Genomic DNA, 144,179 nt, shown 5'->3' with positions numbered 1-144,179 from the left:
CACTTTGTCCCTCAGTATCTTGTATGTTGCTATCATGTCCACTCTCTATCTTCTCTAACATGGTTACGACTTCCAGGTTCCCTTAATCTATGCTCATAGCTTACTCCTCATAGCTCTGGCAATGATCTTGGCTCACCTCTGTACTTTGTCAAGTTTGGTTGTATGGTTCACAAGGTACGGGTTCCAGGCCGCTGCTGCGTGTTCCAGTACTGGTCTGAAGAGGGCTCTGTATGCCACCTTGAAAGAGCCCTCGTTTACCATTCTGAAAACCGTTTCAATCTTCGAGAGCGTCTCGCATGCTGCTGATGTTAGCTTGGTTATGTGTGGCCCGTCGACCAAGTCAGACCAACCTTCCCAAATGGTCGACTTGACTTAGCTCGTCTCCAGCCAGTTATGAGCAATTAGTGCCGCCCCAACCACCAGTCCTCTCAAACCAGCCTGGCCTCCTAAGGCGCCCCAACGTTAAGAAACTGTCCTACTAAAGTGCCCTACGACATCCTAACCTACCAGAGGACCCAAAACAGAAAACGGGACAGTACGTCAAGTTCGGGAACCGCTGCCATTTTCTAGTACGACAATTTTTGGCTTTATGTGACGCATACGTCCGAAAGGTGACGTGCAGCTGTCTAACTCCCAGGTACCTATTTACTGCTAGGTAACAGGGGCATCAGGGTGAAAGAAACTCTGCCCATTTGTCTCTGCCGGCGCCTGGAATCCAACTCGGGCCACAGGATTACGAGTCCCGCGACCTGTCCACTCAGCTACCAAACCCCCTGTAATTACCTAAGTGTAATTACCTAAGTGTAGTTACAGGATGAGAGCTACGCTCGTGGTGTCCCGTCTTCCAGCACTCTTTGTCATATAACGCTTTGAAACTACTGACGGTCTTGGCCTCCACCACCTCTCTTAACCCAGCCGTCTACCACTCCCTGTGTGTGTTTATATATATATATATATATATATATATATATATATATATATATATATATATATATATATATATATATATATATATATATATATATATATATATATATATATATATATATATATATATATATATATATATATATATATGCAGAATAACCACATATGAAAAATAGAAAATGCTTAACACGTTTTCGGCTAATTCGCCTTCATCAGAGCAAAGTAGAATGGATTCTACTTTGCTCTGATGAAGGCGAATTAGCCGAAAACGCGTTAAGCATTTTCTATTTTTCATATGTGGTTATTCTGCATACTTGGATCAGTGTTTTTGTGATCATTGTTGCATATATATATATATATATATATATATATATATATATATATATATATATATATATATATATATATATATATATATATATATATATATATATATATATATATATATATATGTCGTACCTAATAGCCAGAACGCACTTCTCAGCCTACTATTCAAGGCCCGATTTGCCTTATAAGCCAAGTTTTCATGAATTAATGTTTTTTCGTCTACCTAACCTACCTAACCTAACCTAACCTAGCTTTTTTTGGCTACCTAACCTAACCTTACCTATAAATATAGATTAGGTTAGGTTAGGTAGGGTTGGTTAGGTTCGGTCATATATCTACGTTAATTTTAACTCCAATAAAAAAAAATTGACCTCATACATAGAGAAAAGGGTTGCTTTATCATTTCATAAGAAAAAAATTATAGTAAATATATTAATTCAGGAAAACTTGGCTTATTAGGCAAATCGGGCCTTGCATAGTAGGCTGAGAAGTGAGTTCTGGCTACTAGGTACGACATATATATATATATATATACAGGGTGTCCCAAGATGGGGACTGAGTATGCAAGTACTCACCATGACGGTGCGCTGCTGGTGAGTAGGTAGGGAGGCAGGGAGGCAGGGAGGAAGGGTGGTAGGGAGGGATGTACCTAGGTAGGTGGGGAGGTAGTTAGGTAGGCAGGTAGGGAGGGAGGCAGGTAGGCAGGCAGGGAGGGAGGCAAGGCTGGACCTTCACTACCACTGACTCACAACACACTGACCACAACCAAAAATCTTCTTGAGTTTTATATTCGGTTCCTCCTCCCCCTTTCCCCCCTCCCCCCCCCCCCTCCCTCCTCTTCCATCCACCTCCTGGCATGATATTATCTACCTATTCCTGTGAGTTCCTTTCCACCAATGCCTCTCCCTCACTGAGGTTCCCGCCCAGGCTAGTCTCACCTATTCTCACCTCACAACCCTATTCCCCTCCCCTATCAGTAGGTGGCCCCAGCACCTAGGAGGACCTGGTGGTAGGGGCGCCTGGGCCTCCACCACAGGTCACACACATGTACCCATGGTCCCTACGAGGGCGTGGGCGTGATAAGGGCAGCGTGGGGCATACATCATGCACTGTCTCTTACCTCAGGTACAATGCCCCGGATGGGCTTCGTGTAGGGGGGGCGGGGTGTGCTGTGTGTGGGGGAAGGGGAGGGAGGTGTGTGTACTCACCTAGTTGTACTCACCTAGTTGTGCTTGCGGGGGTTGAGATCTGGCTCTTTGGTCCCGCCTCTCAACTGTCAATCAACAGGTATACAGGTTCCTGAGCCTACTGGGCTCTGTCATATCTACACTTGAAACTGTGTATGGAGTCAGCCTCCACCACATCACCCCCTAATGCATTCCTAATAGACACCCCCTAATGTGTGTGTGTGTGCACATGTATGAATAGGGAGTGTTGGTCCACCCATGTTGGGCAGAGTTTCTTTCACCCTATGCCCCTGTTACCTAGCAGTAAAATAGGTACCTGGGTGTTAGTCAGCTGTCACGGGCTGCTTCCTGGGGGTGGAGTCCTGGTCGAAGACCGGGCCGCGGGGACACTAAAGCCCCGAAATCATCTCAAGATAACCTCAAGATAACCTCAAGATAACCTTAAGATAACCTTAAGATAACCTTAAGATAACCCCCACCTATTGACAACGCAGTAATGCTGATTTGTTTTCCAAGCTGGAGAACTGCCTTAAGGGACCCAAGAGCTAAAGCTCAACCCCCGCAAGCACAACTAGGTGAGTACGTCTAAGTGAGCACACAGAGCAGTTCTAGGACTGGTGCAGCTTCTGACGTGTCAATCTGGCTGCTTGACTTAAACTTAGCAAATGCCAGGTGATGAGATCTTGGACCACAGAAAGAGTAGAAGATGATGGGAAGACAACTCCTCGAGGCATTAAAGAACAACATATCAGTGAAAACCAAACCTACGTCAGACCAACTGCAGCACATGAAGCCCCAGTGTAATACACCCACCTGAAAATACCCAACCCAAAATTAAAGTCCAATGATGTGCTACAAAGATGGTTCCTGAACCAAGAGGACCAAGCTGTGAGGAAAGACAGGGACCTACACCTCACTACCGCGGAGAAAGAGAACCACAAGATGAGACATGATTACGATATACAAAATAATACATAGTCGAGGCTTCAAAATCAACCTTAACAAGCAACAAGAATGCATTATAACAGGTGACAAGAGACGGAAACTCGGGGCCGGGGCCAAGGAGCTGCAGCTCACCCTACACGCACATAAAGGTGAGAAGATATAGGTGAGTACACACAGACTCACCACACAAAGGTACTCATGATAACGTCAAGAGACTCAAACACAGATAAACAGAGGAATAAGAGACACAGATAAACAGAGGAATAAGAGACACAGATAAACAGGGGAATAAGAGACTCAGATAAACAGTGGAATAAGAGACACAGATAAACAGAGGAATAAGAGACACAGATAAACAGTGGAATAAGAGACACAGATAAACAGTGGAATAAGAGAGACAGATAAACAGAGGAATAAGAGACACAGATAAACAGTGGAATAAGAGACACAGATAAACAGAGGAATAAGAGACACAGATAAACAGAGGAATAAGAGACACAGATAAACAGAGGAATAAGAGACACAGATAAACAGAGGAATAAGAGACACAGATAAACAGTGGAATAAGAGACACAGATAAACAGAGGAATAAGAGACACAGATAAACAGAGGAATAAGAGACACAGATAAACAGAGGAATAAGAGACACAGATAAACAGAGGAATAAGAGACACAGATAAACAGAGGAATAAGAGACACAGATAAACAGAGGAATAAGAGACACAGATAAACAGAGGAATAAGAGACACAGATAAACAGAGGAATAAGAGACACAGATAAACAGAGGAATAAGAGACACAGATAAACAGAGGAATAAGAGACACAGATAAACAGGGGAATAAGAGACACAGATAAACAGGGGAATAAGAGACACAGATAAACAGAGGAATAAGATCCAATCAGCAACAGAAAACGTGGCCTGTGGAAGTCAAGGATAATCTACGTAAAGTTGTGATGAAGCCAAGCAGCCATTAGCGTGGGAAACAGGTGTGGAGGCGTGGGAAACAGGTGTGGAGGCGTGGGAAACAGGTGTGGAGGCGTGGGAAACAGGTGTGGAGGCGTGGGAAACAGGTGTGGAGGCGTGGGAAACAGGTGTGGAGGCGTGGGAAACAGGTGTGGAGGCGTGGGAAACAGGTGTGGAGGCGTGGGAAACAGGTGTGGAGGCGTGGGAAACAGGTGTGGAGGCGTGGGAAACAGGTATGGAGGCGTGGGAAACAGGTGTGGAGGCGTGGGAAACAGGTGTGGAGGCGTGGGAAACAGGTATGGAGGCGTGGGAAACAGGTGTGGAGGCGAGGGAAACAGGTGTGGAGGCGTGGGAAACAGGTGTGGAGGCGTGGGAAACAGGTGTGGAGGCGTGGGAAACAGGTGTGGAGGCGAGGGAAACAGGTGTGGAGGCGTGGGAAACAGGTGTGGAGGCGTGGGAAACAGGTATGGAGGCGTGGGAAACAGGTGTGGAGGCGAGGGAAACAGGTGTGGAGGCGTGGGAAACAGGTGTGGAGGCGTGGGAAACAGGTGTGGAGGCGTGGGAAACAGGTGTGGAGGCGTGGGAAACAGATGTGGAGGCCGTGGGAAACAGGTGTGGAAGCGTGGGAAACAGGTGTGGAGGCGTGGGAAACAGGTGTGGAGGCCGTGGGAAACAGGTGTGGAGGCGTGGGAAACAGGTGTGGAGGCGTGGGAAACAGGTGTGGAGGCGTGGGAAACAGATGTGGAGGCCGTGGGAAACAGGTGTGGAGGCGTGGGAAACAGGTGTGGAGGCGTGGGAAACAGGTGTGGAGGCGTGGGAAACAGGTGTGGAGGCGTGGGAAACAGGTGTGGAAGCCGTGGGACCACGGGCGACCTACACAAAAATGTCCCACTGGAGAGCCGGAATAAGTCTACATAAAGACTTTATCCTCGTTGGGTCGAGGTGGTCGAGGGTCACTCGAAGGTCAAGGTCGACCTGTGGACCCAGCAAGTGTACCCTCACCACACACACACACACACGCGCGTGTGGCGCTGGTGGCTGAGTGGACAGCACGTTCGCTGGATACGTACTCCTGTGGACCGGGGTTCAATTCCCGGCGCCGTCGGAAACAAAAATGGGCAGAGTTTCTTTCACCCTGTTGTTCCTGTTCACCTAGCAGTAAATAGGTACTTGGGAGTTAGACAGCTGCTACGGGCTGCTTCCTGTGTGTGTGTGTGTGTGTGTGTGTGTGTGTGTGTGTGTGTGTGTGTGTGTGTGTGTGTGTGTGTGTGTGTGTGTGTGTGTGTGTGTGTGTGTGTGTGTGTGTGTGTGTGTGTGTGTGTGTGTGTGTGTGTTAGAGAGAAATATATGTAGTAGATATAATAGAAAAAGAAATAGATTGGACAGAAAGGCGGGGTCCAAGAGCTAATAGCTCGTTCATGCAGACGCAAATAGTAAATACACACACTACAAATTATGTGAAAAAGTTTAAATAATTCTGATAAAAGAAACAGGGGCCAGAGTCACGAAGCAGTTACGCAAGCACTTACGAACGTGTCCATCTTTCCTCAATCTTTGACGGCTTTGGTTACATTTATTAAACAGTTTACAAGCGTGAAAACTTGCCAATCAACTGTTGTTATTGTTATAAACAGCCTCCTGGTGCTTCGGGGCTCATTAACTGTTTAATAATTATAAACAAAGCCACCAAAGATTGAGAAAAAATGTACAGGTTCGTAAGTGCTTGCGTAACTGTTTCGTGAATCTGGTCCCAGACCTAAGAGAGAGAAAACTATCACCTGAGGACCACATGAAGAACGTTGAACACAGTGAACAATAACATTCACCTGTCGAAGGATCGGTAATGCCCAACCTGGAGGAGGACTTGAGGTTTTAAGAGGACGGGTTGCAGGCTCAACATGATCAACGAGGAAAGACTAACGTAAAGTCTAGAGGCAGCAAGTCCAAGTTATCTACTACCTTCAACGTAGGCCTCGTAGCCTGGTGGATAGCGCGCAGGACTCGTAATTCTGTGGCGCGGGTTCGATTCCCGCACGAGGCAGAAACAAATGGGCAAAGTTTCTTTCACCCTGAATGCCCCTGTTACCTAGCAGTAAATAGGTACCTGGGTGTTAGTCAGCTGTCACGGGCTGCTTCCTGGGGGTGGAGGCCTGGTCGAGGACCGGGCCGCGGGGACACTAAAGCCCCGAAATCATCTCAAGATATCCTCAAGATAGCATCATGTTGCATTGTCAATGAAAGTCTTGCAGGTTCGCAGGGACTTCACGAAGAACTCCCTTTGTTCACGGCTCAGTACTGCTCCTCACGTAGGTTTATGAGCCCTGGCAGCGTCCTCCCTGGCCAGGACAGAGGCAGGGGACCACGGGGTTCGAAGCTTCAGTGCTTGAGAACATCATGCAAATACGCGTTGCCTCAGATGCTAATCTTTGAACGTTAGTGTGAACCCTGGCTCGTTGTCACCTGGGTGGGAGGGTGACGCAGGGAACGTTCCGTAAGAGCTCCAGCTGGTGAACGGTCTTAGAGTAATGCAATCACTCATCTCTCTCACTTTTACCGCATTTAAATGTACAATTTTGAAGCGAATTACCTTTAACAACGTCTAAGTCTGTAACCAGACCCGGAGCCGGTCGGTCGAGCGGACAGCACGCTGGACTTGTAATCCTGTGGTCCCGGATTCGATCCCAGGCGCCGGCGAGAAACAACGGGCAGTTTCTTTCACCCTATGCCCCTGTTACCTAGCAGTAAAATAGGTACCTGGGTGTTAGTCAGCTGTCACAGGCTGCTTCCTGGGGGTGGAGGCCTGGTCGAGGACCGGGCCGCGGGGGACACTAAAAAGCCCCGAAATCATGTCAAGATAATCTCAAGATAGACCCATTTACTGACGGCTCTGGCGCGGACAAAGCTCTTTCTGACGTCCCTGTGGCTCATTTGCATCTCGAAGCTTGCATCCATGACCCCCTCGTTCTGCTGTTGCTAGTCCTGAAGCAACAAGACGCTTCTTCTTGCTCACTAGTTCAGCTAGTAAGCTGAACTAGTGAGCTTCACCACACCTGCTTACTAGTTCAGTTGAGAGGTTCCTGTCGCTACCTTGTCCTCTGCTTCGATTCACATGAAGACTAAAGCCATTCTTTTCTAAACACCTGTTGATCAGACACGTGTTTTGCTAGTAATTAGGTACTCCATACTGGTAACACGTGTATGAATACACGCTGGCTCCCTGTCCCCCGACAGGAAGGAAATAAGAAAAAAATAGTAATGATGCTGTTCTTTCAACGACTGTTCTTCCTGTTCTTTCTGGTAACATAACTAAACCTGCGCAGAGACGTAATCAGACTTGCGCAGTGACATACATCTATTTTGCGAACAAATTTAGAAATACTTAAGTTTCTGATAAAAAGTCACTTTAGTAATGTAGAGAATAAGTCGCAATAAAGTGATATTTATTGCTAATTTCTGCTTCCATAGTTAAACAATTTACGCGTCCTTGATAGTTACTCAAACCACGCAGATAATTATCTAGATACTTGTGATGGTCTGAAAGCATATTACGGGTTATCTTGAGATGATTTCGGGGCTTTTTAGTGTCCCCGCGGCCTGGTCCTCGACCAGGCCTCCACTCCCAGGAAGCAGCCCGTGACAGCTGACTAACACCCAGGTACCTATCTTACTGCTAGGTAACAGGGGCATAGGGTGAAAGAAACTCTGCCCATTGTTTCTCGCCGGCGCCGGGGATCGAACCCGGGACCACAGGATCACAAGTCCAGCGTGCTGTCCGCTCGGCCGACCGGCTCCCCAGAAATCGGTTCACCAAAGGTTCACCAAAGGGTTCACCAAAGTCCTCGTGTAAACTGGGAAGTGAATCTTTTTCATAAACAGAGATTATTTTCATGTTATAACTTTACTATAATAAAAATCATTGGTTTAAAATAAAATAAAAGTTTACGCTGGAAACGTTTTCGTTGAGGAATTTGCTTTTCTGCAAACGGAATTCGAGGGTACACTGAAATAGTTTTCGATTTCTATACGTCATTATCGTCAATAATACATTGTATTAAAACGTAACCAAATGTAATGAAACCTAAGCCTAATCAATCCTTAACCTAACCACGGACAGAGAGAGAGAGAGAGAGAGAGAGAGAGAGAGAGAGAGAGAGAGAGAGAGAGAGAGAGAGAGAGAGAGAGAGAGAGAGAGAGAGAGAGAGAGAGAGAGAAGATAATAGCATAAATTATGTAATCGTCCCTCAAGATAACCTCATACCCTCAAAATAACCTCAAGATAACCTTATACCCTCAAGATAACCTCAAAATAACCTCAAGATAACCTCAAAATAACCTCAAGATAACCTCAAGGTAACCTCAAAATAACCTCAAGATAACCTCAAAATAACCTCAAAATAACCTCAAGATAACCTCAAAATAACCTCAAAATAACCTCAAGATAACCTCAAAATAACCTCAAAATAACCTCAAGATAACCTCAAAATAACCTCAAGTTAACCTCAAGATAACCTCATAACCTCAAGATAACCTCAAAATAACCTCAAGTTAACCTCAAGATAACCTCATACCCTCAAGATAACCGTCCCCCTTCCTGATCCCCACCCCTGAGGACAGGTTGGCCCCAACCGTCACTACCTGAAGTAGGGACAAGTGGCTACTTGAATTCAAGAGAGTCAAGTGTAAAGTAAGGGATGAGAGTGGTGGGGCCAGCAGACCAGCCCTGAGGGACAACACTAGACAGGACCCCACAGTGGAATCACATATAATTCACCTGAACAGTTAACAACAGTTTTAAACATAAGTTGTTCGTTAGATAACAAGTAGATGATTAAACTGTTTAACGGAAAGGAAACGTAATCGAACTGCGCAGTGAACAAGCAGATAAACTGCGCAGTGAACACAAACTGCGCAGTGAACAAGCAGATAAACTGCGCAGAGAACACAAACTGCGCAGAGAACACAAACTGCGCAGTGAACACAAACTGCGCAGTGAACACAAACTGCGCAGTGAACAAGCAGATAAACTGCGCAGTGAACACAAACTGCGCAGTGAACAAGCAGATAAACTGCGCAGTGAACAAGCTGATAAACTGCGCAGAGAACACAAACTGCGCAGTGAACACAAACTGCGCAGTGAACAAGCAGATAAACTGCGCAGAGAACACAAACTGCGCAGTGAACAAGCAGATAAACTGCGCAGAGAACATAAACTGCGCAGTGAACAAGCAGATAAACTGCGCAGAGAACACAAACTGCGCAGTGAACAAGCAGATAAACTGCGCAGTGAACAAGCAGATAAACTGCGCAGTGAACAACTGCGCAGTTTAATGGGAAAATGGTCAAAATAGACAAGTTGGGGAGGTGAGATGCCTTACCCCCAGGTTCACCCCTCCATCTGGGGGGGGGGACTAGGGGGGGTTGGGGTAAGGGAGGTTGTTGTTGTTGTTGTTGTTGTTGTTGTTGTTGTTAGATTCAGCTACTCGGAAGAAGTTCCAAGTAGCACGGGCTATGGTGAGCCCGTAGTGGGGATGTGTTGAGAGGGGGAAAGATGGTGTTGAGGGAGGGAGGGAGGGAAAAGTGGATGGGTAGGGAGAGGTGGTGTTGATGCGAGGGGGGGGGGTGATGGTGTAATGGGGGGGGTACTAACTACGCCATAAGAGGTAAAGTGCGTCATTATCAATATTTCATGATGAAATGCCGAGAAAACAGGAATGGGCAAGCAAAAAATCACACACACACACACACACACACACACACACTTTTTTAGTGTCAGAGTGGTTGACAAATGGAATGCATTAGGGGGTGATGTGGTGGAGGCTGACTCCATACACAGTTTCAAGTGTAGATATGATAGAGCCCAATAGGCTCAGGAATCTGTACACCAGTTGATTGACGGTTGAGAGGCGGGACCAAAGAGCCAGAGCTCAACCCCCGCAAACACAACTAGGTGAGTACACACACACACACACACACAGTGTATGTGTGTAAGAGTACCTAAGCAACAGGAGACAACGAGTCAGTGTGAGGGGTGAGGTCTCAGATTGGCGAGACGTTACGAGTGGAGTACCGCAGGGGTCAGTCCTTGGACCTATACTGTTTCTGGTATATGTAAATGATCTTCCAGAGGGTATAGACTCGTTTCTCTCAATGTTTGCCGACGATGCAAAAATTATGAGGAGGATTCAAACAGAGGATGATAGTACGAGGCTACAAGATGACCTGGATAGACTGAGTGAATGGTCCAACAGATGGCTACTAAAGTTCAACCCGAGTAAATGTAAGGTAATGAAACTAGGCGGTGGAAACAGGAGGCCAGACACAGGATGCAGAATGGGAGATGAAGTACTTCATGAAACGAACAGAGAGAAAGATCTAGTTGATATCACACCAAACCTGTCTCCTGCAGCCCACATAAAAAGAATAACGTCTGCGGCATATGCGAGGCTGGCTAACATCAGAACAGCGTTCAGGAACCTGTGTAAGGAATCATTCAGAATCTTGTACACCACATATGTAAGACCAATCCTGGAGTATGCGGCCCCCGCATGGAGCCCGTACCTTGTCAAGCACAAGACGAAGCTGGAAAAAGTTCAGAGGTATGCCACTAGACTAGTCGCAGAACTAAGAGGCATGAGTTACGAGGAAAGCCTGCGTGAGATGCACCTCACGATACTGGAAGACAGAAGACTAAGGGGAGACAGGATCACTACCTACAAAATTCTCAGAGGAATTGACAGAGTAGATAAAGTGTTTAACACTGGTGGGACGCGAACAAGGGAACACAGGTGGAAACTGAGTACCCACATGAGCCACAGAGACGTTAGAAAGAACTTTTTCAGTGTCAGAGTAGTCAACAGGTGGAATGCATTAGGCAGTGATGTGGTGGAGGCTGACTCCATACACAGTTTCAAATGTTGATATGATAGAGCCCAGTAGGCTCAGGAATTTGTACACCAGTTGATTGACAGTTGAGAGGCGGGACCAAAGAGCCAGAGCTCAACCCCCGCAAGCACAACTAGGTGAATACAGCCTCGTGGCTGAGTGGACAGTGCTTTGAGGTCGTAGTACTAATGGCCCGGGTTCGATTCCCGGCAGAGGGGGAATTAAATGGGTAGAGTTTCTTTCACCCTGATGAACCTATTCACCTAGCAGTAAATAGGTATCTGGGAGTTGGACAGCTGCTGTGGGCTGCTTCCTGTGTGGGGTATGTGTGCGTGTGTGTGTGTGTGTGTGTGTGTGTGTGTGTTAGAAAGAAATATATGTAGGAGATATAATGGAGGAAAAATAAATTGGTTAGAAAGGTGGGGTCCAAGAGCTAAATAGCTCGATTCTGCAGACACGAACAGTAACACACACACACAGCTGGTGTAAGGGAAGGGAACTATCAGGGGAAAACGCCAAACTATCACGACTATATAGCACTTGGAAGTGGTCAGGATAAGGATTTGGGATGGGACGGGAGGAAGGAATGGTGCCCAACCACTTGTGGACGGTCGGGGATTGAACGCCGACCTGCATGAAGCGAGACTGTCGTTCCACCGTCCACCCCAAGTGGTTGGACAAAGCTGGTGTCAGAAAAGACTAATTTTGAAGAGATGGTTACCCCCGGCGGTGAATGGTTCAGTGACTACATAACAGGCACCATGGCAATTGGAGGCCAAAATAATAATCTATTACCCCTACTAAATGACAGCAGACCCAAACTGGAATATGCCAGAAACAAGGTAGTTCTCTCTACCATTAATAGAGAGAAGAGCATCTATAATTGGCCATAGTGTTCGGTCACCTACAGGGATTGGTGAAATTCCGTTCCTGGAAGATGTCTGTGAAAATCGACTTGAGAATGGTCCAGGACGGACCGAAACGTCGTCGTCCCTTCAATTTCTAGTGTGTGGTCTGGTCAACATACTTCAGCCACGTTATTGTGACTCCTCGCCTGCATAAAGAAGAGCATGTAGCCACTTACAGGAACGGATCATCTAGCCACTTAGAGGAACGGATCATCTAGCCACTTAGAGGAACGGATCATCTAGCCACTTAGAGGAACGGATCATCTAGCCACTTAGAGGAACGGATCATCTAGCCACTTAGAGGAACGGATCATCTAGCCACTTAGAGGAACGGATCATCTAGCCACTTAGAGGAACGGATCCAGACGGTTAATCATGGAAGACTTCAACCACGGGAAGATAGACTGGGAGAACAGAGAGCCACACGGAGGACCAGACACATGGAGAGCTAAACTACTGGACGCGGCAACAAAAAACTTTCTAAGCCAAGTTTCTAAGGGAGTAACTTTCTAAGGGAGCTGATCGGCCGACCGGACAGCACGCTGGACTTGTGATCCTGTGGTCCTGGGTTCGATCCCAGGCGCCGGCGAGAAACAATGGACAGAGTTTCTTTCACCCTATGCCCCTGTTACCTAGCAGTAAAATAGGTACCTGGGTGTTAGTCAGCTGTCACGGGCTGCTTCCTGGGGGTGGAGGCCTGGTCGAGGACCGGGCCGCGGGGACACTAAAAGCCCCGAAATCATCTCAAGATAACCTCAAGATAACACGTCAAGGGACCCACAAGAATGAGAGAACAAGATGAACCAGCTAGACTCGGTCTGATCTTCACCCTGATTGAGTCGGATATTAAGGAAGTTAAGTTAGACGCCCCCTTGGGGATGAGTGACCACAGTGTATTGACATTTGAGTATTTGGTTGAGTTAAGGTTGTTGTTATAGATTCAGCTACTCGGAACATGTTCCAATCAGCACGGGCTATGGTGAGCCCGTAATGGACTTACCTGGCACAGGAGCGGGACTGTGCTGGCGTGCTCTGAGTTAAGGGTAATCTCCCCTCATATGACTACAAACAAGGGGCTGGCGTACTGACAGGGAAACCGAGACGATAACATTCCAAACATAAATACAGTGGGAACTGAAGAGTAAAGTGTGTACAAGACATGAGAGATTACGTCACACAAAATGTCAGGAGGAAGTAAACTTTTTTTTCACAAAAGTGAGTAAAAGCAAAGCAAAAGAGGGATCGATGGTTTAATTGGGCATGCAAGGAAACAAGGCAATTAAATACAAAGACGCGGAGACACTCCAACAATAACAATGCCAGAGAGCAGAGGGAGACACCAGAGGGCCAGGAATGAATACCTCAGTGCGAGAAGAGAAGCTGAGAAAGTATGAAAATGACATAGCAAATAAAGCCAAGATCGACTCAAAACTTCTCCAGCCACATCAGGAGGAAAACAACAGTGAAAGAACAGGTTATAAAACTAAGAACAGATAAGGAGAGGTACAAAGAGAATAACAAAGAGGTGTGTGAAGAACTCAACAAGAGATTCCAGAAGGTTTTCACAATGGAACGAGGAAAGGTCCCTGAACCAGGCAGCTTTGGAAGGGCTGGAAATTACCAGAGATGAGGTTAAGAAGTATTTGTTGGGTCTGGACGTGAGAAAGGCTGTTGGTCCAGACGGGATCTTGCCATGGGCACTAAAAGAGTGTTCAGAAGCACTTTGCTTGCCACTCTCCATAGTGTTTAACATGCCAGTGGAAACAGGAGACCTACCAGAAATATGGAAGACGGCGAATGTGGTCCCAATATACAAAAAGGGCGACAGACAAGAGGCACTGAACTACAGGCCAGTGTCCTTGACTTGTATACCATGCAAGGTGATGGAGAAGATCGTGAGGAAAAGAACCTAGTAGCACATCTGGAGAGAAGGGACTTCGTGACACACCACCAACATGGGGTTAAGGATGGCAAAACTTCCTTTAGAAACTTGTGTAAGGAATCATTTAGAACTTTGTATACCACGTATGCCAGACCAATCCTGGAGTATGCAGCTCCAGCGTAGAGTCCATATCTAGTTAAGCACAAAACAAAATTCAAATTCAAAGGTTTGCCACCAGACTAGTACCCGAGCAGAGGGGTATGAGCTACGAGGAGAGACTACGGGAACTAAACCTCACGTCGCTGGAAAACAGAAGGGTTAGGGGAGACATGATCACCATATACAGGATTCTTAGAGGAATTGATAGGGCAGACAAAGGCATTATTTAATACAGGTGGTACTTGCCAGGCAGAGGTGGTACCCTGTGTGGTGGGCAGTGTACCCGTGTGTGGTGGGCAGTGTACCCGTGTGTGGTGGGCAGTGTACCCGTGTGTGGTGGGCAGTGTACCCCTGTGTGGTGGGCAGTGTACCCCTGTGTGGTGGGCAGTGTACCCGTGTGTGGTGGGCAGTGTACCCCTGTGTGGTGGGCAGTGTACCCGTGTGTGGTGGGCAGTGTACCCGTGTGTGGTGGGCAGTGTACCCCTGTGTGGTGGGCAGTGTACCCGTGTGTGGTGGGCAGTGTACCCGTGTGTGGTGGGCAGTGTACCCGTGTGTGGTGGGCAGTGTACCCCTGTGTGGTGGGCAGGGAGTAGCTAACTATTTTAGTCAACACAAAACTCTGAGGTAAGAAGCTGGTGGCCTTCAGCACTACCACGCTAACACAGCCTTTAGAAACTTGTGTAAAGAATCATTCAGAACTTTGTATACCACATATGTCAGACCAATCCTGGAGTATGCAGCCCCAGCATGGAGTCCACATCTAGTCAAGGATAAGACTAAACTGGAAAAGGTTCAAAGGTTTGCCACCAGACTAGTACCCGAGCTGAGAGGTATGAGCTACGAGGAGAGACTACGGGAATTAAACCTCACTTCGTTGGAAGACAGAAGAGTTAGGGGGGACATGATCACCACATTCAAGATTCTGAAGGGAATTGATAGGGTAGATAAAGACAGGCTATTTAACACAAGGGGCACACGCACAAGGGGACACAGGTGGAAACTGAGTGTCCAAATGAGCCATAGAGATATTAGAAAGAACTTTTTTAGTGTCAGAGTGGTTGACAAATGGAATGCATTAGGCAGTGATGTGGTGGAGGCTGACTCCATACACAGTGTCAAGTGTAGATATAATAGAGCCCAATAGGCTCAGGAATCTGTACACCTGTTGATTGACGGTTGAGAGGCGGGACCAAAGAGCCAGAGCTCAACCCCCGCAAGCACAATTAGGTAAGTACAGTCGTCACTCTAACAAGGTCTTACATAACGATACCACCTCACATGACCCGACACACGCTCCCTCACGCTATCGTCTCTGACCTCATACTCGCCCTCTTTCGTTTTTGAAAGGCCAGTCACTGGAATATTGTTAATGTCAGTTCTCCCTGATCAACTTCCCCTAAGGATTGCAAGCAGGCCTTCTGGGATAGCCTCATAGTGAAGAACATTGTATCATCAATGTCGGAGGTAACTTATGGGAAAGATAAGGCGTCCCTCCTCGCTCTCACCCTCCCATGATGGGGATTTTTGATTATCTTTCCTTAAGTTTTCCTTAGGCAACCGCCTGAACCATCAAGGTTACTCTTCGCAGATATAGCGGTGTGTGCAATAGGGCAGCCATGGTCTCATCTGTCGTAAGTCACAGGGAAAGATGGCCAGACACGAAGCAGTCAATGACATCACCAAGAGAAGTTTGCCTACAGCTGGGTGTCCAGCACAAAGAGAACCCCAGTTGTGCAGACCTGACAACAGCCACAAGCGCCCAGATGGAATCACCCTGCAGCCGTGGAGGGAAGGTTATGAAATTGACATAAGTTTATTGGGGTAAAACACACACAAAGGGATGAGGTAGCTCAAGCTATTCTCACCCCGTTCAGTACAACGTGTTCATACATATATAGACACACATCACAAACAATAAACATATTGTCGAACATTCTGAGAGATAAACATATACATTTCTTCCTTGGAGGGACGGTAAACAGGTCGTGTGGGACTACACATGTGCGGCTACATTGGCTGATACCTATCTACCTTACAGCACACCTGAGTGAGGCGGGGTTACGCCATGGGCAGGTGTGTGGTGTGTGGGGCATGGAAGAGTGGGTAGACATGGTCAGGTGTGTGGTGTGTGGGGCATGGAAGAGTGGGTAGACATGGGCAGGTGTGTGGTGTGTGGGTCATGCAAGAGTGGGTAGACATGGTCAGGTGTGTGGTGTGGGGGGCATGCAAGAGTGGGTAGACATAGGCAGGTGTGTGGTATGGGGGTCATGCAAGAGTGGGTAGACATGGGGCAGGTGTGTGGTGTGTGGGGGGCATGCAAGAGTGGGTAGACATGGGGCAGGTGTGTGGTGTGTGGGGGTCATGCAAGAGTGGGTAGACATGGGGCAGGTGTGTGGTGTGTGGGGGGCATGCAAGAGTGGGTAGACATGGGGCAGGTGTGTGGTATGGGGGTCATGCAAGAGTGGGTAGACATGGGGCAGGTGTGTGGTGTGTGGGGCATCCAAGAGGAAGCTTGAATTAAGCAACTGTGTTATGCTGTTATTCCTTATGTCACTTGATTCATCAGTTCTGTTACTCGAGTCCCAGAGCTTCTAATGGTCTTACAACACGGCACCCGAGGTCTGTTTACCAGAGTCGTGGTGTGTGTGTGTGTGTGTGTGTGTGTCTGTCTGTCTGTCTGTCTGTCTGTCTGTCTGTCTGTCTGTCTGTCTGTCTGTCTGTCTGTCTGTCTGTCTGTCTGTCTGTCTGTCTGTCTGTCTCTCTCTCTCTCTCTCTCTCTCTCTCTCTCTCTCTCTCTCTCTCTCTCTCTCTCTCTCTCTCTCTCTCTCTCTCTCTCTCTCTCTCTCTCTCTCTCTCTCTACAGAGAGAGAGAGAGAAGAGTATCTTCACCACGAGGTCACTACAGGATTCGGAAAGAGGAAAACATTTGCTCATGGATATATTTACAACATTATTGCCAGAGATAAACACGTCAACGTCTGCGCCATTTGCCACGCTGGCAAACACAGGAGCCTCATTTAAAACCGAAAATTGTAACTATCAAAACAATCCTTCAACCTACGTTAAACCAGCATTGGAATATGCAGCACTAGCATGAATGCACAAAACTAGACTTGAAAGATGTAGACATTTGCAACAAAAATAGTGGCAGAAGGGTGGATATGATCGAAACATAAAAGATAGTAATGAAAATAGAAAAGGAGTGTCTATATAATTGATAGAAAACAGGACAAGAGAACATAGGTGAAGCTGGAAGTGAAGCATCTATGAACACAAATGCGTCAAGGTAATATAAGGAAATACTCATACCTTGTACGAGTCGCCAATAAGTGGAATACACTGAAAAAAAAGAAGTTCTAAAAGCCACCTCCATTTGTAAAACACTAAAAATGAAAGCTTGAATGTTCTGAAGTGATGTGTACGTCTTTCCAGCGTGTGGGATCTTGTCCAAGAGCAGTTGGTTCAGTGTGCGGAGATGACAGCATGTTGACTGTGAGGGAGGACTACGGTGTCTCACAGTGAGGTGGGGCGCCCCTCTCATTCATCCCACCATGTTCTGGGTCTTTTGAACGATACATTCACTATGGTTCATATATATGTTTGTCTATTTATAACATTGTATTACAGCTTACAAAATACGTATATACATGGCCATCACTGTTCAAAAACCACAGCCAGCGGTGCCCATGATACAGGTACCATACCCTGAGTCGCAGCCTGGAGGCGGCGCCATGTTGGTCTACTCTAATGAGGTGATCAGCCACCTCCTCCGCCAGGAACTGAGGTCACAGTGATCCAGAGGGTCCGGAATCTCTGAGTCTATTGATACGAACTTCTAACAGTATCCTTAGCCCCGGCATTGTTGTTTACAATCTGAAAGCCTTCAACACAGCTCCCGGCAGGAGACTGACGTAGGAGACAGGCGCAGGAGTGACAGGGAAGATGCTCCAGTGGAAGAAGGAATATCGGAGCAACAGAAGACAGTCACAGGAGAACCTCAGACTCGAGTACAAGGACGCTGCCAGCGGGGTTCCACAGGAGCCATTTCAAGGACCCATCTTCTTCCTGGTACATGTAAATGCTCTTAAATAATGGAACACACTTCTTCTCAATGGCTGCTGATGACGCGAAATATTTCAAGGTCACCACGACAAAAGACTACAAGAAACTAGAGGTGTGACCTAAACTAACCGGAGGTATGGTCCAGGAAGAGCCTCCTAGCGGTGACTCCAGCAAGTACAAGTACTGGAGGTGGGTGCTGGACCAGGAGGCCCCCCACAAGGTACCCCCACACGGGTGAGGTAACCCTCCTGGAATTAGGCAGAGAGAAAGACCTTGGAGTGTAGTGTATATCACAGCCAGCCTGTCCTCCCAAGCCCACAAGTGGACATCATCACCTGCGTCCACTTGGACAGGTACACACGTCTACACCTCTTCATTTAGACAGGTGTAGACGGGGACAGGTAAGAAGCCCGGTTCTACAAGTTACCCTCCCCCACCCCCCACCCCCACCACACACACCTACCACCCCTCCCCGCCCCCTCCCCTTACGCAACCCCCCCCCCTTCTCCCACCATCCTTGCGGTGAATATGACTGATGAATGAATGACGGATGAATAACGCTGATGAATGACTGATGAATGATTCTCGTGAATCACTGATGATGAATTACTCTGATGAAGGACTGATGAATTACTCTGATGAATGACTGATGAATGACGCTGATGAATGACTGATGAATTACTCTGATGAATGACTGATGAATGCCTCCAGAGCCTCTGGCAACAGACCGAGGTAGTTCCACAAGTGTGAGAGTATGGTGTATCATCAAGGCCTCTACAGTACCTAACTCATCACTCATCAAGTATAGTTAGTCCTGCTCATACTCTAGTGGTATATCTCTCCACAACGTCACTAAACTGATGGTTTAAAGTGCCCGAACCTAACCAACCCGAGGACCCGCGAATAGAAAACGGGGACATGTCAATTTTGCGAGCCGCTGTGATAGTTAGTACATCATATTTTGGTCTTAGGGGATTTATATGTCAGATTACAGTGTGCTACTGGAGACGACGGGCTAGGATATAATCCCAGGGATATTATCTGGGATATAATCCCTGGGACACGATACCAGAGGCCTCACTCACCACACACTCATAATACCAGCTGATTGACAGTTGAGAGGCGGGACCAAAGAGCCTGAGCTCAACCCCCGCAAGCATAACTAGGTGAGTGGTAAAGGTAATAACTAGGTGAGTAGGTAAAGGGGCCTCGTAGCCTGGTGGATAGCGCGCAGGACTCGTAATTCTGTGGCGCGGGTTCGATTCCCGCACGAGGCAGAAACAAATGGGCAAAGTTTCTTTCACCCTAAGTGTCCCTGTTACCTAGCAGTAAATAGGTACCTGGGAGTTAGTCAGCTGTCACGGGCTGCTTCCTGGGGTGTGTGTGTGTGGTGTGGAAAAAAAAAAAGAAAGAGTAGTTAGTAAACAGTTGATTGACAGTTGAGAGGCGGGCCGAAAGAGCAAAGCTCAACCCCCGCAAAAACACAACTAGTAAACACACTCTCGCGCTTATATTCCGTAGCGAAGTAGCCGCCCGTTTTCTGTGTCCTTTTAAGGGAGGACTGAAGCGTTTCCGGAGACGGCCTCCGACCTCTATGATACAGTTTATAATTGCTTTAGATAATGTACTTTTTAAAATAGCTGAATAAGAAAACATGGATCAGTATAGTAGTAGTAGGCATCCTGTTGTCACGGGAGACTATGGAGTTGGTCTCTGGTTGTCGGTCTGGAGTGGCCTCACCAGGGCGCAAAGCCAGGGTAGGTTGATACTGGGGAGAAGCTGTTACCCATGCAGCAGGTCCGACCCTCTCCACGTTATTTATTTAGTTATTTATTTATTTATATACAAGAAGGTACATTGGGTTTGTGAGAATACATAGCATAGTATTTACAATCTTGTAAAGCCACTAGTACGCGCAGCGTTTCGGGCAGGTCCTTAATCTAACAGATAATTTTAAGTAGGTAAATTCTAGCAGAATTAATAAAATGATAACAAATACATTGCAAGGAAAACAATGAGATGAGAGAGATTAGTAAGTATATTAAAGCACATTGGTATATTAAAGCTCTGATTGATTACATTGACAGCTTGATTGGTAATTTAAACAAGATTAATACACACCATACAGCAGATTGACAGCACATATAAGAAGACAGCAATGATCACAATGGTAAAGATGTTCAGATTGGGTACATAAAGATTGGGAGATTGGGTAGCAATAGATACAGTGCGATTTTAAAGCAACAAGGTAAAAAACTATGAAGATGAAATTAGGTACTTTGACGTTGGTGAAATTGTCCAAAAGAAAGGCAAACGTTTGGTTACAGCGCCTTCGCAAGCTCTACGACGCCTTGTGGTCCTCTGATAAACACTTGAGAGTCAAAACAGCTGTCTAGGTGGCGCAGTGGCGAGACACCGGCCCCGCGCTGTGCGAGTGATTTGGCCAGGGTTCGAATCCTGGCCAGGGTTCGTATCCTGGCCAGGGTTCGTATCCTGGCCAGGGTTCGTATCCTGGCCAGGGTTCGTATCCTGGCCAGGGTTCGTATCCTGGTCAGGGTTCGTATCCTGGCCAGGGTTCGTATCCTGGCCAGGGGAGGATTGACTACGCGCCAATCCTAAACTGCAGCCTCTGTTCACCCAGCAGTGAATGGGTACCTGGTTGTTAAACGAGTTGTCAGGTCATATTCCGGGGAAAGTTAAGATTAAGGACCTGTCCGAAACCCTATGCTTGCTGGTGACTGTACAAGAATGTAAGAACTATTGTATATATAAATAAAACAAAGACAAAGAACAAAAACATTTAACCTATTTTCCTTACTCCTGCTGCCTCTGTTCACCTAGCAGTTAATAGGTGTTGACCTAGCAGGTAACAGGTAGCCGGGAGTTAAAGTGTTGCGGGGCTGTATATTAGAGGTCAGCAGTTGACCTGAGGGGAGGCTCACCATGGGCCCAACAAGGTGCCTCGCCCCGACTATGGGAAACTAAACCAAATCTTATAAATTATTCAGACGATGAGTCACAATAACGGGGCTGAAGATGTGATAACTAAACCACTCATCAGAAGATGATGAGTCGAAGACGTTTCGGTCCGTCTTGGACCATTATCAAGTCGATTGTATAGACACTCGACTGTACAGTCATCGAAACGTGGTCGTCTCCTCATCTTCTGGTGAGTGGTTTAGTCTTTATAAATTAATAACTACTGCTTGCAAGCGTGATCATTATATACGCCGCCATTACCAAGACCGCGACCCTCGACCACTAATGAGTGCTTCCAGCAGTGCTGGCCACGTGATAAACAGGTTCTGACTGCAGGTTTCTCCTCCGCTTGTGGCAAGGTTACACACACCTTAGCGGATGACAGCGATATTAAGATTCATATCGTCCCCTACGGGTGAAGAAGTCCCAGCACAGCACCTGCCAGAGGCGGGTGCTGGGAGACACACCTGTAGTGACGAGTCCTGCTCTCATTAACAGCTTCTTCGACTCTTAACTATTTCTTGGGTGATTTCAGCCGCTCTTGTGTCTTCTGGTCATTCACAGCACTCTCGTTTTCGTTTCAATTTTTGTTTTGTTTACAATGGTAGGTTATCTTGAGATGATTTCGGGGCTTTTTAGTGTCCCCGCGGCTCGGTCCTCGACCAGGCCTCCACCCCCAGGAAGCAGCCCGTGACAGCTGACTAACACCCAGGTACCTATTTTACTGCTAGGTAACAGAGGCATAGGGTGAAAGAAACTCTGCCGGCGCCTGGGATCGAACCCAGGACCACAGGATCACAAATCCAGCGTGCTGTCCGCTCGGCCGACCGGCTCCTGCCGGAGTAGATCACTTACTCCTCCTATGACCAAACTTGCAGCTTTTCCCTCTCGCAGGTCATTCCCCTGATGTAGATAGATGTTCCCCTGGGTAGATAGATGTTCCCCTGGGTAGATAGATGTTCCCCTGGGTAGATAGATGTTCCCCTGGGTAGATAGATGTTCCCCTGGGTAGATAGATGTTCCCCTGGGTAGATAGATGTTCCCCTGGGTAGATAGATGTGGTACTATTTGTTTAGTGGCCATGACGGGGACAGGAAGCCGGAAGATTGTCAATGGTCCCCCACGCTCCATTTGTGCTGATAATTTTAAGCCTTAGCCTACTAGTTTTCACTGAAGTATTACCAGGGAATCAGTTTGCAACAGGTCATCAATTACTCCTACCTTGAGGTGCTTCCGGGGCTCAGCGTCCCCGCGGCCCGGTCGTCGACCAGGGCTCCTGGGGTGAACAGGTGCCAAGAGTTATGACTCTCAAAGCCATTCATGAATTGAAGACGATGAGGGCCGTGATGGTGAGCCTCCGGGTGTATGGTGAGATAGTGAACTGGTTAAGTTCTGTCTGCTGAAGCTTCCGTCTCTCCTGTCAGGCTTCAGGCCAAACTAGCCGTCTGTCAGCCGTCTAATTATCACACAATAGTCTCAAAAGTATTGGGATCTGTGTAAGTATCGCCTGAGGAGTATAAAGGAAGGTCTCTCTCTCTCTCTCTCTCTCTCTCTCTCTCTCTCTCTCTCTCTCTCTCTCTCTCTCTCTCTCTCTCTCTCTCTCTCTCTCTCTCTCTCTCTCTCTCTCTCTCTCTCTCCCTCTCCCTCCCTCTCTCTCTCTCTCTCTCTCTCTCTCTCTCTCTCTCTCTCTCTCTCTCTCTCTCTCTCTCTCTCTCTCTCTCTCTCTCCCTCTCCCTCTCTCTCTCTCTCTCTCTCTCTCTCTCTCTCTCTCTCTCTCTCTCTCTCTCTCTCTCTCTCTCTCCAAAACAAAAGAGAGGCCTTTGTCCAGATTTCAGAAAGTTTGAGTGCGTGTTCATGTGTATAAGTGTGCCTGCGCATGAGTGTGCGCGCGAACGCATGAATGCGCGCCAAAACTGTAACAAACCCTAGGAACCCATAACCTGGCCCCTGGCGGTGAGAAGAGCAACTATCTCCGTGACTTCCTGGAGACGCCCTGCACATTATAGCAGGAGACGTCGACGGAGGAGGAGGTAGATAAGATGTCTCTCACGAGAGTTATGAAGCAAACCCCCCTACAGTCGTGACTCCCTCCTCCCTCTCCATCACTACCCACTACTGAAGCAAGCAGGACAAAACAAAGAGGAAGTATTAGCCGAAAGGTTATGGGTATAGAACTTTCTACTGACCTTTTCTGCGTGGGAGTGTTGAAGAGTTGAGTAACTGAGGGCGTAAGGGGGGACCTTTTGTTGGTGTCAACGTTCTCTTCCCCCTCATGTTTGGTCCTTTTCCGCTCATCCGTCCTCTCCATCTTTCCTGTCCTCGCTCCTTCCCATTCACCCTTCCTGTTCCATACACGTATTGTCAACATTGTGTAGTGTCCGACCCCTTCCTTGACTTTCAAGTCCATGTGGAGTTGCATATCCATTGATTGTACCACTACTCCTACCCGCCACGTCGCAGTCGTCACCACATAAACAAAAGTTCACCTGCCCGCCACCCCACAGACGTGGTACAAGACCTGCCGACATAGTACAAGACCTGCCGACATGGTACAAGACCTGCCGACGTGGTACAAGACCTGCCGACGTGGTACAAGACCTGCCGACGTGGTACAAGACCTGCCGACGTGGTACAAGACCTGCCGACATGGTACAAGACCTGCCGACATGGTACAAGACCTGCCGACGAAGGTCTGCTGAACACCTGCAGAATAGTCTGGTGTTGACGACTCGTCGCTGTAAACGACCTCTGCCACACCGACGCAGTAAACAAGTCGTACAGCGTTAACGATATATGAAAAAAAACTAAAAGTTTGAATTTACGACATAATATTTAACTTTATACACGTTGGGTCAATAAAGACCTTGACTTTTACACACTGAACAAATCCACAAGGAAGTTCGAACCTTCATCACGGCCCCTTGTGGATTTCTGTGTGTTTTATATACCGGTTATTGTGACGTCTTTATTTGGTTAAAATGTTACTTGGGTTTCATTATGTTTCTCTCGACCTGTCTACGTGTTCAGAACCTGGCGGGTTGACTCCTTAAGGGAGGCCTCGAGCTGGGTATGACCCATGATAGGGAAGACCTACTCATGATAGGGAAGACCTGCTCATGATAGGGAAGACCTACTCATGATAGGGAAGATCTGCTCATGATAAGGAAGACCTGCTCATGATAGGGAAGACCTACTCATGATAGGGAAGACCTACTCATGATAGGGAAGACCTACTCATGATAGGGAAGATCTACTCATGATAGGGAAGACCTACTCATGATAGGTAAGACCTACTCATGATAGGGAAGACCTGCTCATGATAGGGAAGACCTACTCATGATAGGGAAGACCTACTCATGATAGGTAAGACCTACTCATGATAGGGAAGACCTACTCATGATAGGGAAGACCTGCTCATGATAGGGAAGACCTGCTCATGATAGGGACCTGTACATAGTGAACTTCATCTCGCTAGGTAGATTCCAGAAATTATATTCAATGACACAAATTTATATATATATATATATATATATATATATATATATATATATATATATATATATATATATATATATATATATATATAATATAATATTGCAGGAATTTCATATAATTTGGGTAGAAACATTAGCTTAATGAACCTAAGTTCCCCATCAATATCATCAACAACAGGCGGCCCAGGAGCGGATCTAATAGTCTGTTGGTGTCGGTGAAACGCTTAGAAATACATTACAACTATGATGGTGATGCTCATCTGTTATTGGTTTGTCCTGACGTTTATTGCTAGTGATTTACAGCTTCCTTTGTTTTGGAGGTGTGTGTGTCTGGCCCTCAACCATACTGCCCTCTGGCCACACTAACCTCTCACCACACCTGCCACACTAACCTCTCACCACACCTGCCACACTAACCTCTCACCACACCTGCCACACTAACCTCTCACCACACCTGCCACACTAACCTCTCACCACACCTGCCACACTAACCTCTCACCACACCTGCCACACTAACCTCTCACCACACCTGCCACACTAACCTCTCACCACACCTGCCACACTAACCTCTCACCACACCTGCCACACTAACCTCTCACCACACCAGCCACACTAACCTCTGCCCACACCTGTCCACAGGACTGCAGGTGTTGCCGCGAGACACACCTGAGAGCGAGAGACGTCACCCTGACGCACTGCTACGACGCTGACGGCAACAGGCTGACGGGTGAACGGGGCTCTCTGTCCATCAAACTCCGTGAGCCAGCAGACTGTCAGTGCTTCAAGTGTGGCGACTCCACCCGGTAGTCTCCGTGACCTTCCATCTGCCGTGACCTCTGCTCCGTGACCCAGATGTCCTCACCAGTTCCCAGCCCCTCCTGGTGACCTGTCACTGTGACCTTTGACCCCCTCCCCCGTCACCCCGGGGCCCAGATTCACGAAGCAGTTACGCAAGCACTTACAAACTTGTCCATCTTTCCTCAATCTTTGGCGGCTTTGTTTACAATTATTAAACAGTAAATGAGCTCCGAAGCACCAGGAGGCTGTTTATAACAACAGTTGAATGGCAAGTTTTCACGCTTGTAAACTGTTTAATAAATGTAACCAAAGCCGTCAAAGATTGAGGAAAGACGTACACGGTCGTAAGTACTTGCGTAACTGCTTCGTGAATCTGGCCTCAGGTATTATCAGACAACTGGAATATGTACTTGTTATGTCTCATAGAGACTATTTCTCACACTTATTTTGTATCAAGATATATAGTATGTTGTATAGTTAAGATAGAATTGGATAGTTGGAAAGATTGGATAGTTTGATAGACGACGTGTTGCTGCCTCACACCTGTCACACACACACCTGCTGCCACCACCACAATATGCGACCCCAACATGTATATGTGACAATATGTATCAGATGTATATATTCATGTGTTTAAGCGTTGTCTGAGCATTCGAAAACGGAGGAACTATAATGTATGTTTAAATGTTGTATGTAGTCAGTGTATTTCAACGATGTTTACATTGAGAGCTGGACTTAGGGAAATATATATAATTATAATTAGAATTTATATTAATTAGGCAAGCACGTTTCAAGTCGGATGGAATGATCGTCAGACCCGAGTTGTATGTTGTTAGAATTCTTGTTGACGTGTTCAGGGTTTTCCTTGTTCCAAGAGCAGGGACAAGGGATTAATGTACACTGACCAGCTCTCTACCACAGTCCTAGGAACACTCCATGTGTGTGTGGGGGCGGCGGACCTCCCATATGTGTGTGTGGGGGCGGCGGACCTCCCATATGTGTGTGTGGGGGCGGCGGACCTCCCATATGTGTGTGTGGGGGCGGCGGACCTCCCATATGTGTGTGTGGGGGGCGGCGGACCTCCCATATGTGTGTGGGGGCGGACCTGTGTACAGAGTCGATGGTGACATCCTACATATGTGGCCCTTGCTAGAAATAAACAATTAAGATTAGCGATGTGTTTCACTCGTGGCACCACCACCATGGGGCTGGTGCCACGTCCCTCCAGAAGGCTGAACAGTTCCTCCAGGTTGTACAGACTGGAGGGCCTCGTTGGCACCCACCAAACGAGGCTGAGAGGGCCAAGATGATGCCTACTTGTGGCACCTTCCTCTGTGTAACTCCTGCACATCTGGGTCTTGTGTTCTTTGTAAAAACATAATTTTTAAGCATAATGCATAATTTTATGCATAAAGCATAATAAAAAGCATAATTTCTTTGTAAAATCATAAAAAGCATGTTCTTTGCACTAGATACAGTGCGAGTTTAAAGCATTAGGAAGGAAACTATGAGGATGAAATTAGGTAATTTTTGGCTTTTGAATAAAACGTAGGTTGGACAGCTTTTTAATTCGTTAGGGAGTGAGCTCCATAGACTAGGTCTCTTTATTTGCAATATAACTTAACCTAAGCAAGTTATTACAGTCTTGATAAGTTAGTTACAAAATTCAATGCACATCTTCGCATCAACAATAGGTTCGAGATCGACCTCAAGTACAGTTTCTAAATTAAGCAACTGACATATGTGGAGAGCTAGTGTCACAATTGATATGTTTGTCCTGCACACCGCCCCCCATCCAGTGGGCAGCGGTGGATAGGTTACAATCACTCAGTTACTACCTACAGTTAGCAAACTGGGGATATTTGGCAAAGACTTCCGGCAACAGATCATTTTTTAATGAAAGATTTACAGAAAACGAATTTAACTTATCATAGACTGATATATTTACAAAAGCGACGGTGTTCAAAAAGTAAAACCCGTATTAAATAGTTATGACGGTACAACTTTAAGAAAAAAAGGTAGTTATTTAACTATAAATGTCTGGTGCGCCCCCTATTGGATTGTTATATCCAAGCATAGAGACCTCATCTTCAGAAAGACAAAGACTTTTCCATCTGCTTTGGAGAAAGCCAAATATCCCCAGTTTGCTAACTGTAGGTAGTAACTAAGTGATTGTAACCTATCCACCGCTGCCCACTGGATGGGGGGCGGTGTGCAGGACAAACATATCAATTGTGACACTAGCTCTCCACATATGTCAGTTGCTTAATTTAGAACCTGTACTTGAGGTCGATCTCGAACCCATTGTTGATGTGACGACTTATATTGAATTTTGTAACTAGCTCATCAAGATTGTAACTTGCTTAGCTAAATGAATTGTGGGGTTCAGTCCCTGAGCCCATTATGTGCCTCTGTAACCCTTTCCACTACCGCCCACAAGATGGGTATGGGGTGCATAATAAATGAACTAAACTAACTTTGGAAAAAGTCCAACACCGGACGATAATCAATCCAGAACTCAGATCGACTCTGATACCAGGAACGGTTGAGGGCCACAGGTCTAACAACACAACAAACCAGACATGACAGGGCGGATCTCACCTAAACTTTTAAAATATTTACCAATTCGGATGATATTGATCTTGACAACTTCAGATGTAACACGAACAAGGAGCAACAGTTTCAAGCTCATCAAGCCACAATGTAGGACAAAAAAACAGGAGATTGTTCACCCCACAAGTTTATAAACCCATGGAACCGCCTACCCGTCGAAGCCTTAAATTCCAAAACACTGCTGAATTTCAAACCCTAGCTCCAAAAAATTCTCAAAACAAATGGGGAGGACCGTTGGCAAGCCGCCGACTTCCTGTCCTCGTCGAGGCCACTAGAGAGATAGTGGCCATCAGATAAATTCGGGTAAATTAAGCACTCTATACCCAACCAATGGGCAGTAGTGGGAAAGGCTACAGAGGCATAAAAATAATATGGTCATAGGGACTGAATCCCAAAGTTCATTTAGCTAATCAAGTTACAGTCTTGATGAGGAAGTTACACAATTCAATGCACATCTTCACATCAACAATGGGTTCGAGACCGACTACAAGTACAGGTTCTAAATTAAGCAACTGACATATGTGGAGAGCTAGTGTCACAATTGATATGTTTGTCCTGCACACCGCCCCCCATCCAGTGGGCAGCGGTGGATAGGTTACAATCACTTAGTTACTACCTACAGTTAGCAAACTGTAGATAGTTGGCTAAAATTTTTGGTAGCAGATCATTTTGAATGAAATATTTGAACATCTTTGGAACATTTATTATAGAATTGCCTCTGAATTCACGTATCTTTTCACACTCCATCACATAGTGACGTGCAGGAATGTAAGAACATCGATATTACCGATATATATACTGTCATACCCCAATGTACCTTCTTGCTTATAAATAAATAAACAAATACATAAATAAGTAAATAAATAAATAAATAAATCTCATGTACCAAACATATATTGGGGAATTAATTGGAAAACGAGTCAATTAATTGTAAGAACCTTTAGCGACGTTTTAGTAAAGCGACGTAAGTACCGTGTCTGGAAATATTCCGAAACCTATGAGTGAAGCTTCGTTGGTGATACATCTTATACCAGATATTCCACCTGCTCTGGATATTTGTAACATTATAACACATGTTAAAAGCTTTAAATGATTGTATTTAAAAATATATATAGTTAATTACTCAGCTTAAATTTACTGTAAAAGTATAAATACTGAAAAGAAAAAGGTTCAGGAGGCCGAGAGTTCGAGCAGCGTGTGAAGCTCCGAGCACCTGGAGGCCAGTCTGGTGTCTGCTACAGTCCTCCTCCTCCCGTCTCGCTGGCTTCTCTTACTTCAACATTACCCACAATGGCGAGTGTGGCGAGACTGGGGCGGGCTATCAGGGTACGAGAGAGACCTGGTATTGTTTAATTGTGTTTTGTCTTTTTTCAGTACGAGTGAGGCCGCCGGCTGGTCACCTCGTCACCAAATGTATCAAGTTCGGAGACATGTACACATTTCAGTGCAAGAAGCAAGGCAAATAGTTCGGTCTATACGGACTCCCATCTCAAAATATAAGTTTGCTTAGCGAAATGAATTATGAGGTTCAGTCCCAGAGCCCATTATGTGCCTATGTAACCCTTTCCACTACCGCCCTCAAGATGGGTATGGGGTGCATAATAAACGAACTAAACTAAAAAAATCTCGGCGCAAATACACAATGGTGTACAGTACTGTATTTGTTAAACTAGTTGAGGTTAAATTGGGTAAGATTAGGCAAAGTTAGGTAAAGATTAAGTTCAGTTAGGTTTGGCCAGCTGTGTTAACAGTAGCTTAAAGTTGTGTCTTACCTCTACCAAGTCTTGTAGTTTGCTTCGTCATGTAGAGGGTAAAAACCTTCATGTTGCTTAATTGCTTCCCAGACCACTAATGATACATTATTGCTGTTAGAACTTGCAGCGGCACCTCTTATAAACTCTAATGTTTTATACTTTGTGGGAAAGACGTGAAATTAGTGCAGTGTAAGCAAAGGTATGGGCTCGGCAGGTTAATAACAAAAATGTCCTAATTCCATCATTTATGAAATGGTTGTTACACACAAAAATGTTAATGGCCCTAAAAGTATTGTGTATAATAATGAAAATCAAACTATAAATTTTAAAACCTCTGATCTGAATATTTAACTCGAAAAGGTTGATATAAATTGATTTCTTATAAATTTATAGTCATAGAGTAAATACCCATAGACTTTGGGTAAACAAGTTTATATCAATAAGTACTATACTCTTGACATTCTTTCTTTCTCTCTTATGACTCTCTCATATGACAATATGACTCTTTCATGATATTTATCCACAAATGTTCCCTCTATAAATTTGTTAAAATTAAGTTTAAGCTCCATTTCTTGATAGCTGGAGGCACCAGTGCTGCGTTTGAGTCTTCAAGGATTTTGTTCAAAAGCCTCAAAACCTCCAAAGACAACAAAAGTAGTTGAGCCTCCAAAGGCTGCTGCTCCTAAAGCTGCCACTCCAAAAGATGTGACTCCAAAGACTTCTGCTCCTAAAGCTACCGCTCCAAAGGCTGCAGCTCCAAAACCTACAGCTCCATTAGCTGCAGCAACAAAGGCTTCAAGCATTCCTAATTACGTTTCTGCAGCCACCCCCTCTGATCCTGGCCACCGTAAGTATGAATTAACTTTCCCTCCAAGGTGCCATGTCTCATGACTGGAAATAAATTTTAAAGTTCCATCCTTATCAACTATTTTGAGGCACTTTTCCTTGATAAAAGGAAACAAAGAAAAAGGATTTCCTTTCCTTTTCCTTTTAATGCACTCAAATAGTGCATTATTAGTAGTGTTTGTCATGTGGAGACGAGCATTGGTGTGTATAGCTTATTATCTGGATACACATGGATAAAATGGGGATTTTGGGGCTGTTTGAAGATAAGATGTTCATAAGTTACATGCTCCTAAGTTTGGGATCCCTGTACAGTAATTACAAAATTATTATTTTTTAATGAATGGTGAAAAAATAGCCTAATTTTCATTACATGAAAACATCATTTAATTATGGCACATGGCTTGCCACTTTGTTTACATTCATTCACTTCCATGAATTAAAAGCACTTGGCGCTTCATGTGCTCAGAGTTATCTCCTGTACAGTGTATGCTCCTTAGTGCTTTCCTTGCACTCCTTGCTTGTGGTGGCACTTGCCCTGGGTAAGTCGGTTATCTTTGACTTTGTCTTTTCCTCGAGTTGGGAGGAAATGCAAGCCCTGGTGATTGGCTGGTGGAGCGCACTGGGGGTTTACGAGCTACACTCGGTCTGCAAGGTCGGCCTTCACAGTAGCAAGTGCCTGGCTGTGTTGGCTTACTTTTATCTCTGTTGATTAATAAAAAGAACCTATACAATAATATAGGTCCACTGTAGCATCCCAGTGCCTGGGCTTCCTGTAGAGTTACTACCCCCCTGCAGGCCCTGGAATTTCCCAGTGGGTTTAGTGGTCCTATGAATATTCCCCTTGAACCTGTTCTCGTTTCTTGCAAATATGAGGGTCGTGCATTGTCCGTGCCACATGAGGATGCTCATTCCTTCTGCCTCCACTATGTTGCCTGTTGTGTTGATGACACCTTCGACCCAGAGTCACGTGGGGCTTTTCAGGCAGCAACCACTTTGCATCTTAAGTATTATGTGTTGCAGTGGTCTAGGTTGTGTGCCCAGTTGGATGCACTGGAGCTGCCCCAGTTAGTGTTTAAGAACCTGGACTTGGAGATGTGGGTTAACTCAACCTAGGCTCTGTCTGCTCCTCCTCCTCCTCCCTCTTCAGGCATGGTTCGCCCTTCCTCTGATCCCACCATTCCTGCTTCCAGCCCTGAAGCATCTGAGAGTTTCAGGGTCGGAGCAGGGTTTAGCTCGGGATTTGGTTTGGTCGGCTCTGGGGTTTGCACTCTTCCAAAGTTCCATATATGGGGCCAACCCTACTTGTTATATATATCAATGACATAGATGAGAATATTACAAACCATATTATATAATTTACAGATAACATTTAATATGGTAAGTTAAGAAGCAAAAATGATTGAGACCTAATAGATAGATTTGCTTGAATTCCACAAATGGTCAAAAGACTGGCAAAACCTCTTTAATATAACAGTGCACATCAGAACTATCAAATCAACAACACTACCATGCAGCAGATTAATGAAGTAAAGGACCTTGGAGTCAGAATCCACCAGTCATTGAAAATTGCACAGTAAGTGGGAGCTGCAATAAAAAAAAATCCAACCAAATCTTAGAAATAGTCAGATGAACCTTTGGCTTCAAGGAGAGAGTGGTTATTGAACTGTACAAATCTCTGGTGCACTATTCAATTTCCCCATTTGGACTATTCAAGCATGGAAACCTCATCTTCTGAGGACTTATCTACTTTGGAGAAAGTCCAATGCAGAGTGACAAAAATCATCCTAGAACTAAGTTCACTATCATACCAGGAATGGTTGAGGGCCACAGGGAAGGGAACTATCAGGAGAAAGCATCAAGCCGGGTGCTCCCTTTTCTGTTTTCTCCTTGGTTCGTGGTGGTCCCTTCGGTTCAAGATTGTTTTTCCAATGCTCTCTTTCTGTTGGCATTGACCTCTGGGGGTCGGGTTCGTGAGCTTCATGCTCTCCTCTGGCGCAGGGGTTTCTGCTCTTTCGGTCCTGATGGTAGGTTTGTTCGGTTGCAGCCGTCTCCTTCTTTTCTGGCAAAGAATGAGACGGCTGCTTTCCGGAGGGATCCCTAGGTCATTGATGCTTGGTTGGTCAGGCCGGGGATGCACCATGTGTTGTTCGGTTGAGGATCTTCGCCAATAGCTGTGCGCCTCGGCTTCTGTGGCCGGGGATGTGCTTTAGGTTATCCGGTTTCCCTCATTCCCTGTTTCAGGGCTCGGGTCTCCTAGGTCGTCTGCAAGGTTATTAAGTCTAGCCAGCCTGCAGTCTATCCTCGTGCCCATGACGTTCGGAAGTTACTGCTTTGGCTGCCGTCTTCGGCAACATGTCTTCGACTGATATTCGGGCACGGTGATTTTGGAGGTCAAACAGGGTCCTGGGAGCCCCTTATTTGTCCAACATTCCTGGACCTGGGCGTTCGCGTGTGACTTTAGGTCGCAGGTTGCAGCCAGTTGTCTCGTCTTTGAGTTGACAGACACGTGGCGGACGCCTCCCCGGTATGTCCATCTTTTCTTGAGGTTATGTAGTTTCTTACCATAACCTTATCTTTGGTTATGTAGCTCCAGGGAACCGGAGGGGCTCCCCATAGAAAACCCAGCATTGAATGTAATGAAATGCCATTTTCTGGGTGAGCCCTGGATGCTCCCTGGCACCCTCCCTCCCTCTGGTCTGCGGTTTTTGCTTTTGTTTTAATGCTTGGCCTCTGAACCGAGGTTGGGTAGGTGGCGTGGTGAGTCTGGGGCTCCCCCCCCCCCTCCCACTTTTCGGTTGCAATTTTCTTATGTGGGGTCTGTTTTGTTATGCCTACCTTTCTGGGTGCCAAACCCCAGTCGATGGCAGATAAGGAAAAACCCCAACCGCAAGGGGGGGGGGGGGTTTCCAGGGCCATTGCTCCCTGTGCCTCTTTGAGGGGGGAGCCAGGTTCTGGCTTGTGATCCCAGGTAGGCTGAACTCCTTTGACTAATGCCCTGGGGCCAGATTCATTAAGCAGTTATGCAAACACTTACGAACGTGTACATCTTTCCTCAATCTTTGACGGCTTTGGTTACATTTATTAAACAGTTTACAAACATGAAAACTTCCCAATCAACTGTTGTTATTGTTATAAACAGCCTCCTGGTGCTTCAGAGCTCATTAACTGTTTAATAATTATAAACAAAGCCACAAAAGATTGAGAAAAGATGTACAGGTTTGTAAGTGCTTGTGTAACTGCTTCATGAATCTGGCCCCTGGTCAAATGAATTGCATATTAGCCTGATAGCTCCAGGGAGCCTCCTGGGCTCACCCAGAAAATGGCATTTCATTACATTCAACGCTGTTTTTTTTTAATCTTTACATTTAAGCTGTCTCTTTATCAATCCAAATAAATGTATGGAGCAACACTTGACAAATGGAATTTAATGTGAATAAATGCCACATTATGGATTGTGGAATAGGAAAAAATAGACCACACACAACCTACAAATTATGTGGAAAAAGCTTTTAAAGAATTTTTATTAAGATATCTAGGGGTGGTTCTAGATAGAAAACTGTTACCTAACTACCACATAAAGAACATTGTGTGAGCCTACGCTACGCTTTCCAATTTCAGAATTGCCTTTAAATACATAAATCACGAAATACCAATACTAAAAACATTTTTTACGACCTTTTGTGAGACCAAAGCTGGAATATGCAGTGATTGTATGGTGCCCATATCTTAAAAAGCACATTGACAAACTGGGAAAGGTGCAAAATCATACAATTACATGGCTCTAGAATTGAAAGACAAAAACTACGAGGAGAGGTAGAGGCATTAATATGCCAAAGCTAGAAGATAGAGGGAGGGGGGGGGGGGAAGAGGCAATATGCTCTAAACAAAATAGTACAGTAATGGGAATCAACAAAATTGATAAAGAAGAATTCTTGAGACCTGGAACATTAAGAGCAAAAGGTCATAGATTTAACCTCACTATACAAATCTGCCAAAAAAATATTGGAAAATTCACTATGGCAAACAGATTGGTAGACAGTTGGAACAAGTTAAGTGAGGAGGTGGTGGAGGCCAAGACCGTCAGTAGTTTCAATGAGTTATATGACAGAGTACTGGGAAGACGGGACACACAAGCGTAGCTCTCATCCTGTAACTACACAAATAATTACAAAATGACTGTAGAGCATTACAAACTTCCATGTTGTTGTTGCAGCTGTTGGGCCGGGAGCACTGAAGGGTGGAGACTACCCAAACACAGAGTATTACACGTATGAGAAGATGAGTTATTTTGACCTTGAAGTGGAGATGTCATCACACCGCATCCCACAACCTTCAGCTGACAATGGACAATTTTAAGCCAGCTACAAGATTAATTGAATTATGCTTGGAGTCATAATATGTTGCTCTGTATGTAAATAATATATAATACAATTTTTAGATCAATGTTTCATTATTCTTCAAAATATAGAATAAAATGTATATTATATACCAGTAGTAATTTATTTTGTTTTCAATCCTTTAAATACAGTATGTATAAAAGTAGAGCAAGCTGTATAAAGTGGCAGAAGTGTGCAATTCTCACATTCATATTACTGTATTGCTTTCAACATGATAATACAAATATTTGCACAGTGTAAATTAGAAGTTTACTTTCACTATTAATTTACTGTATAATTTTTTGTGTTAAAACAGAAATTTGGTATGTGTGTAATTCTTAATGATCTCTCACTCGGTTCTGTTCTGTTTGGTTCTGTTCGGTTCTGTTCTGTTCGGTTCGGTTCACTTTGTCATGGCGAGGATGGGGGGGGGGAATTTGTGTGCTTTGCCCCAGTTTTGGAAATAGTTCAATGCAGTAGGTCTTCCTTTTGAAAAAGTAAGAAGCACTGGTTTGGAAGACACTTTCCTGCACCGGCTAGCACTTGGCCTCCCTCGCTTCCCTGGGTAGGTCGTCTCCCCTGGCTCGAAGGCCCAAATTTTGATAAATAGAATGTATATTGTAAACGAACACACTTCTTAACCACTGTACTGTGCAGAGCGCCCTAAGCCACTCTGAGAGTTGTGCTGATTTTTTTAATTAGGCTATATTTTAATGTTTTTAATGTTTTCATTGTTTTTTGTGTTTTGTAATGGAAATACTGTAGTTGAGTTTGGAAACATTCTGACATACTTTACCAGAACATTTATAAAAACAACAAAAATATGTCCTTGACAATTGCACTATGAAGTTTTTGTCGGAACCAGGTGCGCAGTGCGAGGGTTAAACTCAGGCTCATGTGGTGGGTGACCTGGCCTCCGTGTTAGACTGTAATGGGTGATTGGGCTCTATAGCTTCAGCTACATTGGCCCCGGCTGCTTTGTCTTTGGTTCTCCCTGCTGATCATCTCCATTCCTGCCATTTATTTGTTGGGATGAATCCCAAATCCCCAGTAATAACTCCATTTTCACCTGAATGACTCAATCTTTAGATCTTTAGTTGTTATTACTGCACTTTTTGTCTTCTTTATTGGGGGACCACTGTGCTATCCTTGTAATCGAACATGGACATTTTCCTCAACTGCTGCTGTGTACCATGATCTGTTTTGTGCCACTCGGACTAAATATTTTGATGTCCTCAGGTCCTTGCTTGAAGGACCTCAAGGACAATATATGCTTGAAGTCCAAGGTTGTCCTATCCTCCAGGTTGATACATTTGTTCAGCCTCCTTGCAACTGTCATCATCAGTTCCTTTTAGTTTTTAAGACCACTTTTGATAGTCTTAACTTCCTATCTTCAGTAATTCTTGCTGATGTCGGATGCACCATCCAAGAATACATCCTCTTTCTGCACCTTTGCAATAGATACTTGAAATATGGACATGGAACCTTAGAGTGTAGTAGCAAGTTGTCCTTTTGCCCCTTGTGTTGTGCCTCTGGCCATTTTAGGTCAGGCTTTTCTTCCTGTGTTCACTGTATCAACTATTGTGATGCCCACCCGTCCTTTTCCCCATTTATGCACTATAAATTTAAACACGCAGTTCTCATCTTGAAACATCAAGTGTGTATATATCTTTACTTGAGGCTAGGTACCAGATCCAACATCTTTCCTCATATGTACTGCGTTACACTTCTCTACCCCACTCTTCTTTCCTTTCTCAGTATCACCTAACATTTCCATACCTTATAACCTTACACTTCCACTAGCTTCCCCTTCTCTCACTCCTCTGCAACCTGAAGCTGAGGGTGTTCCTCTGGTTTCTCCAACTCATGTTTCCACCATTCCGTCCCAGCCTTCCCCTATCCTCTGTTTTTGTCACTCCTCTACCTCTTATCTCTCCTTTATCTGCTGTGAACCCCTCCTTGCAGTTCCATCTTCCATCTAACCCATCTCCTCTGTGTTTTGGTCCTTCCTGGCCTATGACTTGGCCAATGTCCACCCTCCTCCTGACCGTCCTTGTCACACCCGCTCCTATTCTCACTCCCAGCCTGAAACAGTGAAGTCTGTCTCACAGTACAGTACCTTGAAACCACCACACCTGTCTCTCCATCAAAAATTTAAACCTAGTTCCTCTTTCTCTCCCTTCTTCCTTGAAGGAAAAGAAGACCTCAGTTCTCACACTGGTTACCGTCCCCAACCTTGTTCCTGCATCTCCTCCTGTTTCTGTAGTTTAGTCAGCTGAGTTTGCTATGGCTGCCTTGTTCTAAAGCACACTGCCATTTCCGTCCTTAACCCCACTCCCTCGATTGCTCCTCGACAACATCTTTCTCGCCTACCTTAACTTGTGGTTACCTTGTGATGTTTTCGGGGCTTACCGTCCCTGTGGCCGAGTCTTTGACCAGGCCTCCTTGTTGCTGGACTGGTCAACCAGGCTGTTGGATGTACAAGTCACAACCTGGTTGATCAGGTATCCTTTGGAGGTGTTTATAGAGTTCTCTCTCGAACACTGTGAGGGGTCGGCCAGTTATGCCCCTTATGTGTAATGGAAGCGTATTGAACAGTCTCGGGCCTCTGATGTTGATAAGAGAGCTCTCTCTCAAGAGTACCTATTACACCTCTGCTTTTCAACAACGGTATTCTGCACATCCTGCCATGCCGTCTGGTCTCATGTGATGTTATTTCTGTGTGCAGGTTTGGGACCGTCCCCTCTTATTTTCCAACAGATGCCAATACAACAACAAAAGGACACAAGGGAAGTGATACCATAGGTACAGTATTGGATTCACCAAGGATTTTATTGAGGGACAAGGGGACCTGAGGAACATTAGGAAAGCAAGACATGATCATACTGAAAATCAAGACATTCTACAAGGACCAACAAACCTAAACGGGAGAGTACAGTTCAGACAATAAGGAGCAGATCATTGTTTTATTAAATGCTCAGGAGTAAAGCACATATAGCTGATACACAACCTACTCAGGAGCCGTTTGCCAAAATCTGTTAGGAGGTATGCCAAGGTGATAAGTTACCTTTAACCCCTGGGATAACTTAACACTTGAATTTCCATGACAACCTCTCGGTGCACATGAAAGAATAAATCCTTAATTTTTTTTTGCTAGTATCACACAGTATACACGTTATATATATATATAACATGTTTATGCACCATTACAAACGACTAAGCAGTTATTTTATTTTATTTTATTTATGCATATACAAGAATGTACATAAGGAATGTGAGGATACAAATATGGTAATTACAGTCTTGTAAAACCACTAGCACGCGCAGCGTTTCGGGCAGAAGTTCTGGTGACCCTGATAATCTTGTAACCATTGATCCAAGGTCAGCCTAGCCCCACACATTTTGCACGGAGTTGTAAGTACACGCATTGAATAGTTTTATAGTTTCTTCATATTTTTTACTGTTTTTACTGTGTTTTATCAAGTGCAATGATGCACTGGACTGCCAATAATGTTGTTTATATTATAGAACATGTACAACATTGGCACGCAGAGATATATTTGTGTAACTAATATGTGCCCCACAATATAATAGTAGAACAATAAAACATACTGTTTCTGGAGGAAGATCTCTGGTGGCTCCCTGAAGTTGTCTTGCTGAGACTGCTCCTTACTAAAAGGTTACATCAGTCACAGAAGTTCTGTTTGGCCTACCAGGGAACCAGAGCCCAATTCTGGTCCCTCTCACAGGTAATACGGAGTGAATGACAATCTGCCATCCCACCAGAAATTCAGCAAAGCCCTACAGACTACTGGAAGGCTCACAAAAAAATTAAGACTCAAAACTGCCAGATAACTCTACAAATGATTCACATGGTACAAGGAACTCTCCTAAACTAGCTTGAAACTTGTTAGTACCAAATATTGCCACCAGGCAGTACCAATTATCACCCAACCACCGACTCTGGGCGGCCTGCTGAGTCACAAAACTAAGTCAGAGATGAGGCATCTGTGAACACTGTGAGTAATGGGGAAGGATGGTGTCATAGTACTGAACCGCAAAAACCCAAAGGGAAAGCTGGCAAAAAAAAAACAAAAAAAAAAAAACTGACAAATGGCAAAATTATAAACCCTTCAGTCCTGGGCATGGCAAAATGGAAGGTACCAGAGAAATTGATACTGTACAATGCTTGGAGCCAAACCTTCCCCAGAGGAAAGACAATGTAGGCCAAGTTCAGGATCCCACAGAACCGCTATAACATCTGAGGAGTCACCCAGGGACCACTCTTAACACCAGACGGTAAGGCTACAGGACCAAAGCAGCCAGAGGCAGAGACGAGAGAAACTGACAGTCTCAGACAAGGCCCAGTCAGGTCAAAAGCTGGGACGGGACCAACTGGGGCTTCCTTCACTTCACAAGGAAACAGAACCTGGTGAGCTGGGAGAACAAGATTGACATAATGACATACACAATGGCTGGGGGCCCACATCATGTAGTTGTCAAGGTAGGCCAACAGACAAACCCTAACAGATGAAGATGGGCTACTACGACCTACAATGACCTGGTAAACACACAGGAAACCACATTCAAGCTGAAGGGATGAACCCTGAAGCTCCACAACAAAACCTTGCCAGTCCCTGAACCCACAATTTATATGGATTTACCAATGGGCAACCATCTGGTGACCTTGATGGAGACATATCTTGAGGTTATCTTGAGATGATTTCGGGGCTTTTTAGTGTCCCCGCAGCCCGGTCCTCAACCAGGCCTCCACCCCCAGGAAGCAGCCCGTGACAGCTGACTAACACCCAGGTACCTATTTTACTGCTAGGTAACAGGGGCATAGGGTGAAAGAAACTCTGCCCATTGTTTCTTGCCAGCGCCTGGGATCGAACCCAGGACCACAGGATCACAAGTCCAGCGTGCTGTCCGCTCGGCCGACCGGCTTCCTGTCCGGCTAGACATAAAACTATTGACTTGTCAAAGGGCCAACCCCCCCCCCCCCCATTTTTGCTGAAAAAATTTCTAACTGGATTATGAACTGCAGCAATGTCTTGGCAGTTATGGCTTCAACAAGTATGCAGTTCCATGGGTTTATAACTGTATTGGTGTTAAAACATCTGGGTTCTTTCGAGCAAGGATTGTACATTACACTTAACACTAAAGCTTCCATACATAAAGCGTTAAAGGGGAGAACAGATACACAGAATGACAAGCTGTGTAAAGAACTCAACAAGAGATTCCAGGAGATCTTCACAATAGAACAAGGAGAAGTCCCTTCACTAAATGAAGAGGCAAACCAAGCAACCTTGGAGGAATTTGACCTCACCAGTGATAAGGTCAAAAGGAATCTTTTGGAGCTGAATGTGACAAAGGCTGTTGGGCCTGAAAGAATCTCACTGTGGATACTGAAAGAAGGTGCAGAGGCACTAAGTGTGCCACACTCTATGGTGTATAACAGGAGACCTACCGGAAAGCTGGAAGACAGCTAATGTAGTCCCAATATACAAAAAAGGGTGACAGGCAAGAGGCGCTGAACTACAGGTCAGTTTCCCTAACTTGTATACCACGCAAGGTGAAGGAAAAGATCGTAGAGCATCTGGAGGGAAATAACTTCGTAACACACCACCAGCATGGGTTCAGAGATGGTAAATTGTGCCTCACAGGTTTAATAGAATTCTATGATCAAGCAACACAGATTAGGCAAGATAGAGAAGGGTGGGCAGACTGCATTTCTTTGGACTGTTGGAAAGCCTTTGACACAGTACCCCACAAAAAGACTGTTATAAAAGTTGGAACATCAGGCAAGAGTAAAAGGTAAGGTGCGCCAGTGGATAAGAGTATTTAAGCAACAGGAAACAGCGAGTAACTGTGAGGGGAGAAACATTAGTAGCAAGATGTCACCAGTGGGGTTCCACAGGGCTCTGTACTTGAACCCATCCTATTTCTAATATATGTAAACGACCTTCCAGAGGGTATAGACTCATTCCTCTCAATGTTTGCTGATGATGCAAAAATTATGAGAAGAATCAAGACAGATGAAGATAGACAGGAGACTACAGGACGAACTGGACAAATTGGTGGAATGGTCTAGAAAATGGCTACTAAAGTTCAACTCAGTTAAGTGTAAAGTAATGAAATTAGGCCAAGGGAGCAGAAGGCTGAACACAAGGTACCATCTGAGAGGTGAAATCCTGCAAGTCAAATAGAGAAAGATCTGGAGGTTGTTATCACACCGAACCTGTCTCCAGAGGCCCAAATCAAAAGGACATCATCAGCGTCATATGCATGACTGGCCAACATAAGAACTGCCTTCAGAAACTTGTGTAAGGAATCGTTCAGGATGGGAGACATATCCCATCACGCAGGATGCAGCCGCACCTCCACAGATCTCCAGTACCATCTATTGATACTGGTAATGGCTCAAAAGGGCCACCACTTACAGGCTATTCATGCCCGTGCCACCTTTTGGGTGGCTTAATCTTCATCAATCAATCAATCGTTCAGGATCTTCTATACCACTTATGTAAGACCAATCCTAGAGTATGCAGCTCCAGCCTGGAGTCCATACCTAGTTAAACACAAGACAAAGTTAGAGAAGATTCAGATGTGTGCCACCAGACTAGTCCTGGAACTGAGAGGTATGAGCTACGAGGAAAGGCTAAGGGAGCTGAACCTCACATCCCTGGAAAACAGAAGAGTAAGGGGAGACATGATAACCACCTACAAAATTCTCAGGGGAATTGACAGGGTGGACAAAGACACTCTTAGCACGTGTGGAACACGAACAAGGGGACACAGGTGGAAACTTAGTGCCCAAATGAGCCACAGAGACACTAGAAATAATTTTTTCAGTGTCAGAGTAGTTAATAAATGGAATGCATTAAGCAGTGATGTGGTGGAGGCTGACTCCATACAGTTTATAATGTAATGATAGAGTAGGCCCAGTAGGCTCAAGAATCTGTACACCAGTTGATTGACGGTTGAGAGGCGGGACCTAAGGGCCAAAGCTCAACCCCTGCAAACACAACTAGGTGAGCACAGGTCTAGATACTTGCTTTGATTAAAACACTTTGGCACTTAACAGTTTATGCAGTTATTTGGAGACATGCTAATTATAGGAAAAGCTGCATATAGTAATTTTAAATGTGAATATAATTGTGGTGGAGTTTTTAAAGTGTTCAGTTAAACTTTAAATGGAAGTCATAGCACTTGAATGTGAAATGTCTAAAATGCATTCTGTGGCTTATGCTCATTTAAATATGGTATGTAGTTAGAAATGAACATGGATAAATTTACATTTAAAATTGTTTCTGGAAAAGGACACTTCATTCTTTTAGCTGTACATAAGTTGTGCTCCAAACTGGAAATTGGAAATTATCCAGAAAATATTCATTGGGGTTAAATAAAAGAAATTTAAGACTGTATTAGTATATTTTGTCTTACTATTATTACAAGGTGTAAATCTTTAAGATTTATTGAACCATATTGTGTTGCTACTTTGGTAAACCATATCACAGAGCCGTGACACATCACAGCATGCAACAAACTTGACAAGAATTGCTGACAAAAATATTCATTACGAGTAATTGCAGCAGTTTTCTTCATTCTTAATCACCAATGACTGAAAACTTACATGTATAAAGTATGCCGCAGATTTATAACTGGTGAATGTAACACACTTCTGAGAAAAAACTAACCATCATTTGAAGCATTTCTTTATGCCATAATATTCGTGTGGAATTCTACAGAAGTTAGTGCATCATGTGTGAAAATTGTTAACCAAAGCAATACTTGTGATTGTTGCACGACAGTACAATGAAAAATATTTCAGAAGGTATAAAGGTCAACATTTTCGACCAAATAATTTCATGCATGCTACATAAGTTAAAACTAAATATAAATAATGCACCACTAAAGCAAATGCTAAATTTTTACCTCAAAGTTCTAAAACAAGATTATTGTGTCATTAGACCTATCAGTTAAGTAGAATTTTTTTATAAAGGTCAATTATACACAAAACAAAAAATGTGACAACATGTATTTATAAAATCAAATTCCAGGGTCGAGGAGCATCATAATTATCAGTAAAAGGTGCCAAACCTGGACGAGTATTTGCACCTTTACCAGGGAAAGGAATTAATTATCAGAGGAAAGTGCCAAACCATTATGACTATATAGGACTTGCAAGGGGTCAGGATGGAATTCATGTCTTGGTGCTATATAATTTTATTCAAGTATAGTGGTGTATTTATTTTATATCCAATTATTGTAGCACAAGTGAGCTAGTTCACCAGGCAGATTTTCCAGTTTAAATCACAATTGACAGCCATTGTTTTTATAATTAACAATACATTAATTTAAAAATTTCCTAAAAATCTAATTATGTACAAATCTCTGATAGACATAGTGCATGTACTGTGATGTTTTGGTTAACTATTTTATGTTAGCTTTTTTTAATGGCATAAGAAACTGAATACAGTAAATGAAAACTGGTTTAATTTTCAATTCATATCCGTCCCCTCCAGAGCCGCACACTGCAGCACCCTCTTCCCTCTACTTGTGCCGTCAGTTTAGAAGTCTCTGGACAGATCTACACAAGAGCATCACTTGTGAGTAGACAGCTACATCGCCTACAACCAATAATTACCCTAACAACCCCTGGACATGTGCAATATCTTAAAGACAAAATCTAAATATATATAAAACTTTAATAGGCTAGGTTGATGACATTCGCAGGTCAAGAATACAAAACTAAGTTTTGCCAAATGATGGACAGACAGATTCCCAGCCAAAGCAATTTGAACTGTCTATATAAATTTAAGATACAAAATGAGCACAAAAAAAGCTGTGACACCAACCAAGAGAAAATATAATTTCTAATTCACTATTAAAACTTTAAATATCCACAATATATTTTCCATAATTACTGGCCTACTAATCTAAATTGAATAGTTTTCAAACATCATTTAACATTCTTAATCTAAAGTGCATCGACCCATAACCTCTTACAGAGGGACAGTTTGCCATGTAGATGAATTAGATAATGTTGAACTTACTCCTCCTTACCTTGTAATCACAAAATATATCTAGTATACTGTACTTGGGTATGCAGGTTAGTAATATAATATGATAGTCTACACTAAGTACTATGAAACCTTAGTTCATGTACAGCTTGAGTTACCATTTTGGCTGCATCACTCTAGGATCATATTCAGAATCAAGAAAAAACCCTATTCAAAAGACAATTAAATTACATGAATCGTTCGGCCTTCCACAAGAGTTGCTACACTAAATATTATATTACCGATAATTGGTATACAGTACCTGTACTGTTGTTGCAAATATATTTGCATGTTGCAAATAAAATATTACCTTTATTTTATTCCAGAGTAATATTTTTATTTGCTGGCCATTTTGATATCTATGAAGACAACTACAGTACAGTATTGCTGTAAGTGGATAAAAATTACAATAAGAATGACAGCACATGATAATAAAAGCCATACTGTTATAAGATCATGTATTTAAAAACAGGCTGACCAGTAGGCAGTGAAAATGTTCAGAAGTACAGTATATTTTTGTGTTAGTGTTGTTCTTTGTGTCACATGCCACTATAAAACAGGGTGACCCACACGATCTACCTCTAAAGACCCATCACAATTCTGTGAACGCTCGTCACTATGTGCCGCTGTCCTCATATTCCTTCACACATCTCGGCGCGACTCCTCGTTATCACACAACTCAACAAAACAAGCACCTCGCCTCCAAATGAAAACAATTTTATGCACTAAATAAAATACAACTGAATGCTAGAAATTTTCAGTCTAAAGAAATATATAAAATATAACAAAGATTAACTGAAAATTATACTATATTATTTGCCTTGAAATTTTGGATCTTTGTTATTTAGTACAGCAATACATAAAATTTACAGGAACAGTCTAGATTATATCTAATTCAATAAAATGCTAAACTTTTGCTCATTAGATCAATATCTAAGTTCTATAGTTGTATCCTTTTACTATTCCATTACGTATACAAACAGTAATTTATGCTTATACCACAATAAGCATAAAACTAATAAAAAGAAGTTAAAGAACGTTTTCTATGATTATCTGTGGGTGTATAGAGTTTCAAACATGCACATGGTACACTGTACATGTACACGCGTGTGTGTTCATCAAGAGACGCACACATGTACGCACATGCAAGTAAAGCCCCTTACTTTATGGATACAAGTGAGCTTCATGAAAATATATTTCTTGTTATAGTTTCTTAAAGCTATAAACCTTTTGCATCAAAGTAGACATATTCACGGTGGTTATTGCATGTTATAAGCCATCTACTATCGTATATTTGGTTGGATAAAAAAGACTACAAAATTAAGAAATAATCTTAACTATATAGTCATTGATGCTACACAATTTATAATGTTAAAACAAAACATTCAGTGTAATACTAAATATCTTCCAGTTATAAATAACTGGAGTAATTAAAATAATTGGTAAATCAGACTTTATATTGCTTTTGACACCTGACTTTTGTAACTTAGTGCATACTTCACAATCTGATGCAGCCTCTCCCACTAAATACTAAAGTGTAGTATGTAGGTTGCCTCCACCACCACTGCTGCTGTTGTTCACCATCGTGTGATCACACCTACACACACACACACACTAAAATAAGCATGAAGTATGCCAGTATAAAACCATATAATCAGGCCAATATAAACTATTACATGAAAATTTATGGACCATTTAAGACTATTACTGTTCTGTAACAGCCTGCTGTAACTTCAAAAAAATTAATAAATGATTTAGTTTTACATGAGAGTACACTTCACTATGCATATAAAAAATCCCAAATGAATATATTTTGCTGTCTACAGTGCAGACTTTAGTTGTTTGTCACACATTACAACCAGGGAGCAACCCTGTTATGACCCTTGATATGCACATCAAGGCAATAATCAAGTACACAACAACCTACCAAACTGGCTTAATCAATCTCCAAGAGGCGCGCTGCTCTGAACTGTGGACCCCAGGGACCTGACGGATCATCCAAAGGGTTGGTGTCGTCCGGACCATCTTCGGCAAAGTGGGCATGGACGTGCTCTTCAAAGCTGTTGAAAAAAAAAATATATATATTTATATACAAGGTTAACTAAATTCTTGCTCAAAGCCAGTGATGCTTCTATAGATGTAAATGCAAGCCGACCACCAAGGAAGGAAACCTTGGCCTGTGGTTAGAATGAAATACAAAGCAAGGGCACACATACAGTGGGGGACATCAAACACAACTGTGAATCATAAAGGAAACGTTAATGTAGTAACGTCCCCAGCAGAGCCAATGATGCATAGATAGCCAACGCCACTTGGCTGAAAGTATGAAGTACAGGACGAGCCCTGTTAGAGGTTCTGTACCTATCACTGACTACGGGGAAGTGAGATATAACTATTTATGCCCCACTTCCTAGTCATTCGTACCTGTTGACCTAATTACCTCACATTTTTATCACTTTAATAAAAAAAAGTTGTGGTTTGAATTGGCATCAACAACCTCTTCCTTCAATGCATTCCACTTGTCTACCACCCATACAGGGAATAAGCAATTCCTTACATCTCTCTTTGACTCAAATGCATCCAGCTTTCACTGATGTCCCATTGTACTACCCTCTTTTTAACTTAAATAAGCTTCTTTTATCCACTTTACCTTTCCCATCAAGATCTTCTATGTAGTTATCAATTTTAGTAATAATCTACTGAAGTTGCAAACCTCTGAACTTTCTCAAGTTTCTGTTTATGCTCCACAAGTTGCGGGTTCCATGCTGGTTTGGCATACTCAATTAATGGTATCACATAAGTAGTGTATGAACTAGAAAGCCTCCTTGTTTAGATATTTAACCCCTCAATTGCACGACATGGTCAGGGATGTTTCAGGCTATGACATAAGATTCAACACTCCTGCAGATACATGGAGTGCTTCCTCAGGCCTCCGATACAGATGCCATTTTGGAAAAAATCGTGGGCACCCTCCTGGGTGTGAGGGTCCCAGTACTGAGAGGGCAACCATCAGCAACACGTGCATCAGCAGCTCTCACCACTGGCATGAGGATCATGCCCCACTATCATTTAATAATGATGAAATAAGTAATTGCAATTGCTTTATGAAGATAATCATAGAAGATCTCAACTGATACAGTCCATAGACAAGCTTCAGATATCAGCCAACTAAATGCTAGTTACAATCTTCACAGCAGGAGGCAGACATCCACAGCACAAACCCACAGTCTGGCGTGTCTACACATCACAAAACAGAACCTCATGTTCCATTAGAAAATAAACTTGTGGAAAATCATTCGTATTCAGGATTTAATGAAGAGGATTCTAATAATAATAATAAGTGTTGTGGTTTGAGTTAGCAATGTGTGTAGTATATTGGGAGGCATTTTGCTATGTCAAGTGCTGTAGGCAAGTGACCAGCATGTGGTGCTATGCTGTGCTTGGAATATGAGATTGCTACACCCCACCAAAACTGCTTAGTAGTTCGCAATGGTGCCCAAAAATGTAGTTATATATAACATGAATATATATATATACAGCGGATAAAAACCCACACTTATGTATGTGTGCACGTATGCAAGATTGACCTGAAAGCCATGGACGTTGATCTTGCTACGTGGGAAACACTGGCTGCAGATCAATCAGCCTGGGGGCAGTCTGTTCAGAAGGGTCTCTCCAAGTTCGAGGAGTCACTTGCCAAGAAATCAGAGGCAAAGAGACAGAGAAGGATAACCAGTAGCCAGGAAGGCAGACCAGAATCAGACTTCATTTGTGCTCAGCGTGGGATGGACTGCCATTCTGGGATTGGCCTCATCAGTCACACCAGACGCTGCACCAGCATTGACAACCAGAGCGCAACTCCATAGTCTCCCGAGATTGAAGAATGCCTACTATATATAAGCAGCGTAATTTTTAGCATAGTTCCACACATTTAATTATATAAATTCCTTAATTACACATTATTGAATAATATTACTGCAAAAAACTAGACATAAAAACCATTCAGTCATTGAAATAATGATATAAAGATTTATTTGCAGCATCCCCCACCACACTGCCGAGCTGGAGCACACTGACACTGCCTCGTCCTCTCACAGCTAATGAATGTTGTCACACTTCCTCATCCCATTACGGCCAAAGAATGTCACATACAACATTTTTTGTTAGTGTTTTGTAATCGAGAATGTATTTTAACAATATAAGAAAGAAAAATGAGGAGGGGCGAGATCATTTATTTTTCAGTGCCTCGAGAGCCTGTCATATGTTATAGTTGCATACTACAGTAGTTAAGGGCTAAGTAACACATTTGGGACAAACTTGTGTTAACAAGAGAGTAACAGCATTAACTCAGGATCAAGAGTGATCATGGCTCATAGATTGGACTCAGGTGTATTTATACCACAAACACACTACAGTATTAAAATAATTATCGTATAAAACTATTAATGAAAAAAGTAGCAACTAAGCATCTAAACCCAAATGATTTTCCTTCATACTGTGCAACACAGGTGTATGGAATTATTAAAAGAATTTTCCTACATATCTCCATACACAGTATTCAATCACAATGGAAAATCAGATCATCATCACATCAAAGAATAATTACAAACCATTACTCAGTGTCATACTGGACTTCATTAAAATTAGACTACTATTTTTGTACAGAGAATATCAACCACCTTTAAAACCCAAAACCAAGAAAATAAGGACTGACCGTTTTTGGTTGTTTCGTTGGAAAGCCGTCGAGCACACTGGACAAACGTGCTCCAGGTGAGAGTTGATGTGCTCCTCCAGCAGGCTCATGGCTTCCGGTTGAAATGAAAGGCTGCACATTGGACACTGAATCAAGTGACTGAGGAAATAAAAGGATAAGGTTAATGCAAGCTGTTGTGTTAGCAAAATTAATATTTCATACATAAAAGACGTTCTTTACCAGCTGTACGTGATTCATGTTTACAGACATTAATTCCACCTTATCAAAGTATTAATATATAATTAAAGTGCACCTTTGCTCCTGGTGAGTGGGAAGGGTCACAGAGTCATCATTGTCACTGGTGCTGTGGAAGTCATCATCATCAGACTCGTGGCCCTGATTTCCAGGCAGCTGCTGAGCAGGGAACTGGCTCATTACAGCTGCCTGAATGGCTGTTGGGGTCGTCTCTGGCTGTAGTGGAGGCGGAAGAAAAGAACCAGGCATTGGTTGAGCTGTAGGAATATGTGGTGGTGACATCACTAGTGAGGCACCAGTGACAGGGTTGGTCACTAGCATGGCTGAAGCACCGTTTGCACCCGACTGGCTACATGGCAGGTAAGGATAGATGGAGGGAGTTGGAGATGGGGCCGATGGCCGAACAGAAGCACCATTAGCTTCGTGGTGTACACTGGGGACTTGTCTGTCATTCTCAGGAAGAAAGACTGGTGCTGTTCGCTGAGCTGGCAAAAAGCTGTTGCTGTACAGAACTTGTGTCTCATCTGTGCTGTTTTGAACTGTTGGTGTTGCATCTTCCTCCTGAGCTTCAGGTGAATTGTTCTGCAGCTGTTCTTCATGTACTGACTCACTTTGTTCTTCGTCTACTTGTGATTGTATAACTACCTCTTGTGTTTCTGATGCAGGTTGTGACTCCAGTGGCTGTATCACATCAAGGACAACCCTCTCAGTATGTGACTCCTGTTCCTCTTGACGTGCCTGCAACTGCAGCTTAAGAGAATTAATCTGAAGAGAAAGTTCCCGTACTATATCTTCCATTTTGCGATGAACCACTTCACTTAACTGCTGGGTTGTATGGGAGCAACTAGTGCAAGACGTTCCAGTTAGTACTGTGGAACACGACTGGACCATAGCCGGAGGAGGTACACTTGCCTCATAACTACAAGCAGCCACTTCCAAGTCATCTGCATCATTATCTCCATCATCATCCACATGGAACCATGCACTAACTTGTGATGATACAGAAGACGTCATCGCTGACTGCTTCTGAAAAGAAATAAAACGTATTGCTTTTTTTGTGTGCATGTGTGTGTCCATGAAACAAAAATCTTAGCACTTTCTTGAAAACCCCTACAAAGATGTTTAACATTTTGCAATGTTTTCTAGTGGCTACCTGAACATCACTGAATCACAAACGTGCTAAATAGAAAAAACTGTAGAAAGAATTAATTTACCTAAAACAATTAGTATATAGAAATTAATATGCTTGTGTGCATGCATAAACCAGGTACACATTTATTTATTTCAATTTGCACCAGCCTGCTGGGATGGGACTATTTTAGTAGAGGATTGTTATCACCTCCGCTTTGTAACCTGATCATACCTGCCACAGGAATACTTATTACTCAGGCCTATTACATTTACTACCCTCAAGGTAATAAGATGGCTTAATCAATATCTTGTACTCACAAACAGAATTATCAACTATATACAGAACAAAATTTATATTGAACTTAACTTAACCAGACATCTGCCCACCAGGCCACCCCACGAGCTTCTAATGCTCCGCCGGCCTGGCCACCACCATCTGCCTCTTACTAGGGATGCCGAACTATTAATAATATTCTTAATTATCATACTAATTACAAAAGTATTCGTTCTCAAACAGGCACAATCACACTAACATAATGTTTCACACATTCTAATAATATAACTAAAAACATTCTTAAATAATTTAAATAATAGATTTACTTCTAAAAGGAGACAACATCTGGTAACACAACACCCAATCAATACTCGCCCAACTATCCACAGTCGTACAGGTATAAGACACGAACATATCCTGTCTACTCTACAGCCAAGCCATGACTCATACATCATACAGTATATATACACCAACATACAATACTACTGTATTATACATTCTAATATATCACCAAATGCATAATTTATATCACCACTACTAATGTACAGTGGTACCTCGGTTTAAGAATTTAATCCATTCCTGGGAAGTTAATTTCCCCATAAGAAATAATGGGAAATGAATTAATCTGTTCCTGACTACCCCACAAACCGCACTTCAAACTAAATTTTATACCCAATTCATCTAAATAAACCTACAAAACTATGTTCCAGTTATTACTTACCTTGCTGATGACTGCTGTTGGCATATGGAGTACATGAGTACACCCAAATCCTTTACATTGCCTTTGGATTCTATATTATGATTTGACTGCGTTTTGTATGTGGTTTCCATTTTTACATTTTCATTTTTTCCGTAGTGCATGAGCTGAAACTTATCCTCGTTAAACACCATATTATTTTCTGTAGCCCTTAGAAAGACCCGATTTACATCTGATTGAAGGTTTGCCGTGTCCTCTATATTGTCTACTCTCATAAAAATCCTAGTGTCATCTGCAAAGAATGATAGGTTGTGTCCTTGTCTATGTCCGATATGAGGATGAGAAAAAGTACTGGAGCAAGCACAGTACCCTGGGGAACTGAGCTCTTCACAGTTGATGGACCGGATTTAATTTTGTTGACTATTACACATTGGGTTCTATTAATCAGAAAATTGTAGATCCATCATAGATCAGTCCAGCGACCAGACCTCCTGGTTGCTGGACTGATCAACCAGGCTGTTAGACGCGGCTGCTCGCAGCCTGATGTATGAGTCACAGCCTGGTTGATCAGGATACCTGATCAACCAGGCTGTAACTCATACGTCAGGCTGCGAGCAGCCGCGTCTAACAGCCTGGTTGATCAGTCCAGCAACCAGGAGGCCTGGTCAACGACCGGGTCGCGGGGACGCTAAGCCCCGGAAGCACCTCAAGGTAACCTCAAGGTAAGGTATTTTTATTGGTAATTCCTTTTGAACACATTTTATGTGCAATAACACCATGGTCACATTTGTCGAAGGCTTTTGCAAAATCTGTGTAAATTACATCAGCATTTTGTTTGTCTTCCATGGCATCTAATGCCATGTTAAAGTGGTCCAGCAACTGTGATAGGCAAGAGCGCCCTGTTCTGAAACCATGTTGTCCGGGGTTATGGAGATGCTGGAATTCCATGTGTTTTGTGATCGTACTTCTTAGCACTCTCTGAAAGATTTTTGTGTGTGAGGTTAGTGCTACTGGTCTGCAATTTTTTGCCTCTTGCCTTTTTTCCTCCTTTATGGAGTGGTGCTATCTCTGCTGTTTTAAATGTCAGGGATAATGCCAGTATCTAGGCTTTGTCTCCAAAGAATGTGAAGGGCCTGCGATAGCATTTCTTTACAGTTCTTGATGAATATTGAGTTCCAAGAATCAGGGCCTGGTGCAGAGTGCACAGGCATATTGTCTATGTCTTCTTCTAAATCCAGTGGAGATTTTGGCACCCAGGTGTGTGGGAGCACAGATCCGCTTTTGACTGAAGAGTAAATTTTATTTATTGAAACAATACTGAAGTAGTATTAACTAAATCCAGTTGAGGAGCTCATAACTACAAATTGTGTATACTGCATCTGGGCCCAGTGTATATATATATATATATAACTACACACTGCACCCAATATGGTTTAGTAATATACTTACATCATTCTCTCCTTGAGAGTTCATGGACTGACGGAGCTTCTTAATTTTCTTGGCAAGACGCTTGTTGGTGATAGCTATGGTCTGATACTCAGCCTTGGCAGCCTGAAGGCGACTACTCAGGTCACTAGCAATCTTCTCGGCAGCTTCTCGTCCACTCTGATCTCTCTCCTGAATAACAATAACATGAGGGGTATAACATTTTTCCTTAGATGAAATAGTATGATGTAAATCATGCAAATGGAAAAATTGCATGAATGTCACACTAGCTTCAAGAATAAGCATCATGGACCTAACTCCTCCAGCTTCAGTGAACTAGTGTAAAATAAGTTCACAAAGTGTCAAGGATGTGAAGACGACTGTATTCCCATCTGTCCAATATTGACTCTTGCAATACTAATTACTTACAGACACCAAGAGGCCCACCTGGTCCTAAGAGAAAACAAGAATCAGGCACTCTCTGGTGCTTAATTAAGACTCTGGTACCGCAGACACAAGTGCCACCCAGCCTATAGACTCACGCAATCCCTACTGGAGACCAAGATCAGAATCTGGTTTGCTCACTGGGAAAAGGGAGCCTGGGGCTCAGATAATGAACAAAGACCATGAAAACACACCCAGAAAGGACAGGCGAAGTGAAACAAACACCTAATCTAAATAGGAAAATCTAATAAAACAAGGCAAATAATAGTTGGATACGAGTAAGCACTTCCAATGTCACTTCACCCACTCACCACTAGATGGCAGCCTCGTTCACCTGAGGGTTCAACCAGACATTATCATCACTCGCTGCCCAAAACACAGCCAATTCCCATGGGAAAGAAAAGAACAATGGATGGAGACAAAAAGCCACAGTAGGTCATCCAGAGAGAAGCATTTCATAACATTCAGAGCTTGATTTCTATGCTGGCCCCTCTCCTGAGAACATACATATACAGGGTACTGTACTGCAATTAAAAGAACAAAAAGAAGAAAAAGAGCCTATCCATAATGCCAGAAGCCACAAGACCTGGGAGAACAAGCATACCAGGATGACATCACCTACACAACACAAATACAGTGAGGATGCAGTACCGTACAGTGAACAGAAAATAAGCAAGCAACACTTTTAAGAGTGCCTAAATCTCAGAGTCTGTATATCAGCAAAGCAAGCTGTAATCCTTGGTTAAATATTCTGCCACAGTGCTTACCACAGTACAGTCCGTTAAAGCACATGTAAATGTAAACATGATACAATGAATCTCTCTTTCTCTCTCTCTCTCTCCACAAAATTAAGGTGAATTCTGAATTGAGTCTGCCAAGGCTCAAGATATTTGCTAAAAAACTCTGAAATACTATTGATTTTAGGAGAGAAACCTTATAAATACATGGAGTGGGATCAAATTTATATTCTACTGACATGTACTGAAGGAATGAGCATTACTTTTTCACCAACTTCCTTAATTTCAAAGCAATAAAAATTAAAACATACCTGAACATTTTCCAATAATTCAATCTTTTCCTTAAGCTGACAAATAGTAGCCTTGAGCTGGTGATTATCTTGGTTAACAACAGCTTCACGTTCTTCATGAATGTGTTTTTGTTCCTCGGCATCTACAAGTTTCTTCTCAACATCCTTCAGCTTATCCTTTGTGCTCGTCTTAATACAATGAAATGCATGCATTAAGCAAATTAGTGACATGTATTAGGCAAATTAATCACACAGAGTTATGCTAATTATTGACATTTATTAGGCCAATTAACCCTTGGGCTACGTGCCTATTATTCCCTAATAACCCCAATGGTGTGCAGGATAAAATATATAAGTGCTTAGTCATGAGTCAGTTGAGAATTGTTATTGTCAATTGCTGTATTGCTTTATCAGCACTAATTTGTTCTTTTTATTTACAAATGTTATGACAGCTATCATAATGCTGCAGATTTTAATAAAATGTTGAAATTTCCACTGCAATTGAAACTTAGTACAAACAAGAGTGATATATGCTGCTTCATGGCATGACCAAGCAGCCGCAATCAGCTGATTGGCGAGAGATGTTACTGTCTATTATCTGCACGGCAATTTGCTTTTTTTATTAGGAAGATGTCATACTGGGGTCATCATAATGGTGAATATTGTAATAAAAAGTAAGAATACATTTCCATTTGAGTGAAATTTGACAACACACGCAGTGCAGCTGCTCCATCAGTCAACTGGCGTCACACATTGGGTAGTTAACAGGTGGAATGCATTAGACAGTGATGTGGTGGAAGCCAACTCCATACACAGTTTCAAATGTTAATATGATAAGAGCCCAATAGGCTCAGGAATCTGTACACCAGTTGATTGACAGTTGAGAGACGGGACAAAAGAGCCAGAGCTCAACCTTCACAAGCACAACTAGGCGAGTACAACTAGATGATTATGTGGCAAGTGTAATGTGTTGCAGTGGAGAAGAGAGGAAGCCACCTCTTCCCCCCTCATTCTAACAGCCCTCCGCCTTCACCAGTGTTTGGAAAATGTTGGAGCAATTTTCCTTGTTTAGACTCAATAATGCGTGTATGTATGTATATGTATATATGTATGTGTATATGTATGTATGTATGTGTATGTGTATATATGCATAATATATATATATATATATATATATATATATATATATATATATATATATATATATATATATATATATATATATATATATTTATATATATATATATATATATATATATATATATATATATTTATATATATATATATTTATATATATATATATATATATATATATATTTATATATATATATATATATATATATATATATATATTTATATATATATATATATATATATATATATTTATATTTATATTTATATATATATTTATATATATATATATATATATATATATATATATTTATATATATATATATATATATATATATATATATATATATATATATATTTATATATATATATATATATATATATATATATATATATATATATATATTTATATATATATATATATTTATATATATATATATATATATATATATATATATATATATATATATATATATATATATATATATATATATATATATATATATATATATATATGTCAATTTTTTTTATTGGAGTCAAAATTAACGTTAGGTAGGGTTGGTTAGGTTCGGTCATATATCTACGTTAATTTTGACTCCAATAAAAAAAATTGACCTCAAACATAATGAAATGGGTAGCTTTATCATTTCATAAGAAAAAAATTAGAGAAAATATATTAATTCAGGAAAACTTGGCTTATTAGGCAAATCGGGCCTTGCATAGTAGGCTGAGAAGTGCGTTCTGGCTATTAGGTACGACATATATATATATATATATATATATATATATATATATATATATATATATATATATATATATATATATTACTAAATTATTTGCAACTGACATATCTCATATGCCATGGGCAAAGTGATGTCATAATAAATAGATTGTGATTTTTGTTGTGTTGTGTTTAATATAAACTTGACAAAAAATGGATATTGATGAATTTGTACTTACCTAATGTGCTTAAGGCCTATTTATACAGGTATTTTACTACACTACTTTTTCTTGTAAGTTAAGTCACAGACCATTGTATGCGTTATAGTGGTGCCCCTCCCCCCATTTCTCTCTGTTTTTGGGGAGGGGGTAGGGGAAGCCTGGGGCTGACAGGTAGTACGAATTCCTTGATGGGATGAATCAGCCTCGCCCCATATACAGTAGTTTGTTCAAATGAGTTCAACTCAGTTATATTGAAGAGTTATAGCTTTTCAAATATATACACACTGTGTATATATAGTGCATAAACCAACCCTATCACAGGAGGAGGAGTGTACATTTTGGTGCTGCTAAATACACCTCTACAAAATATGATGAAGTATAAATGACATTTAATCACATGCTTCGGAGAAAATGTATTGACTGGACACCTACCATCTGTATAACTGTGTCAGTGAGCCGGTCTTCTAACTCCTGGGTTACCTTCCTACTACGGTCAAGCTCTTCAAGCTTATTAATCAGCTCTTCATTCACCTGTAAACAACAACACCGACACCATTTTAAATAATATTGACAAACACAGAAATATCTCTAAATTAACTGAATTAGGGTAATGACGGACAGTGCTTCGAGCTACCGGTTCATAATGCACTTAAACTTATAAAATAATCTTCAACACAAAAATATACGAGTTTACAAAATGGCCGCCATGATGCTACAGAGCATACAAGCAACAGCTAAAGCTATAGATGCCCAATGTGTACATTATATGAATGAAGACTTCAGCAATTAGGACCGGGAATAATAAATAATATCAAAGAAAGATGATGGAATTTAGACTCAAGGTCCAGCACTAAAGCCTACTGGTTATTCTTCTAATATACAGTACAGTATTAACATTTATGTGTAGTGATTTATTTAGATTTATATACAAGAAGGCAAATTTTAACTCTTTCACTGCTACAGCCTGGGCTGTAAATGGGGGTATAAGCCGGGGCTGGGTGAAAATATATTTGAATTATGTGAAAATTAATATTAAATGTTAAACAAATCTCCAACTTACTGGCTTCAGCGTCGTGAAAGTTTCATCCCAGTTCATTATGAAATGGATTTTAGACAATTTTAAAAAAATGAAGAATGTTTGGTTGATAAGGAGAACAGCTCCTATTAACTGGAACTGAGGGATAATGCAGTAATAGAGGGATGCAAGCGCCTGTCCCATGCACAAAGAAGAATAGTAGTTAGAAGTGCTCACAAAGTGGACATGCAGCTGATGCCTTTATAGCATTGCTGAGTAATACATAATAACACAAATAATAATGAGTATGTTATAATAATCTATTTTGTTATATACCATATAAATACATTGTCTAATGGTAATACCTGTTACTTTCACCAATGTCCACAATTTTTTTTAAGATTTTTTTTTTTTTTTTGTCCCAGACCCAGATCGAAGAGGATGTCTTAATTAATAAGGATGTGAGAATATTTTCAGCAAGTAACTTACTGTTGAAAATTTAAGTGACAAAGAATCTTTCTCATTCTTGTCTGCTGCAGCACTGGATGTCCACAACTCCAACTCCTTCACTGCATGGTCTCTCTCTCTTCGAGCTGCCTCCAACTCATCTGCTGTAGTCTACAAAGTAATAATTCATATAAAGTTTATTTATAAGGCAAACCTACACACTAGAAAATCAGCATTTTGACCAGACCACACACTAGAAGGTGTAGGGACGACGACGTTTCGGTCCGTCCTGGACCATTCTCAAGTCCATTGAAACACAATCGACTTGAGAATGGTCCAGGATGGACCATAACGTCGTCGTCCCTTCACCTTCTAGTGTGTGGTCTGGTCAACTTACTTTAGCCAAGTTATTGTGACTCATCACCTGCAAAATCAGCATTCTTCAGGGAAATTTGATATCACATAAGCAGCTTTTGCTTACGTTCGAGATATTCATTGACAACCTTAGCTCAACACAAAAGCTTATGTGTACACACAAACCTTGAGTTTCCCCTCGCTTTCAGACAATTCTTCCTGACACTTCAACAGGGCATGTTCCAGCTGCTCTCGAAGCTTACGAACCATCAACAATTCTTCATCCAGCTTCCTTTTCTCTTCAGTGATCTGAAACATAAGAAACCGGCTTTGAATATAATGAAACTCCAATTTCTAGGCGAGCCCCAGTAGCATCCCTGAAGCTACTGTCACTGATAGTGTACCAACTACAGTGGCGCCTCGATTAATGAATTTAATCCGTTCCGGCACCGAGCTCATCATGTGAAATGCTCATCTTGCGAAACAACAACACTGTTGTCAGAGGTGTCCAAGAACCAGCGGGAACACTAGGAAGCACCATGTGGTTTGCTCGTTAATCGAGTGAAAAATCGTCAATCCAGACAAATTTTCTGCGAGTGGCTTGCTCGTTACTCAAAATGCTCGTAACTAAAGTCGCTTGTCACTTGAGGTTCCACTGTACTAGGTTACATCAGTTACGGAGTTCTATAGGCTTTCTGGGGACCACCATCAGAACCTGGTCCCCTCACAGAGGAGCAGTTAGTGGTGACATGGATGTAATTATTTAGGCTATCACTGGGGAATGCACTAAGAAAGTCAGCGAGATGAAACAAACCAATGCTGGCTTTAAACGAGACTGCAGCCTTGAGAACTGTTGGAAGAACTCCTCTAACAATGTAAACAATCAAAATTTCCTGAAACTAGATCAAGCTCATTTGCTCCACCTCCCCCACTCATTTGGGGGGGATGGAGAAGGAAGCTCCCGGTCAGCCAGTGTCACCACCCTCAGTTCTATGGTAGATGTAACCAACACACTGGAGGAAGAGAGGAATGGAGGGTGTCGGTGAGCCACCGGGGCTCACATAGAAAATGGCCTTTCAGTACATTTAATGCTGATCTCCTGGGGATATCCCCTTGTGGCTCCCTGAAGTTAACTACCCATAGAGAAGGAAACAAAAGGGCACTTACCAGGGAGAAGGGAGCAGGAATAAGAATGAAGAGATATCTGGATGAGACATGACCCAAAGCCACACAAGGGCACAGGGGCCTAGGCAACACAATACTGGGCCACAAGAACCCTGTTTCACCTCAAAAACCCTGCACCCGAATATCAGCCCAGGACATGTTTGAACACCGCCGAGCAAGCTGCGTATTTCCTAACATGGGCACAAGTGAAGACTACAGACTGCCTAGACTTAATGAAACTGCAGACAACCTGAGAAAGATGAGCCAAGGTAACAGGATCAACCCACTACATTTACCAAGGTAGAATTAATGGCACAAAGGTAGTGGCAGAGAGCCACCACCAGGCTCAGCACATGATGCATCCCAGGCCGAACCAATCGAGCAACAACATCCAAAGGACTGCTTTGGAAGCCAACCCATTCATTCATTGCCAGAAAAGAAGGCGCCAGCTGCAAATGAACAAACTGCCCTTTCGGGCCAAAAGAACAAAACCCCTGCCTCCGAAGAAGAGCATAAAGCTCACAAAACTGACAACCGGAAGCAGCAGAAATCAAGACAAAGACGAGGAAACAATAATGGACCAAAAGGGACACCGAATTCGAACAGGTGAAAGAAACGCAAGAACACAGTTCAGTGACCAAGCAGGCACTGGTGGCACGTGAAAAGCCGGAGGTGAAACAATGCACAAGACAGTCTGCAAAACGGAGCTAAGGTAGTATTGACCCTCAATGCGCTGCAGCGGTCCAGCCAACACCACACGATATGAGGCAACAGTACCCAGCTGATCAAGTAAAAAGCCAGGACAAAATGGAATAAACCACATGTTCAGAAAACAAAGGACAACAAAGAGAAAGGAAATGGTGAAAAGGGTGCTCTGAAAAATACTGTAGCCATGAGGAAGCAGGCAAGTGGGACACCATGAATGAAGTCACCTGCTTGGATTAAAATAGCAACATATCTCTACCAAAAAACCCAGGCACAAAGAGCTGAGGAGAAGGATGAAGTAGTGTCCAAGCAAGCAGCACCTGAAACCAAGGCTCATCTAGCTACCAAGAAGCAAGGATAATCCTTCCGTGCTAGGAATCCAACCTGACTTGGACCCAGAGCAACAGTTATACTGAGGAAAGAAGTATAGAAACCCCAATGCCCACACCGGATAATCCCTAGAGATGAATGGCACGGAGAACCAATCCCAAGAACCCAGCAGAAGTGCTACAAGTAGCATCCAGCACCAAAGAGGCAGGGACCAAAGTGACCTCCCCCCCCCCCCCCAGGGAAAGAATTAACCACAGGGGGGACAATCCAAATGGAATCAAAGCACAGAGCCCAGAGGAATCTGAACCCTCCACAGTGCTGGCTACATGGCCATAAACTCCGAAACCATATTGTAAGCCCAATGAAGGAGGGAAGAACACTGACCCAGGCTGGCTTAGTGAGAGCTGGTCACACAGTCCCAACCTAGAGACGAGGTATACGTGAATACTGTACGTTGAGAGAGAACGGAGGAAGGCGCCAGGGAACCAAACTCTGAAAAGCCCAAAGAGGAAGCCAGAGATGCAGCATTTGGCACAGGGCCAATGAGGCCCACACCCAATGATCGAGACAGTGGCAAAAGGGACTGCCCCTGAGATACCAGAACAGCTACTCAAGCCAAACCTTGCCCAGAGGAAACACAGTGCAGGCAAAATTCAGGATCCTGCACAACTGCTCGAGCAACCACCGAGTCACCTGGAACAGACTCAACACTAATAGATGGTGGTGCTGCAGCCTGGTTAAGGCTGCTGGAGCCAGGAAAAGCGACGCCGATCAAGAAACGAGGCCCAGCCATGTCTGAATCTGAGAAGGTACCAACTGGGACTCCTGCAAGGTCACCAAGAACCCAAAACTGGAGAGCTGGGAAAGAACCAGATCCTTGGTCAGAAAACAGACTGACTGGGAGCCCACACCAGCCAGTTGTCGAGATGGGTCAAAACCCAAAGCCCCAGCAAACGAGGACAAGCCACAACATCTTAAGCCAAGTGTGTGAACATATGTGGAGCCAGATTCAGCCCCAATAGGAGAACCTGAAAGTGGTAAGCCTGCCTGGTAACAAAACTAAGCCAATCCCTGAACCCCGGATGATAAGGACGTGCCAATAAGTCTCATTGGTCCTCCATGATCACCCAGGTGCCTGTCTTGAGTACAAGACAGACCTGGGACAAAAAGGAGGGGCAAGGAATGAACCGTTTCAAACATGAAAGGTCAAGGATGAACAAGATGACTGGCAACTGCAATATCTCTTCTATAGTATTTGAAAGCAAGAGATGATGACCAACTAATCTCTTAAAAACCCTTAGCAATTTCAGCACTTGCCTGCCTTTGCAGTAAGATAAAGAGTATTCTACCCACACTTTAAAACTCTGCAAGTCTTAACACACCTACAAAAGCTCTTATGGTAAAATCATTTAATCATGAAGATCAACAACAAAATTTTGACTATCAGAGTATAGAAAAGGGTAAAAATACATTGACAAATTCTCAGCATAGATAAGAGTGGCAAGCTTTAACCCAAAATTACCGGAACACTGTAGGCAAGGAATGCACAGTGCCTATGTATTGTACCTAAGGAAATAGGCAAGGAATGCACAGTGCCTATGTATTGTACCTAAGGAAATACTTACAGCAAGAATATGAGCTTCAAGTTCTGCTACTCTGACACTAGATGTTGCCAGAGAACGGTCCAGAGTCTTGACACGATCCTCCAGATGGCCCTTCTCCTCCACCACCTGTCCTATTCTCCCCATTAACTCGTTCTTTTCATCGGTCTCTATCTTCATTTTGGCCTCCAGACCCTAGAACATAAAATTATTCAAGGTCAACTAATAAATTTTAAAACAATGGAGCACTTAATTGAAATTTAAATATTGCAATTTGAATTAATTTAGAAATGTTTTGCTTAATTGGTACTGTATTACAAATTATTCCCATTACTGTATACAGTATTACAATTTGAAATTAATATTTCACTCGCTAAAATACTGTATGGCCAAAGAGCAAGACAATAATACAGTATGAATGGTAACTTCTTTAATCCCCTAGCTGCACACCCTAAATTGTGCCAATTATGTATAAAATTATATTCATTTCTACATTGTAAAACATTTCTTTCTGACACACAGAAATTACAATAGCGTGATGCATCAAATGAACAAATCCACAAGGGCCGTGATGAGGGTTCGAATCTACGTCCTGGATGATCCAAGATGCGCCTTAGTCGACTGCGCCACAACATGGTTTAAAGAACTGTAACCTGGAGTGCTGCTGCCCTCACAAGGCTCCCGCAGCTTCTCCGAAGCACAGACCGGGGTTTCACACAATTTCCCCATGCACCCGGGCTCTGCCAACCAAATGTTCTACCTCTTCGCCCTTACTTCAATATACATAGAAATCACAATAGCGTAATATATCAAACGAACAAATCCACAAGGACCTCCAAGGGTTAAAGTATCATTATAAAACATTCTTAGTCTATTTTGTCAATTCATGTTACTATTTTGTACGTGGTGATCATATCGCCATGTGCAGCACTAATTAAGTGTATGTATGTGTGTATGCACCAATTTCGTTGTACTCACCTATTTGTACTTGTGGGGGTTGAGCTCTGGCTCTTTGGTCCTGCCCCTCAATTCCCTGTTGTGTGTGTATGCTCTAATTGTGTGCATTTGTATCACATATACAATATGTAACTCAAAGCAATGTACACCAAGGGAGCCGGTGACTGAGCGGACAGAACACTGGACGCGTGATCCTATGGTCTCTGGTTCGATCCCGGGCACCGGCGAGAAACGATGGGCAGAGTTTCTTTCACCCCTGATGCCCCTGTTACCTAGCAGTAAATAGGTACCTGAGAGTTAGTCAGCTGTCACGGGCTGCTTCCTAGGGGTGGAGGCCTGGTCGAGGACCAGGGAGCCGGTCGGCCGAGCGGACAGCACGCTGGACTTGTGATCCTGTGGTCCTGGGTTCGATCCCAGGCGCCGGCGAGAAACAATGGGCAGAGTTTCTTTCACCCTATGCCCCTGTTACCTAGCAGTAAAATAGGTACCTGGGTGTTAGTCAGCTGTCATGGGCTGCTTCCTGGGGGTGGAGGCCTGGTCGAGGACTGGGCTGCGGGGACACTAAAAAGCCCCGAAATCATCAAGATAACCTCAAGATGACCGGGCCGGGGAAAACTAAAGCCGCAAAATCATCTCAAGATAACCACAAGATAACTAAAATACTGATCACGCAGCTCTGACCACAAAATAAAGGGTCTGACCTGAAGATGATGCTGACACATACTGAGCTGCTGTGACTTGTCATCCAGCTCTCTCTGCTTCTCTTCCATCAGCTGCTTCTGTGTGCTCACATCTCCCACCAGTTTTTCATTTTGCTTTGACAACTGCAAATCAAAGTGAATATAAAATAACAAAATAGAATTAAAGCAAACAAAATTTTTAAATATAAATAGCAATAAAATGTTTACAATTTATACAGATCTATACCCTCAGATGACAAGTATTTTATCTAGACTAATGTAGGAAATTTATAAACAAAAAGTTATCACCAACTTATCCAATATATTTATCAAGGGTGTCAAGATAATTAAAAAACTTTTCTGGGGAGAAAGGACCAGGGTCCTTTCAGAGATGGCTCCCAACTATTAGGTCACGTCATCTGTGGGGTTCTGTTTGGCCTATCGGGACTAGTGCTAGACCCTAGCCCCCTCCTCACAGAGGTACAGGAAGCAAGTGACACTGCATCATTGCAGCCACATTTGGGGTTGTATGCACCTCCAGGGATGGCACATGGAAAAGCACTGCAACCTGGGATTCAACTGAATCCTCTAAGGTTCCCGAGGCTTCCACTGAAGCCTAATCAGGATTAATCATCATGTCATGACATGCTTTTCCACATCGTGGTGTAGTAGTTTAGAGCGTGCCTGGGAGTACCTGGTGCAAAGGTTCCAACCCTCCTCATGACTCCTAATTTGTTCTGACTGATGCATCACATTAATGTGATTCTTTTATGCATCTGAAGAGAAGCATAGTAGGAAGAATTCCTAGACTACAAGCCAGAGCACATGGGGGCACTTTGTGAAACCCTGATTAGGCTTCAGTAGAAACCTCCGGAACCCCTGGAGGATTAAATTGATCCCCAGGTTACAATGATTTTGACCATGTCGTGGTGCAGTGGTCTAGAGCATACCTGGGAGTAACCGGCTCATAGACTCGAGTCCTCCTCATGGCTGCTACTTGTTTTCTCATCATATATAATGTAATGGAAAGCTTAACCCTTAAACTGCGCAACGCGCCTGCAGGCTCACGTCTGGTTTGCGCAACATGCCTCCGGGTATTTGTATTTTTCACGTTCCATTCAAAACTCCCGCGGCTACATGGGGTTCACATCAGCTTCCTCAGGGCTCTTGTAAACAGACGCCATCTTTAAAAAAAATCGTGGTCCACATTCCCGGGTGTGGGAGCCTCAGTAGTGTGTGAGCAACCAAGGCTGGCGCTCGCAGCATGAGCGCACAGCACTGCTGTTCAGCATGTGACCACAGCATCGCCTAATAATGTCAAAATATATATATAACCTGTATTATTTAGCCATGATAGTATTATAGAAGAGCCTGAGTGTGATAATGACTGGGTACAATGTTCAAATATCAGTGATTCAATGCTGTTCACGATGCTCACAGCGCTAGCCACAGCACCACAGCATTATTTCGTTCATCTAGGAATCTTCAAATGATTTCTTAGGTTCCTTTTCAAAATAAACGTGTGGTCAATTATTCATTTACAGGAATTAGTGACCAGGATTGTGGTTATAATTAGCGTTGTGCGTAGTATTGTGGAAGGAGGAATTTTGATGAGGGAGGGAGGGCGAGAATTGAGGTAGCCTCATTGTGTGTGTGTGGCTGACACTCTTGTTTTGCTCACCATACTAGCTTAGTGGTTCGCTATGGGCAACACATATATACATGGGTATATATAGTGTGTGTATATAGTGTAAGAACAGCAACAGGAGAATGTTGAGAGGAGCTATTTTGGTGAGGGAGGTGACGTAATCGTAGCGTCGTCTGCTGTGTGATTTGTCATGCAGTGTATGGTGGCCACTGTACTGTTTGGACACAATACCGGCTTACTTGCATAGTTCTGGTAAATAAAACATGTAGATAGGTATATAGAACATGTGTAATAAGAACTATAACAATATGGTGGGAGGAGCAATGTTGGCGAGTAAGATGTTGGAGTGAGGGAGACTGGCTGGGTGTGGCTGCTCTCACTCGAGGTGTTCTGAATGTGTTCATGGCCAAATGCTCCTATTGGCCCATACAAGGCAGCTGTTATTGGCCCATACGGTGCAGCTGCTATTGGCCCATATGAGGCAGCTGCTATTGGCCCATACGAGGCAGCTGCTATTGGCCCATACGGGGCAGCTGCTATTGGCCCATACGGGGCAGCTGCTATTGGCCCATACAAGGCAGCTGTTATTGGCCCATACGGGGCAGCTGTTATTGGCCCATACGGGGCAGCTGCTATTGGCCCATATGAGGCAGCTGCTATTGGCCCATACGAGGCAGCTGCTGTTGGCCCATACGGGGCAGCTGCTATTGGCCCATACGAGGCAGCTGCTATTGGCCCATACGAGGCAGCTGCTTTTGGCGCATACGGGGCAGCTGCTTTTGGCCCATACGGGGCAGCTGCTATTGGCCCATACGAGGCAGCTCCTCTTGGCCCATACGAGGCAGCTGCTATTGGCCTATACGAGGCAGCTGCTATTGGCCCATATGCGGCAGCTGCTATTGGCCCATACGATGCAGCTGTTATTGGCCCATACGGGGCAGCTGCTGTTGGCCCATACGGGGTAGCTGCTATTGGCCCATACGAGGCAGCTGCTATTGGCCCATACGAAGCAGCTGCTACGCAGTGTTCTGAATGTGTTGATGGTGAATGTATATAGTGTGTAAATAGATTGTATATATACACAAATTAGCATGATACATAGTAAATATGTGCTGCATATGTGTACACAAGTTTCATGCACGTAACACAGTGTCTTCGGACAGTACGGATGTTGTACTGCGATATTATAATGTACGTGTTCATTATACATTGGATTGGCACATAAAAACAATGAAAATGTATTTGGAAAGGTGCGCAAAAAATGAACGAAAATATATTCGCGGCAACTCGCGCGCCCCACTGCCCTCGAGAGCTTACGGCACGGGCGCACGGGGAATAATGACGTCACGCCCCAACTTCCGGGCCCCATAGCAGCCAAAGTAAGTACAATTTCGACTTTTTTTTTACATACCCATACTGAGGGAAGGGTTTTTGACACTTTAAAAAGAAAAAAGAATTTTTTCCAGAGAATTTATTTCCTGCGCACTGCGGGGGTGTCACATTTGGAGGCAACGCAGTTAAGGGGTTAATCATTCCATAAGAAAAATTTTGAAAATATATAATTTGACAAAAACTAGCCTTATTAGGCAACTTGGCCAATTAGGTAAAACATACATAAATTTTATTTTTATATACCCGTGCTGTATATAAATATATATTTATATCGTAAACATTTCTTGTGGTTTCAGACACACAAAAGAGCTGTGTTTGCCCAAAACACTATGCGTATTAGTGGCTTTAGGTTTTATATGTACTAGCTCTATCTATAAATCCAACATTGTTAGTATCTCTTCATCTATGTATGTACTCTTCCTGAATAAAAAATTTAATTTAATTTAATTTTAATTTTATGAATCTCAGAAATAATGCTAACTCAAAGTACCACCTGTATCAACATAAACGGCTACTGCCAAAACTGCCATAGTTTCCAGTAAAAGGACAAGTGAGCATACCTTGTTAACCTTGTCATGAAGGATGCTCTCGTTGGTGCACACCACCACCATGCCATCCTCCCCGTCGTCCATCCCGCACACATTGTTCACCCCAACACACCCAAACTGTTGCAGCTGGAAGGGTGTCGACACTCCCACAATGTGGCTCTCGTGTGTCACGTAACAGAACTGGAAGAACTCTCCAGCATCCTTTGGCAAGTTACTTGCTGTTACAAGTTTTAAGTTACATTTAATTATTCCAACAATTGTAGTGATATGAGAAACTTAAAATATATACAGTACAATAATTCTAGCAATTATGAAAGAGGAAACAAGAAGTTCATATTACAAAATAGGAAGAAAGGAGGAAGAAACTGGGAAAATAAAAGCAACTTGACAAAGATACGGTAATATGGAAATTAAAGTAAAAACAGCAAAGTTAAATCAAATACCCGACAATTTATATATTGTAACCTATAAACAAAATCTCCTGGTCATTTAATATCCTTCTTCTATCACAAGATTAATTAAAGGATTCCATCTTGAAAATAAATTGGGAGTTGCTTCTTGAGTTACTAATGCACCACCTTAGAACTTTACCATCAAAATGACTTGGCCAGTCACCCAAGAAATATTTCTGTGGCAGGATTCAGCCATTAGTTCAGCAAGGAAAGGTCATTGAAATAACAAGACTACATACAATAACAAATATTGCATATGTAAAGGTGCCATAATCAAGGATACAATAAATAGCTTTTATTTGACTTGTTTTCATTTGAACCACTTTTGTATTAAAGGGATGAAGCCAAACAAGGACACCATGAAAATAAAAAATGCAAGAATAATGGGGGAATGAAAATAGCATGGACAAGTTGATGTAATATCATAAATGATCATCATCAACAGTACACACTTAACATACATAACAACTAAGGACAAAATTATGTGCAAGGTTCAACCTTTCAACAAATACACAGCTGATACTTATTTTTCCGTGCAAGCTCATGCCAACAGCTATACTTTCACAGACCCCATAGTCAGTCAAGTAAGTGAAATGCTATCATAAATGTTTCAGGTATTCAAGTGTTTCACCACTCAAAGGTAAATATGTCCTATATTATATGACTTTCATTATAAATTTAAGGATATTGAGCTCTACACATATATTCCTAAAATGTATTCATTCACCCATATTTATTTTCTGTTGATCTTACAAGACAGCAAACTACAAAAACTGACATCAACATAACCAAAAAATGATGCAGAAAATGTTTAATACAGATATGTTCAAGTGACAAATTTACCTTTGAACACCACAGTAAGAGGCAGCTGATTTTGAGTGTGGTCTTTACTAGGTGTTGGAGCCCACTGATAACACAAGTAGTCTTGGGGTGATCCAAACCCTACGCGATAGAGCGCAATACGATCAGACGATTTTGCTGTCACGCTGGGAGTCAACACATATGAGACAGCTATGTCAGAATCAGCTGTATAGGTTGCCTGAATATTCTGGAAGAGAACCTGGAACAGTAAAAAGAAAAATCAGAACACTATCGGATATACTGTATGCATACAACTAAGTGATGACACTCCCACTATACATGATTGAAAGACTAATTGTTCATAAGCCTATATTAGCCATCAAGTTTAGCACAATACTTCAATTACCTTAAATCCTTACATTTACACTTATTGAGCTTTCAAGAGACCAGAATATTTTATTTGATTTCCATCCCTATTTCTCACTGCATCCAATCCATAGCAAGTTCCAAGAGGCCAGCAAGTGCACAGAGGAACAAACTTGCTTGCTTAACACTTTCGCGCTTTAGATTAGAGATAACTCGTCGCCGTTTTCTCTTACGATTCCGCATAACAGCCGAGTTTTCTCGTCCATCGAAAAAATATTTCTATAAATTCCATTTTTTAACCGAAATGGATGGGGATACTTTTGTTTTGTAGGGAATTTATTTGCGAATGTTTTGGTACCAGAATGAATATTATATCACATAAACTTCTATGAGTAAAAAAAAAAAATACACAAAGTATGTTTGGGGGTGTGGCGAGCGTGTGGCAGTGGGTTCCCTTTAGCCGTTGATATATCCAACACGTGGGAAATATTTGTATGTGTTATGTATATGTCTGTGTAGGGAATTTTACTGCGATCACTGTCATACAAATTATAAAATGTTTCAACAAGTATAAACATGACAAACATCAAACGAACGAAAACAATGCGTTCGTTTCTGCCGCGAACGCATACTGAGCGACGTGGTTCTATATTTGGCGCTTCTCTTACACATGCTTTGTACAAATGTTATACAGTTCATCTTATAGAAAATTTTATTGCGAACACATTGGTATAAAAAAGAAATACGTACATAGAAAAGTAGGGTCAGGAAACGTATAAACTTTCCAAGCATGATTTCCCCCCTGTGTTTTCGCCAGTGCGCTCGCGGCTAACTACTCTCCACTTCACACACTCTTGCGGGTGGGCAATTACCTATATTAAACATTCATATGCATATGTCCGTGTAGAGAATTTTATTGCGATTCCAATGATACCAAAATTAGCGATGTAGGACAACTGTAGGCTTCGCAACCATTAAGAGAGTGGAAACATTTTGTTGCTGTTTGGCGCTCTCGGCGAGTGATCTACATAGTTTTTTATTTGGTGTTGATACTCCTTATGCTTGGGCGGCATTTTATAGGTATGCTCTTATAGACAATTTCATTGCGAACACAGTGATACCAAATTTAAATACGTGCGCCTTCAATTATTGTCAGGACAGTCAAAAGAGTGTACACTTTTCGGTCTTACCGCGTAGGCGCGCAAAGTGCCGAAAGCATCTGGGGTATTGTTTTTTTTTGAGCGCCGAGAGCGCGAAAGTGTTAAGCTCCCTCTCTGGCTTTCTCTTTTTATATCCATCTTTAACTCTATATAGTATGGGGGTAGTCCTGTGCGTGTTGGAATGTATGTGTAGGTGTTGGTATATGAATGTGGTTGTTAGTGTTGGCATGTGAACGTGGGTGTCAGTATGTGAGCGTGGGTGTTGGCATGTGAGCGTGGGTGTCAGTATGTGAGCGTGGGTGTTGGCATGTGAGCGTGGGTGTTGGCATGTGAGCGTGGGTGTTGGCATGTGAGCGTGGGTGTCAGTATGTGAGCGTGGGTGTTGGCATGTGAGCGTGGGTGTTGGCATGTGAGCGTGGGTGTTGGCATGTGAGCGTGGGTGTCGGCATGTGAGCGTGGGTGTTGGCATGTGAGCGTGGGTGTCAGTATGTGAGTGTGGGTGTTGGCATGTGAGCGTGGGTGTTGGCATGTGAGTGTGGGTGTCAGTATGTGAGCGTGGGTGTTGGCATGTGAGCGTGGGTGTTGGCATGTGAGCGTGGGTGTTGGCATGTGAGCGTGGGTGTTGGCATGTGAGCGTGGGTGTTGGCATGTGAGCGTGGGTGTCAGTATGTGAGCGTGGGTGTTGGCATGTGAACGTGGGTGTCAGTATGTGAGCGTGGGTGTTGGCATGTGAGCGTGGGTGTCAGTATGTGAGCGTGGGTGTTGGCATGTGAGCGTGGGTGTTGGCATGTGAGCGTGGGTGTTGGCATGTGAGCGTGGGTGTTGGCATGTGAGCGTGGGTGTCGGCATGTGAGCGTGGGTGTTGGCATGTGAGCGTGGGTGTCAGTATGTGAGTGTGGGTGTCGGCATGTGAGCGTGGGTGTTGGCATGTGAGCGTGGGTGTCAGTATGTGAGTGTGGGTGTTGGCATGTGAGCGTGGGTGTTGGCATGTGAGCGTGGGTGTCAGTATGTGAGCGTGGGTGTTGGCATGTGAGCGTGGGTGTTGGCATGTGAGCGTGGGTGTCAGTATGTGAGCATGGGTGTCGGCATGTGAGCGTGGGTGTTGGCATGTGAGCGTGGGTGTGGGCATGTGAGCATGGGTGTCAGCATGTGGGTGTGGGCATGTGAGCGTGGGTGTTGGCACGTGAGCGTGGGTGTGGGCATGTGAGCGTGGGTGTCAGTGAGTGTGGGTGTGGGCATGCGAGCATGGGTGTCAGCATGTGAGTGTGGGTGTGGGCATGTGAGCGTGGGTGTTGGCACGTGAGCGTGGGTGTTGGCACGAGAGCGTGGGTGTTGGCATGTGAGTGTGGGTGTCGGCATGTGAGTGTGGGTGTTGGAATGTGAGTGTGGGTGTTGGCATGTGAGTGTGGGTGTTGGCATGTGAGTGTGGGTGTCGGCATGTGAGTGTGGGTGTTGGCACGTGAGTGTGGGTGTTGGCATGTGAGTGTGGGTGTGGGCATGTGAGCGTGGGTGTTGGCACGAGAGCGTGGGTGTTGGCATGTGAGTGTGGGTGTTGGAATGTGAGTGTGGGTGTTGGCATGTGAGTGTGGGTGTTGGCATGTGAGTGTGGGTGTTGGCATGTGAGCGTGGGTGTGGGCATGTGAGCGTGGGTGTCGGCACGTGAGCGTGGGTGTCGGCACGTGAGCGTGGGTGTTGGCACGTGAGCGTGGGTGTGGGCACGTGAGCGTGGGTGTCGGCACGTGAGCGTGGGTGTCGGCACGTGGGTGTGGGCATGTGAGCGTGGGTGTTGGCATGTGAGTGTGGGTGTCGGCACGTGAGCGTGGGTGTGGGCATGTGAGCGTGGGTGTGGGCACGTGAGCGTGGGTGTGGGCACGTGAGCGTGGGTGTGGGCACGTGAGCGTGGGTGTGGGCACGTGAGCGTGGGTGTGGGCACGTGAGCGTGGGTGTGGGCATGTGAGCGTGGGTGTGGGCATGTGAGCGTGGGTGTTGGCATGTGAGCGTGGGTGTGGGCACGTGAGCGTGGGTGTCGGCACGTGAGCGTGGGTGTCGGCACGTGAGCGTGGGTGTCGGCACGTGAGCGTGGGTGTCAGTATGTGAGCATGGGTATCAGTATGTGAGCGTGGGTGTCGGCACGTGAGCGTGGGTGTTGGCATGTGAGTGTCAGTATGTGAGCGTGGGTGTCGGCACGTGAGCATGGGTGTCGGCATGTGAGCATGGGTGTCAGTATGTGAGCGTGGGTGTCGGCACGTGAGTGTGGGTGTCAGTATGTGAGTGTGGGTGTCAGTATGTGAGCGTGGGTGTCGGCACGTGAGCATGGGTGTCGGCATGTGAGCGTGGGTGTCGGCACGTGAGCATTGGTGTCGGCACGTGAGCATGGGTGCTGACATGTGAATGTGGGTGTCAGTATGTGAGTGTGGGTGTTAACATGTGAGTGTGGGTATGGGCATGCGAGCGTGGGTGTCAGCATGTGAGTGTGAGTGTTGGCACATAATTTCATATACAGTAATTAAAATTCCCGGTGTCGGCATGTAACATCATATAATTACAATTCCCAGATAGTGTTTCAGATGTAGTAGGCATGCACATAAAACTCAACAGTTACTTAACCTTTCCAAATGAGGTCTCTGCAGCAAGTGAGGGCTCGAGGTCCTCAGACTTGAGCAGAGCTCTTTCACTAGCCATGCTTCTTGCTTCGTTAAATGCCTGATCTTCGTGGCCAGCCTAGTAAAAGATAATTCATCAATCATTCATATATACAAAAAAGTATTTTTGCATTAATTACAACTTAATAACAGGAACGTTAAAATTGCATAGGCCTACATGTTTTTACTCCATGTAGATAAGATGAGGGTACTAGATGGACTTCATCATGAACACAATTATGTGAAAGTAGACAAATCAGATATGAAACTTGACACTCACAAAGCTCTCTGGTATGATGCTGAAGTCAGAGGCCACACTCAGTTCGTCAAAATCCCGCCTGGGGCTGTCTTCTTTACTCATTGGACCGTCCTAGAAGGAACAAAATCAATAATATATAAGGGTACATCTATATACAGTATATACTGCATCTCTAATTTAAAAATGGAGAAAAACAAGCTATATTGCCCAAATCATAATTATATCCAACAATGAACAAATCCACAAGGGCCGTGACGAGGATTCGAATCCTCGTCAATCTGATTCGAGTATTGCTCGAATCCTCGTCACGGCCCTTGTGGATTTGTTTATTGATGCATCACGCTATTGTGATTTCTGTGTATATATCCAACAAATATGTTACAAATTTACACACAAGTACAGTAGATATATTATCCAAGGTATTCAATGACATAAGCCATGATGCTGTGTGTAAAACCCATCCTTCAACCAACATCTATTACCTTACGTTTTATGTACAGCAAAATTACACTTATTTCACCTTGTATCCTGTAAACATTATACAGGATAGAAAACTTATTAATTAACACTTATTGAAGCCCCTTGATTAAGCCAAGAGCCAGGCTGTCCATGTAGTCCCCCACTCAGTTACTGCCAAACTGTAACTCTCCATTTCTTTTGGAGGATAAATTTTCTGTGATTCAAGGTCAGCTCTTCAAGCACTTTAAAAACCCTGCATGCAAAATAGATACAAGGCTACCTCGGTTTAAGAGTATGTATCTATGACAGGTGGCTGCATGTAATGAATCCCCCCACCAATGATGGCTATTCCAATATCCCAGCTCTATGTGAACAAGAGCTAGGACATACCAGTACTCTCCAACACTATGTCTGTGATTGCTATGCTATTAATGATTTCAGACCAAATAGTATGAGGTACTGTACTTTGAGCTCTGTAAGTACTTCATACACTAACAAATTTTGGAAGATATTTTTGTTCTCTACCCAGATTTTGTTAGTGCAGGCTAATAGATCAGCCTCGGAGTTCATATTCTCTTCCAACTACAGTACATTTATGATTAACCATCGTGTGAGATGGGGATATTAGATGAACTTACAGCTAGTTTTTGATCTGAACTCCAATCTTTCATAAAGAATAGGGTAGCAGCACATTGCTGTATGTACTTACTATTTTTAATAAAAAATAATTATAATTAAACATAAGGTTATATTTATCTTTATTTTTCTCCTCTTCAAACATTGGTACATTCCTTCCACTGTTGGATAACACTGATAGAAACCTAGAAAGCTTCATTACTAGTAATGCCTGAAAATCAGGGGCTGGTAGCAAAATTTGTCTTTTCCAGTCAGTAGGATCTAAATTGACCAGACCACACACTAGAAGGTGAAGGGACGATGACGTTTCGGTCCATCCTGGACCATTTTCAAGTCGATTGTGGATCTAAAAACTGTACTGGCATGACTTATAACACAGTGGCACCACGCACCTGCACATCACACACTAAACACAAGACTTTTTTGTGAGTTGTGTTGGGCTAGATCGTATTGGGTTTGTTTATAATAGCAATGACATAGATGGGTACATACTTTTATCAAGTCTTGGACCCTACCCCTTGTAATGTATGCCAAAATCAAGTACTGTACAGTTTGTATTGTACAGTGTGACCTTGAAAACGTGGCCTCCTACTGCTCCCTCCAGATCTCTTAATTTTCTGTAATTTTTTTTTAATCCATACTGGATTAGGGGGCTTCAAAAGGATATAACATTCCCATCCAATGAGTTCCAGCACACTGTGGAATACTGTACGCCTTAATAAACTTGTAAACCAAATAGCAATGCATTATACGCTCATCTTACATCCTCCAATTCCCCATATTGCATGAAAACGAGCCTTTAAGGTTGCCACAACACAAGATTTTACTGGAAAATGCCATACTCTTTACTAACCCCAAGTTGATCGAATAAGATTTGGATTTTATAAGTTTTTTTTCTTAGATCGGCCGGCTATCTAAGATTTACGGCTATTTACGGCACGGTTGCGGAACCCGTTAGCCGAGTGGGCCGTATATTTACGGTCCGGTTGTGTTAAAGTGTTATACTATATTGTATAACCATTAAAAAGAAATGGGAACCTTGGAAACACACCAAAGAAACGGACATAACAATGACCAGACTAAGGCCGGGATGCACCAAACTGGCAGCACACAGCTATAAATACAACTATAAAACTTTGCATCCACTACCGACAGGAGGCCTGTTCGACGACCGGGCCGCGGGGATGCTAAGCTCCAGAAGCACCTCAAGGTAACCATGTTCCAGAGACAATTGAACATTACCTCCATTGCATCACACATCATAGTGCCATAATTACTTTCAAACAAATACTTATCACCTGCAAAGTGCTTTTCAATATTGAGCATATACAATATTACAGGGAGGAGATTTATTACACCAATACAGTAATGTATATCAAATTGCCAAAGCATTGGCTAAATATCTCCAGTCAACCAAAAAATTAGTTCACATTTGACCTGTTCATACTGTATACCTCAAACCACCGGACATAGAAAAGCAACTCCTAACTACACATGCAACTGCTCCTGACCCAAGTAGCAATTGGGTTAACCCTGAGTTCCCACAATGGTCGCCCAAGTTAAAATCTGTGTTAACATTCAAAATTTCTCCGCATGATTACAAGATCTCCCCATGGTGCAGTGGTAAAACACTGACCTGACCTGACCTGACCTAACGTTAAAAAAACTTTGGAGTTTTGGTTTAATAAGTTATCAAGATGTTTTCAACAATATTCTTGGAGCATTCAGCGATTTTAACTTGGGCAGCCATTGTGGAAACGCAACACTTATGGGTTAACCCAATTGAAAATCTGGTCAGATTCTAACAGGGGTTCAACCATAAACATTGTGAACCATCTCCCAACATTACCACTCATAGTCATATAAACATTGTGAACCATCTCCCAACATTACCACTCATACAGTCATATAAACATTGTGAACCATCTCCCAACATTACCACTCATAGTCATATAAACATTGTGAACCATCTCCCAACATTACCACTCATACAGTCATATAAACATTGTGAACCATCTCCCAACATTACCACTCATACAGTCATATAAACATTGTGAACCATCTCCCAACATTACCACTCATAGTCATATAAACATTGTGAACCATCTCCCAACATTACCACTCATACAGTCATATAAACATTGTGAACCATCTCCCAACATTACCACTCATACAGTCATCAGTTGGATGAGCCCTTCATGCAAACTAGACATACCATAAAGAAAAAGGCTTAGCTATATAGTAAATGTATTACTATATAAATAACATAATGGTAAAATTACCAACTCACCTTTGAGATCACGGCGCCTTCAAATGTTAGTATTCACTACACAAGAACTAACACTCGTACAGTAATGCTATGGTCGCAGTGGGGTATAAATTATGTATATATATATACACCCTCAACCAAAGCTCATTCACTATAAATATAAAATTATGTTTATAGTGCTGGGGCTATGTATTTGGTAAAGCAGACTAGGTACAGTACGGTACGGTATTTTCCATCTTAATTACAGCTCCTGATATTACAAACACCTTGCATTTATGGTCACTGGATCACACAGGCAATGTAATACACACACACAATAATACAGAGTCACTCAGGTCAGGTCGGCGGGTTGGTCAAGACTGAGGGGGAGCTACAAGTGCTGGCTTCGTCAGGGACTGGTCCAAGACTTGTACAGAGTCATCAGAGACTGAGTCAGCCACCATCCGGGATGATGATCCCGCCTCTTCCCTAGTAGTGCTCACTTACCATCACGGTTGCCACTTCTCAATTACTCAAAGTAGCGAGCTCAAGGTCTAAAAGTCGCGAATTTGTTATTAAAGTAGCCCAATATTTAGTTTAGCGACTGAGACGGTTCTTAAAATATTTTAATTAATTAATACATTTACATGATTTAATGGTTGTATTAATATTACTACTGAATGTATATAATAAAAAAAATCACTCCGGCTGCCTGTCGCCGACTCAATGAATTATTTAATTATTAATTTCCCAATATTTGCTGCGTGAAGCATATATGTATCCGCGTGGTGATGAGGTGCAGGGCTGAGTCGTGAATTCTGAGGTTAGTACATAACCCTTGGAATATCTCATAAAGTTGGACAAGAGGATTCAAGTTCTAGAAAACTTACCTATGGCAAACAGATGGGGTGTAATAGGGGGTGATACGTAAGGGAAAGAAAGTAATGAAGATGATGGAGAATCATCTAAGATGGAAAATGAACTCTCCACTAGTGATGAGTGTTCAACCCCGTGTGGGGGAAAAATGTTGAAACAAACGTTAAGGAAAAATGGTTTACATAATTAGAAGTTGAAGAAATGGTTAAGAATGGCATTATCTTTGTTATGGGTTGCACAAGTGTTGAGCAAGAAGAAATGTTAATTTGTTAGGAGTATGTGTCCAAGGCGCTATTACTTCTCAGTGAATACTCAGACAGCGGCAAAGTTAAGAATGAAAACTCGTCATGGAAGGAAATAAGAGGGAATAATTACATTTAGGTTACAGTCCCCCCATGGTGGTGTTAATAGTTTCTTTGGCAATGCAACACATTCTTGAAAGACGTCATACTTTGTAACATTAGAAAACAATGATTTCATATATGATCTCTTATTATACTTTAACGTGCACTGGTTATTTCTTCTCACCTTTTGAGGAGAGGATTAATTCATTAGATCTCCGCCTCTCATTAATCTAATCGCCGAAACTGCATTTATCTCTGTTGTTTAGTCTACCTTTACCAAAACAAGAAACTCCGGACGGGAGACATCTCCCGATGAAATTGCTTATGTAATAATCTAAGATGAGGTCTGATAAAGACCTTTTGTGCCCTCTGTAATGCTTTTGCGCTACCGCTCACAGGATGAGTATGGGATGCACAATAAACTAGCCGCCTTCGGCGGCAACAATCAATCAAAAATCAATCCCGTCACGCAGGGTGCAGTCGCACCTCCACACCCACCAAACACACACATCAAAACTACGACGTTGGTACAACGTTCGAACAAGTTTTAACACCACCTAACCAGTTATAACAATCAATATATCAAGTTGTAACAACGTTCTAATACGTCATAAACACGTTTAACCAAGATGTAACAACTTTATTACAAGTTGTAACAAGCGAAAAATAGAGACAGTTTTGGTTTGTGTTTCCAGGGCAGATCTCCAGTATCATCTATTGATACTGGTAATGGCTCAAAAGGGCCACCACTTACGGGCTATTCATGCCCGTGCCACCTTTTGGGTGGCTTAATCTTTATCAATATTGGAGATGGTGGGCTTTAGCTACAACCGTTCTGCACTTCTGACCAACAAACAAACCAATGTTATGACCCAGGAAAAGCGTCAAAGTGCTCAACAAAGACACCATAAATTTCAGTGAGAGCTTGCGAAGAGTTTATGTCGCATTCCTGTACAGTAGTGATGATATTTCAAAAAGATGAAGCTAGTCACTGGTATATATGTAGCCTTAACCACATACGGCCACCATTTTCTGAACTTTCCATTAGTTCTAGCTGACCAATGTAAGCTTAGTGGAACTGAAAACTAGTAGCGTCTACTGTTAACCACTGACTGATCCAACATTTGTGAAATTCAAATATGTGCAGGGTCAGGTTGGACGAAAGCAATATTAATAATTGTCGGTAACGCTGTTAGAGAGCCCATGCTGATTGACCTCGCCGAGTTTGCATTGAAAATATACAGCTTACACAGAAAAGTACTGGTTGAACGGGTATTTTCGATACTGTATAAACTAAACTGAGAAATCAAAGGGGACTAGACCTTTTGACATGACTCTTGAGAACCAGAACGTATACATCAAAAAGAAAAAAGGATGTGTTGCTCATTATTTCAACCACTTTATGTCTTTGCTAAAAAAATGATTCTGCAATATATGTTTTTATTTATATATACAAGAGTTCTTATATTCTCAGAAAGTCACTAGCAAGCATAGCGTTTCGGGCAGGTCGTTAATCTTAATTTAGCCTTGAATATGACCTGACAAACCGTTTAACAACCAGGTACCCATTCACTGCTGGGTGAACAGAGACCTAAAGTTAATGATAGGCGCATGGTTAATCCTCCCCCGGCCAGGATACAAACCCAGGCCAAATCCCTCGCGAAGCGCGGGGAGAGTGTTTTACCGCTGCGCCACAGGGCCTGCACATCCAAGAATGAATTTGTAGATGCAGAAGAATTTAACAATAATAATAATGATAAACATTGTTCAACTGTGAAGTCGTCGAGGGACTCCACAGCCGTAATTGTGTTTCATGGTGAGAATATTGGTAAGTTAGGAGGCCTAGTCGACGACCGGGCCGCGGGGACGCTAAGCCCCGGAAGCACCTCAAGGTAACCACCTCAAGGTAAGTTATCCTATTACCGCATTTTTTTGTATTAAATGCACGCAATATCTGTCCAAAACCAAGGGTCGACTTGCCGCAGAGTGTAACATGTGAACCATTACCACTGAGAGATAAACAAGTGGCACGCTGGCCCTAATACACATTGTGCATCATCACCAGAAAAAGGAGGGAGGCAGGGTTCAGGCAAGCTGGGAGGCTGTGGGTGGGAACACGGCAGGCTAGGTGGCCTGTGGTGTGGCAGCCCATGTGCCTGCCCATATGGGCTTGGTGGGTGGGCAGGCAGGTGGGTTGGTGGCACATGGGCTTGGTGGGTGGGCAGGCAGGTGGGTGGATGGCACATGGGCTTAATGGGTGGGTGGCACATGGGCTTGGTGGGTGGGCAGGCAGGTGGGTGGGCAAGCAGGTGGATGGGTGGGTGGCACGTGGGCTTGGTGGGTGGGCAAACAGGTGGGTGGGTGTCACATGGGCTTGGTGGGTGGGCAAGCAGGTGGGTGGATGGCACATGGGCTTGATGGGTGGGTTGCGCATGGGCTTGGTGGGTGGGCAGGCAGGTGGGTGGGTGGGCAAGCGGGTGGGTGGCACATGGGCTTGGTGGGTGGTCAAGCAGGTGGGTGGGTGGCACATGGGCTTGGTGGGTGGGCAAGCAGGTGGGTGGGTGTCACATGGGCTTGGTGGGTGAGTAAGCAGGTGGGTGGGTGGCACATGGGCTTGGTGGGTGGGCAAGCAGGTGGGTAGGTGGCACATGGGCTTGATGGGTGGGCAAGCAGGTGGGTGGGTGGGTGGGTGGGTGGGTGGCACATGGTCTTGGTGGATGGGCAAGCAGGTGCGTGGGTGATGGCACATGGGCGTGGTGGGTGGGCAGGCAGGTGGGTGGGTGGCACATGGGCTTGGTGGGTGGACAGGCAGGTGGGTGGGTGGCACATGGGCTTGATGGGTGGGCAGGCAGGTGAGTGGGTGGCACATGGGCTTGGTGGGTGGACAAGGTGGGTGGGTGGGCAGGCAGGTGGGTGGGTGGCACATGGGCTTGGTGGGTGGGCAGGCAGGTGGGTGGGTGGCACATGGGCTTGATGGGTGGGCAGGCAGGTGGGTGGGTGGCACATGGGCTTGATGGGTGGGCAGGCAGGTGGGTGGGTGGCACATGGGCTTGATGGGTGGGTGGCACATTGGCTTGGTGGGTGGGCAGGCAGATGGGTGGGTGGGTGGCACATGGGCTTGATGGGTAGGTGGGCAAGCAGATGGGTGGGTGGCACATGGGCTTGGTGGGTGGGCAGGCAGGTGGGTGGGTGGCACATGGGCTTGGTGGGTGGGCAGGCAGGTGGGTGGGTGGATGGCACATGGGCTTGGTGGGTGGGCAGGCAGGTGGGTGGGTGGGCAAGCAGATGGGTGGGTGGCACATGGGCTTGATGGGTGGGCAAGCAGGTGGGTGGCACATGGGCTTGGTGGGTGGGCGGGCAGGCAGATGGGTGGGTGGATGGCACATGGGATTGGTGGGTGAGCAGGCAGGTCAGGTGGGTGAGTGGGTGGGCAGGCAGGTGGGTGGGTGGATGGCACATGGGATTGGTGGGTGAGCAGGCAGGTCAGGCGGGTGAGTGGGTGGGCAGGCAGGTCAGGTGGGTGAGTGGGTGGGCAGGCAGGTCAGGTGGGTGAGTGGGTGGGCAGGCAGGTGGGTGGGTGGGTGGATGGCACATGGGATTGGTGGGTGAGCAGGCAGGTCAGGTGGGTGAGTGGGTGGGTGGGTGGGTGGGTGGGCAGGCAGGTGGGTGGGTGGATGGCACATGGGATTGGTGGGTGAGCAGGCAGGTCAGGTGGGTGAGTGGGTGGGCAGGCAGGTCAGGTGGGTGAGTGGGTGGGCAGGCAGGTGAGTGGGGTGGGTGGATGGCACATGGGATTGGTGGGTGAGCAAGCAGGTGGGTGGCACATGGGCTTGGTGGGTGGGTGGCACATGGGCTTGGTGAGTGGGCGGGCAGGCAGATGGGTGGGTGGATGGCACATGGGATTGGTGGGTGAGCAGGCAGGTGAGTGGGGTGGGTGGATGGCACATGGGATTGGTGGGTGAGCAGGCAGGTCAGGTGGGTGAGTGGGTGGGCAGGCAGGTGGGTGGGTGGATGGCACATGGGATTGGTAGGTGGGCGTGGGGAGGAGTGAATTGTGTACAGGTCTACTAGTGTGGTGGTCGTCTCTCTGACCCTCTGGGTCGTGGCGCAGTTGTTTAATCATTATATATCTTTTTCTTTTTGCCGCGGAGAGCTAGTTACGAATATTAAAAACCACACCATACGATTTGAAAAGTAATTGGTTGGCTATTTATTCATTTAAATATTTACAAAAAAATAAAATGGGGGGTTTAACACGAGGCGCATATTATGGTGTCATCGTGCAGGGAGTGAGTGAGTTGTCATCACTTGTGGTAAGGGTTAGGAGGGAGGTATGGGTCGGGTTGCCACATGGGACTACAAGTAGCCAATTGGGCTACTTTGGAAAGCCCAGCGCTCCCAAATTTTTAATTTAGCTACTTGCTACTTTTTACGCTAATTTAAAAAGCAAGTTGGACTAATTTGGGCTATTAATGTTGACAAAACTCATTGATGATTATTTATGTTTTTATAATGTGATGTGTACGAATCACAGGGGAGACATGGTAACTACTTACAAAATTCTCAGGGGAATTGACAGGGTGGACAAAGACAAACTCTTCAGCTCAGGAGGAACACGAACAAGGGGACACAGGTGGAAACTTAGTACCCAGATGAGCCACAGAGACGTTAGAAAGAATTTTTAAGTGTCAGATTAGTTAATAAATGGAATGCATTAGGAAGTGATGTGGTGGAGGCTGACTCCATACACATTTTCAAATATAGGTATGATAAGAGCCCAGTAGGCTCAGGAACCTGTACACCAATTGATTGACAGTTGAGAGGCGGGACCAAAGAGCCAAAGCTCAACCCCCGCAAGCACAACTAGGTGAGTACAGCCACGTCCAACAGCCTGACTGATTAGACCACTTACCACAGGAGGCCTGGTCAGAGACCGGCCCCCTGGGGACGTTGATCCTAGGAACCTTTGGAAGAAAAAGTAACCGCACGGCAAGGTAATCCTCCCCAGGGGCCATAGATTTCCCGACCTTGTCATTAATACTTCATCTCAAAAGCTACAGCAGGTTCCACAGATCTTCATTAAGGGAAGAAAGTTATCTAGAAATTTATAAATTGATAAATGATAGGAAAGATCCCTTAGTTAATACCTTTGTCAGGAAAGCGATGGTTGGTAAGGAGCGGTAGTGTAAAGTGGCTGTTAGATCAGTGGCGTGATCGATCTCCCGTCACGCAGGGTGCAGTTGCACCTCCACAGATCTCCAGTATCATCTATTTGATACTGGCGATGGCTCAAAAGGGTCACCACTTACGGGCTATTGGAAAATGGCCGAGCGTACCAAATTACATGCTCTTACCCGTTAGAAAAGTGCTGTTATAATAATCAGGTATTCATCAAACTGTACTAAATCTGTTGTGTGATCTACATTATTATGAGTAGAAGGTTACTGTAGAAGGTTACTAGGAGCAGGCAAGAAGCATCACTTGTACACAAAGTAGCATACTGTACACCACTAAGATCTTACCATTATTCTACAGGTATAGGCAAATCGTCCACCAGTCTCACCTGAATGAAAGAAAACACAAATAAAATATAAAGAAAGCTAAATCTTACCCCATAAGTCTTACATGTGAGTTACAGGCTTGTCAAGAGCCATACTGGTTTTACTCACACACTTACAGTCTTACAGAGGCAGGTCAGGTCACACGGAACTGAAGGATAATTCACCTTTATCTAGGTGGCAGTAGGGGGGGGGGTGAGAGAACGGTGACCTTGCTGCTTTAAGCATTCCAAGATAAACTTATAGAAGGTTGTGTGGCAATTGACTGAACGTAAATATACAAATTTGGGAAGGTTTGCGGGAGGCATCAAACTGAAGTAGACGAATGAAAACAAAATGGCCACCTCAATGACACTAATCTGCCAACATGTGAGACAAATTTCAAGGGATTTGCTGAGTTAGAGATAATAAATGTAGGTCTTATGGTCAGGTTAGTAAAAACTGAGCATGTGCTAAATAGTTATGAAGGAAAACTTGCATTTTGAAAGAAGCATTTCTCAACAGCAAGAGAATATTAACAGCTTAACAATCAAGATAAAGGGGGCAGGAGTTGCATATCAAATAACTTGATAAAGATAATGAGATATGGAAATTAAAGGGGGGGGGTTGAATTTGAAGAAATCAACAGGGAAAATAGATATGTTGAGGAACTCGGACAATCTCTACAGGCTATTCTAGGCTAGAAAACAATATGGGTTAGGTAAAGACAGCCTTAGGGACATTTCATGAAGAGGTCAAGTAGAGGAAATTATTCAGGGATTACTGAAGTATAAAGCGGAAATGAAAGAAACATATGCACAGGTATCAAAAGAAAAAGAAACAATCAGAGAATTATGTTTGGGAGTCAAAAATAGGAATGTGGAACAAGAATTAAATATTAGGCAAGCAATTAGGAAGGAATGTGTCACAAGCAGTAAATTAGTACAAAACACTGTAGATACAAGTCCAAGATAATTTTTGGGTGCCTGGAAAAAGTAGTTTACATCTAGGATAGACAGAGCAGCAGCAGAGATTACAATCATTGATAAAATAGTAGGTAAATAAGTGGTACAGTAAGTAAAATAATAGTAAAAAATAAAAGGACAAGGCCTCACATCAAAGAAAAATGTCAGTGATTTTAGTAGGCTAGGAAAATATGAAAGACAAGAATCACCACTTAAAGGGTGACATTTAATGGAGTGAAAGACATGACAGAAATGCTTAGGAATGTCAGGAAATGATGAGGATGGAACTCTTCGGTCATTAAGATGAGACCTCTCAAAGGAAGACAGAGAAAAGCTAAAATTAAACCTCAATGGAATGAAATTTCTAAATGAGAGTGGAAATGAAGAAGAAATTTTTTTGTACAAGGTGATAGGGCCTGGAAAGCTTGTGAAATGGTATATAAAAACAAACAAATACAATTACTAAAGGAAGGGGGAGTAAAAGACAAAGGGAGAGGGAACATGTTCGTAAAAACTGCATATACCAACATAAATGGAGTGAGATAAAAAATATTGGAGCTAAACCAATACTGTATACTGTAATTCAGCTCAAGGTCCTAGATATTGTCGCACTAGCAGAGACAAAATGTGAAGAAAATACTTTAGGTGAGATCATACTGTATTCCCAATGGGCTACTCAATTTGCAGACGTGACAGAAAATCTAGGCAAGGGGGAGGAGTGGCTGTGCTAGTGAAAGAACACCTGAATGTAAGGGAGTTTATAATTGACAATCCACGAGAAGCTGACATAATGGCACTGCAAGTTTGGAATCAGGATGATAAAACTGATAATTGTAAATATGTACCTACAGCCCACCAGCAAGCAACACATTGACAAAGGAATAACTAGATGACAAATGTGAGGGCCTCATAATGGTCATGAGAGATTATAGCAAGAGCACATAAAGATAAATCACGATTGTTGGTTCTGGGGGACTTCAACTTGAAAACAATAGACTGAGAGGCCTGCGAAACAAGATAAAAAAAAACATTTGGACAGGCAGATTTGTAAACCTCATCCTGGAGACATTTATGTATCAAGACATTTAGTTCCTTTCACAAATAGTGGGATAGACGGTTAGAACAAGTTAGGTGAGGTGGTGGTGCAGGCCAAAACTGTCAGTATAGTTTCAAAGCATTATATGACAAAGAGTGCTGGGAAAAAGGGATATCACGAGCGTAGCTCTCATCCTGTAACTATACTTAGGTAATTACATTAAGCAGGCCACGAGGATAAAGGAAGAGGATGCTTTGTCAATACTGGATGTAATATTCACCAGGAAAGATGATTATATATTTGACATTCAGTACTGTACCTTCCTCCCTTGGAAAAGAGTGACCATGCCCTGTTGGAAATTAAATATGCAATGAGATATAATCTAGAAGAGAATGGCAAAATTGAAATAGTTGATAAATTTTATTTCAAGAGAGGACACTATGGGGAACTTAGTAAATTCTTTAATGAATATAATTGGAAAGACTTGTTGCTAGGCAAGGAAGCAAATGAGATGTATGCCAAATTCTGTGAAATATACAATAAATGTACAAAAAACCAGCGTTGAATGTAATGAAACGCCATTTTCTGGGTGAGTCCCGGAGGCTCCCCGGAGCTATCCCAGGCTGATATGCTAATGTCAGACTTTGGCATCAGTCATGTGTATGGAGTTCTTAGGCCTACCAGGGACCACGGCCAGAACCGGGCCCCCTCAGAGAGGCAAGGGGAGCAATGGCCTATAGAAGCCCCCGTGTAGTTGGAAGCATTCTATGTCTGCCATCGACCGGAACAGGCACCCAGAAAGGTAAGCGCCCCAAAACAAACCCCTATTCTGGTTAAAATTGCTACCTAAAACCGAACTAGTGGATAGAACTCCCCAACCGAAAACAAGCAAAGTAGTGTGACGTCACACACTGCCGCGCCGCTGTCTGCGCAGCTCCCCCCTCCCCGGGAGGGGGAAGGGGGAGCCCCAGACCCCCCGCGCCGGCTACCCACACCTCAGTTCTTGAGGCTGGATGTCAAAAACGCGAAAAACCGCCGACCGGAGGGAGGGAGGGATGCCGGGGAGCCTCCGGGACTCACCCAGAAAATGGCGTTTCATTACATTCAACGCTGGTTTTCTGGGGCGAGCCCCGTCGGCTCCCCGGAGCTAACTACCCACAGACAGAAAAAGAGGGACTTACCCGGGAGGCGGTCGTCGCTCACCCCTCAACTCGAAGCCGAGACAACTGGCTGCAACCGCCGACCCAAAGCAACACAGGCCCGACGAGGCCCAGGGACATTCACAAGGTAACGAGCAGCCAGGACCCTGTTCAACCGCCAAAATCCCCGCGCCCGAATATCAGACCAAGACATATTCCCAAAGACGGCAGCAAGAGCCGCGAACTTACGAACGTCATGGGCACGGGGATAGACCGCAGGCTGGCTGGACCTAATAACCGTGCGGACGACCTGAGACCCGAACCCGCGAACAGGGAAGAAGGGAAACCGGATCAACCCACAGCGCGTCCCCGGACACAGAAGCTGTGGCGCGCAAATAACGGCGAAGCGCCGCAACCGGACACAAAACATGATGCACCCCCGGCCTGACCAACCAAGCATCAACCACCCATGGACCCCTCCGGAACGCAGCAGTCTCATTCTTCGCCAGAAAAGAAGGAGACGGCTGCAAACGAACAAAACTATCACCACGACCAAAAGAGCAGAAAGGGGAAGGACGAGGAGGTGCGGACTGAACCAGGATCGAAGCGACCCCCACCCCCAAGTCCGGGTCTCGAAAAGCAAAGCGGGGCAGCCCCGGGGCATCCGGGGAAGCAACCAACCGAGCGCGTTGCAACAGACGAAACCTAGACTGCAACGCACGTGCCGCCCGTACCCGAATAGAATCATCAGAGGATTGGGTAAATTGAGTCACAAGCAAGCAGCAACACTCACAGGACTCAGGGTCGAAAGTATCACCGACCCAACAGGCAGCGTGGCAGAGGCAAAAACAATGAGGGTCACCCTGAGACAAGGGGACCGAGCAACCCTCAAACTCGCACACAGCGAGTGGGGACTCCGGGGTCACATCCATCGGACCCACGCGCCCCCTAGGGGATTCCCAGGGTCCTGAGCGTTTACTTTAAGAGGACTCGCGCTCAGGTAGTCCCAGGCAGGGTGCTGCAAACCGGCGCCCAAAACTACCAAGCAAACTTCTAAAGCTGAACCCCAGGGACGTGTACACTCACGGGGACCTAGCAGGGGGCGCCACCGAGGAGAACAGTGGAAGGGCAAAAACAAACTGAATAAAATGACAGAACCCCCCACCAGGCAAAAACAAAAAGAAAAACAAAACCCCGCAATAGGACAGCGAACCCCAAGGAACAGAGCCGGCCGCGATGTCGGGAAATACAAGCTGAGCAGCACCCTGCGCCCCTACCAGTGCAAACTGCCTCTTACCTGCCGGTAACAAGGGAGAACAGAACACCCAAGAGCCCAACAGGCGGCCGAAAAACCGAAAGGTAAAACGGACCAGCAGAGGCAGACCCCGAGGAGCCTGTGGAAGGTGGCCCCAAGCCCCAAGGGCAGTACTTACAGGGCACCTAGGGAAGGCAGCCCTAGGCGCATGCAGCCCGAGTACTGAAGATAACTCCTGGCTCTCGCACCCACAAAACTAACACCACACGCAAAGCACAGTGCAGTAGCGACACCGGAGCCAGAGCACACGACCATCGCCTATAGCATCAGCCTCAAGAACTGAGGTGTGGGTAGCCGGCGCGGGGGGTCTGGGGCTCCCCCTTCCCCCTCCCGGGGAGGGGGGAGCTGCGCAGACAGCGGCGCGGAAGTGTGTGACGTCACACTAGTTTGCTTGTTTTCGGTTGGGGAGTTCTATCCACTAGTTCGGTTTTAGGTAGCAATTTTAACCAGAATAGGGGTTTGTTTTGGGGCGCTTACCTTTCTGGGTGCCTGTTCCGGTCGATGGCAGACATAGAATGCTTCCAACTACACGGGGGCTTCTATAGGCCATTGCTCCCCTTGCCTCTCTGAGGGGGCCCGGTTCTGGCCGTGGTCCCTGGTAGGCCTAAGAACTCCATACACATGACTGATGCCAAAGTCTGACATTAGCATATCAGCCTGGGATAGCTCCGGGGAGCCGACAGGGCTCCCCCCAGAAAATATACATATACCAAAACAGAGATGCAGGACTGGTTCAACAAAAATTGTGAGACGGCCAGAGAGGATAAGACAAGAAAATGGGTTCAATATCGGAAGAGGGCCTAACTCTTAAACAAACCAGCACCACAAACAAGCAAGAAATAAATACACAGCAATGAGGAGAGAGGTAGAAAGGGACTTTGAGAAAGGGATAGCAGACAAATGTAAGACAGATCCAAGCCTTTTCTATAAATTCATTAAAAGCAAGCTGCATGTACAGGATAAAATCCTAAAATTGAGAATGGGGAACAGGTTCACAGAGAAAAAAGAAGAAATGTGTGAAACACTAAATGAACAGTTCCAAAGTGTGTTTGTGTAAAATGAGGTTTTCAGAAAACCAGACATCAATTCCAATTCCAGTTCCAGAAAACATCATAGAGAACATAGAGGTGTCTAGAGACAAAATGGAAAATTTACTCAAAAGGACTAGGAAGAAATAAAGCTGTTGGACCTAATGAAGTTTCACCTTGGGTGCTGAGAGAATGTGCACCTGAGCTAAGCATTCCACTTCAACTGATATTCCAAACATCTTTGTCAAAAGAAATCTTAGCAAATATTTGGAAAAAGGTAAACATAGTTCCAATCGACAAAAATGGTAGCAGAGAAGACCCTCTAAATAATACTCATATTGTTAACAAGTGTGGTAGTCAAAACACTAGATAAAATAGTTAAAAGCCAAATGGGTTGAATACCTAGAGAGTAATGACAGACTAACAGATAGACTATGTTTTTTGAACAGAAAGATCCTGAGTAACAAATCTGCTTAAGTTTTAATGATAGAACATAGAACCAGATCTAGAGGTGGTTCTGGATAGTAGAATGTCACCAGAGGAACACTAAAGGACACTGTGCAGGGAGCATATGCTGCACTTTCCAACTTCAGAACTGCTTTCAGTTACATGGATGGTGAAACACTAAAACTGTTCATGCCTTTTGTGAGACCAAAATTGGAATACACAGCAGCTGTATCGTGCCCATATCTCAAGGAGCAACTGGAAAAGGAACAGAGGCATGCTACAAAATAGTTCCGTAACTGAAAAACAAGTTAAGAAGAGAAGCTAGAACCATTAACTATGCCAAGCAAGAAGAAAAAGCAGTGGTATGTCACCACTTGACATACCACTTTTGACTGGGAATTAATTAGGAATTATTTGTCAATAAACGGGAATTGACCAAATTGACAAAGAGGAATTCCTGAAAGTGGCAACCTCAAAAACAAGAGGTCATAGAGTCAAGCTAAGGAAACAAAGGTGCCCAAAAATATTAGAAAGTTTTATTTTGTAAACAGAGTGATTGACAGCTGGAACAAATTAAGTGAGGTGGTGGTGGATGCCAAAACCATCAGTAGTTTCAGTGTTATATGACAAAGAGGAAGAGAGGACACCACAAGCGTAGCTCTCGTACTGTAACTAGTACACTTAAGTAATTACCCATACTGTACTGTAAACAATAACATGTTGAACAAGGTTCCACACATGCCACACTTCTTTCTTTAACAGTTTATATCCATACAATGTACCAGTGCAAATATACTACAGTTGTATTCTGATTCAATGCACTGCTATTCTGTTTGATCCAATTCTATAATGTAAAATAATTGAAGAACTACAATACATTATTTGATTACAAGAAATCAAATTCTATTCTACAGTACTTTAAATATTTAATGTTTTCAAAACAGCACAATAATAAAAATTAGTACAATACCAACTGTGAGAATAAAAGATTTCAAACGCAAGAACATAAAAATTAGATGAGACTGCAGGAGACCTATTAGACCCTGCAAGGCAGCCACTATTTAGGTCCAAGTCTGTCTAACCCATGACTATGGGGTAATTTTTTCCATAAATGTACAAACCCTTTCCCAAACCAGTAAGTTGCCAAGGTCTTGCCATAATGTAAACTTAACCACTGTATATCCATTGTTACACATTCAAATTTGTGTTAAAATATTTAGCAACCTTGTTATAAACTAAATTTTCTTAATTTATACATAAGGTGTAACAAGAGAGCAGTACATAGTACATGAACATCATAACAGCATGAACAGGCCACGTGGAGGATGAACAAACCACGGGCGCCAGTCAGGCGGCGGCAGACAATGTAAAAGTTACACCTCTGTACAAGTTAGCCATAGAGTCAGGTCAACGGTCATCGAATCACAAAGAGGTCAGAGTTGTTGCCGCCATGAAAATCTTCAGGGATTAACCCCTAAACACCAAAGGTAGAACCCTCATGTTCAGCTGAGGAGCAACAGATCAGTTGAGAGTCAGTTGAGTGGGCGCAGCCCAGTAGGAAGGTGTGTGTGAACTCGGGGAAGGAACATCATCTCCCGGAAACGGTGGAACAACATACGAGTAAGTACGGCTCTCTTGTACTAAAGCACCTCATTCAGTACCCTTGGCCTCTAGTAGGGAATATAGTTAGGGAGTGTCTTATTTAATTAATTCAATAAAGTCATATATTAAGTGTTATTAAATGTGTATTAATGGTTCCTTGTCATTTGTGATATTGGGCCTACCGTCCCCTTTGCCCTAGTGACCTAGTGTTCTTAATTATCCAGTACTCCTCCCCCCGTTCGTCTTCCGTGTTGAGGTGTTAGTATTGGGTGTGTCCCGCTTTATTCTTGTGTACACCATAGTTCCCAAGTGGTCAGGATTATTCGAGTGTCAGGCCAGGATCCTTGTACCGTTCAATTGTTCCCTACACCTGTCCTGGTAGGTTATTCCATCTGCAAGACCTACGAATCTCACTCCGGTCCCCTGTCCGGTAACTCAGGGTGGTGGCAGCGTCACTCGGTAACTCATACGATAGGCTGTGACTACGATTACCTCTATCTTTCTGTCTCACTCTCCCTCACTAGTGTCTCACTCTCCCTCGCCCTCACTCGCTCTCGTTCTCCCTCCCTTGCTCTCGTTCTCGCTCTCTCCTCTCTCTCTCCTCTCGCTCTGCCTCCCTCTTCCTCTCTCTCTCTCTCCTTCCTCTGTGTACTGGTTTACGTCTTCGTATGACGGCCCGAGTGTTAACATCTTACATGATCGGTAGAGCATCTGTTATTACCATAGAAAGAGCGGAGATTGCACGGTTAGCTCAGTGGTAGTAGCGGAGTGCGCGGTCGAGATAGATACAAGGCGAGTTATTACAATCAGGTTTATTACAAAGGGACCTTTGTAATTTATGGAATTTACTTTGTTATCCTTATCTGAATACATTCTAGTCAATTTATGTCCATTCTTTAGTATAGTGACCAAACTGAACTGCATCTTCTACATGGTTCACCTTATAGTTTCCCAGAGTTAAGGACAGGAAGCCTGCTATGCTAATTGAAGTTTTCCCCTAGGTCATCTCCTGACCTTCCCCACGATGCAACCAGCAATGTTCCCCTAGGCCATCTCCTGACCTTTCCCCATGATGCAACCTGCAATGTTCCCCTAGGCCATCTCCTGACCTTCCCCACAATGCAACCTGCAATGTTCCCCTAGGCCATCTCCTGACCTTCCCCATGAAGCAACCTGCAATGTTCCCCTAGGCCATCTCCTGACCTTTCCCCACGATGCAACCTGCAATGTTCCCCTAGGCCATCTCCTGACCTTCCCCATGATGCAACCTGCAATGTTTCCCTAGGCCATCTCCTGACCTTTCCCCACGATGCAACCTGCAATGTTCCCCTAGGCCATCTCCTGACCTTTCCCCACGATGCAACCTGCAATGTTCCCCTAGGCTATCTCCTGACCTCCCCCCACGATGCAACCTGCAATGTTCCCCTAGGCCATCTCCTGACCTTTCCCCACGATGCAACCTGCAATGTTCCCCTAGGCTATCTCCTGACCTTTCCCCACGATGCAACCTGCAATGTTTCCCCTAGGCCATCTCCTGACCTCCCCCCACGATGCAACCTGCAATGTTTCCCTAGGCCATCTCCTGACCTTCCCCACGATGCAACCTGCAATGTTTCCCCTAGGTCATCTCCTGACCTTTCCCCACGATGCAACCTGCAATGTTTCCCCTAGGCCATCTCCTGACCTTTCCCCACGATGCAACCTGCAATGTTTCCCCTAGGTCATCTCCTGACCTTCCCCACGATGCAACCTGCAATGTTCCCCTAGGCCATCTCCTGACCTTCCCCACGATGCAACCTGCAATGTTTCCCCTAGGTCATCTCCTGACCTTTTCCCACGATGCAACCTGCAATGTTCCCCTAGGCCATCTCCTGACCTTTCCCCACGATGCAACCTGCAATGTTTCCCCTAGGTCATCTCCTGACCTTTCCCCACGATGCAACCTGCAATGTTTCCCTAGGCCATCTCCTGACCTTCCCCACGATGCAACCTGCAATGTTTTCCCTAGGCCATCTCCTGACCTCCCCCCACGATGCAACCTGCAATGTTTCCCTAGGCCATCTCCTGACCTTCCCCACGATGCAACCTGCAATGTTTCCCCTAGGCCATCTCCTGACCTTTCCCCACGATGCAACCTGCAATGTTTCCCCTCGGTCATCCCCTGACCTTTCCCCACGATGCAACCTGCAATGTTCCCCTAGGCCATCTCCTGACCTTCCCCCACGATGCAACCTGCAATGTTTGCCAAACTTCTCGATGCCTATTTACTGTTTGCTGGAATAAATGTATCAGGTGAAAGGTCCTTATTATTTTGCAATTTTTGACCATTTAAATAAATTTTAAAATTTCATGGCACAGTACAGGTACATATTTAGAGCATTCAATTTTTGTAATGTAATGTACATTTATATCAAATGTAATAAAACTGAATATAATTTGCTGTTTATGCTTATTTGTATTTATGTAGCCTGTCGTCCTAAAGTGAGAATATCTATGGTAACATTTAAGTCAAAAGTACAGTACCAGTATGTTGTGATGGACCACCAGAAAGTTGACTTTTGTATTACTGAATTTGGACAATCCAGAAACTTTTTAACTGCAGCTTAAATATATTTAAGACCTAACCTAACCTCTCCTAGCAATCCTAGGCCTAATATACTACTTTAGGCCTTATGTAGTATGTGTGTGCTATACTAGACCTAAGAACAAAGTCTCCATGGTGTAGTGGTAAGACACTCGCCTGGCGTTCCGCGAGCGCTATGTCATGGGTTCGTATCCTGGCCGGGGAGGATTTACTGGGCGCAATTCCTTAACTGTAGCCTCTGTTTAACGCAACAGTAAAATGTGTACTTGGATGAAAAAACGATTCTTCGCGGCAGGGGATCGTATTCCAGGGACCTGCCCGAAAAGCTACGCGTACTAGTGGCTGTACAAGAATGTAACAACTCTTGTACGTATATATCTCAAAAAAAAAAAAAAAAAAATATTCAAGTTTGGTTATTAGCTTTATTTTTTCTGGATTGTATAAAATTAATAATACAAAAAGTGGTCCATCACTCTCTCCAAGTATACATATTGGTACTTTTGACCGAATAGTTACTGTAAGTACAGTATTATAATTTCATGAGGATGGGGTGATTTCAAATATTTATGACTTGTAACACTTATGGCCTGTTATTTAGTCACGTGACAAGATTAAAAAATGTATATTCTTTGCTTAATTAGATAAAAAAAATTGCAGTCTGTGCAGCAGTTGATTCACTAATGATTTTATTAAATATAATCAAATGCAACCCATAAAATTTAGGAATTTAAAATTGGTAACAGCACAAACAGTCCTACCTCAAGGTACCTCAGTATGCCTAACAAACTTCCAGTTAGTAGGCCTAGGGTTTGGTCTTATGTCATTACTGTACTATCAAACCTGTTTTTTTATTATTTTCAGGCCAAATATATTGTATCATAGTGTATACAAAGAGTAAAGCACTCACTGTTCCTGTAGAAAAAAATATGATATCTCATCAGCTTAAATTGGCTAGCCTTTGTATGGGTTCCCTAAGATCCCATAGGAGGTTCAGTCAAATCTTACCCAGTCATTTTGAAAAAGTTCATTTCATTGGTAAACCATCATGGGTACAAAATGACACATGCTAACATCAAATTTGATTAGTTCACCCATCTTTTACACCCAACTTCCTACAGTCTCCTACATTTACTACAGATAAACACAGTTTATTAAGTGCATAATACTATTTTAAAAACTACAGAACTCATTTTTGGGTGGATTTTAATTGTGTTACTTTGTGTGTGCAGGTTGTCTACAAGGTCTCCTTCAGTTGTGTCGCAGGCTTTGGTTCAGACTCAATCCTGTCTTAGTTTTTGTGATGCATGCCACTTGGCTGGTAGTGTTTCATCTTGTATGTTTCTTCATAGGAGTTATGGTTCCAGGATCAATCACATGTATTTGCATCACAGCAATGGAAGGGTTGTTTCCTTTATCACTGTCCCTATTAGCTCTTCAGACCATAGTACGTATGGTGGTGGTGGGTGTGTTGGCTAGGGACCAGGTGAGGGTGGGTAGAGGTTGGTGGTAGTTGAATTGTAGTCTTATCCAAAGTCTAATTTCTTTTCTAGATCTTCCAATCTCATGACTGGTATTCGGGTGTCTGATGACACAACCCTGACAGACACCGATGGTATCTTAGGTAGTGTTCGGAGTGGTCTGGAGGAGCTGTACCAGCCTGTGGAAAGTGATGCTAGGCAGAGGGATGTATCTTTGGACATGTGTTTGGAAGCATTTATGTTGGCAACGGGTGCAGTGCTCAACAAGAAGACTTGCTTGATGGGACTTGGTAGTTATGTTTGAAGTTTGGATGGCCAAGCTCCTGGGTTTGGGTAGTCAGTTCTTTACAGACTCTTGGAATTACATGGTGTCAGTCCTATGGGGCAACACTGTGGAGGCAATGGAATGATGTGCAACATACTGTCTTAGTCTCTACGTCCATGTTGTCATCCAAGCACTTGACGCTGCTTCAGAAAGGGTTGATATTGAATTGTAGGGGGCTCTCAATGGTGTGGTTTGTTTCATATTATTTTCCTGCCACACGAGGTAACAAGGGCCATTGAAATGTTAATCTTTAGATGTATGTTGCGTGGGAGATATCAGTCAATCAGGCATACCACTCTATTTGGATTGTGGGAGTGGTGGGATTCGAATCCAAAATGTGTATTATAAGGCTTTGGCCAAATTGTTTGTTGTATCTACGAGGGTGTCCGAGTGCTGGGGTGGGATAAGTATGCTGGGGCATTATTATTGTAAGTTAATTGTGAGCTATTTGCTGTGTATGACCGATTATGTTGAGCTTGTTTATGTTTCTTTTGCCCCCCACCTCCTATTATATTCTTGTGTATTTAATGTTTTATGGCAGCTTTGTAAAGTGGATGCCTCATTCAGCTTATCTTGTAAAAGTGTTTATGGTATCCTGCTTCTCTGTGTACCCCCGCTATGGAGGATGCATTACCCCTTTACGATTGGCATGGGGGTGTGGAGAAATGTGAATTTTACGTTTATTGTGCCGAGGCAGCATGAGATTGTACTGTATACCATTCAATCTATGACTTCCCACTAATGCTAGGCTGCATATGTTGGGCATTCAAGATAGTGCTAACGGTGTTTTATGTGATGAGAAGTCTACGTTTCATGTGTTTTACTCTTGTGAACTTAGGGTGGCGTTAGTAATATGGTTGAGCACTTTATCACAGCTCTGTGTTATCCGAGTGTGCATGTGAAGTTGTTGACATGTTTGATGTTACAGGACAGGGTCAGGTTTAGTGCGTGGAGTTTACACTTGTTGCTTTGGGTTAGGATGTGTTTTTTGTTTTCTGTTTTTGACCATTATAGTAATCTCATATGACTCTCCTTACTTTTGATTCATAGTTGACTTTTCTGTGGTATTTTCTTTCTCTGAAAAATTTTTGTATACTGTACTGCAGTGTTTCACAGTTATAAATTTGGGGTTGGATTTATAATTTACGTTACTTTTGTGACCTCTGTGTACATATTCTCTTGCATTCTTGTGACTTGCACTTCAGTACAGTGTATGTCCCTTATAAGTTCTCCCCCCCTCCATGCATTTTTTTATATAGTATGGGTACTGTGACAGCCAGTTGGATTGGTGTGGAGTACGAGCCCTGCGAGGATCCATGTTTGTACATTAATGTTAAGATTGCCTACTTGTAATTACTGCTTGATTTTATATTATTTTTATGGTAGAGTTTGTTGTGCTAGGGTTTTGTCTTTGGTTATCTGTACATGAGGATATAGGTACATTAGTAGTAATGCAGATTTTTATAGTTTACAATATGAAGATGTTAACAATATTAAGAGCTATTTGGACATACACTAATGAAAGAATGTTCCCTATGGGTACCTCTTTCATGCATTGTTTTTGTTATTGTATGGGTACTTTAGACAGTTGGTTAGTGAGGTTCCAGGTCTGTACACCGATTGATTGAATGTATGTAACTATTGTTTGAGCTTAGTTATGCTAAAAGTTTGTCGGTTGTAGGTGAAGATATTTCCTCGCTTTATTGTATGGACATATTGTATTATTCAACCCGTCCTCCTGTTTACATAGTACTTTTTGTAACTACAGTATGTGCACCATAATACAAACATTGACGTAGTAAGTAATTAGATAGTAAAATTTTTTTTTTTTTCACTTTGAGTCCAAAAAAAATGAAGCCAAAAAACAAACTTAAATATTCCTAGGTCTAGTATAGCACACATATGTACTATATTAGGCCTCAGATAATGTGCATTAGGCCTAGGAAGTTTAGGATAACTTGTCTTTGCAACATAAGAAAATTGTTTTTCCGTTTGTCCAAATTCAATACAGTACTTGTACTGTAATACCGCTTTCTACTTTTTAATTGCATTGTACATCGTTATATGTACTGTGGTCCTCATCCTTCCTGTAAGTACAGTACTGTACTATTAAAACAGAAGGATGGGCTGTATTATTGTATTTTAAATAAGAGAAAACAAAAATTACAGTAAACACATTAAAGCACACTAAAAGAGAGTGAAAGGTAAGTGACAGAATGATTAAGAATTTCATCCTAAAGAGTGGAAAATTGAGATGCAAATCTTAAGATTTAAGTACAGTACATGCAACAAACCATCCACATCAACCTCCACTTGCAATAGTTTTACCCACATAGACAACATAACTAAAACACATGTGTGTTGCTGTTAATTATTTTATTTATATATACAAGAGTTCTTACATTCTTGTACAGCCACTAGCACGCATAGCATTTCGGGCAAGACCTTAATCCTATGTTCCCTGGAATACGACCCCACGTGAAATCGATTAACAACCAGGTACCCATTTTACTGTTGAGTTAAATAGAGGCTACAGTTAAGGATTTACACCCCAGTAAATCCTCCCTGGCCAGGATACGAACCCAGAACAAAGCGCTCGCAAAATGCCAGGCGAGTGTGTTAACCACTACACCACGGAGACTGCCAAGTTTACATCTCACACCTCTCTTGTTCAAGTAACACGCACACAGACCTGCCTGGAACACAGCAAGTGTTGTACGCTGCACACAGGGTGAAGACAATGACACAGGGGTGAAGACAATGACACAGGGTGAAGACAATGACACAGGGTGAAGACAATGACACAGGGTGAAGACAATGACACAGGGGTGAAGACAATGACACAGGGGTGAAGACAATGACACAGGGGTGAAGACAATGACACAGTGTGAAGACAATGACACAGGGTGAAGACAATGACACAGGGTGAAGACAATGACACACAGGGTGAAGACAATGACACACAGGGTGAAGACAATGACACAGGGGTGAAGACAGTGACACAGGGGTGAAGACAATGACACAGGGTGAAGACAGTGACACAGGGGTGAAGACAGTGACACAGGGGTGAAGACAGTGACACACAGGGTGAAGACAGTGACACACAGGTCCTGCTGGAGACAGCAGCAGAATACCTGGTCCCGTAACCACAACAATCCTTGAACCTTAACCTCGGTTATGTTTGCTGTTGGAGCTACAAGCTCTCACTCGGAGGTGGAGTGTGAGGTAGAGCTCTCCTCTCACCGTGGTGAGGCAGACCTCTCCCCAGCTCTCCTCTCACCGTGGCAAGGTAGAGCAGTAGTGGGGGCGCCACACTCAGGACCAGTGAGGTGGCCACAAACTGTACACAACAACACAACACAATGACTGAGTGTTGCACCATCTCCCCTTCACCACCTCCTCCCTCACCATCACCACCCTCACCATATATCACCGCCTCGCCACCCTCCTCGCTCTCCAACACACCCTCCCTCATCTCCTCCCACCACAAAATAGCAATATTATGGTATAAAATTGATGTGGAAATCAATACTCACTCTCAGCTGCGGCTCCAGCCCATAGCGATGGATACACACACCAGGCTCGCCAACCCTCCTCACTCATAATGTGTACATGTGTATATAACATTAATCATTGTGTAACTAGCGTCAAAAATTGTTATTTGTTTAGCTAAATGAACTAGAGGGTTCACTAATCCTGAAGCGATTATGTGCCTCTGTAATTCTTTACACCACCGCCCACGGGAAGGGTATGGGGTGCATAATTAAAGAAATTGAATGAATTATCTCGTTCATTATCACTCATCCCACTTATTTTCAATTACAATTACTTACAAATGTAATTGCTAAATATAATTACTGGCGTGATTTTTAAGTCCAAGTGTTTATCTTGCGTGAGTGCTGAGATTGGTATGCATGATTGATAAACATTTAGTGACAGGTTGACTGACAGTTTTTATTTTTGTTTTTTATTTAAGTTTAGGTGTACACAGCAATGTGCTGCTGCTGCTATATGCTATATGAAAGATTGCACAGTGTATATCTAAAACTTGCTATAAGTTTATCAAATATTCCCATCTGACAGGATGGTTAGTCATACATGGAGTCAAGCGAGAAATGACCTGTCTTAATACAATCTCTCCAGTAATTTGACAGCCACGAGAATTGTTCAAAAGAAGGACAATCTACAGTATAATTAATGGCATAGCCGCTGGAACGAGGGAGGAAATTATCAGGAGAAGACGCCAAGCCATTACGACTGTATAGCATTGGGAAGGGGTCAGGATATAAGCATTGGGGGATGGGACGGGGGAAAGGAATGGTGCCCAACTACTTGGTGGACGGTTGGGGATTGAACGCCGACCTGCATGAAGAGAACCGTCGCTCTACAGTCCACCCTAAGTGGTTGGCCTAGCCCCTGGAGCGAAATATATATATGCGTAGATAATATGGAAGAGTCATTTAAGGCAACGGACCTTAGGACTGGTCGAGATATATTTTTATTTGTATTTATTTATATATACAAGAGTTCTTACATTCTTGTAATAATTAAATAATTCAGTGCTTGGCCAGCTGGTATATATGTACAAAAGGATAGATTATATTAGTTGTTATTGTTGTGTTAGCGTCAGCTTTTCTGAACAAAAAATTTCAAGTAGCACGGGCACGGGCTATGGCAATATAAATTATATTGGTGAAATTTATGACTTTTTATGACTTAAAGTACTAACATTGGGTGAGTGGGTAGCACAAGATGCAGTGTGAGTTTGGAGCACAAGCTGGGAAACTATGAGGATGAAATTATGTACTCTTTAAATAATTTTACTCCTGAGTAGAGTATAGGCTGAGCAACTTTGTTTAATTCATTAGGGAGTGATATCTCCATACACTGGGTCCTTTTATTTGCATGGAGTGTTTGCATAGATTCAGTCTTACTCTCGCTACCTGTCATATCATTTTGTAAATATTATCATAAAACAATTACATTTCTTGTAAAATTTGATGTCACAATGAAGTTATGGTTGGCAAGACACAGGAGCAACGAACTAACCTTGGGACAGGAACTCACCTGGCATATAAAGTCCTCCATGACGCACTGGCTGCAGTGCCTATTGCTGCTTACTATAACCATAGCTGTTTTATCAGTTTGTTATCAATAAATGCGAAAGATAAGCCGCGTGACGTGATAGCAAGAAATTCAAGCTAAGTCCTCCTTGTTATCTCAATAAAAAAAACTGAAATTGCTCTAAAATGATAAGCTCTCAAGCATTTAGTATTTTTAATTTGTATTATTGTAAGTACAGTACAGGGTTTATTATGGACCCCCAAATATTTATATTATGAATGATTGAGTAAGGTTAATATAGTGACAAATAATGAATTAATGGACCACAATGGTTTTATTAGTGAATTATGTATAATGATGTTCAGATATTTATCTATTAACCACTTGCAGGCGATGAGTCACAATAACGTGGCTGAAGTATGTTGACCAGACCACACACTAGAAGGTGAAGGGACGACGACGTTTCGGTCCGTCCTGGACCATTCTCAAGTCGACCATTCTCCGTAAAGGACTTTAGACCTCCTGGCCTATTGTACCACCAACTGTGTAACTATTTTATTGACTCAGGTGTTCTGGGCGACATCCTAACAATTTACCCAAAATTTGCTTGTCCATTTTAAAGAATGAAGAACAATTTCTATTTATATTCTAAGCTGTATCACTTATGAACCCATCCCTGCCCTTGTGTGGCAGTGCACAATAGAAAGTTGTTTTCACATATCCACACATTAAAACATTGATTGTAACCATGATATATATGTGCTTCAGCCTACAGTTTAGACCTATTGTCTTATGTATGACCCTCTGTCCTGCGTGACAGTGAATACTAGCATTATCCTCAATTTAATAAGACTATCAAAATCCTCAGATTAGGCAAAATTGTAATTAATTTTGTCAATAAAGATGTTAATAATAATAAACCATTCTCACACTCGACTTAAGAAGAGTCCAGGAGGGACCGAAACGTCGTCGTCCCTTCACCTTCTAGTGTGTGGTCTGGTCAACATATTAACTACTTGGGCTGGACGATAGAGCAACGGTCTCGCTTCACGCAGGTCGGCGTTCAATCCCTTACCGTCCAAGTGGTTAGGCACCATTCCTTCCCCCCGTCCCATCCCGAATCCTTGTCCTGACCCCTTCCCAGTGCTATATAGTCATAATGGCTTGGCGCTCTCTTCTGATAGTTCCTTTCCCTTCCCTTCCCTTTTTTAATCACTCTGAACGTATCCATGTGTATCTATTTAGTGGGCATGGGAAGTAAGTAAGTAATTATCAAAAGAAGGCACCGAATCGGGAAGGCTATGTAGGGCGCTAAATATCACCAAGGATGCCAATATGAGAACAGAAACGCATAAGGCGAACGATATCGAAAGTATCCGAGTCACCAAGAATTCTATCAAGGGACAATTGACCGCGAGGGACGGTCGGAAAGCAAGACTCACGCTCGTCCTGGAAGTCAGGACATTCAACAAGAATATGCACGACTGTAAGAGGAACAATTTGGACAATAAGGAGCAGGGCGGTGCTCCATTAAGTGACCGTGAGTTAAACGTGTATGGCCAATACGTAACCTAGCCAGAGCCGTTTCCCACCGCCGGTTACGGTGGTAGGAGGAAGGCCATGGGGACACATGACTCTTAAGAGTATGCAGTTTGTTACCAGTAACAGAAGACCAACAAGCCTGCCAACGGGCAAGGATGGAGGCATGAATAACTGGGTAAAAGTTGGAATAAGGAATACCTTTACGGGAGATGGGACAAGTGCTGATAGCTTCCTTAGCGGCAGCATCCGCACGCTCATTTAAAGACACCAACATGGCTGGGAACCCAGCAAAACTCTACCGACTTAAATTTACTGGAGATAAGAAACAGTCAATGTTGAATCTCGATGACCACCAGGTGGACCGGATTAAAGGACCCCAAAGCCATGAGGGCACTACGAGAGTCAACTACCACCACAAAGGAGGATTGACACTGGGAAAGCAGGAGACGAAGAGCATAGAGAATGGCATAAAGTTCTGCTGTGAAGATGCTAGCCTCCGGAGGAAGGCGACACATATAAGTGTGGTCAGGAAAAACAACAGAGTAGCCAATACCGTCCGCAGACTTCGACCCGTCGGTGAAGATGGGAATGGAGCGAGAGTGAGAAGAAAAGTGCTCAAGGAAAAGGCGTTTCAGAACTGTAGGAGGGGTAAAAGCTTTAGTGATGCGGGTCAGGGAAGTACCTAATTTGGGAAGGGGGACCCTCCATGGGGGCAAGGATGGAACAATACAAGGAGAAACATTGGTCATACGAACCGAAAGAGAATCTTTTAAGCGAGACAAACGGACAGAAAGAGGAAGGTGGTGAAGAGGAACAGGAACTACAGGAGGGGTAAAAGTCAAAGTACGTCAGAGGCGAGAGAGAGTTTGGTGTACCAAACCTTGAGATTCTTCATGGAAACTCTTGTACCAGAGTTCTCCCTTTCTCTGGGGGTCTGGGGGGATCTGGGGCGTGTCTGGGGGTGACTGGGGGCAGGGGGGATCTGGGGAATCTGGGGGGTGTCTGGGGGATGACTGGGGGCGGGGAGGATCCGGGGGATGTCCGGGGGGATCCGGGGGGTGTCTGGGGGGTCCGGGGGGTGTATGGGGGGTAAAAGAGGTCAGGAGGGGTGCTTGGGGGGCTACTGAGGGCTGGGCTTCTAGGAAGGTAGGTAGGAGGGTCTGGGGTAGGGCCTGGGTAGGTAGGTCTGGAGTAGGAAGGGCATACTGGGTCTGAAGATTAGGGAGGGCATAGAGGGGTTGGGAGATAGCGTAAGGTTGGGAGTCAGATAGAGGTTGAGAGGTTGGGAGGGGAAAGGATAGAGGGGGTGGGGGGAACCTCCCACCCCCCTCGCAAGGGTGGGGGGTCACATGGAAGGAGAGGGGATGAGGAGGGTTGAGGGCTAGATAGGCTTTGGGTGTTGAGGGGATGAGGCTGGGTGGGTTCTTGGGGTTGAGGGGATGAGGGCTAGGTGGGTTTTGGGGGTTGAGGGGATGAGGGCTGGGTGGGTTTTGGGGGTTGAGGGGATGAGGGGGTCCTTGGAATGTGGGATGAATTTGACTGCAGTGGGGTCAGAGGGGTCAAGGGATGTGTTGGGGAGATAAGCAGGGGCGGCTGATTTGGGGAAGGGGTGACCTGAGAAGCAGGTGTGAGCTGGTTAGCATGGGGTGGATTAGCACTGGGGTGTGTAGCTACTCTCAAATGGGAAGAGTTGTATTGTTGTTTGCTTGCTCTGTGGGCAATCTGTTCCTCCTTCGACATGAATTTGTCAATATATACGTTGTAGTAATTTTCGCTACCTCTGAGTAAGTGTTTGTGATGCAGTATGTAATCCACTGCCTCTTCGTTAGTGAACTGTATCAGGACAGGTCGAACAAACCTATCGTCCCACAAACCTATCGTCCCACGTGGTGGTAGAAGGGTTGCTGCCGGGGTGAGGTCACGCGGTCAGAGTCCGGTGAGGTCTGCTCCACACTACACACTGCCACAGTACTTCCTCAACTATTTTGAATTACGCTATTTAAACTGTTTCTCTTCACTACCTTATGGCTTTGGTCAAAACCCAAGGTTTTTTCATTAACTTGTACACACTTATTCACTTCGAAGTTGCCTGATTACCCCTCCCACTCCACTAGTAAATAAATAAATAAATAAATAAATAAATGTTTATTTAGGTAAGGTACATACATAAAGAGATTTTACAAAGTTTGTTGGGTTAATAGATAGAGCTAGTACATACAATGCCTAAAGCCACTATTACGCAAAGCGTTTCGGGCAGGAAAAACATTAATGACTAAAGCTTAAAACTAATGGGTAAAAAGAATAAAATGTGTTGAGAACAAATAAAAATAGAGGTAAAAGAGGGGGGAACATAGTTGAAAAAGCAGCACAAATACAATTACAAATTATTACAGAAAATTACATTCAAACAGCGTTGTTTTGAAAACAAAAAACAAAAAACATACATGGGTTGACAACAGAGGGGTAAGGTAGGTTACAGGGAATTTATTAGGTAGTGCTTCGTTTTTATCTTAAACTGGTTGAGAGAGGTACTGTCTTTAACATGGTTGGGAAGATCATTCCACATTCTGGGTCCCTTGATTTGAAGAGCATTTCTAGTATGATTAAGTCGTACTCTAGGAATATCAAAACTGTATTTATTTCTGGTGTGGTGCTCATGGGTTCTGTTACAACCTTCAATGAATCTTTTGAGGTCAGGATTGGCATTACAGTTCAGCGTTTTATATATGTATAATACACATGAGAGAATGTGCAATGACTTATTATCTAACATATTCAGAGATTTGAGTAGGGGTACCGAGTGATGTCTGGGGCTAGAGTTGGATATTGTCCTAATAGCAGCGGTCCGTCTAATTACCACAAGCTACCACAAACTACACAAACTTCAGAAAGCTTCCTGGCAATACGTTAGTAATGAATAAATATGATATATTTACTCATTATAATGTTGGTGCTGAATGTACAACACGAAAAAACATAATTTTAATCTGAAAAACCCATTGTTGATGTGATGACTTATATTGAATTTTGTAACTAGCTCATCAAGATTGTAACTTGCTTAGCTAAATGAATTGTGGGGTTCAGTCCCTGAGCCCATTATGTGCCTCTGTAACCCTTTCCACTACCGCCCACAACATGGGTATGGGGTGCATAATAAATGAACTAAACTAACTAACTAACTAACTAAAAGTATTCAGCACAGTTTTGGCATTTACGGCTTCGGCGGGTAGGCGGTTTTCACCTTGTGGGTGAAAAAGCCTCTCCTGTTCTCAGTCTTACATTGTGGCTTGTCGAGATTGGAACCCTTGCTCCTTGTTTGTGTTACATCTGACCTTCTGAAGTAAATATCCGGATCAACATTATTTATTTTAACTTGTTCAGTATTTTAAAATAAAAACGTGTTCAGTATGTTAAAAAGCTTCAATGAGATCCGCCCTGTCATGCCTGGTTTGCAGTGTTGTTAGTCCCTTGGTCTTCAAGCGTTCCTCATACGCGAGGTGACTTACCTCTGGAATGACTTTTGTTGCCCTGTGTTGCACCTTCTCCGGAGCAGCTATAGACATATAGCTGATATTTCTATGTAGACATGGAAAGACTTTGAATCTGTATTGTTTTGATCATGATTTTTTTCGTAGTTTCTTTTTGTTTGATCTGATTTCCTGAATTAATTACCTGTTTGTATATCTCATAATCTATCTTGTTCTTTGTGGACTAATACTTGCTGCTCCAGAGATTTCGCTTAAACAATAGACATCCATCTAGTTCTCATTCTTTTCTTCCTTTCTTTGTCTTGGCACATATATTTTTTGAACAAGTTCAGTGATGATATATTTAAAGATCTCCCATGATGCTTTCAGGCCTTGATTGCCTCTTCAACATATCCAGTAAGTTTTTTGAGGTTCCTCTTTCATTCCATGATAGTCTCCTTGAGGATAATCTAGAAGGGCATCCTGGTCCGGACAATTTCTTCAGAAGGTCAGATGTAACACAAACAAGGAGCAACACTCTCAAGCTCAACAAGCCACAATGTAACACAAACAAGGAACAACGGTGACAAGCTCAACAAGCCACAATGTAACACAAACAAGGAACAACGGTGTCAAGCTCAACAAGCCACAATGTAACACAAACAAGGAACAACGGTGTCAAGCTCAACAAGCCACAATGTAACACAAACAAGGAACAACGGTGTCAAGCTCAACAAGCCACAATGTAACACAAACAAGGAACAACGGTGTCAAGCTCAACAAGCCACAATGTAACACAAACAAGGAACAACGGTGACAAGCTCAACAAGCCACAATGTAACACAAACAAGGAACAACGGTGTCAAGCTCAACAAGCCACAATGTAACACAAACAAGGAACAACGGTGTCAAGCTCAACAAGCCACAATGTACCACAAACAAGGAACAACGGTGACAAGCTCAACAAGCCACAATGTAACACAAACAAGGAGCAACACTCTCAAGCTCAACAAGCCACAATGTAACACAAACAAGGAACAACGGTGACAAGCTCAACAAGCCACAATGTAGGACTGAGAACAGGAGAGGCTTTCCCCCCCCCCACAGGGTTATTAACCCGTGGAACCGTCTACCCGCCGAAGCCGTATGCCAAAGCTCTGAAATTTAAAATCCAGCTTAAAAATATCACCAGGACAAATCGGAGTACTTTCAACATGCCCCAGTCTTCCTTTCCTCGTCTAGGCCACTAGACAGATAGTGGACCTCAGGTAAATTCAGGCAAATTCAGATTAAGATAGCCGCACATGGTTGTGCTCCTAAGCTAAAAGAAAAGAAGCTAAAAAAAAAAGAAGCTAAAAATTCTACTCTCATCGAAGCTGTTTATAAATTAGTTCATGTCACCTATAAATGTTTCAAATATTACAGGTAAGAATACTGCTATGTTATTTATTAATGGTATTAGTGTTAGTGTGAATGGCGAGTTGATTTAGGCTGGTGGTGGTGATGAAGGTTTAGGCTCGTGGTGGCCACAACACAGCAGCCGCCGTTGCCTGGGCCAAGAGCACGCTGGGGGGCGCATCCGATCCCACGATCGTCGTCGCCCCTAAATCAACACAACAAGAGCACGCTGGCAGTCTATATATTCTATATATTCTAAACGTATATGAGGACGCTGTTTGTATCTTCAGCACCCACACCATGAGCAACATAGACGTTACCGACGTGGTGGCGCACATCAAGCAGGAGTGAGGAACATGGCCCCTATTCTGTCTTGTGAATGGAAACGAGACGAATTTTCCTTTAGGCAAAGTTGGAGGTTGTAGCGTGCCCTGGGAGTAGGCAGTACCCTGGGGTAGGCGTGCCCTGGGGTAGGCAGTACCCTAGGGTAGGTGTGCCCTGGGAGTAGGCAGTACCCTGGGGTAGGCGTGCCCTAGGGTAGGTGTGCCCTGGGGTAGGCGTGCCCTGGGGTAGGTGTGCCCTGGGAGTAGGCAGTACCCTGGGGTAGGCATGCCCTGGGGTAGGTGTGCCCTGGGGTAGGCAGTACCCTAGAGTAGGTGTGCCTTGGGGTAGGTGTGCCCTGGGGTAGGCGTGCCCTGGGGTAGGTGTGCCCTGGGGTAGGCAGTACCCTGAGGTAGGTGTGCCCTGGGGTAGGCAGTACCGTGGGGTAGGTGTGCCCTGGGGTAGGCAGTACCCTGAGGTAGGTGTGCCCTGGGGTAGGCAGTACCCTGGGGTAGGCAGTATCCTGAGGTAGGTGTGCCCTGGGGTAGGCAGTACCCTGGGGTAGGCAGTACCCTGGGGTAGGTGTGCCCTGGGGTAGGCAGTATCCTGGGGTAGGCAGTGCCCTGGGGTAGGCAGTGCCCTGGGGTAGGCAGTACCCTGGGGTAGGCAGTACCCTGGGGTAGGCAGTACCCTGGGGTAGGCAGTACCCTGGGGTAGGCAGTACCCTGGGGTAGGCAGTACCCTGGGGTAGGCAGTACCCTGGGGTAGGCAGTACCCTGGGGTAGGCAGTACCCTGGGGTAGGCATGCCCTGGGGTAGGCAGTACCCTGGGGTAGGCAGTGGGCACTGGTATATTGAACCTGTCAGCTGCCACCACTGGACATGTCGCACTAATGTTGTTAAGTGCCATTTATATTGCTGTAAGGCAAAATGAACTATAGGAAATTGCTTCAAACTCAGAATATAACAGGTTATAATATATGCAGATACAGGTTACTGTGTACCCAAAACAGTTCAGTTGATTTTAAAACCCACCTAACCAAATGCAATTTAACTTGACCCAAATTTATACTAACATAGTCTCAGGATATGTTCACTTTTAGCACTTAGGGAGCTTGTTTGGAGCACTATATGAACTGCCTCAAATCCATCCAACAAAATCAGCCCTATAAAATTGTTTTCCATTAAACAACATACAGTTCATTGTTCTGCTCTCCAAATATTCTAAACATAGTGGTGTGCTCATAATATTTATAAGGCCTCCATTGTTTGTCAAAAAAAAGTGAAACTTTCCCTCGAGGTTACCTTACCTTGTGGTTACCTTGCAATTATTTTGGGGCTCAATGTGCCTGCTGCCCGGTCCTCGACCAGGCCTCCTAGTTGCTGGACTGGTCAACCAGGCTGTTGGATGTGGCTGCTCACAGCCTGTATGTAACATAATACAGTGCATCAATATTGCAAAAAAAATATGTAGGACTATTATTTTTTATTTTTTACATTTCCTAAGTCATTTATGCAAACATACATTGCAAATAAACTTGATTAAAAATTGAAGTGCCTAATTTCCTTACCAAAGTACTCCATCCTATTATTCTATTTTGATTATTATTAAATCTGTTATCTTGAGGTTATCTTGAGATGATTTCGGGGCTTTAGTGTCCTCGCGGCCCGGTCCTCGACCAGGCCTCCACCCCCAGGAAGCAGCCCGTGACAGCTGACTAACACCCAGGTACCTATTTTACTGCTAGGTAACAGGGGCATAGGGTGAAAGAAACTCTGCCCATTGTTTCTCGCCGGCGCCTGGGATCGAACCCTGGACTCACAAGTCCAGCATGCTGTCCGCTCGGCCCGGTAGGAATAACAATAAAATAATGAAGGAAACTGTAGGTCTTTTGGCCCATGCTGGTCAGCTCCTATTTGTACTAATATACAATGTTCATATTTGCATAATCTTCCAATGCTGTCCCACAGCATGATATAATTTTATTACCCATGGGAGTCATATAGACCATTTAAACAATATTTTTCCATTTACATATACAGTTGAGAAATTATAGAGAAGGATGATAAGGCCAACATTTGGTATCAGACCTTTCCCATGAACACAGATTGAAGTGTTACAATCTGCAGTCGTTAAATGCATGATATGGGGAAGGAGGGGAAGGATGTAAGCACTTGAAAATGACGGTAACTGCAGAAGGCCTATTGACCCATACAAGGCAGCTCGTATTTATATCCACCCAATCCCATTCATATATATGTCTAACCTATGCTTGAAAGAATCAAGGGATCCTACTTCTATTATGTTGACCGGACCCCACATTAGAAAGTGAAGGGGCAACGACGTTTCTATAGTTAACTTCTATCATGTTATGTGGTATTTGGTTCCACAAATCAACAACTCTATTACCAAACCAGTATTTACCCAGGTCTTTCCCAAATTTAAACTTATACAATTTATACCCACTGTTATGTGTTCTGTCTTGTGTTGATACTTTTAATAACCTATTAATATCCCCTTTGTTATGTCCATTCATCGACTTGTACACCTCTTATCATGTCACCCTTAATTCTTCGCCTTTCTAGCGAATGTAATTTAAGCTTCGTCAATCATTCTTTATATGACTGATTTCTAATTCGGGATTAACTTTGTCATCCTATGCTGGACGCATTCTAATGAATTTATATCCATTCTATAGTACGGCGACTAAAACTGAACTGCATAATTTAAATGGGGCCTAACCAGGGCAAGATATAGTTGAATAAACATTTTATTGGTTTTGCAGATTCATCATACCTGTGGAGACACAAGCTAACAAGCAAGAAGCTGCTGAAGCCAGAGCAGAGAGAGAGGACTCGACTGATGAACCTCCAAACAAGAAACAGAAGCTAACAGGTAAACAAGTTGATGGCATTGTGGTGCAGCAGGTGTGTCTGTACAGAGGGGTATGAGGGTAGACTTAACCCTTAAACTGTGCAGGCCATTTTGACATATTGTCTGTCGTGCACAAGAAAAAAAAAAAAGTTCATTTTTTTTTACAGTATCTTGACATAAAACTATGCATGTTTTCAAGAGACAATCTGATAAATATCTGTAGGAAGTACTGGACTCATCTGGGTTGTGGATATGTGGGCCTGTGGGCCACTGCAAGCAATAGCCTGATGAAATATGTTATTACCACAGAAGCCTGACCACCTGGCTGGGCTTTGAGAGTAGAACTCTCAAAATTGGATATAAGCAAGCAGGATTTAATTTTCCTATTGAGTCAAGAGTATGAAATAGCTAACTGAAGAAAAGTGAGATCAGATGTTTCTTGTTTTGCACTATAATACGATTGACTGATCACTCACCCCTCCCGATGTTGACTTCTGTCCATTCTATATACCCATAGGTTATGCCTTAGTAATGGAGTAATTTCTTTTTTATTCTCACTAGCTTCTATTGCCTTTTCTTTAGTAATAGATAATAGGTTATTCTAGGTCTTGTAAGATGTTAGTTCTTTATCCCTGATGTTGGGCATGATGGCACAACACTGACACTCAAAGTTTAAAAGCACCGATTCAGAAGGACCACAAGTTGCGATGAGGCCTCTGATAACTTTTGTATGCCTACTGGAAAAACAGGACCAGAATCTGGGTGCCTCAAAGAAGCATGGGGAGCATTGGGATCAGAGATCAACCTGCTACCAAGGTGAACTACACATAAAGTTTAAAGTGTTGCCAAACAAGCCAGTGCTCATAGAGAAATAAATAAAAAAACATGCATAGCTAGTGAGGGAGCTGCACAAAAATTGGTGTTTCATTACATTTAGCACTATTTATTTGTTGGACCACTCGCTGGCTTTCCTTAGCTACTTCGCAAGAGCACTCTATAGAGGATAGTCTTTTTGAAAGGGAAATGTTAGAAAATATGTACAGTGGCACCTCGACTTACGATTGCCCCTACTTATGATAATTTCGAGTTACGATGTAAATTTGATCGAAAAATGCGACTCGACATCCGATGGTGTCGTCGACTTTCGATATTTGTTGGTACACGTTCGGGTCGACTGAGCGCGTGGTTCCTGGTCACGAGGTCCGACCTGCCTCAGTTTACTACAGCTGCCCGCTTAGTGACGATCGCGCCTATAAGAAATTCCGCGTTTGTGATGATTTTTTGCATTTTGAACATTAAAGTAATTATTATATATCACGCCATGAGTCCCAGGAAAGTCAGTGATAAGGCTCAACATATGAAAACCCATGTAAGGATGACCATAGAGCAGAAACAGGAGTACAGAATGTCTCTTCCTCAACAATTAAGAAAATGTGTGCAGCATGGGAAGAATTGCAAACCTTTGCTGAAACGACTCGCCCAAATCAAGCTGCAGTAGGCCGTTGCCTTAACCTATTCAATGACACTGTGATGCATCATTACAGACAAATGCTAAAACGGAGGGAAAAACAAATGTCTTGACAAATTTGTAGTGAGACAAACAAGCACTGAACCACAACCAGGTCCTAGTGGTATGCAGGCAAAACGTGCCAGGGAGTGTATACTAGAAAGATCGTCACTGCCTGATGTTATAATGGAAGGGGACTCCCCTTCCAAACAGTAACAACTCTCCTCCTCCCCCTCATCACCATCTTCCATACACCATCAAGAGCCCTCAATAAAGGTAAGATCAACTTAGGTACTGTATTGTAGTTAGAAAAAAACATTGTATTCAGTATAAAATGTATTTGTATGTTAATATTTTAGTAGGTGGGGATCGGATTAATTCAATTCTCTTTATTTCTTATGGGAAAAATCGCTTCGACTTACGATATTTCGAGTTACGATCCGTCTCTGGGAACGGATTAGCATCGTAAGTCGAGGCCCCATTGTATACAGTACAGAAGGGCCATGGTGAGGACATCCTAAAGGCAGCAATCAGCCAGCACCAATTGGACTCCCAGAAAGCCCTAGTCATGATACTAGCAGTATTGAAAAAATGTTAGCTAATAAAGTTACAATAGCAGGATACTTAGACAAATTATGAGTATGGGGATAAACATTAGGCCGAGTGAACAAAGTGAAACCAGATTCCCTAAAAACACATCAACAAAATAGCTGCCAAATAACTTTCAGATCTAAAAAAAAACCAGGGCTAAGACTGGCGGTGTTAAATATGCCAAGACAAGAAGCTAGAAAGAAAGAGACAGTATGATCCGCACATACAAAAATAGTGACAGGAACTGACACGGTTGACAATAGGAGGAAGTTTTGAAACATGTAATTTCAAGAATGGTAGGCATATATTCACACTAAGGAAACAAAAGTGCAGAAAAAATATGAGAATTCTCTTTTGCAAACAGAATTGTAGTTGGTTGGAACAAGATGCCAAAAACATAAGTACAGTAGTTTCAAAGCATAAAAACAAAGCAAAGTTTTATACCCCAATCGAGAGAGCGTCGGCCTCACACACGTGGGGTCCATGGTTCAAGACCCATACAGCCCAGGTGAATGGAATAATTTCAAATCATTGTATGACAGATATAGAAAAGACAGGATGACACGAACAATTACCAAAGTGGAGTTACAGGACGAGAGCTGTACAAGTATTAATGGTTGTTGTTGGGTTTAAATAGAAGCTAACTTGCATAGGCCAATAGGCCTTCTTTAGTTTGTGTTCTTATATTATGTATACTCTAATTTATATGTAAAGTGTTTTATTATCATTGTACTATTGTTGCTTTACCTGTTACAAAAATTGCTGTATTTTAATGACCTATGATTTCTTTCTTTCAAAATATAACTTTTTTCTTTTAGGTACACACAAAAAACGCCCCAAGTTGATAAAGGCACCCAAGAGTAGCAAGTTGTGTAGGTCTGTGTGGTGTTTACGTGTGGGTGAAGATGTTAGTGGCAAGTGCACGTTTCCAAAATGTGACTTCATGCATGATGTGGCTGCATTCTTGAGTACCAAACCTGAAGATCTAGGATCAGTGTGTCACAACTTCCGGACATATGGCATGTGTCATTATGGTTTCACATGCAGGTAGGCAACGGGTAAACAATTGACATTTTGCTAGGGAAGTGATTTTTGTGAATTACTGTACAGTATATACCACTTTATTAAACTAGCAAGGAATGTTTAAAAGAAGTAAGAAAAGTAAAACTACTGTAAGCTAACAAATAATATGATGTGCTACTTTCTCAGTAGTTGGTCAGTTACTATACTATCAGCCAGGGTCTGCCCAGAGCTCTACATAAATACCAGTCCCTCTGTGATTTTCTCTCCACTGTGGCAAGTGCATTTTACAAAACTCTTGCCATGTGATAAGGAATAGAATCTATAGAAGATTATTCTCAATCCTCCATCAGAGCAACTATGCTATGAAAGAAAATAGGAGAAACAAACCAATTCAAATGATATTGAGGTTGCCAAGACATAAAATAGTATGTTTTAAACTACTGTAACTACTGTATTAGTCTTCACCTGACCACCAGCAGGTGATAACCCGAATTCCACAAGGCTATCAGGAAGCCGGCAACCTTACTCAACCTGGCCAATCATACAAGCTTGGGAAGGTGTGGGAAGGGAGATGTGCCAACCTAGTTGCTGCTCCGAGGGTACAATCACTAACTACCCTATTTCTGAACTAGCTTCCTTGGTTGCTCATCAAGACACTCCACAGAGCAAACTCCAGTTCATGCACATAAACAGGATCTCATGTGAATTAGCATGAAAATGAAGAGTGCAGAAGGACCAGAGAAACTAGTGAGCAGATGTGGAAGATCCAGGGACTGGAATAGGCATTAGTGTTGGTGGGTGAGAGGAAGTACAGAGCTACGGAGCACTTGAGGTCAAGGAAGATGAGGCAGTGAGCGACTAGCCAGCACTCGGTTCAACCTCCTAGTTCTCTATGCTCGAATCTCTTGGCAACCCATAGATAAAAAAAGTGGTGATGGCTGTAAACTTGCGTATATAGTATGTCCAAGAATAGAGGTAAAGCAGAAACATCTTCACCAAATCGGAGAGACGAGCCTTAGTATATGGAGGCAACGGCAGGTATTAAGAAAGAAGGCTACAGACTGAGAAACCAGAGACCCACATAAATAGCATTGCAATGATGCCATTGGACTGAATTGATGATAGAACTCTAGATAAATAGGTCAGGCCTGTGCCGCAATAGGGCCTTTCACACGAAACCATGTTGAAAGTCCTGCATCAGGCCATATGGTAGTGTCAGTTACTTCCGTATAATAATTCACAGCAAGAAATCTGTCTCCTCCTTGAATATTGGGACCACGTCAGCCTTCCTCCAAGTAGTAGTGACAGTAATCACATGTTGATTGATTTATTGAGTATTCATATTAGTGGTTCATAGAGCTCTGCTTCTCTCTGCACTTGTTCAAAACGTCTGAACACCTCATCTGTGTCTGGTGATTTATTTAGTTTTAATTTTCTAATTTGTTTAATGATGTTGACTATTAATGTGAATGTATGATACAGTAATTAATTTTTGTCACCATCTTTATATTGTTTTCATGTTGGGAAGGCTGGCTAAGCTTTCATTGGTAAACATGTAGGCACATTAATTATTTAGCATATTGTTAATTTCTGTCTCATCATTTATCAGCCGGCCTGCATTTGTCTTTAGATGCCCTCTTTTTCTACCACTTAGTCTGGTAAATCTGGAAAAAAGCCTTCGGGATTTGACTTTGCATTTCATCCCTTTTGCCTTTTTTTATTTTCCATTTAAAATGTTTCCTTTTTATTTTTCTCTCAAATTTATTAGGTAGGGGTCTCTAATTTTGTTTATCCTTTATATTGTACATACCCTATAAAATATAAAAGTTGGTATTTTACTCTGTTAACCGTTTGGGATCACTATTATCCAAATGAATGTCTGTTAGGGATATTGTTTCCCTGTTCCATTTTAAGTGTAGATAAAATGTTGTATTCTTCATCTATTATGGTGAGATTAACCAAGGTCCATTCCTCTCTAGAGGAGTGAACCTCATCTGACCCAGCTAGTCTACTGGAGTTCTTAGTTGGCCATAGTATGTCTTCTGGAAATTTGGGACCCGAAGTTATAACTAGTATTCTTTCACACAGTCTCAAAGCTTGTACCATTACCATTGTACCATTAAAACAATTCCTTTCAAGTTGGTAATTTACCTTAATTTATCATGGCAACCACTCACCACTAACACTGAATCTTGACAAAATTCCACATAGGATAGGAATTGCTTACCTTTTCCTAATCATATCTAGCGCTAACTTGAATCTATTTAATAATTTCTTACTTCGTCTCCTCCAACATTATCCTGTGCTCATCCTGTCAACTATCTCGGTTATCCCAGCCCCAGGAAAACACACCTTCATCCTCTTACATGTATGTGAACCCCTTCAACAAAAGGCCCTGTTTGCTTTGTCTGACCTGAGAATTATAAACAACCAAGATTTTTGTACTTTGTTGAGATGTTTCATTGCCCTACCTGGATTATACCTGGAAGGGTTTTGGGAGTTTGTCTATTTCTCAAGCCCAATCCAGTGTCAGGCCTAACTTTTTAGAGCTTGGTCTAACAGGCTGTTGCTTGAGGTCGGCCTTCAGGCCCTCATATCCACTACAACCTGGTTGATATAGTATTTCTTGCAGAAAACAGTCCAGTTTGTTCTTGAAGTCCACTTTTGTTTCAGGAATATTTCATATATTTGCTGGGTGGATATTGAACAGCTTTGGACCTCTTATGTTTATGCAGTGATCTCTGATTATGCCTTCTTCCATATTGTTGACTCCAGTATGTTGCTATTTTACTGTGCATATTTGGGACTCGGCCATCTAGTATTTCCCTACCTGGATTGTGCCTGGATGGGGTTCTTGGAGTTGTTCTACTCCCTAAGCCCGGCTTGAGGCCAGGCTTGACTTGTGAGAGCTTGGTCCTACAGGCTGTTGCATGGAGCGGCCCACAGGCCCACATATCCACCACAGCCTGGTTAGTCCGGCACTTCTTGAAGAAAACTATCTAGTTTTCTTTTGAAGGTGTCTGTTTGTTTTTCTGTTGGATCCCTACTTAGATTTTACTCTGCAGCACAAAGAACTGGTTGGGAGGCCTCCACTGTTTACTTTCTTATGGTTGTTCCACCATCCATATATAGGATTCATTCTACTACTTCTTGTACCTACTAGCTATCCCGTTTAACCTCCATGACATTGTTTTGCCCCTGTCTTGTAGTTTTCTGCACTGATGTCTACTCTTTCTTACAATGTTCCCTGCCATCTATCAGCCGATGTACTGCATTCCTCTCTCTGTTGATTTTGACCATGAGTGACAAGCCAAGTTGGAACAGTGCCTGGGAGAAAGTCATGGGGTAGGCCATTACTGTTCATGGGCCCCCATTAATCCTATGACAAGAGAACACTGGGAAATTTGTCTATCCACTTCACTCACTAGCTCATGTCATACCTCATAATGCTTTTAATTATATTGCAGATATGGTAGGGATCACATTGAAGATTTGGGTAATAAAGTCAACAAGGAAATCTGGGCTAAGTATGAGAAGAGCCCAACAGTCAGCAATGTATTGCAGAAGGAGGTGTGTATTTGAGTTTTTATTTGAAGTAGTTTTCTGTGAAGAGCTCCTCCGGCTCCCCGGAGCTATACCGAGCTGATGTGTATATATATTAGACCGTGTCAACAGTCAATCGCTGGAGTTCTAGACCTACTGGGGACCACAAGCCAGAACCTGGCCTCTTCAGAGAGGCACGAGGAGCAATGGCCTATAGACACTCCCCCATGTGGTTGGAAGCAGTCTATGTCTGCTTTCTATCAGGTCATGCACCCAGAAAGTTAGGAATCCCAAAACAAACTACAGCTGGTTAAAAATTGCAAACCGAAAGCCGAACGAGCAGGCAGAACTCCCCAATCAGAAAACAAGCAAACAAGCATGACATCACAGCTGCCGTGTCGGCTACCCAATCCTCAGTTCTGAGAATGTATTGGGTGGGGGTCAATCGACTGGCTCCAATCCTTGAGCAGTGCTGTGCCTTGTGGTGGTGTACGAGCCAGGAGTAATTCCAGAAGTACTGGGGCTGCATGGACCTAGGGTCACCTTCCCTAGGTGCCCTGTAAGTACTGCCCTTGTGGTTTAGGGTTATCTTCCATAAGTCGTTCGGGGACTACCTCCGCAGGGTTCTTTTGCTGCTCAGTGATTGCCCACCCTTGGGGTCAGCTGGGGTTGTTCCTGCCTCTGTTTGCCCTTGGGTAGGAGGTAGTATCGTCGCTGGCTGGGGCGCGAGGTAGTGTGCAGCTGTCTGATATACGCATAGCGGCTGGTTCTGTTACCTTGGAGACGTTGTGCTTTTGTGGGTTTTTTTCTTTTCTTTTTTGTTTTGACTGCCTTGTGTGGCTATAGGTCCACTTGTATTTTTGGTGGCCCTTCTCTAGGCCCCCCTGTGATTGTACTCGTCGTAGGGGGTTCAGCTTTTAGTATGATTGCTTTGTAACTGGAATAACCAGTTATCAGTACCTTGCCTGGGCTTCCCTTAGCAGTCAGCCTAAGGACCTGGAAATTCCCATTGAGGCTCATTTGTCTGGTGGAGGAGTCCTCTGAGTCCCACTCACCTCATGCGAGTTTGAAGGTTGCTCTGTCCCTTTGTCTCGGGGTGACATTCACCGTCTTTGTCTGCCATGTTGCCTCTTGGGTCATCTTAAGAGGTTATCTTGAGATGACTTTGGGGCTTAGCATCCCCGCGGCCCGGTCCTCGACCAGGCCTCCTGTTTGTTACACATCCCCCAGGAAGCAGCCTGTAGCATCTAACTCCCAGGTACCTATTTACTGCTAGCTGAACAGGTGCATCAGGGTGAAAGAAACTTTGCCCCGTTTGTCTCCGCCTGCACCAGGTATCGAACCCGGAACCTCAGGACTATGAATCCTAAGCACTGTCCACCCAGCTGTCAGGTGCCTGACAGCTGGGTGACACCTGGGTGACACCTTTAACCCAGAGTCTTGTGAGTGGTGTTCCATGTGTGTACTCCAGTTCACCCAGTCCGATAATACTGTTGATTGGGCGCAGGCAGCATCTGCATTTCATGCATGGTTTAGGTGAGAGGAAGTCTCACCTAAACCTTAGGTTGCTGCAACACTCTAGGTTAATTGCATTTCTGGATGCCCGTGGCTGCCCTGCTTTGGTTATAAGGACCCGGACTTGGGGGTGTTAGTCGCATTGACTCTGGTTTCGTCCGCACCCTCTTGTCCTTCCCCTGCTGTGGTTCATCCTTCTCCCCCCTCCTGCTCCCGGCTCCAAACGTCTGAGGGTTTCGGAGTCAAGGCAGGGTCTTCTTAGTGGTGAGACTTGGGCAGCTTCAGGGACTGCCCCTTCAGGATCGGAGGAGGAGGCATTCGAGCCTGCTCCTCCTGGCTTTTGAGTCGCGCCAGCGGGTCTCTTCATCCCTGAGCCTGAGGATGGCTCAGCCCCGAGTCCTGATGTGGAAGATCCCGGGGCTGGGGAGGAGTTGGGGGGGGGGGGCATAGGCCCCGTTTGACTCTGCTTGGGGTGTTGGTGCTCTCAGCAGCACGGGGCTGCTTGTTACAGGGGGAGGGTTTTTTCTATTCCCCCCTCCCTGTACGAGTTTGATGTGGGTTCGACTCCTCCCGGGTTCGGTTCTGGGTTACCTTGGGTTTCTCGGTTCCCTCCTTCCGGAGGTTTTCGGCTTCCCGCATCCCGCCGAGGGGGGTGTGGGAGGCCCTTGCGGCTTACCTCCAGCAAGACCTGGATTACGCCTCGATAATGGATCCTTCTTCTTTTAAGTTTGGCTCTCCTTTTCCTTGCTGGGTGCATTATAAGGTGCCGGGGTCTTCATGGCTGGCATACTGCCCTTTCTCTTCGTTGGGGGTTTGGCATGCATTCTGTCGGACCTGCATGCTTGAATGGCAAGAGTTGATTACAGTCGTTCAGGTTTACATGGGGGCGAGTTTAAGCACTTCAATGTGTGCTTGTGCGCCCCCATATTTCCTCGTGATATCGGCCAGGTGCAACTTCACGTGTAGGTTAACTCCCTTTCAGCATCCCTGGTGGTTGTGGATTTGCGCGCCCGTGGGCATTTGGCTTCGGTCTTGTGTTTCTTTTTCCTACTGGAGCTGTCTTTGGTCTGGCTCGAGGAAGATATGGAGGAGCTGGGTTCTGGGCTGGTGTCCTGGGTGTTTACCTCAGCAGCTTGGGCGTCGACTCCCTTGATGAAGTTGAATGCGCCGATTCTGAGGGAGGCGGTGTTTCTGTTCTTTGCTTCTCGCCTCACGTGGACTTTGCCTTCTGGACCTCCAGGACGCATGTTGGTATGTCCCGATTCATCCGAGGTTCATCCCACTTTATGACAGATTTAAGGAACACAAAAGAAGTGTTAAGTCTGCAGACACAAACAATGCTCTCTTCTGTCATGTTAGGGATTCTTATCATCCTATTGATTGGTCTTCCTCCAAAATAATCTTTCCTGCATCTACTCTACACAGACATTGTCCTGTCGAATCGGCCCTGATACACAACATACCCAACATGAACCTTAATCCTAGCTGTTGACTCTTCCCATTCACAGTACAGTACTGTATATACTCAAATGTTCTAAACTTTCTAACAAACGTGACCTAACATAAGCCTACCATTCCTTTTATCTTTCCTTTTCTTTCTCTTGTTTTCACTTACGCTCCCTTTCTTATTCCTATTATTACATCCTTTATTACACCTTACCTTCCGTACCTTTGGCCTTGCTCTCTTCTTCCTCTTAAGATTTCCATCTCACCTCTCTCTCTTGCCTATTTATTGCCCTTGCTTCCTTCGCCTCATCATAATCGACTTTATAATGGTTCAGGACGGACCGAAATGTCGTCGTCTCTTCATTTTCTAGTGTGTGGTTTCGTCAACTTAATATACAGTGGTACCTCGGTTTAAGAGTTTAATCCGTTCCTGGAGACAGCTCGTATTCCGAAAACTCGTATTCCGAAGCTAATTTCCTCATAAGAAATAATGGGAAATGAATTAATCCGTTCCTGATTACCCCAAAAACCCCACATCAAACTAAATTTTATACCTAATTCATCTAAATAAACCTACAAAACTATGTTCAAGTTATTACTTACCCTTGTTGTTGAATGCTGTAGGCGTATGGAAGATGGTGAGGAGGGGGGAGGAGGAGAGGTGTTACTGTTTGGAAGGAGAGTCCCCCTTCCATTATCACATCAGGCAGTGAGGACCTTTCTGGTGTGCACTACCTGGCACGTTTTGCCTAAGTACCACTAGGTCCTGGTTGTGGCTCACTGCTCGATTTTCTCACAACAAATCTGTCCATGGAAGCTTTTTTTTCCCTTCTTCGCAAGCTGTCTCTGTAGTAAGGCCTCACATTGTCATTGAAAAGATTAAGGCAACGGCCTACTACAGCTTTCTCTGGGTGAGTCTTTTCAATAAAAGTTTGAATCTCTTCCCACATCTGACACACCTTAATTTCTCCAGAAGGGACATTCGCTACTGCCTCATCCTCCTCCACTGGAGAATCATCAGCTGTGTCGTCTTGCTGTTCCTTTTGAAGGGCTTGGAGTTCTTCGGTGGTCAGTTCTTCATTGTGTTCTTCCACCACCTCCTCCACATCATCACCATCCAATTCCAAGCCCATTTGCCGGCCCAGAGTAACAATTTCCTCAACAATAGGCGCATCATTTACAGGCTCAAACCCTTCAAAGTCTAGTTCTTTCACACATTTAGGCCACAATTTTCTCCAGCCAGAAATCAGGGTTCTTTGAGTCACTTCTTGCCAGGCTTTGTCAACGAGTTTTAAAGAACTACAAATGTTAAAATGGTGTTTCCAGAACTCTTTGAGGGTGAGGTTTGTGGTTTCAGTCACTTCAAAACACTTCTGGAAAAGTGCCCTTTCATACAGTTTCTTAAAATTTGCTATGATTTTCTGGTCCATAGGCTGAATTAGAGGAGTGGTGTTAGGAGGAAGGAACTTTATTGTGAGAAATTTACTGTATCTGTGCATCAATTCATCTTCCAATCCTGGAGGATGAGCAGGAGCATTGTCGAGGAGAAGCACGGCCTTGAGTGGCAAATGTTTCTCCTGCAGATATTTTTCTATGGCAGGGCACAGCACTTCATTCACCCACTCCGAAAAAATAAGCCTAGTCACCCTTGCTTTTTTATTAGACTTCCACATCACACACATTTGGGTTTTCTGCACTTTATACTGTTTGAAAACCCTTGGATTTTCAGAATGATACACTAGCAAGAATTTAATTTTTAAATCGCCACTTGCATTTGAACACGGCACAAGCGTAAACCTATCTTTCATAGGCTTGTGTCCGGGCAAGGATATTTCCTCCTTGGTAATGTATGTCCTCTTAGGCAATCTTTTCCAAAACAGTCCTGTTTCATCACAATTAAACACTTGTTGCAGTAGGTATCCCTCAGCCTCTGCAAACTCTTTAAATTCTTCAATAAATCGTTCAGCGGCTGGTTTGTCTGAGCTGGCTGCCTCCCCATGCCTTGTAACACTATGGATACCACTTCTTTTTCTAATTTTTTCAAACCATCCCCCTGCTTGCCTTAAACTCTTTTGTATCTGCATCACTCGTTCCAGGGGTTTTCTTTACAAGGTCTTCGTGCAGTACCCTGGCTTTCTCACAAATGATGGCCTCCGAAACACTATCACCCTTTAACTCCTTGTCGTGTATCCAAATTAATAACAACTTTTCCACTTCTTCAAGTATTTGTGGTCTTTGTTTCGTGATTGTTCTTACGCCTTTTGCCACTTTAGCACTCATAATCTCATTTTTCTTCTTAAGTATAGTGCATATTGTTGATGTGGCTTTGTTGTACTGCCTACAAATTTCAACAACACGAGTACCATTTTCATGCTTCCGAATGATCTGTTGTTTTTCCTCTACTGTCATCCTCACATGAGCTTTCTTGCCTTGATCCTTACCACTGGCTTTCTTGGGACCCATGGCGAGATATATAATAACAACTTTTATGGTCAAATGACCAAAAATCCAACAACACACTGAAAATCCGGGTGAAGAATTGACGTGGGATAGTCACTGGGCACGAGGCACTGGTAAACTGAGGGGTGAGGGGCGACGATCGCCGTACCACCACGCGCTAGGTCGGCCTGTACGCGTATCAACAAACTCGTGTTCCGAGGTAACCCGAGGTTACGTCAAGCCATCGTCTCACATTCAGACTCTGAGTGTGAGATGATGGCTTGATCTGGGAATGCCATGTGCATGCTGCATGCTAGGCTGAATGTGTTATCTTGAGGTTATCTTGAGATGATTTCGGGGCTTTAGTGTCCCCGCGGCCCGGTCCTCGACCAGGCCTCCACCCCCAGGAAGCAGCTTGTGACAGCTGACTAACACCCAGGTACCTATTTACTGCTAGGTAACAGGGGCATTCAGGGTGAAAGAAACTTTGCCCATTTGTTTCTGCCTCGTGCGGGAATCGAACCCGCGCCACAGAATTACGAGTCCTGCGCGCTATCCACCAGGCTACGAGGCCCCTTATTACATGAGGCCCCCGTGTGCATTAACAATTATTATTGATTTATATAATACAGTAATATTCTTTATGTAATACTGCACATTTTGATGTACAATGACTAACGTTTTAAGAAGCTGTTTAAATTAACATTTGTAACAATGGTTGCTTAATTACAGGTCCAGCAAGAATTACGAAAGCGGCAGTATGATTTCACAAAAGCATTACAGGCTCATCGGAAAGCACAGTCAGAAGTGGCCAAGAATAATACCACAGACAAGAACAAAATTCTAGACAAAATGCCAGACGAAACTCCGATAGAAAAAAGTGGTGCTACAACAGAGGACCAAGGTGGTGACGAGCAGAGTTTATTAAATGGTTCTCAAGAAAATGCAGACAAGTCGGAAAAAGAGACTGTGCTGCTTGAGGTCCATAAAAATGGCTCGGATAGTGAAAAGGTGGAAAACAATACGTGTGACGGTGAAGAACCCCAGAGGGACGAGGGTACTGTGAAGCACAACACTCAAGCTGCAGAAAAGGAAGCAACGCATGCAAGAGATAATAATTTTCTCGGACCAGCTCCTGAAGAAGATCTAATTAAACTCAATGCTAGAGAAAAAAAGAAGGTATGTTAATTTAATTTCTTGCCAAGCAAGCATAAATAATTTTTTCATTATATGATAGTTCAAAACTAAAATTTAAGGAACTGATGCTATCCACTAAATATTTTATTCATAAAAAATACTGTATACTTAATGTACTCTAGTGTCATTACAGTGATGCTAAAATTTCAGAAAAATGCTTGCTTAATAACCATTCTATTAGTGTCTTCCTGATGAAACTCTTGAGCACTGTGTAGGCAGATCTTTATCAAGGAACCAGGCAAAGATCACTTTGGCCAACCACCCCCATCACTTCAGATGATTGCTTAACCAGTTTGCATTTCCTTGTCATTGCAAATCATCTGACAGAGGATGCAAGTAATGTTTGTTTTCTTTTTGTGGCTCGATAGGGCAAACATTTTCAAGCATTCATTTATTTTTATTTATGCCCTTTAGTACTTATCTCTACTCTAGAGCATTCATTCCCAAACATTTTGACACAAAATTCATAATTATAACACACAATAACTTGAAGTGTATAAACATTTTATGCATTGCTGAGTGGGTCCCTGACATGACCAGACCAGTATTGCACCAGGTGTGTGGCGAGGGGGGGGGGGGAATATTCATAGAGCACTGGACGATGATAATTTTCTGGATATAAATATTTATTTGTACAGATTGCAGAGGAGAATTAATCTTATGCTGAAATAGTACAGTATTATGTTTATTACTAAGTTTCTAATTTCTACATATTCAGATTGAGTGGAGAGGCAAGACCTACTTGGCTCCTCTCACCACACTGGGAAACCTGCCGTTTCGTCGCATCTGCAAGCAATATGGTGTGGACATAACATGTGGGGAAATGGCACTTGCCTCGTGTCTTCTGCAGGGGTCTCCTAGTGAGTGGGCCCTGGTCAAGCGCCATGAATCTGAAGATCTTTTTGGGGTCCAGGTATTTAATTATTTTTGCAAATTTAAATTAAGAATTATTTTTGTAAAGATAGCATCATGATATAAAGGTATAAATGGTACATGAAAGTACAGTATAATCATTCAACAAAGTAGTTTCTCAAGTTTAGTTAAGCTCTCAGCTCAGAAGGATCCATAGTATTGTACATGTATTAAAATGTGCAAAAACTTAGGTGTCTGAATATGTTTAAAGGGAGGAATATTAGCTCTTTGTCATTGAGTGTAAGGTATTAAAAATGTCAATATTTCTTGTTATTAATGTGAACTTGGGGAATGAAATCAAAGTATGTCTCTTGATAAAACAAAATGTTTGAACTGTTGGTGGTTCATGACCTAGAGCATTTAATGAAATATTCAAATGAAGTTTTTAAATTTGTGGCATTTTGTACAAATGATTTATATTTGGCTGTAGGTGTGTGGAAGCAATGCAGAAACCATGATTAAATGTGCCCAGCTTTTGGATGAAAATACTGATGTGAACTTCATGGATATCAACATGGGCTGTCCTATTGATCTCATCTATAAACAGGTGTGTTACATATAAACAAGGTTGTGTGGTGTGCCTACTGAATGGATGGTTGTATGTCAAATTCTTCGTGATGCTAGTTCGGTATTCCTCCAAGGAACACCTTATAAATTTCACCGAAATAATTTCTGTGTCCTTACATTTGGCTGCTTGAAATAAGATCCCACTGTATCCTTAAACATTATCATGCAGTCAGGCTACATTCAGAAAGACATCAGAGAAGTCACTGGGGAAATAAATAAATTAATTTAGCCAGAAGGCATGGCAGGATGTGCAGAATACCCCCCCTCCCCCCATTGAAGGGCAGATAGGTATACAATAGGTACTCTGAGAGAGAACTCTATCAACATCAGAGGCCGAGACTGTTCAACACGCTTCCACTACACATAAGGGGCATAACTGGCCCACCTCTCACAGTGTTCAAGAGAGAGAGAACTTTATAAACACCTTCAAGTCCAATAGCCTGGTTGACCAGTCCAGCAACAAGGAGGCCTGGTTGACGACCGGGCCGCAGTGACGCTAAGCCCTGAAATCATCGCAAGGTAACTGCAAGGTAGCCCAGAAATGACCAGCAGGGTTTAATTCAGACAAATTCCAAGCCCTTCCTAACTTTCACTTGGCAGCATTGGGCATCCAAGGGGAGGTCCTTGGAGCGTACCTCTGGCAGGACCTGGTTTCTTCTTGGTGTTGGATCCGGATCTGAGTTCAGTTTCTCTTACCCTGCTCGAGGGCATTTCATGGTTCCGGTGCCTTCCTGGCTGACAGCCTGCCTCGTTGACTGGTTGGTGTAGGCTTCCTCCTGGGGTTTGCTTGTCTGCTGGCCAGGGATCTGGTTCTTTCCCAGCTGGCTGGGTTCGGGTTCCTGGTGACTTTGCGGAAGTCCCAGTTGGTTCTGTCCCTGGTTCGGCCTTGGCTGGGCCCCGTGTGGGATTCTCGGATGGCGTCTGTCTCTCTCCCTCCTGCGGCTTTACTTCAGCTGCAGTCCCGCTTTCAGCTGTTTTTGAGGTGGACCCGGGTCATGCGGCAGTTGCTAGAGCAGCTGTGCGGGAGCCTGAGCTTTGCCTTGCTGGTTTTCCTGTGGGGCAGGGTTTGGTTTCGATGGCTGTTCTGGCACCTTCGGGTCAGCCCCTTTCGTCGCTCTCGCTGGGTTCGACCCCGGGGTCCTTGCATTGGTTGCTGCGTCTCCAGCTTCCTCTTCGGTGTGTTTCAGGGTTCAGTGCCATGGTGCATTCCCTTGCCCTCCTTCGATGTGTTTCCGAACGCCTTGTCCCTCGGCTGGGGCTTTGTGACCAGTGCTCACCAGGCTTGCCAAGGGCGTTGCGCTCCTTCTTCTGTTGGGCTCACAGCATGGTGAGAGTGTTTGTGGCTGTGCGGCAGGCGCTGTGGGGGTTTGGATCCCTCGGGGATCTGTGATCCAGCTCCATTTGGACTGTGCCCCAGTGGTTTATTGTCTCAACCGGGAAGGGATGGGGGGAATCTCTGCAGTCTGTGGCTCTTTGGGGCTAATCGCTTCGAGTGGCTTTTCTGCTGAGATCTCGGTGTGTGGCTCTCTGTGCTGTTAACTTTCACGGAGTGTCCGCTGTCATAGCAGACAGCCTGTCGCACTTCCTTCCTCTTTCGTTGGAGTGGACAGTTGATGACGCCTCCTTACCTTTCGCTCTGCTGGACGTTTGGGTGCCCGGAGGTGGACCCTTCGCGTTGGTGTGGTCTCGGTGTCTCCCTTTATACGTGGCGCCTTCCCTGTCTGTGAGGCTCTTGCGGTTGATGCTTTTTGGCAGGATTGGATGAGGTGGCTATTAATGTACCTTTATACCCTGGTCCAACTGTTGCTTCGGGTGTTTGCTCGGCTCAGATCTAATCGGGGGCGTGTGCTTCTCCTGGCCCCATGGTGGCTGGCCCAGCCTTGGTTTCAGGCTGCTTGCTCGGTGTGCGAACCCGCAAGTTTTTCGGCGACTTCGCCTCCTTCAGTGGGTCGGGCTGGTGAGGTACCTAGCTGGTTTGCCCTACTCTTCTGCTGTTCGCATCTGATCGTTTTGACGCAGGTGTTTCGCCTTTTATATGGTGATCAGGTGGCTTCTTTGATGGTGTCCCACCTGCAGTCTTCCTCTCAGCGACAGTATGACTTTCGGTGATCATTCCGTCATTTCTTTTCCCCTCATAGGGTTCCGTCGGTGTCTGTTCCGGTTGTTTTGTCCTTTCTTGTTTTTTTTTTCAGGACCTTCATTTCAAGCCAAATACTATCACTACTTCTTGTGTGGCGTTGGTGGAGCCACTCCAGCTTGGGTTCAGGGTGGATGTCGCTTCTGCTCCATTCCGTAAGCTCTCTCATGCGTCTGTCTCTGGCTTTGTGTGCCTTGGACCATCTGTCACGGCCTGGAGTCTCGTCTTCGCCTTGAGACCTGCGGTGCTACCGCCTTCCGGGTTAATCCCCTCTTTTTACGTATCTGTAGGTAGTTAGCTTGAGGGAGCCAACGGGGCTCCCCCTCAGAAAACCAGCGTTGAATGTATTGAAACGCCATTTTCTGGGTTAGCCCCAGGAGGCTCCCTGACACCCTCCCTCCCCCATCAGTCGGTGGTTTTTTCATTATTCCATGAACTGGAGGTGTGAGCTGCTGGCTTGCCTGAGTGGGCTCCCCTCTCCCAAGGGAGGGGGAAGGGAACTAATAAGCAGGCACGCTAGTTGGATGAAGATTTGCTTTTTTTTGGAGGGGGGGGGGGAGCTCTTTGGCTCTGTTTGAAAGTAGGTTTGAATTTTTCCCGGTAGAGGGTCTGTAGTGGTTCGCCTACCTTTCTGGGTGCCTTCCCCAGTCGATGGCAGACATGACATACTCGAAATATAGAGTGCTCATATGGCCATTGCTTCCTGCGCCTCTCTGAGGGGGGCCAGGTTCTGGCTCGTGGTTCCCATTAGGCAACAGAACTCCCGTAACTGATGTCCCCAAACTAATATAGCACATATCAGTCTGGATAGCGTCAGGGAACCTCCGAGGCTCACCCAGAAAATGGCATTTCAATACATTCAACGCTGGTTTTTTCTGTGCAGATATCTGTGGCAATGTGTAGATTTTAAATTTTTACTGAGAACCTTTGTGGGTATACAATGTACCAATACAATTACAAGGTTTTTGAATTATAGCCCATTTTATATATCATACATTGCCAATAGTGTATCAGGGATTAATGTTATTGTTATGGGAGTCTAGTTATCTTTTTAAATTATTTGTGTAATATTATGTATGTGTTGAAAGTCAATTGGCTGTTGTGAGAAATATCGGGTTTAGTCAAGTAACTAGTTCGTTACGTCTAGAAGGATTGCAAGTACTTTGCCATACTCAGTCAAGTAGAAAATTTTCATTCAAAGTTAATTAAGGAAATTTATTTAATTTCTTTTTTTTTAGGTTAGTTTCAGCTTCCGTTTGAGCTTGAACGAGCTTCATGCCTTGCTTCAGCATCAGGGTTTTATTGCATTTGGTAGGGGCTGTATCTATACGCACCTACATTCCAACCCAGGTTTCCTTGAAAAGAATGAGACTTCATCTTTTTGCAGGAGACCTCCTTTTGTCATTCAGGCTTCTTCGTCGTGTCCTGTAAAGAGAATTGAGCTTGGGGCTCCTTGTGATGCAACCGCACCTTTGCTGTGAAGTACAGTACCTTCCCAAGCTCCCCTGCTTAGGCCGTCAGTGTGTGGCCCTTGGCAGATTCTCCTCCCACTGAACCTTATCAGTTGTGGTGGCAGTGCTGGTGCCTGCACCTTCCATTTCATCTTGGCAGGACAGCATTCCTCCTCTCAGTAACATGCTGGCAAATACTCTGCAACACAGGTGAGTATTTCTCCCAGTTTATTTTCTTCGTCCATTTTATCCTTTCAGTGCTGAATTTAACCCCTTTTCCACTTTTACTCTTAAAAACTTCTATAGTTTTCCACTATAAAACTTCTCTGTACACTGAGAGATACACAATCAACTCTTGACTTTGGAAATTGGAAAGAAAATGTGCTGGTGCATTGTGTCAAGTGATTGCAATAGCACAAAATACGGTTTCTTTCATGCCACTGTCAACTTCTCTGGCATATATATGTTATTCTAATTACCATTTTTATACTGTTTATTCAGGTTTCTATTAAATTATGGTGTCTTGAGCATCATAACATAATATTTACATTTGATTTATATACTTTTATGCATACTGGCATAAATTTACGAACTATATCATATTGTTGTTCTGTCGATCCTTTTTTTTTCTGAGCAAGGCCCCCTTCAAATGTTGCCCTGAACCCCCTGAGGCATAGTAATAATCCTGCATCATCACTAGTACTCCTTGCTTGAGTAACTTTGAACCACAGAGACAAGTAACCTTTGGAATTGTTTTGTTCCATAATTCAGGGCAAGTAGCAAAGTGAAGATCTTATCCTAATCCGCCCCAAGGAAAAACTTCTCGGGCACCAAAGAGCACATCGGAAAACGTAACTCTCACTCTGAACAATGATCGAGGTTTCTAAAATAGCCAGTAACTGTTCTGAAACTGCATTACTAGCAACTACTCTTATGTCAGTCATCACCAGGTGGCAGCACTAGCTAATACAACTAGATTGTGGAAAGTGGATGGATGTCAGGCCTTATGTATAGCATCCATCTCACAAAGTGTGCTGCTCTACAGAAATTGATGAGTATGTACTCATGAGTATCGAAATGACGAGTATGTAAAGCGGGAATGGCTACTCTATTCACCATCCCAAGGTCTGCGCTGCTTTGCACTGCTTTGTATGTCATCTATTGTCCAAGAAAAGTTTTTCCTTTGTTTCATTGGGAGATGTACAGCCAAAGAGTTCCAGTACATTATTTAAGGGAGAAGGATAATGCAAGAGTTCTGAAATAATATATATAGCCCCTCTCTGAGCAGTCATTCATCTGCTCTTGTGCCCCCCCGCTTTCTTCCTCTATCTCCTGTGTACAAAGTTCATTTTTGTATCTGCTGGTATACTGGCTGAGACTGGTCAATGGCCCGGGGTTGGGCGTGGCAGTGTTGACCTGGTGACTCCAGCTGGTAGTTAGTGACCTGGTGGCTCCAGCTGGTAGTTAGTGACCTGGTGGCTCCAGCTGGTAGTTAGGGACCTGGTGGCTCCAGCTGGTAGTTAGTGACCTGGTGACTCCAGCTGGTAGTTAGTGACCTGGTGACTCCAGCTGGTAGTTAGTGACCTGGTGGCTCCAGCTGGTAGTTAGTGACCTGGTGACTCCAGCTGGTAGTTAGTGACCTGGTGACTCCAGCTGGTAGTTAGTGACCTGGTGGCTCCAGCTGGTAGTTAGTGACCTGGTGACTCCAGCTGGTAGTTAGTGACCTGGTGACTCCAGCTGGTAGTTAGTGACCTGGTGACTCCAGCTGGTAGTTAGTGACCTGGTGGCTCCAGCTGGTAGTTAGTGACCTGGTGGCTCCAGCTGGTAGTTAGTGACCTGGTGACTCCAGCTGGTAGTTAGTGACCTGGTGACTCCAGCTGGTAGTTAATGACCTGGTGACTCCAGCTGGTAGTTAGTGACCTGGTGACTCCAGCTGGTAGTTAGTGACCTGGTGACTCCAGCTGGTAGTTAGTGACCTGGTGACTCCAGCTGGTAGTTAGTGACCTGGTGACTCCAGCTGGTAGTTAGTGACCTGGTGGCTCCAGCTGGTAGTTAGTGACCTGGTGGCTCCAGCTGGTAGTTAGTGACCTGGTGACTCCAGCTGGTAGTTAGTGACCTGGTGACTCCAGCTGGTAGTTAATGACCTGGTGACTCCAGCTGGTAGTTAGTGACCTGGTGACTCCAGCTGGTAGTTAGTGACCTGGTGACTCCAGCTGGTAGTTAGTGACCTGGTGACTCCAGCTGGTAGTTAGTGGTACTCTTCACTTGGTGGACAATAGTGTTGTTAAGCCAGGATTCAGTAGGGCTGACAATGTTTATGTTCAGTATTGATATTTAATGATAGTTCTGGGGCTGGATTTATTTATTTCTCCAGTGACTTTTCTTCAACACACTGACTGTAGAGTCATGCTTGAAAATTCCCTACAGAGCTATGTTGTATAGCCTCTTCCTAACAACATGGCCATGTGTCCAAGGACAGTGGGATCTTACCCGAGGGAGCAGCCGTGTTGTATATAGCCTCTTCCTAACAACATGGCCATGTGTCCAAGGACAGTGGGATCTTACCTGAGGGAGCAGCCGTGTTGTATATAGCCTCTTCCTGACAACATGGCCATGTGTCCAAGGACAATGGGATCTTACCCGAGGGAGCAGCCGTGTTGTATATAGCCTCTTCCTAACAACATGGCCATGTGTCCAAGGACAGTGGGATCTTAACCGAGGGAGCAGCCGTGTTGTATATAGCCTTTTCCTGACAACATGGCCATGAGCAGCCGTGTTGTATATATATAATCTGGGAAGCTTTGTTATGATAATGAATGAATGCATTAATCACTGAATATCAGTATAACTTAAACTTTGCTGAAGAATTACTGTATATTATTTGTTTGGAAACTATTGAAAAAACTTTGTTATAATAAGCTGAATGTGTTAAATGTTTTTACATATTATATTTTACATATTATTATTTTTACTTGTTATCACAAGTTGAGCCTGGCCCCCAGACCAGGCTCAGGGAGTAGAAGAACTCCCAGAACCCTCTCCAGGTATATTGTGGACTTTCTTACTGTATTCTTGTAACTGTATACATGAAAGGTGTACAGTGAAATGGTTAAAAAGAATTTGACTTATGCACTCATTTATTAATGCATGAAATATGAATACAATGTGAGAGGGGTTTGTATTGTCAGGGTGGTGGTAGTGCACTGATGCGACGTCACGGCTGCCTGGAGCACATGGTACGAGGTATGACGAGGGTTCTCTCCAAACCCCTCACACTGAAGATGAGAACAGCTATTTATCGTGATACTCAAGTTGCTCATAAAATTATTGAGAAAGCCAAGCTGTGGGATGTATCCATGGTTACGGTGAGTTTTGTCCTGTAGTCCTGTTTCTTGTGCAGACGTTATGACAATGCAAAGTGAATATAGTAATCCATAGTATAAATTAACATAAGCCTTGACTTCTAAAGTCCATATATTAATTCCTGTCTTTGAAACAATTTTGACTATTTGCATTATATGTAAATATAGTGTTGATAAGTCATTTCATGACCAGTATTAGTAAGGGAAGTTGTTATTTTACTGAGCTGTTGTCTTTTAAAATAGGAATAAGTGTGTGGTATTAGTTATAAGTGCTACACTTTTTCTATTGTTCATTTTTAGAGTGCTGTATTAGAAAACCAAATTTGTCATGCAAAATAATTAATTCCTCAAGTTTATAAAAATGGATTTGTAATTTCAGCTTCATGGACGTTCAAAAGAACAGCGATACCTGAAAGTTGCTGACTGGGATTACATCACTGAGTGTGCTGAAGTGGCAGACCCCATGCCATTATTTGGAAATGGGGATGTCCTCAGCTTTGAAGATTATAACTATCATCGGGAACATTCAAAAGTAGCAGGTAAAGTCATTTTATTTACAATATACAGTACTGTATATGTATTTATAATCATGGTCCCCAAAGTATCAGTACAGTGCTTTGAAGGTTGGTGAACTTAAGTGTATGGATTAGTTTTAACACCTTCGGACTCTTTAACGCCGCTGGCGTCAACCGTTTTTCTCTCGAGTCCAATCCGGTGATGCAAGCGGTGTCCACATTTTAAAATATTTGTTAAAAATTTTAATTTTATCCGATCAATCTGGGAGTGGTTTTAGAATGAGCGCATTTAGAGTACGCACAATTTGATACTCAAATGAAAGATGTAACACGAAAATTGATGTCGGAACACTGGAAAGATTATAAATACGCTTTTGGTCCAAAGTTTAAAATATTTGTTAGAATTCTATTTATTGTGTTATTATTATGGGACTAGTTTTATAATGTGCGCCTTTAGATTGCAAACAATTTGATACTAAAACAAGGGACGTAACACGAAAATTGATGTTATCAAACTGAACGAGTATACACATTAGGTTGTGGTGTGCCAATTGGTGTTCGTTCATGGGTAACTTTAGGCTTGCTGCGGGGAGTCACGCTGGGCTTTTAGACATTATATGCATATACACCTGCAGGGAATTTAATTGTGAATACATTTATACCAAAACGAACGATGTAGCACGAGAATTAAGGTGAGAAAACTGAACCAAGTATACACATCTTACTGATTTTCTGAGCTCACGGGTAACTTTTGCAGAATTTAGGCTTTGCTGTGTTGAATCACGCCAGGCTTTTGGACATTGTATGCATATACACCTGCAGGGAATTTAATTGCGAACACAATGATACCAAAACGAGCGATGTAGCACGAGAATTAAGGTGAGAAAACTAAAACGAGTACAGTATACACATTTCTGTGTCGCCGTGTGCTCGCCCGCACCGCTGGGGGGCATGACCTCAAAGTTTTTGGCGCGCATGCCCGGGGCACGAAAGTGTTAACCCTTAGATGATGGTTTATGTCATATGACGACGTGGAGGGAGGAGGAGCCAGCTCAGATGAGCCATCAGCCCGCCGCTCCAGTTCTTGAACTATGAAGATTGCCAACTAGAGGAAGGGAGGGTGTCAGAGAGTCTCCGGGGCTTCCCAAGAAAATGACGTTTCATTACATTTAATGCAAGTTTTTTGTATTTTTCTTCACTCACCCATATTTATTGTAAATTTTCCTGAAGGGGGATAGGGTAAAGTTTTTATTATAATAATGAATAATAATAATAATAATAATAATAATAATAATAATAATAAGAATGTTTACTTTGGCATGATGTAGCCCCCTCCAGGGTTTCAATAACAATAAAACAATATTGTCAGTCTTCTGGCCATATGAGTTTGTTCATTTTTTACTCCAGTAGCTTGCTCACCTCATTTGATATCTCTTTTATTCCAAATTTGATACTCTGTGACGTATTAAATAATATTTGTTACTGCAGGAATGATGATAGGTCGGGGTGCACTCATCAAACCCTGGATATTTAAGGAAATTAAAGAGCAGCAGCACTGGGACATCTCCTCAAGCGAACGTTTTGACATGCTCAAAGACTACGTTAATTATGGCATGGAACATTGGGGTAGTGACACAGAGGTAAGAGTTGCAGGAAATGTTTTAAGCCACACACTGCTAGTCACCTATTTCTGCATGTAGGCAATATTAAGGATACGCTATACAAAATCTAACATACAAAGGAAATATTTAGAACATATAATTGTGGAGGAATATACCGTATAAGATACAGAAACCTATTGTTTTGGCAATGTTAAACTCACAAGAACTGAGGTAAGTCCAGAGATAAACAAACACAGACACTGATGTAATGTGAGAACTTGGAAAGTAATGAGCTCATTTCCACATCTGCTGTCTTTTCCCCCTGGCTTCAGTACTGGGTGCCTAATTTATCTGGACTGCCAGACAATACTCTACTGCAATTTTGTCCATGTGAATGTGTAAAAGGTATTCCATTAGCTGGTGCATTTGGAAGGAGGTTTTCCTTCATCTTTAGTGTTGTTCTATTTGGGTATTATATATATTTTCTGAAGAAGGAACTTTTTACACCTCCTTATTCTTAAAGTTTGGATAATTTGCAGTTACTTTTGCAATTTTTTTAATGCAGAACCTTGTTGCGGCAGATTTGAAAGCTTGGTATTTCTTTGGAAATGTGCTCAAGTTCTTTGATAGTCAAGAGTTTATTTTCCAGCTTCGGGTGGACTTAAACTGATGGGTTTAAGCGAAGTTCCAGCCTTCTCTTCTACAGAGGTAGCAGCTAATTTACTTGCCAGGATAGCTGTATTTAGCTGTGGATATTTGTTTTGCATTCCTTGCCTGCCTGCATGCATACATGTTTTGTATGCATGTGGTTGTAAGCCAGTTTTTAAGTCTTCCATAGTCAGTCTCTGTCTTGCTTTCCATCCTTTCTTGGCCTTTCTATTTACAGAGAATAAAGTGCAGAAGGTGCTCTTAGAGCCAGTCCATATTCCAGCCATTGACTCATGCGTTCCAGCTAAAGTCTGATTGGAGTTAGTGGTTCAGCTTTCCATTAACTTGCTTGAAACAGAAGTTCTGATCTACATGATTGTTACTTGAGTATGGACTTCCCCTATTCTGTCTTGTGGCTCCTTTCACAAGTTCAGGGACTGTTGTTTTGGGAAAGATGCACAGGGGCCTCACACTCATGCCTTTCTTGCTTCCTTACATGATAAGTCCCGGTGGTGGTGAGGGGAGGTGGTGTCTCCAGACAGTTTGTTAGCCTTTCAGCTGTTCATCCCTAGACTTAGGAAGTGGTGTGGAAGGGTTTTGTTTGGGCGTGGTCTGTCAGGTCTGTCCATCTCAGGCAGCCTTCCTTTTCACTTCTGTATGAAAACCCTATTGGTTTGTGTCCATCGATATGAAGGATTCTTTTGGTACATTATAGTCCACCTGGAGCTCAGAGACTTCCAGGATTTTCTGTTGGTAACATAAGCTTCTACTTGAGAATGGCTAACCTCTTCATTGCACAAGCATTTCAGGAATCTTTCTCTGTGTGTGCAAGAAAAACAAAATTCTTCAAAATTATTTTGCCTTATATTGCTGAAATATGTTCGTCCTGTTCATGAGAAAAATAATATAAAATTTATAAATCAACTACTTTGACTATAATGAAGAGATGAAGTTTTGACGGCTGCATAAAATCTTTACCACTCATGATGTATCTTCAGGAGGGGTCACTCCTGGAGGAGGGGGGGGGGTTGCTTTGTCCATTTAATGTATTGTTTCTAAGAGGAGAGCCTCTTGTGGTTCCCTGAAGCTATCCCACTGAGATAGCTCCAAACTACTAGATCACATAAGTTGTAGAGTTCTGTTTGGCCTCCCGGAGATCAGAGCCAGAACCCAGCTCCCCCCCCCCCATCACTATCAGAGGTGCAGAGAGCAAATAATATGCCACCTCACTTGGAGAGCATTCAGAAAGTCAACAAATCATTACAGACATTTTGTGGGTTCAAAAGAATGAAAGCCTGGAAAACTGCCAAATGAACTCTCCAAAACAATGTAAACAAACAATTGAATCTCAAAACTAGCTCCAGCTCATTAATACCAAACTACTGCCACCAGTGAAGTTGGAGCCCCAGAGCTTCCCCAGCTCTTCCAAATCAGTTCTGTTGCTGACATGACAACTCCAGTTGTCCACTAGAGTGCTCCTGGGTTGCCAACCAGTCACACGGGTTCCACTGCTTCCAAGCTAAGTTCGAGCCATACTTGGACTTTGTCCTGTCGGGGGTCATTTGTTTGTTTATTGTTCCAATATTTGTACTGTATTTGCTTCACCAGCTTCCTCTATGGGCTTTTTAGGGTTGGGTTCCATGGTGGCACCCTCTCCCATCACTCGACATGTTTATAGACGCGTCAACTCTGATCTGGAGGCAGATCAGGGTAAACAGGGTTTACCTCTTAAACCCTTCAGGGGTTTAAGGTTTGCAGGGCAAACCGTCAACCCTGGTTTGTGTCTCAGAGATACTGCAGGACCATCAACAGGGGTTGACGGTTTGCCTGGTTTGTGTCTCGGAGACACTGCAGGATCCGTGTGAGGGCAGGTGCCCTCCCGGTTGCAAGTCTTTTAACCATGTCGTGGCACAGTCGATTAAGGCGTGTCTGGGATCCTCTCGGACATAAGTTCGAACATTCATCACGGCCCTTGTGGATTTGTTCATTTAATGCATCACGCTATTGTGATTTCTGTGTGTAATGATTTGTTCATCTGATCTTGGGCTTCGTGGCCTGGGTTTACCAGGTAGCTCAGGGTCGCAGGTCGGGTCCATTCTGTTGAGCACGCAGTCTAGTGTGTGAATTTGTGGCTGTGGTATGCCTTGAGGAGGACTTGGATGCCTCTGGACTCCATGTTTCAGCTTTATTGAGATTGCTCCTCTGTAGTTTATTGCCTGAACTGAGGGAAAGGGGGTGCTTAGGTACCTTGCCTTGTGGAGCTGGATGTGCAATGTGTTGTGTGTACTGTACAATGGTGGTGTGTGTAAGTGCAGTCTAACTCCTATACATCATGTGCCGAATATAATGGTGGTGAGAATACATAAATTCCAGAATCCACAATTCTGTTTTATATTATGGAGTAGGTGAAAGATGTTGGTGGTCCTGAGTGAGTTTGTGTGACAGAGAAAAAGAAAATGAGGAGCTGAGGGAGAGAGTGAGAAGTGGGGGAGAGGAAGATGAGCAGGGAAGAGGGTTGGAGAGAAGGGTAGAGGAGGGGGGGAGTTGAGAGAGTAGAGATAGATAGATAGATAAAATGTATATGTATGTATGTATGTATGTATAGAGATAGATATATGGATAATTGATAATTGACTGAGCACAAATTAAATCTTGCATCCACTTTGGTATTTCAGGGTATTGAAAAGACTCGACGATTTTTGTTGGAATGGCTGTCCTTTTTGCACCGTTATATCCCTGTGGGCCTCCTAGAACAAACCCAAAAGATTAATCAGCGCCCTCTGGCATATCGTGGTCGCAATGATCTTGAAACTCTGATGGCATCTCGTAGCGTTAGTGACTGGATCAAAATCAGGTGAGAGAAATGTGTCTGTATCTATTCTTGCTTTAATAGAAGATTTTCATGTAATGCAGAGAATAAGATAAAATAATGTGATTGAAAATTACCACCCAAATCCTTGTACACGTATTGAAAGGAAAGTGACAACATTTTGGTTCTTCCAGGACCCATCAAGTTGTATTGAACATTTGTCACTTTCCTTTTTTTTCATAAGAGTAGGTTGTTTATTAATTTTCATTAATTGTTCAATTTATTTAAATCTTAATATCTTGATACTGTACTCTGAATCCTAAACCCCAAGATACATGCTACAAATTTAGAGGTGTCAGAATATGAAATTAAATACTAGCATGATGATGATACTGATGATGATGATACTAGGTGGTCATGTTAAACTTAAACGAGCCGCAACTAACATTGTTGAACAACCCTAGCAACGTGGGTTGCTAGGGTTGTTCAACAATGCTAGCCAACCCATATAATGTTCAATCCATATAATGCTAGCAACATGGGTTGTTGCTAGTATTATATGATTATCCCTCTACCCTCATGCAGACTATCTGGAGCCATATAGCAATTGTTTTGTGCTTGTTTGTAATCATTTACTTGTATGCCCACAACTGTTATCAATATTTAGTGTATATGTAGTACAGTACTTGTGATTTGCATATGTTAAATCATTACAACATTTACTACAATCCCTGGTAGCTTTAATTTGGCTTCATGAACAACATTGTATGATTTGCCCAATATGTTGGCTCATCAGGAGTGGAAGGATTGGATTGGGGACCAATCATTCGAAAACTTCTTGCAACTGAAGATGAAAATTGCCTTGGATCTGGGACCTGTACTACTACTGCCCAGGCATCAGACAACAAAGCAGGATTGTGTTACTGTACTATGTTGAATGTCAGGAATAGAGGCTGATTGTGGTGAAGATTGAGTACCATATGTTGGGTTTATGTGAGACATGGGTAGCGATGATTCACTATGTAATTCACACTTGACTTTTTTCCTGGATAGTGAGTGTTATTTCCTAATTGCTTTTACCCTCTAGGTATAGAAAATGGCTATTACAGTGGAACCTCAGTAGCTGAACGTCTCAATTTTTTTGCAAATTTTTCGGGTTACATGCTCAATTTCTTCGTAAAATTTGAAGCGGTTTACAAGCTTTGCCTCGCTTTGCGAGTTTGTTGATACACATATGGATCAACCGAGCGCGTGGTTCCTGGTGGCACGGGCAACTGCGCTTCAGTTTACCAGTGCCTCCCACCTTGTGACGATCGTGCCTCCCACCTTGTGACGATCGTGCCTCCCACCTTGTGACGATTGTGAATTCTTTGTAAAGTATTTCATTGTATTTTCTGCTTTTTTGGTTTCTAAACATAAAAGTAATTACTGGCATTATATATCATGCTATGGGTTTCAAGAAAGTCAGTGGTAAGGTTCAAAGGATGACGATAGAGGAAAAACAAGTGTTTTAGAGAGATTCTTAGTAAGACAAGCAAGCAGTGAGCCACAAGCAGGTCCTAGTTGTATGCCTGCAAAACGTAGGAGAGAGAGTACCTCAAAGAAGTCATCACTGCCTGATGTTATAATGGAAGGGAATTTCCCTTCCAAACACTAACACCTCTCCTCCTCCACCCCTCCTCATCGTTTTCCATACTCCAACAAGAGTCATCAATAAAGGTGAGCTGTAACTTGTACATACAATAGTAATAAATATTTGTGTGTATTAGGTATGAAATGTATTTTGAAGTTAATATTTTTAGGAGTGTGGAACGGATTAATTCAATTTACATTATTTCTTATGGGAAAATTAGTTTCGGTTTGCAGATTTTTGGTTACGAGCCGACTCTGGGAATGGATTAAATTTGAAAACCAAGGTACCACTGTATTTCCTGCAAACATTCCTTTTGTGATCAGAATAGACTCTGCTTCTGTCACAGTGTGAGTAGTCTGTTCCAGGTAATTGCAATAACCTTTGAGGCACCAACGAGTGGTGCCTCAAAGCCATGTTGCTACTTAATGGGAACAAATACCTATCTCTTCCTCCTGGCTCATTTGGTTTCCCTCAAAGAGGATTACAACAACATAAAGACCTTGCTGGACACCTTGCAGTATGATGAGTCTGGCTGGGAGGTTATGACAGACAAAATAGTAGCATTCCTGATAGGTTTCCCATAAGAGTTTTACTAAATTTCCCTGCTATCTTTGACTTTGGGACAGCAGGGACACCAAGGGATATTACCACAGGCGGGATTGGCCACAGTGGACCTATTTATCTTTGGGGAGAAACATCGTCAAGTGCGAGTTACTGGTGAACCTCCGGAGGGTGCTGATGCACTGCCTTATGAAACGGTGTCACAAATCAAGATGATAAGTTGGCAGCCTTCTGTTCAAGACTTCTTCTTTAACACTTTGACGTCGTGATGACGCTCTCGGTGGCATCAAAACAATACACACAGTGTGCGACATGACAACGCCATCAACAATTAAAATATTTCTAACAATTCCATTTATTGTCCAATTTTTATGGGACTTGTTTTAAAATGCGCACTGTGCTATTGCCAACAATTTAATACTATAATGAATGATGTAGCACAAAAAACAAGGTCAGAAAACTGGAAAGAGTATAAACATTTGAGTAACGTATCGCTCTCTGGCAACGCTCGGCCGACTTTAACCTTAGCTTGGCGGTACACGCATCAGGCTTACTTTGAATTTCCAACATTATCTCACTACTATATTTACAGATCGGTTTCAGTTGTCATCATTCATAAAAATTTATTTGTATTTCCTTATACTTTCACTTTATGTAGCCTTATTAAATTGATCTTTATTCACTTTTTTTTTTTTTTTTTTTTTTTTTTTTGAGATATATACAAGAGTTGTTACATTCTTGTACAGCCACTAGTACGCGTAGCGTTTCGGGCAAGTCCTTAATCCTACGGTCCCTGGAATACGATCCCCTGCCGCGAAGAATCGTTTTTTCATCCAAGTACACATTTTACTGTTGCGTTAAACAGAGGCTACAGTTAAGGAATTGCGCCCATTAAATCCTCCCCGGCCAGGATACGAACCCATGACATAGCGCTCGCGGAACGCCAGGCGAGTGTCTTACCACTACACCACGGAGACTGCTTAATTCATTCCCTTGTCTGTTTTTTTTTTGCAATGAGTTTAGAATTGCCCTAATTACATTATATGATAGTTTAGCCATTGAATTATGCAATTTATTCTGTGGCCTTTGCTTCTTGAAGTGCTGACTGGTAAAAATGTTGTCCACAATTTTATAGAAACACCTTGAGTGCCTTTCCAACACGAATGCAGATAAAATAAATATATATATATATATATATATATATATATATATATATATATATATATATATATATATATATATATATATATATATATATGTCGTACCTAGTAGCCAGAACTCACTTCTTAGCCTACTATGCAAGGCCAAATTTGCCTAGTAAGCCAAGTTTTCATGAATTAATTGTTTTTCGACTACCTAACCTACCTAACCTAACCTAACCTAACTTTTTCGGCTACCTAACCTAACCTAACCTATAAAGATAGGTTAGATTAGGTTAGGTAGGGTTGGTTAGGTTCTGTCATATATCTACGTAAATTTTAACTCCAATAAAAAAAAATTGACCTCATACATAATGAAATGGGTAGCTTTATCATTTCATAAGAAAAAAATTAGAGAAAATATACTAATTCATGAAAACTTGGCTTATTAGGCAAATCGGGCCTTGCATAGTAGGCTGAGAAGTGCGTTCTGGCTACTAGGTACGACATATATATATATATATATATATATAATATTTCGGTATTTTGTAATGCATGTTTTTTTGTGTAGGAACTTTCTAATCATTTTGTTGTTCCTTTGTTCTCAGTGAGATGCTGCTTGGGCCAACTCCGTCCGACTTTGTGTTCCTACCAAAGCATAAAGCTAACGCCTACTGAATTACTTTGTTGTTTGTTTACCTGACATTTATATATTAGTAAGATTTTGCAGTGCTCTGTGAATGATATGCTAGTAAGGGTCATCTGTTTGTTGTTTGACCTGCTGGGGAGAGATAATTGAATATGTTTATTGCAATTTACTCTTAAGATGTGATCATTTATTTTAGTCTAGTGTTCTATTGCAAATATTTTAGAAATAGAAGACAATATAATTATATTGTACTATATAGCATTTTATTGTGCGTGCCAGTATCAGTACTGAATTTTTATGAGGTCAAGTATCATTGTTACACAAAAATTATCGATTATCAAAATTTTATCTTTATACAGATATGTCCTCTAATTTTTTAATGTTCTATCGATACGAGTATGGGACTACTTCAGGGGCTATGACAGGGGACTGCTCCAGGGACATAAGTATGAGACAAGAGACTGCTCCAGGGACATAAGTATGAAACAGGAGACATACAGGGACATAAGTATGAGACAAGAGACATACAGGGATATAAGTATGAGACACGAGACATACAGGGACATAAGTACAGTATGAGACAAGAGACATACAGGGACATAAGTATGAGACAAGAGACATACAGGGACATAAGTATGAGACAAGAGACATACAGGGATATAAGTATGAAACAGGAGACATACAGGGACATAAGTATGAGACAAGAGACATACAGGGATATAAGTATGAGACACGAGACATACAGGGACATAAGTACAGTATGAGACAAGAGACATACAGGGACATAAGTATGAGACAAGAGACATACAGGGACATAAGTATGAGACAAGAGACATACAGGGATATAAGTATGAGACAGGAGACATACAGGGATATAAGTATGAGACAGGAGACATACAGGGACACAAGTATGAGACAAGAGACATACAGGGACACAAGTATGAGACAAGAGACATACAGGGACATAAGTATGAGACAAGAGACATACAGGGACATAAATATGAGACAAGAGACATACAGGGACATAAGTATGAGACAAGAGACATACAGGGACATAAGTATGAGACAAGAGACATACAGGGACATAAGTATGAGACAGGAGACTGCTCCAGGGACATAAGTATGAAACAGGAGACATACAGGGACATAAGTATGAGACAGGAGACATACAGGGGCATAAGTATGAGACAGGAGCCATACAGGGACATAAGTATGAGACAGGAGACATACAGGGGCATAAGTATGAGACAGGAGACATACAGGGACATAAGTATGAGACAGGAGACATACAGGGATATAAGTATGAGACAGGAGACATACAGGGACACAAGTATGAGACAAGAGACATACAGGGACATAAGTATGAGACTGCAGTAATGAATGAATAATGTACTTTATCAGAGTACTTTCACAAGGAAGAATAACAGGGATGAGTTGACTATGAAGGATAGTTTTACTTGTAATAACTTGGTACATGCTATAACATTGAGAGTTTGTCATTTCTTGCAGTTGACACCAGAAATTTACCATATTTGTAGTTTGTAAACAATATATAAAAAGATCAATTATAATTCATGTCTTGCAAACATATGTATTGTATGTAGTAAGGCATATAGTACATAAGGGGCTCCTGTGGTATGAACACATATGGGGTTCATATATATGATTGATCTGTTTGTATGTGGCCAGTCACCTATCTAGTTCTCAGTGCATGAAAATGTCTTGCTCGTTGCTGTTAATTTGATTTAAATTTTCATGCAATACAGGTGTTTTGAGCAAGCTGCAATTTGGAGGCTAGCCTACACCTTGATACCACCAGTAGCATGTTGTGGGTGGGAGCAGATACTATAAGAATACTTACACAAAAGTGGCAGCTGTCATTCATCTGTTGTGTTAGTGATAGTATCAGAAGGATTTATTTTAAAAGTTTGAGGGACCTTGGACAAAAAAATTCAACCTGGTTAAGGAAGTTGTCTAAAAAAGGTACCATGTCTAGAGTGAAGGCCTCAGGGAAACCAAAGTATGAAGAGATGGCGCTAGCCATGATGATTTTTGAAGACTGGTGAAAGCACAAAGTTTTTCCATGAGGATGAGTTACCTTAAAATAGACGTGCCTTCATCATCTTTGAAAGTTGGCCGAGTAGATTATGTTGTTGAACATGAGCAGATTTATTAAAGAGGCATTTGAAGTAGTACTTCTACCATCATGGCCTGCTCTAAAGGTAGTTTGGCCTCTTTTTATTTTTTTTTATTTTTAATCAATACTTTTTATGTTGTATTTTTAGTTTGGATGCAACTGGGAGAGAGATTTGGGAAGACGTGGCCACATTTGGCCCAAGTTCTTAATTTTGTGACATGGGGGGGGGGGGTTATTTATACATGATCCTTCCCACTGTGGGATGTTGGTCTATGATCCTTCCCACTGTGGGATGTTGGTCTATGATCCTTCCCACTGTGGGATGTTGGTCTATGATCCTTCCCACTGTGGGATGTTGGTCTATGATCCTTCCCACTGTGGGATGTTGGTCTATAATCCTTCCCACTGTGGGATGTTGGTCTATGATCCTTCCCACTGTGGAATGTTGGTCTATGATCCTTCCCACTGTGGGATGTTGGTCTATAATCCTTCCCACTGTGGGATGTTGGTCTATGATCCTTCCCACTGTGGGATGTTGGTCTATGATCCTTCCCACTGTGGGATGTTGGTCTATGATCCTTCCCACTGTGGGATGTTGGTCTATGATGGTTCAAAATCCTGAAGACCCAGGTAGAAAAAGTGTTAGTTAATGTTGCATTATAGGAAATTATAATTAAAGCTTGCCCAACAATAGGTTGTTTTATATTGCTTAGTATTGTGATAGAGATTGAAGTGACAAGTTTAGAGTTAACCTTCAGGTAATTACATGGTTGCAGACTCTGTGAAACATCATTACAAATTACGTTGTTAAATATCTTGACAGAAAAACTAGTTTGGATTTATGGATCTAATTTAAGGATATTTGCAGATACTTTATTAATATTGTAGTAGCATAAAATTTATAAAGAAAAAGCATCTGAATAATACAATTTACCCACAAACTATAATTGTTTTAACCCTTGGATAACGGATGTGGAGAAATGATCATACCAGCCTATGCACAAAAAATATGGAAAATTTACCCCCCAAATTATTCATTTTAGAATTATTAATTTGCATGCAAAATGTAAGAAAAAACATGAAACAATTAATATTTGCAGTTTCACTGGGTGGAGGCGCTCTGTAAGTCTGCGTTTGGCACTTGTCAACGCCTGGTGTTCGATTTTGCAGAAGCTTCCTGTTTTATCCTCCGATGTTTCACCAATTGTTTTGAAACAATTGGTGAAACATCTTGATTTTCTTTATTTACACCCACAGAGAGCTATTATGTCCATACAGTATTTGCATTTGTACACTTGAAACACCAGACAATATTTATTTAAATCGTCATATAACTATGACTGCATTCCCCTAGTATGTAACATTCTTGACCAAAACCGCACTGTTACCACGGAATTTATTTAT

The 144,179-nt window shown here is 43.4% G+C and overlaps 5 protein-coding genes across 18 annotated transcripts in view; 2 read left to right on the top strand and 3 right to left on the bottom strand.

The window, feature by feature from the left end:
* The window catches only part of LOC123757306 (chitotriosidase-1), a 42,375-nt gene extending 40,375 nt beyond the window's left edge, over positions 1–2,000 (bottom strand). The window contains exon 1 of the mRNA XM_069323603.1: positions 1,830–2,000. Within this exon, the coding sequence (XP_069179704.1) occupies positions 1,830–1,832 (3 nt within the window). The 5' untranslated portion in view covers positions 1,833–2,000. The remainder of the gene's footprint in view (positions 1–1,829) is intronic.
* Positions 2,001–4,314: 2,314 nt separating this feature from the next.
* Positions 4,315–6,250, bottom strand: LOC138364559 (uncharacterized). The gene is made up of 2 exons (XM_069324219.1): positions 6,203–6,250; positions 4,315–5,223 (listed from the first exon to the last, which is right to left on the bottom strand). Exons 1-2 carry the CDS (start codon positions 6,248–6,250, stop codon positions 4,315–4,317), a joined length of 957 nt encoding a protein of 318 aa, XP_069180320.1.
* On the top strand, positions 6,249–9,698 carry LOC138364558 (golgin subfamily A member 6-like protein 1). Its single transcript, XM_069324218.1, has 2 exons — positions 6,249–6,271; positions 9,221–9,698. The coding sequence occupies exons 1-2, from the start codon at positions 6,249–6,251 to the stop codon at positions 9,696–9,698; spliced, it is 501 nt and encodes a 166-aa protein (XP_069180319.1).
* Positions 9,699–42,518: 32,820 nt separating this feature from the next.
* On the bottom strand, positions 42,519–99,848 carry LOC138364236 (tax1-binding protein 1 homolog). 14 transcript variants are annotated; one of them, XM_069323569.1, is made up of 17 exons: positions 98,264–98,345; positions 85,129–85,158; positions 82,794–82,834; positions 72,730–72,819; positions 72,415–72,528; positions 68,324–68,540; positions 67,041–67,246; positions 63,462–63,584; positions 61,828–61,998; positions 58,190–58,312; positions 57,692–57,820; positions 56,620–56,718; positions 54,136–54,303; positions 52,668–52,835; positions 49,175–50,142; positions 48,883–49,020; positions 42,519–46,228 (listed from the first exon to the last, which is right to left on the bottom strand). In XM_069323569.1, the coding sequence occupies exons 1-17, from the start codon at positions 98,328–98,330 to the stop codon at positions 46,105–46,107; spliced, it is 2,976 nt and encodes a 991-aa protein (XP_069179670.1). In that variant the 5' UTR covers positions 98,331–98,345; the 3' UTR covers positions 42,519–46,104. The 14 variants fall into 14 exon arrangements, with proteins under 14 accessions (XP_069179670.1, XP_069179674.1, XP_069179672.1 ...); XM_069323573.1 differs by lacking the exons at positions 85,129–85,158; positions 98,264–98,345 and adding an exon at positions 99,795–99,827; XM_069323571.1 differs by lacking the exon at positions 85,129–85,158 and having other exon boundaries at positions 49,175–50,139; positions 98,264–98,354.
* Positions 99,849–106,319: 6,471 nt separating this feature from the next.
* LOC138364241 (tRNA-dihydrouridine(47) synthase [NAD(P)(+)]-like) lies at positions 106,320–143,722 on the top strand. Its single transcript, XM_069323602.1, has 12 exons — positions 106,320–106,545; positions 109,305–109,414; positions 112,310–112,538; positions 115,982–116,084; positions 122,190–122,636; positions 123,373–123,567; positions 123,997–124,113; positions 130,910–131,086; positions 131,463–131,622; positions 133,087–133,238; positions 136,523–136,701; positions 140,598–143,722. Exons 1-12 carry the CDS (start codon positions 106,499–106,501, stop codon positions 140,665–140,667), a joined length of 1,986 nt encoding a protein of 661 aa, XP_069179703.1. The 5' UTR covers positions 106,320–106,498; the 3' UTR covers positions 140,668–143,722.
* Positions 143,723–144,179: the final 457 nt, after the last annotated feature.

This window comes from Procambarus clarkii, chromosome 13 (genome assembly GCF_040958095.1).
Source record: "Procambarus clarkii isolate CNS0578487 chromosome 13, FALCON_Pclarkii_2.0, whole genome shotgun sequence".
Taxonomy (NCBI): domain Eukaryota; kingdom Metazoa; phylum Arthropoda; class Malacostraca; order Decapoda; family Cambaridae; genus Procambarus; species Procambarus clarkii.
This window is presented reverse-complemented; position numbering and strand designations above follow the sequence as displayed.

What these genes read in the sequence shown, in the direction of transcription:
- LOC138364558 (XM_069324218.1), top strand. Translation starts at nt 6,249, where the DNA reads ATGATCAACGAGGAAAGACTAAC. An exon ending in ATCAACGAGGAAAGACTAAC is followed by an intron (nt 6,272 to 9,220) that starts GTAAAGTCTAGA and finishes CGAACTGCGCAG; the next exon opens with TGAACAAGCAGATAAACTGC.
- LOC138364559 (XM_069324219.1), bottom strand. Translation starts at nt 6,250, where the DNA reads ATGTTGAGCCTGCAACCCGTCCTCTTAAAACCTCAAGTCCTCCTCCAG. An exon ending in AACCTCAAGTCCTCCTCCAG is followed by an intron (nt 5,224 to 6,202) that starts GTTGGGCATTAC and finishes ATTTTTGTGTAG; the next exon opens with GTCGCCCGTGGTCCCACGGC.
- LOC138364236 (XM_069323567.1), bottom strand. Translation starts at nt 98,202, where the DNA reads ATGAGGGAGGGTGTGTTGGAGAGCGAGGAGGGTGGCGAGGCGGTGATA. An exon ending in TTCATGACAAGGTTAACAAG is followed by an intron (nt 63,585 to 67,040) that starts GTATGCTCACTT and finishes TTTGATTTGCAG; the next exon opens with TTGTCAAAGCAAAATGAAAA. An exon ending in CCCACTCACCAGGAGCAAAG is followed by an intron (nt 49,021 to 49,174) that starts GTGCACTTTAAT and finishes TTATTTCCTCAG; the next exon opens with TCACTTGATTCAGTGTCCAA.
- LOC138364241 (XM_069323602.1), top strand. Translation starts at nt 106,499, where the DNA reads ATGAGCAACATAGACGTTACCGACGTGGTGGCGCACATCAAGCAGGA. An exon ending in TTGATCTCATCTATAAACAG is followed by an intron (nt 124,114 to 130,909) that starts GTGTGTTACATA and finishes TTGTATTGTCAG; the next exon opens with GGTGGTGGTAGTGCACTGAT. An exon ending in ATTGGGGTAGTGACACAGAG is followed by an intron (nt 133,239 to 136,522) that starts GTAAGAGTTGCA and finishes TTGGTATTTCAG; the next exon opens with GGTATTGAAAAGACTCGACG.